At 39.9% G+C, this 142,516-nt stretch overlaps 10 protein-coding genes across 12 annotated transcripts in view; 4 read left to right on the top strand and 6 right to left on the bottom strand.

The window, feature by feature from the left end:
* LOC146390534 (myelin-oligodendrocyte glycoprotein-like) overlaps window positions 1–2,367 on the bottom strand; it is a 3,499-nt gene extending 1,132 nt beyond the window's left edge. For both annotated transcript variants that reach the window (XM_084923604.1, XM_084923603.1), the window contains exons 1-2: window positions 2,270–2,367; window positions 1–350 (exon numbers count right to left, since the gene is read on the bottom strand). The exon at window positions 1–350 is cut by the window's left edge and continues 1 nt beyond it. In XM_084923604.1, coding sequence (XP_084779730.1) covers window positions 1–350; window positions 2,270–2,357 — 438 coding nt within the window. In that variant the 5' untranslated portion in view covers window positions 2,358–2,367. The remainder of the gene's footprint in view (window positions 351–2,269) is intronic.
* Window positions 2,368–21,722: 19,355 nt separating this feature from the next.
* LOC146390533 (Fc receptor-like protein 5) lies at window positions 21,723–30,643 on the bottom strand. 2 transcript variants are annotated; one of them, XM_084923602.1, is made up of 6 exons: window positions 30,493–30,643; window positions 29,196–29,456; window positions 27,675–27,923; window positions 27,356–27,484; window positions 25,291–25,362; window positions 21,723–22,833 (listed from the first exon to the last, which is right to left on the bottom strand). In XM_084923602.1, exons 1-6 carry the CDS (start codon window positions 30,521–30,523, stop codon window positions 22,778–22,780), a joined length of 798 nt encoding a protein of 265 aa, XP_084779728.1. In that variant the 5' UTR covers window positions 30,524–30,643; the 3' UTR covers window positions 21,723–22,777. The 2 variants fall into 2 exon arrangements, with proteins under 2 accessions (XP_084779728.1, XP_084779727.1); XM_084923601.1 differs by lacking the exons at window positions 21,723–22,833; window positions 25,291–25,362 and having other exon boundaries at window positions 26,585–27,484.
* Window positions 30,644–33,815: 3,172 nt separating this feature from the next.
* Window positions 33,816–45,246, top strand: LOC146390532 (myelin-oligodendrocyte glycoprotein-like). Its single transcript, XM_084923600.1, has 5 exons — window positions 33,816–33,947; window positions 38,978–39,355; window positions 39,502–39,594; window positions 40,476–40,585; window positions 40,688–45,246. The coding sequence occupies exons 1-5, from the start codon at window positions 33,860–33,862 to the stop codon at window positions 40,706–40,708; spliced, it is 690 nt and encodes a 229-aa protein (XP_084779726.1). The 5' UTR covers window positions 33,816–33,859; the 3' UTR covers window positions 40,709–45,246.
* A 4,522-nt stretch (window positions 45,247–49,768) lies between these two features.
* LOC146390531 (myelin-oligodendrocyte glycoprotein-like) lies at window positions 49,769–53,333 on the top strand. Its single transcript, XM_084923599.1, has 5 exons — window positions 49,769–49,874; window positions 50,804–51,181; window positions 51,353–51,433; window positions 51,895–52,010; window positions 52,113–53,333. The coding sequence occupies exons 1-4, from the start codon at window positions 49,793–49,795 to the stop codon at window positions 51,999–52,001; spliced, it is 648 nt and encodes a 215-aa protein (XP_084779725.1). The 5' UTR covers window positions 49,769–49,792; the 3' UTR covers window positions 52,002–52,010; window positions 52,113–53,333.
* Window positions 53,334–58,793: 5,460 nt separating this feature from the next.
* Window positions 58,794–62,568, top strand: LOC146390530 (myelin-oligodendrocyte glycoprotein-like). The gene is made up of 5 exons (XM_084921799.1): window positions 58,794–58,881; window positions 61,295–61,672; window positions 61,844–61,924; window positions 62,336–62,451; window positions 62,545–62,568. The coding sequence occupies exons 1-5, from the start codon at window positions 58,794–58,796 to the stop codon at window positions 62,566–62,568; spliced, it is 687 nt and encodes a 228-aa protein (XP_084777925.1).
* Window positions 62,569–69,769: 7,201 nt separating this feature from the next.
* tmem185a (transmembrane protein 185A) lies at window positions 69,770–76,758 on the top strand. The gene is made up of 7 exons (XM_084923597.1): window positions 69,770–69,991; window positions 71,088–71,264; window positions 72,227–72,434; window positions 73,019–73,102; window positions 73,221–73,397; window positions 74,299–74,422; window positions 74,785–76,758. The coding sequence occupies exons 1-7, from the start codon at window positions 69,954–69,956 to the stop codon at window positions 75,033–75,035; spliced, it is 1,059 nt and encodes a 352-aa protein (XP_084779723.1). The 5' UTR covers window positions 69,770–69,953; the 3' UTR covers window positions 75,036–76,758.
* A 960-nt stretch (window positions 76,759–77,718) lies between these two features.
* On the bottom strand, window positions 77,719–87,307 carry mus81 (MUS81 structure-specific endonuclease subunit). Its single transcript, XM_084923596.1, has 17 exons — window positions 87,229–87,307; window positions 86,907–87,057; window positions 86,332–86,461; window positions 84,821–84,909; window positions 84,503–84,631; window positions 84,336–84,416; window positions 84,153–84,241; window positions 83,292–83,471; window positions 83,019–83,198; window positions 82,511–82,638; window positions 82,299–82,411; window positions 81,925–82,044; window positions 81,228–81,323; window positions 79,926–80,054; window positions 79,736–79,839; window positions 78,715–78,798; window positions 77,719–77,966 (listed from the first exon to the last, which is right to left on the bottom strand). Exons 2-17 carry the CDS (start codon window positions 87,045–87,047, stop codon window positions 77,900–77,902), a joined length of 1,860 nt encoding a protein of 619 aa, XP_084779722.1. The 5' UTR covers window positions 87,048–87,057; window positions 87,229–87,307; the 3' UTR covers window positions 77,719–77,899.
* A 6,939-nt stretch (window positions 87,308–94,246) lies between these two features.
* ovol1a (ovo-like zinc finger 1a) lies at window positions 94,247–104,704 on the bottom strand. The gene is made up of 5 exons (XM_084918185.1): window positions 104,207–104,704; window positions 96,104–96,345; window positions 95,763–95,948; window positions 95,242–95,386; window positions 94,247–95,051 (listed from the first exon to the last, which is right to left on the bottom strand). The coding sequence occupies exons 1-5, from the start codon at window positions 104,304–104,306 to the stop codon at window positions 94,717–94,719; spliced, it is 1,008 nt and encodes a 335-aa protein (XP_084774311.1). The 5' UTR covers window positions 104,307–104,704; the 3' UTR covers window positions 94,247–94,716.
* A 16,543-nt stretch (window positions 104,705–121,247) lies between these two features.
* Window positions 121,248–126,481, bottom strand: LOC146390526 (N-acylneuraminate cytidylyltransferase-like). Its single transcript, XM_084923595.1, has 8 exons — window positions 126,128–126,481; window positions 125,267–125,409; window positions 124,968–125,123; window positions 123,328–123,461; window positions 123,129–123,223; window positions 122,904–123,039; window positions 122,642–122,807; window positions 121,248–122,563 (listed from the first exon to the last, which is right to left on the bottom strand). Exons 1-8 carry the CDS (start codon window positions 126,367–126,369, stop codon window positions 122,382–122,384), a joined length of 1,254 nt encoding a protein of 417 aa, XP_084779721.1. The 5' UTR covers window positions 126,370–126,481; the 3' UTR covers window positions 121,248–122,381.
* Window positions 126,482–139,704: 13,223 nt separating this feature from the next.
* LOC146390525 (N-acylneuraminate cytidylyltransferase-like) overlaps window positions 139,705–142,516 on the bottom strand; it is a 7,626-nt gene continuing 4,814 nt past the window's right edge. Inside the window, exons 4-8 of the mRNA XM_084923594.1 lie at window positions 142,365–142,501; window positions 141,512–141,606; window positions 141,251–141,422; window positions 140,991–141,156; window positions 139,705–140,737 (exon numbers count right to left, since the gene is read on the bottom strand). Coding sequence (XP_084779720.1) covers window positions 140,523–140,737; window positions 140,991–141,156; window positions 141,251–141,422; window positions 141,512–141,606; window positions 142,365–142,501 — 785 coding nt within the window. The 3' untranslated portion in view covers window positions 139,705–140,522. The remainder of the gene's footprint in view (window positions 140,738–140,990; window positions 141,157–141,250; window positions 141,423–141,511; window positions 141,607–142,364; window positions 142,502–142,516) is intronic.

Below are 142,516 nucleotides of genomic sequence, written 5' to 3'. Positions count from 1 at the left end.
AACAATCAGATCAATAATTGAAGACTTTGTTTGACTCTTTAACTTTGGGACGAAACATCTGTATCTTCCTTCATCTTCTAGTGTCACATTAGTGATTCTTAGTGAGATGTTTCCTTCTCTCAGGCCGTCTGTGAACAACGCCGTCCTCCCAATGTACGATGGGATCTTCATGTCAGTCATCTCCTTGTTGTGCCTGTATAGATGTACATATTCCATATTACGATCAGGCCTCGACCACTCCACCGTCAGTCCCACCACGTTAAACTTTGGCTCTACGTGACACGGCAGGATGACATCATCACCTGGAGCAGCTACGATAGGCTGAGGAGATCCAACCACATGTAACTGACCTGAGGAGAAGAAAAATAAAGAAATACATCCTGCTGAAAACCAAGTTAAATATGACAATTCAAAAAAATGTCTTTAATCTCCTAGGACCTGGCGTTTTTTTTTTTTTTTTTTAAATCTCTTTTGAGGAACTTGTGGTTTGCTTTGGTTATGGTCTAACATCCGCCTTAGACACATTCCTCGGAGTTGGACCCCCGACCAAGTTCCAAAGGCCAATGTTGTCACCACTACGTTATCCAGTTATATGTGTGCGAAAGAAATATTTAAAAATAAATAAACGCAAAAGCCACATATACTACACGTTTTCTGCATCATCTGCCAGTATAACAGACTTTCAGACTGGTGCTACATCATCACTGACTTTTATCACAGTTTTAAATCACTTCCATTATCATTATTTCTATATTTGTGTATAAACTCTCAAGTATAAACATGGTGACAGCGCATCAGAAGCACGGCCAAAAAAAAGATGATTAACATGAATTAAAGCTTAAATGTTTTCTAAAGAAATGAAGTAACTAGTATTTCAGAATTATTACTTTTTTAATTGCAGTGAGACTTGAGAGCAAAACGCAGCATAAAGCTGAGAGAGACACACTGAACGTAAACTCTGCTACATCCATCTACAGCGAGAGTGAGGCAGAAACTGTCTCACGGCAGCTGATAAATGCTGAAAAAGTGCAGCTCTAACAGTGTTAAACATGCATCTCAGTAAAAAGTGCAACATGGACAGGTTTGGGTCTCTGAAATCAGCACAGCTTTAATTTTAGAACCAAAGCCTGTTTTAAAATAGATCCAAATCTCCACACAGCTGTGGGGCAGGCTTCAGGTCTTTACATCGTATTCTTGCATTGAATGTAAGTTACATTATTCTAAAAGTAAAAATAATAATTGTAAATAACACAAAAGAGCACCTGTAACTTCAAAAACAGTGATTAAGAAGATTAAGACGAGCAAAATCAAATTACTGACAGAAAGATTCCTCTGTTTGCAAAGCACGTGGAGAGCAAAGTGGATCCTGACTGTCACCGTTTACACGTCAGTTAACAAAAAGGAATCAGTTGCATGCACTTTATCCTTGTTAAAACCTGAATGTTTTGTGTTCTTCCTTCTTTATTTACATGTTCCAATTCATGTATTATAGCTTAGTGGCTCATTTACAACATGCACTGAAAGCTAGCTTGGCTCAGGCTGTAAATACTGTGGAAATGTAGCTTTGGTTAATGCTACACGTGTCTCTATACAAGCAAGCATTAATAAAATGAATCATTTTCACAGCTAATTATCACCACCATCCCAAAATAACTGACCATTTCAGAAAGTTTCTATTTGGCTGTTTAGCTACAGGTTTAAAAATAAATGATTAAAGAATAATAAAAATAAATGAATTAAGTTAGTAAAAATCTTTAAACTGACACAGAAACTAGAAACTTCTATAGTGAAATGCTCAAACCTGACTAATAGATTCAGCTCAGTTATTTATGATTTAAACATCTGTTTTATTTCCGAACACAATATATATATAGGCCTATAAACTAAAAGAAATAGCTAAACTCTGATAGCATAATAATAAAAAAATTGAGCTCCCTTTCTAAACCCCCAACATAACTTTGCACAGAAGAGTAAGGCACAATTTTTGGTGCAGTATTTTTAGACTAATTTACACTTGAATACAGCGTCTGCTTTTATTTACAGTGTGAAACATCTGCAACATCAGCCAGTATAACAGACTACTGCTACATCATCACTGAGTTTGCCACTGTTTTTAAATACTCCCATTAAATTATATTTGTAACTAAAGCAAGTTTAATAATTTGCATCATTGACAGGCGCTCAAGGTGCATCGGAAACACTAGAAAAATACGACTAACATGAATTAAAGCTTAAACAAAACTGGACTCATGTGGCAGAGCAATCTTACCTTCAACAGGTGTGAGAGCGAAAAGCAGCATAAAGGTGAGCTTTAAAGCTGAGAGAGACACACTGAACCTAAACTCTGCTACATCCATCTACAGTGAGTGTGAGACAGACGCTGACTGACAGCAGCTGATAAATACCAGTCTGTCTACTCTCTCTCCCTCCGCCCACTTCGCACACATTTAAAGCGCTTATTTTTTTGTCCCAGGCCCCCGCTGCCCCCTGTATTTACCTGTTTCCAGGTGCCATTAATAATAACAATAATAATAATAATAATAATAATAATAACACAAGCTTACATAAATGTTAGCAGGGAATTTTAGTGCCAGAAAAACAGGAGGTTTTCTGTAACAGTAAAGGAAGCCTGAAAAACTCCAAGTCAAGTGACGGGAAATTCCTATTAATTACAGTAAACAGTAAAAAGTTAACAGCCCGCAAAGGTCAAAAGCAGCAGTTAGTTCCTCTTTATTTCGATTTTTAATTAACCTGCAGTTCAAGAGCGCGGGCAAATAAAATGACAAATATTTACAAATCCCAGCAAGAGTTGCACAAAAGCTGAATGACAGAGAAGAAGCAGCTCACCTGTTCAGACAGGAGCTTAATTAGCTGATCGTTACCACCATTCTCTTCATGGAGACGAGAAAAAATTATAAAACAAGCTGTTTTCTTCAGTAACACGTTCAGTAACATGAAGGAAGGAAGCGCTTCATGTGCGGCTCTGAGTCTGAAAGTGAAAGTAAAATAAGAAGAAGGAGCAGTGGCTTCATGCTGACGTGCGTTTAGTTTCCATTTTTTCTACTCCCGCTTTTAAACATGTTTTTAAGTTTTAGTTATTCTAACTGTGTTTCCATCGTAATAATCTTAATCCACACACATATTAATTAAGTGTGCCTATGCCAAGAGGCACACTTATTACTATTCCTCGGATTTATTAAGTGTGCCTTTGCCAAGAGGCACACTTATTACTATTCGTCGGATTTATTAAGTGTGCCTATGCCAAGAGGCACACTTATTACTATTCGTCGGATTTATTATTAAGTGTGCCTATGCCAAGAGGCACACTTATTACTATTCGTCGGATTTATTAAGTGTGCCTATGCCAAGAGGCACACTTATTACTATTCGTCGGATTTATTATTCTTATTATTAAGTGTGCCTATGCCAAGAGGCACACTTATTACTATTCGTCGGATTTATTATTAAGTGTGCCTTTGCCAAGAGGCACACTTATTACTATTCGTCGGATTTATTATTAAGTGTGCCTTTGCCAAGAGGCACACTTATTACTATTCGTCGGATTTATTAAGTGTGCCTATGCCAAGAGGCACACTTATTACTATTCGTCGGATTTATTATTCTTATTATTAAGTGTGCCTATGCCAAGAGGCACACTTATTACTATTCGTCGGATTTATTATTAAGTGTGCCTATGCCAAGAGGCACACTTATTACTATTCGTCGGATTTATTAAGTGTGCCTATGCCAAGAGGCACACTTATTACTATTCGTCGGATTTATTATTAAGTGTGCCTATGCCAAGAGGCACACTTATTACTATTCGTCGGATTTATTATTAAGTGTGCCTATGCCAAGAGGCACACTTATTACTATTCGTCGGATTTATTATTAAGTGTGCCTATGCCAAGAGGCACACTTATTACTATTCGTCGGATTTATTATTCTTATTAAGTGTGCCTATGCCAAGAGGCACACTTATTACTATTCGTCGGATTTATTATTCTTATTATTAAGTGTGCCTATGCCAAGAGGCACACTTATTACTATTCGTCGGATTTATTATTCTTATTAAGTGTGCCTATGCCAAGAGGCACACTTATTACTATTCGTCGGATTTATTATTCTTATTATTAAGTGTGCCTATGCCAAGAGGCACACTTATTACTATTCGTCGGATTTATTATTCTTATTATTAAGTGTGCCTATGCCAAGAGATCCTGTTTCTCTTTATTGTGTGGATGCCCTCAAGGGCATCCACACTATTGAGATCCTGTTTCTCTTTATTTACTCTTTATGTACTAAATGATAGTACTTGTGCCAAATCATAGTATTTGTTGCACATCATAGTATTGGAACCAAAACATAGTATTTGTCCCAAAGCATCGTATTTGTATGGAGTAATAGTATTTCTTCTAAATCATAGTATTTCAATCAAATCTCAGTAGTTGTGTTAAAATGCAGTATCATTGCCAAATCATAGTATTTGTACCCAATCATAGTGTTTTAGCCATGTCATCGTATTTGTGCCGAATCATGGTTTTTTTTGCCAAATCGTGGTATTTGTGCCCAATTAATAATTCTGTTATGTTATAGTATTACTACTAAGTCGTAGAATATCTGTTATGTTATAGTGTATCTGCGGAATATAGTATGTGTGCCAAATCATAGTATTTATACCAAATCACAGTATTTGTGCTAAAACATAGTATTTCTGCCATATTGTGGTATTTGTGCAAGGACATTGAACTGTTATGTTATAGTATTACAACTAAGTCATAGTATTTCTGCGTTGTTATAGTATTTGTGCTAAAACGTAGTATCTCTGCCAAGTCATAGAATTACTGCAATTTCATAGTTTTTTTAGGAAATCTGTTATGTTATAGTATTACTACTAAGTCATAGTATTTCTGCCAAATCATAGTATTTGTGTGAATTTGTATACTGTAATATCACTGTATTATGTATTGGCTAAGTAGGGGGCTGACTGTTTACTAAGTGCATCAGTGTAAATAGGTCATCTCTTGTGTTGGAGTGCCCTCTTGTGGCGCCTTTTGGGTAGTGCCTTAGTAAACGTGAACCCTGTAAGAAGTGGTATCAGACTGATTTGTAGTGGAGGAATTTGTTGCCAGTTTTCTTAATCTTTAATCTGTATGCATGTTGTAATGCATACCCTGTTCTTAATCATAGAAACCACACCATATCAACTCTCCACATCCTCCTACTGTATGCCATACCTCCCTCTACCATCCATCTGACCGCCAATAAACTCCACCTGTGGTAATCTAATCCCTGGATGTCAGCCTCTCCTTCTGACCGAGGATAGTTACTATTGCAGCACCACCCAGCATTAAACTGACGTACACCATTCTGTACAATAGTATTTGTGCTAAAAAGTAGTATTTCTGCCAAATCATAGTATTACTGCTATTTCATACTATTTAAGCGAAATTACAGTGTTTCTGCAAAAACATTGCATTTCTGCTAAATCATAGTATTTCTGTAATCTTATAGTACTTGTACTCAATTATAGTATTTGTGACAAAGTTTAGTATTTGTACCAAAACATAGTATTACTGGTAAATCATAGTATTTGAGCCAAATCATAGTATTTGTGCTAAAACATAGTATTTCTTCCAAATCATAGTATTTGTGCCAAAGCATAGTATTTCTTCCAAACCACAGTATAACTGCACAATAAAGGTTCTTGAGCCACATCAGTGTTTGTGCTAAAACATAGTATTTGTGCCAAATCTTAGTATTTCTTCTAAATCCTAGTAATTCTGCTCAATGATAGAATTTCTGCTATGCTGTAGTACTTTTTTGCTAGATTGTAGTACTTCTGCTAAGTCAAAGGATTTCATGTAAATCATAGTATTTCTACCAAGTCCCAGTGTTTCTGCTAAATCATAAATAATGTTTTAGCACAAATTGTATGATTTGGCTCAAATGCTATGATTTGGCAGGAAAAAAATATTATTTAGTATAAATACTAAGTTTTAGCAGAAGTACTATGTTTAAACTTTAAAAAATTCTGCTATTTCAATAATGTGTGTTATGACTTTTGACCATTGAAATGAATGGAACACATTATCAATGTGGTCACTGATTTTGCATGTCGGGTTGAGCTGTGTTTTAGCTCAGTGAGATGAGTATCCGTTCTCAGACTGGGAGGCCAGGGTTCAAATCCCGCTTATGGCAACATTTCTTTCAGTTAACAGTTAAACTTTTTTAACTCTTTTCAACACAAATTTCAGCTTTTTCACCCCTTTTCAGCAGAATTTTAAGTTTTTTCACCACTTTTCAGCACAAACACCAGCTTTTTCAGCTGTTTTCAGCAAAAACCTCTTTTCAGCAGAATTCTGCTCATTCAACTCTTTTCAGCAGAAATTCTGCTGATTGAACTCTTTTCAGCAGAATTTTCAGAATTTTCACCTCTTTTCTGCCAAAATTCTGCTTATTCACCTCTTCTGCAAAATTTTCAGCCTTTTCACCTCTTATTAGCACAAATCTCAGCTGTTTTCAGAAAAAACTCTTTTGAGCAGAAATTCTGCTGATTGAACTCTTTTGAGCAGAAATTCTGCTAATTGAACTCTTTTCAGCAGAAATTCTGCTGATTGAACTCTTTTCAGCAGAAATTCTGCTGATTGAACTCTTTTCAGCAGAATTTTCAGAATTTTCACCTCTTTTCTGCCCAAATTCTGCTTATTCACCTCTTCTGCAAAATTTTCAGCCTTTTCACCTCTTATCAGCACAATTCTCAGCAGCTTCTGCTCATTTCAGCAGAATTGTCAGTCTCTCCACCTATTCTTTGTCAGAATGAGGTTGGTGCAGTGAGATGAGTAGCTGCCTTCAGACTAGAAGGGCCAGGTTCAAATCCTGCTCAGGGCAACATTTTTTTTCAACTTCATACTTTTCAGCTTTTTTCAGCAGACATCTTCAGCGTTAAGGCATCCACACTGCATTTTCGCAGGAAATGCAAATTTTTCTAGTTCTTTATACTTTATACTTTATTATTGTGTGGATGCTTTAAGGCATCCACACTATTGAGTTCCTGTTTCTCTTTATTCTTTATACTTTATACTTTATACTTTATTATTGTGTGGATGCTTTAAGGCATCCACACTATTGAGTTCCTGTTTCTCTTTATTCTTTATACTTTATACTTTATTATTCTTCTAGTTGCTCCGTATTTCGCCGATTAACTACTTCCACAATTTTTGTGCTATTTTCACCGTTCAAATTTTAAACTATTCTGCTATTTCTGCTAATTTCTGCTATGATTTTTGCTATTTATTACTATTATACTTTTTAAAATATTAAGCTTTTTTCCTTTAATTTGTCCCATTGAAATGAATGGGAAACTTCCGCAATTCTGCTAAAACTTGCTCGTTTTTGAAACTTAACTACTTCCTCATACTTTCGCCTAGAACAACCATTCAAATTTTAAAATGTTCACAAATTATTGGGATATTCATGTATGATTCAGCTTTTTCATATCTGTTACCGTTTTCATCTTATCCCTCTTCAAGTTTTGAGTTTCATCTTTTTGATTTTTCACAAAATACATGCGTTGTTGTGGTTGCTATGCAGTTGGTTCTAAGTGAGCCACTCTAGCTTTTGCAATCTTCTCTTCATGTCCGAACAACTTCTCGCTACTTGCTCAATTTTCACTCAACTTCCACAAATTATACATCAAAACGTAGGTATTTTTGCTGGCTTTCAGAAAATGTCACTATCATTGTTGTGAGATTTATAGAATTTTGGCAAATCTCCTCAGACCAACACAAACTCTCAAAACTCTCCATAGAAAGTCAATGGAGAGCTTGTTCAAAATCACCGCTGGATTTCTGTAATGAGAGGCATATTCGAATCGTCATATCTCCTTAACGAAGCGAAGTTAAAACATGAGGCTTGTCCCCGTATATCTTCAGACACTCCTGACGCTCATAATTCAAGAATTTTTTTCTCACCTATTACCGTTCTGAGATGAGTTGGACTTGTTTGAGGGTAGGAAATTCGTCCTTCGCTCAGATTTCTTCAGATTTCAAACTCTGGAAATGAGGCAATTTTTTTCTCTCGTCATATCTTTTTTTTGGATTTCCACAGAGACCTGAAAATTTCCATGACTGTTCACCAAAGCCTGCTGTCTCTTACGGTGAAAGAATGATATCGATAATCCAAATAGATTTAGAGCTACAAAGCGTTGTTTGAGGGCAGGTCAAGGCAGTTTTTGCTTCGCCTCTACTCAGTTATGGTGCATTACAAGTCAAATATCTTTAATAATTCATATTTTAATGATAAATTGTCAACACTTGAAGATTCCCCCATCTCTTCTGAACAAAACGGTGTAAGAATGACCGTTCTAGCCCCTACGGTTAGGAAATTATGGTCATTTGTTTGAGGGGAGTCGTCATTATGAGAAATAGACTGCAAAACTCCTGTGTCTCTCTGTGCTGCGTGCACCTGTTTTGGCGGGAAAAAGTGCACAGGCTCTCTGATTGGTGGATTCAAATTCAGCAGCTCCCAGGCTGCTTGACTGAAAACTTGCTTCTCTCTCCCTGTGTGTGTGTGTGTGTGTGTGTGTTTGTGTGTGTGTGTGTGTGTGTGTGTGTGTGTGTGTGTGTGTGTGTGTGACAGAGAGAGAGAGAGAGAGAGAGAGACTTTTTATGGGATGATCTCATTGTAAGATTCAAATTCAATATATTTAGACTGGTTGACTGAATTGGATCTTGTGTGTGTGTGTGTGTGTGTGTGTGTGTGTGTGTGTGTGTGACAGAGAGAGAGAGAGAGAGAGAGAAAGCCTTTTTATGGGATGATCTCATTGTAAGATTTAAATTCAATATATTTAGACTGGTTGACTGAATTGGATCTTGTGTGTGTGTGTGTGTGTGTGTGTGTGTGTGTGTGTGTGTGTGTGTGTGTGTGTGTGTGTGTGTGACAGAGTGAGAGAGAGAGAGAGAGAGCCTTTTTATGGGATGATCTCATTGTAAGATTCAAATTCAATATATTTAGACTGGTTGACTGAATTGGATCGTGTGTGTGTGTGTGTGTGTGTGTGTGTGTGTGTGTGTGTGTGACAGAGAGAGAGAGAGAGAGAGAGAAAGCCTTTTTATGGGATGATCTCATTGTAAGATTTAAATTCAATATATTTAGACTGGTTGACTGAATTGGATCTTGTGTGTGTGTGTGTGTGTGTGTGTGTGTGTGTGTGTGTGTGTGTGTGTGTGTGTGACAGAGTGAGAGAGAGAGAGAGAGAGCCTTTTTATGGGATGATCTCATTGTAAGATTCAAATTCAATATATTTAGACTGGTTGACTGAATTGGATCTTGTGTGTGTGTGTGTGTGTGTGTGTGTGTGTGTGTGTGTGTGACAGAGAGAGAGAGAGAGAGAGAGAGAGAGCCTTTTAATGGGATGATCTCATTCTAAGATTCAAATTCAATATATTTAGACTGGTTGACTGAATTGGATCTTGTGTGTGTGTCTCTCTGTGCATGTGTGTTTCCTTATGTGTACATATTTGTGATTGTGTGGCTGTTATATATTTTTTTGCTGATTTTTTTCATTTAACAAGTATATTTTAGGGACCCTCAGCATGTTCAGCATTTTTTCAGCTGTCCATTTTGCTTTTCCAATTTTTCTGTTTAAGTTATTACTATTGTGGTAAATCATACTATTTCTGCTATTTTATAAGATTTGTGCCAAATATAGTATTTCTGATTAATTATAATTTTTCTACCAAATCATAGTACAGTATTTTTGCTTTTTATAGGATTTTTATAGGATATTTATATTGCTTAATATAGTATTTCTGCTTTTTATAGGATTTGTGCTTAATATAGTATTTCTGCTAAATTATAGTATTTCTGCTTTTTATAGTATTTGTGCTAAAACATAGTATTTCTACTAAATGTAGTATTTATGCTTAATCATACTATTTCTGCTTTTTATAGGATTTGTGCTTAATATAGTATTTCTGCTTTTTATAGGATTTGTGCTTAATACAGTATTTCTGCTTTTTATAGGATTTGTGCTTAATATAGTATTTAAGCTAAATATAGTATTTATGCTTTTTATAGGATTTGTGCTTAATACAGTATTTCTGCTTTTTATAGGATTTGTGCTTAATATAGTATTTCTGCTAAATATAGTATTTATGCTTAATCATACTATTTCTATATATTTCTGCCAGGCAGCCAATCCTCTGTGAGGACTCAGACATTCAAATGCACATATCAGGGCCTGCACGGCTTCCCAGCCAGCCAATCATATCTGAGGTCTGCCGTTTCTTCTCTCGTCATATCTCAGCGATGGATGTACAAAGAGCAATGAAAATCGCGGTCAAAGTACAACAAAGTCCGCTGATTTAGCCAGTAGAAGAATTATGCTTCTAGTCCACCTAGTTTTTGAGTTACACAACGTTTTGTAACTCCAAAAAACTGCGTTTTTTGCCTCTCACCGCGATCTAATTCTGACTGCTCATCACCCTGTTTTTCAAGGCACCCACTCTCTTTCTCAGTGGCGCAGTTGGTAATGACACGGGTCTGCAACCCAAACGTCGTGGGTTCGATTCCACCTTAGTCAACATGTTTTTTTCCCTACAAATTAATACACTATCACAGACCAGTAATTCATATTCATCATTTATTACAATTCTGCAAACTTTTATGATTTTACCAGCTTTTCTAATATGGACCTCACATTCTTGTTAACACTCCATGGCACAAGTACTCTTCCCTTTAGGCTCTGTGTATGTGTGTGTGTATCAATATTTTTCCCATTTTAAAGTATTACTCCTCCATAATTGTATTTCTGTTAAATCAAAGTAGTTTTACTACATCTTAGTACTTCTGCTCAATCATAGTATTTCTGCTAAATCATAGTATTTCTGCTACTTTTTGGTACTTGTGCTAAATACAGTATTTCTGCTAAATCATAGTATTTCTACTATATTATAATTTTCTTTCTAAATATAGTATTTCTGCTATATAATTGTATTTCTGCTATGTTATAATATTTGTGCTAAACCAGAGTATTTTTGCTGAAACATAGTATTTCTGCCAAATGATAGTATTTCTGTCAAATTATACTATTTGTGCCAAAACATAGTATTGATTTAAAATTACAATATTCATAGTTCATCACAGTGTCTCTGGTAAATCACAGTATTTCTGCTATGTTGTACTCTTTTTCTAAATCATCGTGTTTCTGTAATGTTCAAGTATTTTTGGCTAAATATATTATTTCTGTTATCTTATACTATTTCTCCTAAATTCTTGTATTTTTGAGAAGTTATCATGTTTCTGGTAAGTTACAATATTTCTGCTAAGTTCTGCTATGCTATTGTATTTCTAACAAGTATTATGTTTCCTCTAAGATATTGCAGTTCTGCTAAGTTATTACATTTTAGCAAACTTCTTTTGCTTCTGCAAAGTTTTTACAATTTCTGCAACTTTTCAGCTTTTTCAGCTAGTTTTTGCAGACAGCTTCAGCTTTAAAGCATCCACACTGCATTTTCGCAGGAAATGCAAATTTTTCTAGTTATTCTTCTAGTTGCTCCGTATTTTGCCGATTAACTACTTCCACAATTTTTGTGCTATTTTCACCGTTCAAATTTTAAACTATTCTGCTATTTCTGCTAATTTCTGCTAAGATGTTTGCTATTTATTACTATTATACTTTTTAAAATATTAAGCTTTTTTCCTTTAATTTGTCCCATTGAAATGAATGGGAAACTTCCGCAATTCTGCTAAAACTTGCTCGTTTTTGAAACTTAACTACTTCCTCATACTTTCGCCTAGAAAAACCATTCAAATTTTAAAATGTTCACAAATTATTGGGCTATTCATGTATGATTCAGCTTTTTCATATCTGTTACCGTTTTCATCTTATCCCTCTTCAAGTTTTGAGTTTCATCTTTTTGATTTTTCACAAAATACATGCGTTGTTATGGTTGCTATGCTCTTGGCTTCCAGTGTGCCACTGAAGGTTTCGCAGTCTTCTCTTCATGTCCGAACAACTTCTTGCTACTTGCTCAATTTTCACTCAACTTCCACAAATTATACATCAAAACGTAGGTATTTTTGCTGGCTTTCCGAAAATGTCACTATCATTGTTGTGGGATTTATAAAATTTTGACAAATCTCCTCAGACCAACACAAGGTCTCAAAACTCTCCATAGAAAGTCAATGGAGAGTTTGTTCAAAATCACCGCTTGATTTCTGTAATGAGAGGCATATTCGAATCGTCATATCTCCTTAACGAATCGAAGTTCAAACATGAACAAATATCTTTAATAATTCATATTTTAATGATAAATTGTCAACACTTGAAGATTCCCCCATCTCTTCTGAACAAAACGGTGTAAGAATGACCGTTCTAGCCCCTACGGTTAGGAAATTATGGTCATTTGTTTGAGGGGAGTCGTCATTATGAGAAATAGACTGCAAAAATCCTGTGTCTCTCTGTGCTGCGTGCACCTGTTTTGGCGGGAAAAAGTGCACAGGCTCTCTGATTGGTGGATTCAAATTCAGCAGCTCCCAGGCTGCTTGACTGAAAACTTGCTTCTCTCTCCCTGTGTGTGTGTGTGTGTGTGTGTGTGTGTGTGTGTGTGTGTGTGTGCTACAGAGAGAGAGAGAGAGAGAGAGAGAGAGAGAGAGAGAGAGAAAGCCTTTTTATGGGATGATCTCATTCTAAGATTCAAATTCAATATATTTAGACTGGTTGACTGAATTGGATCTTGTGTGTGTCTCTCTCTGTGCATGTGTGTTTCCTTATGTGACAATTTTTTGTGATTGTGTGGCTGTTATATTTTTTTTGCTGATTTTTTTCATTTAGCAAGTATATTTGAGGGACCCTCAGCATGTTCAGCATTTTTTCAGCTGTCCATTTTGCTTTTCCAATTTTTCTGTTTAAGTTATTACTATTGTGCTAAATCATACTATTTCTGCTATTTTATAAGATTTGTGCCAAATATAGTATTTCTGATTAATTATAATTTTTCTACCAAATCATAGTACAGTATTTTTGCTTTTTATAGGATTTTTATAGGATATTTATATTGCTTAATATAGTATTTCTGCTTTTTATAGGATTTGTGCTTAATATAGTATTTCTGCTAAATTATAGTATTTCTTCTTTTTATAGTATTTGTGCTAAAACATAGTATTTCTACTAAATGTAGTATTTATGCTTAATCATACTATTTCTATATATTTCTGCCAGGTCCCCAGGCAGCCAATCCTCTGTGAGGACTGAGACATTCAAATTTTCAAATCAGGCTTCCCAGCCAATCATATATGTGGGCTGAGGCATTCAAATTTGCATATTGGGGCCTTCATGGCTTCTAAGCCAGCCAATCATATCTGAGGGCTGAGGAATTCAAATCCACAAATCAGGGCCTGCATGGCTTCCCAGCCAGCCAATCATATATGTGGGCTGAGGCATTCAAATTTGCATATTGGGGAATTCGTGGCTTCTAAGTCAAGAAGTCAACCATGTCATATATCTCTAAAAATTCATATTTTAATGATAAATTGTCAACACTCGAAGATTCCCCAATCTCTTCTGAACTTTTTTACACATACAAATCTTTTTTACGCACACACAAATCTTTTTTACGCACACACAAATCTTTTTTACGCACACACAAATCTTTTTTACACATACAAATCTTTTTTACAAGTACAAAATATTTATGACCACATTTTGAGCCCATACGCCTTCTCCCAGCTCTGAGATGCAGCCGGGGCCTGGGGGCAGGCAGCCGGGACCTGGGGGCGGGCACCCGGGGCCTGGGGGCGGGCACTCTGTGCCTGTGATTAACCCCTTACATGCCGCTCAAACATAGACAGGTCTCAGACCGTGGTATCGGTCCTCGGAATCGGGGGAATTTTAACGAGTACGAGTACTTTAGAAAATGTGGTATCGAGACCGATACCCGATACCGGTATCGGTGCATCCCTAATTTCTATACATTTTACATCAGATGAAAATGTTTGTTGTAAGATTCAGATAATTATTTATTCAAAGTTTTTAAATGACATAACAAAGAAAAATATTTCTTTGTGCCCCCCTCTCCCTGTTAATGCCCTACATGGCCCCCCTGGCAAAACTTTGCTAGACCCGCCCCTGCACAGTTACCAGCTGTCAGCTAAGTAAAAAAAGGACCCTGGTGTTATTTGTCTCTCAGAAACAGTTCATAACTTCCCTTCAACCCATTCATGTCACCTAAAAGGTAAACCTGTTTCTCCATCACCTGTTCAGCTCTGATGATTCAGTAAGAACATCTCCTGGTTTCATCTTCATGTTTCCCTCTCACCAGATAACCAAACCGATATCATGACCAGCAGCTTTTACAGCTGTGGCTCCAGCAAACATCAGCTGATACTAGAAATTAATATTAAATATATTCTAACCACAACTGATCAAGCTTAAACGTGCTGCTGTTGTTTAAGTGCGACATCCGCCGGTTTCTTCTTTCTGGTGCAAAGTGGGATAAACAAACAAGAGAGAAAAGCCGATCAGCTGATCATTGATCACTTTCATGATTGAAGTAGAAACAGGAGAGAGAGAATGAGAGAAGAAGAGGCAGCTGTGCAGCAAAGACACAGAATAAATCCAGCTTTGTGTCTTTTTCATTGTAGCTGAAGTCCGGTGTTGTGCCAAAAAGTGATTGTTTGCCAAAAACTGATTTCCAATGTTTCTGTGTATTTTTTCTGTGTAATATCTTTACGTATGTTGGTAAATAGACTTCGGTGAACAGGGTTTACAAAGGGGTTATATATAGAATTAAAAAATTATCCGTTTTTCAAGTATCTTTACAACTCTGTGTTATTGTACTTACATTATAACCAATCCGGTCGTTTATCCCTACTTAAAATATTTTTACAGAACTATTGTAATATTTGCTGCCATTTCTGCTGTGCTCTTGGCCAACTTACTCTTACAAAAGACATTTTTAATGTTAATGAGATTTTTTTTAACTGCATAAATAAAGGTTATATAAAAGTCACTGCCAAAAACTGATTGCGGCTTCTACCTTGTTACACGAATGTTGTTTGTGGCTCAAGATGACTTTATGTCATCCATGAGGGATGCATTTGACATCTGTTTCATATATTATAGCCCAACAAGTTACTTATAGCAGTTTAAATACGAGCAATCAATTTTTGGCAGACAATCACTTTTTGGCACAACACCGGGACAAACTGTGTTCCTTTTCACCTCAAAACTAAACGTGCAATATTTCTCTGAATACGAGACCATTCCGTTTTTTATGGGATGGTTGGAAACTCTAATAACTAACCTTATAAATAAAATAAGATAAAACAAGTTCAACATCAATAACATCATAGCACCCGCCCGGTGTATAAACTCCGTCGTGCTAGCTAGTACACAGTACAAGTTATTGTAACTGACTGTAAAAAGTCAGCATAACGAAAATAAACTCCACCTAAACTTGGTTTATATCTGACCCAGATAGACTGCAGGTCATAACTTCTTACCTGAAGTTCAGTTCACCGCCTCAGGTCTCTGCTCCTCCTGCCTTTCCGTCATTCACCTGCCAGCGTGTTGCACCTGCTGGCCTCCACCACTTGCTAATGTTACTGAATCTGTGGAAGCTCCGCAATAGCCACCACCAAACAATTGAGTTATTTTTACACATCTCCCTTCATCTGGCCAATCCACCACCTTTCAGTGTTCATACCGTTACGAAAAAAAACCCAAAAAAAAACCCATCAGCCCATAAAAACGAAAAATCACCATCGGCCCACCGGGCAAATGCCCGGCATGCCCGATGGCCAGTCCAGCTATGTACTGCCTCCCAAATGGTTTGTTCCAGCTCAGCTGCTCTGGCTCTAGCGCCCTGTCTGCCAGAGCGATAGTGGCTGAGACGCAGTGGAGCGGAGGTGGAGTGCCTGGCTTAAAACAGGACATGTTAGCTGCATTTAACCTTCAGTCTTTATATAGTTAGGTAGGAGTCAGACCATGTTTCTTTTTAGCTGAAAAACATTACACACTGTTAGAAAAAACATCTTAAAAAAAACAGTAATATTCCGGCAGCTGGGGCACCAAAATAATACCGTAAAATAACAGAAAATAACTTACTCATAAAAATACGGTTATTTCCAGTAATGAAAATACAATTTGTTGCCCTAATTTTACATGGGATTTTGCCTTTTTCAAGTGCTTTTAAACATTAAATTAGGAACAATGTGATTAAACAATGAAATTACCTATAAACAATGTCAATGAATGCAGCAATATGAATAATAATACTTAAATGTACAGAAATATACAGTTAACTTAAATAATAATGGATTGCATTCATATCATGCTTTTTGAGACCCTCAAAGCGCTTTACAATTCCACTTTGGCCATCACCAGTAGGTGGTAGGTGAAGTGTCTTGCCCAAGGACACAACGACCGAGAGTGTCCAAGCCGGGGCTCGAACCGGCAACTTTCTGATTACAAGGCGAACTGCCAACTCTTGAGCCATGATCGCCCTAAATAGCAATAATAGTAATAATTATTTGATGTTAAAAACGTTTATAGGAACCATTTCATATACTTTTCCATAGCATTACATTTGAATTTAACAGTTCAATCTTTCAAATAACGGACAAATATTTGTGAAATCATGATACATTTGTGAATGTATTTTAACAATCTAAATATGCATATGTACAGACAAATACATTTAAAAAACAAGAAAATTATGTTTTATTACATTACAGTGATTTTACGTTAATTTACATTTGAAACGTAAAATCACAGTCTATTGATGTAAATTTAATGATATTCTAGAAGAACAGTACAAAACTGTAAAATACACAGTAAAATACTTTTATATTAGGATTTTTTTTTTACAGTGCACCCAGGTAACCTGCAGTGTTGGAAACGTGTTTTCCCACGATGTTTGTTACCCTACCACCAAAAGTGATTTTCCAACCTCCAACCAGAGCCATAGTAATATCTGCAGTAAAGATCTTTTCATACATTGTATACATTGTACCATGGAGGCAAAGTTGCCTCCATTTTTATAATTTTTTTAATCAATATTTTGTGCATTTGTACATTTCAAGGACTCTATTTTTGGAGTGTATTTTGTATGTATCTGTATTGTATTATACATACATATTAAAAGTGAATCTCTGTCCAAAAAATGCACTCAGTTTACTTCTTACTCACTATGAGCATCATTCATCATTTTCCCCCTGTAATGAAGGTTAGGATATGTATTATTTTTATTTATTCCAATCGATTCTTCGTTTGCAGCATTTAAATAACCTATATCTGATTTGATGGTTTTGTTACAGACTGTGAAGTGTTTTGCTTTTCTTTCACAAATATGGGAATTAAATTGTGTTAAAATGCACAAAACAATGATGTCATGTTTTGTGATGAGGACCCAGGCACAGAGAGACTTGATGAATTTACGAATCTTATGATTTAATAAAGAAATTTGCAGACTTGCACAGAGATGGTAAAATTGTGATGACTGATAGCAGAGATGAAGACAACAGACGACGAGGACAGGGAGGAACAGGGGTTTAAATACACCAAGGAGACAGTCAGAGGGAACTCGGGACAACTGGAGACATTTAAAGATGCAGGGACTGACAGAGACAGGGAAGAAGTGTCATCGTGACGAGTAAAGTTTATCTTGCCTGGCTGGGCATACAGCTCTCTGGGTGCTCACTTTTTTTTAAAAAAAAGTGATCTTTGCAAACATTTCTGGCAGAACTTCACCTGTTTCCAAGATACGTGGATGAAAAAAATCACAATGCAGGAAATCCAGCAACACTTAAAGGGAAAAGGAACAACTTTACTGACTGACCAACGCCTTCCGGCTTGTGACCTTGACCCTGATGAAGGCCACAACCCAAAAATGCGTTGGTCAGTCAATAAAGTTGTTCCTCTTCCCCAAAAAAGTGATCCTTAAAAACATGACCAAAGATCATAGTTAATCTCCATGCTTTCTGAATGTTTTTCAGACTTTTTCTTTGAACACTGGCTGCTTTTTCACTTATTTTTCAGGCCAGTTCTTGTAAGCGGTATAGTCACAGGAATGTTTTTGTCTCTTAAGCAATACTGATCTATGAAGGGTCCCAGCATGAAAAAGGGATCTAACTCAAGGGATGAACCAGTGTTTTGACTAAAAAAGACAAACAGACAACAAAGAACCAATTTAAATAGCATGTTTAGGCATTTTGTTACTAGCAACCTGTAAAAAAAAAAACGCCCAAAAACAAGCAAACAAAAAACAATTGTTCCCAGTTTTATAGCTGAATCTATGATGAATCACCAAGGGTAGCACAGTTTATCAGGAATAAAGCTGTATTTTTGCACCAACAAGGTATTTTGTAAAAAACTATATTATTTAGCATGGTGTGCAGTGTTCTTCAAAAAAATATCTGAAACAATCTGAAAGGAATGTTCTCTGGAACATCAATAAGTGCCATTGCCCCAGATGGTGTGTTGCTGTGTCTCCCAGCACAGTCTGAGGAGCATGGAGCTGATTCCAGCAGACAGACAGTTACTCTAGGAAAGCTGGACAGGGAAATAGAAGGTCCTTAACCCATCAGCGGGACCATTACTTGCTCCTTTGTGCAAAGAGGAACAGGAGGAGCACTCCCAGAGCTACAGAATGACCTCAAGGAGGACACTGATATGAATGTCTCTGACCAAACAGTCCAAAACAGACTTCATGATGGTGGCCTGAGGGGCTGACGCCCTCTAGTGGGCCTGTGCCTATTAACTGGCACTGTGGAGCTCAACTGACATTTGCCTTAGGATACCAGAATTGGCGTGGTTTGGAGTAGCCATGGAGAACGTTATGCTGCCTGTAACATCATTCAGCATAACCGGTTTTGTGGTCGGTCATCGATGGTCTGTGGAGGTATATCCATGCAGGCAGGAACATGCCCTGATGCTGTCCAGCATTCATACAAGCACGTGGGGGGCCATACAAACTACTGAGTACCATTTTTAGATGATGCAATGAAATGTCAGCCTACCACATATTTTTTCTGCTTTGATTTTTAGGTTGTTCTTTGTAGTTTTATCATTTTCATTTCCATCAAACAATAATTTAGTCCCTAATGCATTACCCAGTCCACATGAGAGTAGATATCCAGCATCATCTTTGGTCTGTCACAACTGTAGGTCTCTCACTTTCCAACATCCAAAGATGCTCTGCATTCAGATCTGGTGACTGGAGGCCATTGGAGTGTTTTCCAGTGTTCTGTTGTCTAATTTTGGTGAGTCCATGTGAAATGTAGTCTTAGTTTCTTGTTCTTAGCTGAAAGGTGGGGTCCCCAGAGTGGTCTTCTGCTGCTGTAGCCTATCTGCTTCAAGGTCAGGTGTGTTGTGCTTTCAGAGATGCTCTTCTGCAGTAGCTTCTTTGTAATGAACAGTCAGGTGAGTTAATTTCCTGCTGACTGGATATTTTCTCAATGTTTGCTGTCTTGACCGTGTCTACGTGCCTAAATGCTTTGAGTTGTTGCTGATGTATTTGGCTGATTAGATATTTGGATTACTGTGACTAGCTGTGGAAGAGGTGTACCTAATAAAGTGGCTGCTGAATGTATGTAGCTGACTTTATTGGACTGTACAGTAGTTGGTCCGATGTTCTCAGGTTGTATATATTTTCCTTATCTCTTTTCTGATAAATATAGTTTCACATGTTTTACTTTAACTTTTCATCAGTTTTGTAAAGTTTCAGAAAATCCTTCAAATCTGATTTTTGTTTCTGAAAATATGTTACTCTACATGACGCCTACATTTTTGCAGAACTCTCTCTAAGGTCAGAAAGGTTTTGAGAAAAAGTGTGGTGAAAGGTTTTTCTCTATTCATCATAGAGTTGAAGTCAATTATTGAATGTTCATTTGGCAATTTGTTTAGTATCTTCTGCACAGGCGAGTCTGTGTTATGAAAAATGCCCTGACTGTTTTGAGAACTGCATGAAGAGTGGTGAGATTGGCAAATCGACTGAATTGTACAAATCTGAACATCTTCAGCTCGGCCTTCTGTCGTTCTGTCAGCGCCATCGTCTCCAAACCATAAATCATAGCAGGCTTCACTACCACCTCATGAACCTTCCCTTTCACTCTTGCTGCTCTCCTTCTGCCACAACTCAAACCTAAAACTCATCATCCCCCAAAACAACATGAGCAACAATATCATATTTTTAATCATGATATTTTTTTATTTATTTTTTTTGTAGTTGTGATTTTAAACAAACAAACATGTCACCACTCAAGTGCTTGAAACTTCAAAAACACAAAGAAATCCAATTTTGGAAATGACCACTAGGGGGCAGAGTCTATCAGCCTTCAGTCAATCCAAAATGCTGCAGCAAGAGTACTGACAGGGACTAGAAAGAGAGAACATATTTCTCCTGTATTGGCTTCCCTTCATTGGCTTCCTGTTAAATCCAGAATTGAATTCAAAATCCTGCTCCTCACATACAAGGTCTTAAATAATCAGGCCCCATCTTATCCCAATGACCTTGTAGTACCATATCACCCTATTAGAGCACTTCGCTCTCGCTCTGCAGGCCTACTTGTTGTTCCTAGAGTATTTAAAAGTAGAATGGGAGGGAGAGCCTTCAGTTTTCAGGCCCCTCTTCTGTGGAACCAGCTTCTGGTTTGGATTCAGGAGACAGACACTATCTCTACTTTTAAGATTAGGCTTAAAACTTTCCTTTTTGATAAAGCATATAGTTAGGGCTGGACCAGGTGACCCTGAATCCTCCCTTAGTTATGCTGCAATAGACGTAGGCTGCCGGTGGATTCCCATGATGCATTGAGTTTTTCCTTTCCAGTCACCTTTCTCACTCACTATGTGTTAATAGACCTCTCTGCATTGAATCATATCTGTTATTAATCTCTGTCTCTCTTCCACAGCATGCCTTTATCCTGTTTTCCTTCTCTCACCCCAACCGGTCGCAGCAGATGGCTGCGCCTCCCTGAGCCTGGTTCTCTCTGTATCTATTATTGTACGATCTACTGTACAATATAAAGCGCCTTGAGGAGACTGTTGTTGTGATTTGGCGTTATAAAAATAAAATTGAATTGAATTGAATTAGAGTCATTTTCCATTTCAGAATGGTGCCACACTGTGAAACGATGATTATAGGTGAAGATTTCACAGATTGTAGTTTCACCTGAAAAGTTGTTTTTTTTTTTTTTTGTATTATTGTAGAGTCTTTGCCTTACAGTATAAAGCACATTGAAGCAACTGCTGTTGCTGTGATTTGGATGTAAAAATAAAATTCAAAAATTAAAATTAAAAAGTGAAGCCAGCTTGTGCCTCATTAAAGTCTCCTGCCGTCTCAGCCTTTTATTTTTTACTAGAAAAAATACTTCAGACGTGGGCGCGAATGGTGACTTTATACTGTCAAAATCAGTGCGACTCTTAGAAATGACCTCAATAGATGTGAGGTTGCAGAGCTCGCCTTTTAATGTAAATAAATGAACTTATAATTAAATCTTGTACTGTGTTAGTTTTTAATCACATGACATTAGAGTCAAGCAAGAAATAGTTTTTAAATAATTGTTTTGTTTTTGTCTTAAAATGTCGCACAAGCTGAGGTTTCAGACTGAAACTGTGTTTGCACTTTCATTCAGTAAACTGGTTCTTTGCTCTGACAGACCACCAAATTAAAATGGAAGGACAACATTTATATTTACATATCTTATTTATTTAGACCACACATTTGCTCTTTTTAAATTAAATATTAAACAACTTTATGACAAAATAATTCATCATCTTTGAGGGCTGCAGTGAGCTACAGGGAAAGTACAAGAAAGTTATATTCACCTGACTATCATATGACAGACTCAGGGTTAAATAATAAAACAACAGAAGCTTGGCACCTGAAAAAACTGGAAACAATGCAATAAAAAAAACAGCTTTGTCATGACTTGCTTTCATTAGTATGATGACAAGATAGTTCTAGGACACGTGGATTGAGTTTCCTCTCACATGGAGAAGCCTGAGCCAAACAAGTGGATGAGTCAGTGTTTGGGGGAAAGTACAAAGCATAAATTCAGTGATTTAAAGATATAAATGGTAAAATTGAAGAAGAGTTTTAAATGCAGTTGAAACAATGATTAAATGAAAACCACATTTCTAAAAACCTGATTAAAATTAGAGCCTGACAGGATCTGTTGATGAGCTCTGAGTATCTGAATGAAATCAGATACAGTGGGAAGAAGGAGAGGCAAAGATCAGACAGGAAGTGAGCTAATCATGAGTAAATTAGTGGGAAGTCCCTGTTTGCTCAGTTTCTATAAACAGATCCACACATAATAAACATATTAAGGAAGTTTCACTTGTACACGTGAAAGCAGAAACTGTAACGAGAAATTGCAAGGGACTGGCTCAGCCGGGTAATTCTGGAGTACATTTTCCAGTTTTCTATTTTCCGAGCTTCATTCATAGCAGTAGAACAGGTTACTCAATACACCGCTGAAAAACAGAAACTGAGCACTCTGTCATTCACTTCTTCAACTGCCAAGCTGGAAGTGTCTGTTTGTTATTCATGAGTTATATAAAAAATTAAATTTAAAAAAAATCACAAGCAGAAAAATGACAAAAAGAATAAACAATAAATAGTTTAAGAACAAAAGTCTATGATTTTACAGCAGTGCATGCAAAACAAGTGGGTCTTCAGCTGCAGCAGGACTCGGCTCAGTTTACATTTACAGTTTTTATACATGAAGACGAAACAAAAATAGATCCCAGCACAGACTCTGATGTCTCCGCTCAGCTGGCTGCTGGTTTGATTGTTGAATAGAAAGTTGCTTCAGAATCTGTTTCTGCTAAAGACACAAAGATGCAAACTGTTAAACTACTAACAACATGCAGACATTAAAGTTCAACTACACTTCATCACATGCTATACATTTTTAAAACATCTACTTACAGTGACACCAGGCAGGGAACAGATGTGTGGGCTTTCTTTGTTTCACGCTTCATTTTTCAGTGACTCTCACACAGTCTGAAGGGGGTGTCCCCGCCCCCTTAAAATATGACTGCCTCTACCTTCAACACTGAAGTGTTGCAGTGAATCAGTACTCACTTGTAGTAATGGGCAATTCTTTATAATGAATACTTTTACCGTAAGCACTGCATACATTTTGATGCTAAAACGTTTTTAACATTATTATTAAGGAAGATCTTTGTGTACCAATAATAGGAAATGCAGTACGTCTTTACATTTAAAACAATCTCTGTGATGGTACAGGACACAGCAGTCATTTATAAGCCACTTTTCTCTGTTTCTGTCATGAAGACAAGTCATGGCCTTGTAGATGAACCAAATGCAAGGCGCTGAGGGAGGCTGAGCAATGACCAGAATGTAAAGTCAGTACTCCATGTGAAAAATCCCTAAAATGCATTTAAAAGAGAGAGGACAGAGTTCAGCCTGTCTTATATGGAAAATGGACGCAATGATGCAGTGAAACGTGCAAACATAGAATCACAGTATATTAGGCAATGAAAGCTTGTACAGGTCTTACAAAGTTGAAGGTTGTGTTATTCCTCAACACAGCCTGAACTCTCTTAGGCAGCGTTCTTGTTTCTTTACGTCATCTTCAGGAATAGTTCTCCGGGCTTCTTGAAGGACATTCAAAGCTCTTCTTTAGATGTTGTCTGTCTTTATATGACCCTGTACTTCAACAATGTTGAAGCCGGGCTCAGGGAGGCGAGTCCATGACTGACAGCGTTTCTTTGTGTGTTTTTTGAACACTCTGTTTCTAATGCATTGGCAGTGTTTGGGATCATTGCCATGCTGAAAAATGAAGTTGCTGCCTTTGAGATGTTGTGGATCAAAACCTGATGGTATTTTTTCTGTATTCATAATTTCAGCAGTTTTGACAAGATCTCCAAAACACTGGCTGAAGTGAAATGAAAAACCACGAGGAAGCTTTACAGATGGCTGTAGACACTCACTGTACCTCTCTCACGACCTCCACTGTACATACTGATGACAGTTTGAACCAAATATTTTAATTTGGGATTCACTCAATCACTTCCTGTTTTCCTACCTTAAGAATGGGTTCTTGATGGCAGCCCTACCACTTAACACCAATTCTGATGAGGCATCAGTAAATGTGCAGAGATTTCCAAGATTTTCGGCTAATGGTTCTTTGGGAAGCATCGTGTTGGTGCAAAAATGCTGTGTTGTGGTTCTCAAACGGTGTTATCTTTGGCATTTTTGTAGAATCTGATGACAAAATGGGAATATTTATGTGCAACAAAGATGCAATTGAAAATGTGTTCTTTGCTAATCCTTTGTTATGTGTTGACACATCAGTGGGTTAGGTTCCTTATACTTCAGTGATTAATAGTTGAGTTAAGTAGCTTAACAAATAAAAGACACATTCCCCTAAAAAAATTAAAATAAATAAAAAATAAAAAAGAGTGAAAAAGCAGCCAGTGTCCAAAAGAAATCTTTGAAAGACGTCCAGAAAGCCTGGAGAACTACTGCTCAAGACCGCTTTGAGAAAAATTACAGGGAAGTCTGACCCCTTGGAAACGAAATATAAAAAAATTAGGTTAGCTCAGGACTTTTGCACAGCACTGTATACTATCTTGCCACACTGTGTCATATTGTGACTTTAAATCGGGGCCCTGAATATCAAATATGAGTAGTCTCTCCTCATGGTAGGGGGGACTAAGATGCGAGGAGAGGAGCATAGGAGAATGTAATGAGAAATGCCCATAGACCAGGCAGAAGTAAACCCGGAGAAACTAAACATAGTAACATTTAAATAGAAACCAAAAGTCATTAAACGCGACAATCTGGGAACACAACAGCTTTTGATTATATTTTTATTACTCATGGGTGCTCTCTGTCTGGTTTTTATCCCCCCCGACCACGAGTGAAACCACATTTTTAAAACTCTCTGAACCCCCTGTGAGCCACCCACCTGTATTTGTTTCTTTCTATGTTTAGTTATCGTTTGTATCTTATTATGTGCTGATACTCCACTGACTCTATAAATCATTAACAAAATGAAACTTGTTCGTGTGCTTCCTTGATAACGACTGATACTCTTGTGTCATTAAACAATGAGGTCGTAGTTTCATGCAGGCGTTACGTTTACACTTGACTCAAAGATCAAAGAAGTTTCACTCATGACCAGATAACATAGCACAAATAAAGTCTTTATAACTTTCCACAAAAGGGAAAAACTGAGGTAATATAAACAACATACATGATATGCTTCAGGCTCTTGTGTACGTGTGGGAAAAGAGCCTGCATGTGTTTTTACCTTTGTCACTCTTTGGCTGCACTTCCGGTACGATGGTGACATCAGTGTAGGAAACATCAGGGTCAGTTTCACCTGCAGCACAACACTTCTCACTGTTAAACATCTGCTTGGAAATATGATTTTCGACCATAAAACAACCATGTAAAAAGTTAAACATATAGCTCTCTGCTACATGTAAACGATCTCATTGATATAGTTTATTTGGTTAAATCACTAAATATAGATCAGCTTAGTAAAGAGAGAACATCACAGAAAACCATTTGTAACGTAAATCCTGCTGTTGATTCATCAAAATTAGATTCTTAAAGCTGTAGCGCTCTTCCAGGTTTTTTGTCTTCAGTGACCTGAATGCTTTTACATGACACTCTCTGACTGTTTTACCAGGAAACATCTGCTGCTTTTTGATGCTGTTTCCCAACAATGAGCTTTCAGCGATGCATAAACTCCTGCAGATACAGACGAGGAAGTTCAGTTAAGGCTTGCAGTGTGAGCAGGAAGCTGGACTACCCGAAAGAAACCCACACAGGGAGAACATGTGCAGTCTTTACATAAACCTGTAAAAGTGTGGGGGAGGGTTTGATAGTTTCGTGGTTTAATACTACAAGTATTATTTTTGGTCTTACAGTTATGTCTAAACACACCAGAATCAACAACGACCCGATTACTTTCTGATTGTGTTTTTTCACACAGGCCCTCTGTTTTGACCTAAATCAAACAAATACAACATAAACGGTTTCTGTGCAGTGAGTTTCAACACTTTCATCATACAGATAGTGACTAAACAGAGATCAGATCTGCAGTGAGCTCATGAAACACAAAGACATACCAAGGAGATCGAACAGCTGATAACACAGAAGAATATGTAAGACACGATGCACTCATACTTTTTTACGTTAGTCGCACCACTGTGTTTTAAGTATATCAGCTCATGTATGTACCGGGCTGTGTTAAAACCATGTCTGGCGCCAACAATTGACCCAAAATCTTCAATCAGAAGGGGGAAGATATGAACTAAGCGAAAGTACATGGCTTTTCCAAAATAACCACAACGAAATGCAGCAAAACACATTTTTGATGTGGAAAATAATAACTAAGAATCATATCAACACTCAGCAAAATCAAAAATAGTCCAATGACTAGCCCAGTTTCATTACAGCCCTTCTAATAAAGTGTTCATTGAGTGTATATGAACAGTACACATAAGAAATATTAAATCATCATTTTAAATTGATTTAATCACATTTTTAAAATGTGCATTTATATTTATATTGTGAGCGAAAGATGTCTTCTTTTTTTAAGTTCAAAAATAAATTTGGGTGGATCTAAAACCTGAAAGATTGTTCTTTTATCTATTGAAAGGCAAAGTTAATTGGTCTGCTAGAAATGAATAGAAACTATGCAGGAAATGACGCTCTCAGTCACCTTTGTTTAGACTGTATCATCATTTTTAAAATGTTTTATTGGTTGTTAAGCTTAAGAGTGTAAAAGCTAGCACCAAGATTTAAAAAAGGCATCAAAGACACTGTTTACGTCCGATCACTTTTTAAGTTTCAATATTCTCATTTTACTAAATAAAGAGCCACAAAGGTTCAGTGTGCAGAGCTGCGCTGATACTTGTATGCGATGAATACGCACATATAATTTTCTTCTGGAAATTTGCATAATCTGACTCTTTGAAACTGCATGGTGTTATCTGATGTGACACAACCCTCCCAGAAATGCCATCCAGGGGAAAATAATCTACTAAATCAAGTACGCGGTTCTGCTGCGGTGACAGCCGAAAGAACAACAGATAAACTTACTCTTTATCGCCACGCTGAAAAACTAACAGTTAATCTCTTTGAAACTTATAATATAATCTTAATATGTACATAGTTTCATAAAGTAAAGTACCTTAATTTATTGGAAACTTAGGGCACTCTAACCAGCAGTGCACTTTTGGATTTTAGCGGCGGGATTCTGTATGAGAAATTGAACAATATAAACTGTGTGTTTACAGTAACTAAAGAATATGACTGTAAGTGCAAAGCTGTGGCTAACAGATATACTTCAAAAACAGACTGACCTTTGTGGTTCCTCCAGAGGCAGAACAGCAGCACCAGCACAACCAACACCACAGCCAGCGAGAGGCAGACACCCACCACAGGAAGCACAACATACATAGGAGGGGAGTGAAAAGATTTGGGTCGCCCAGCTTAAACACAATAGAAAACAGAAACCACAGTTTGTTCTTGATGCAAACGCAACAACAAGTTTGGGCTATCGTGTTGGTAGACTGTGATCTCTGTGCTACGCTCAAATAAAAGCACCAACAAATGTGGAAACAGAAGTTATATCTACTGTGTGAAAAAGTTTGTTTCCTTTTTACTTTTCAGTCTTCTCACCTGTGACAGACAGCCAGCTGTCCGGTGATTCTCCGCTACCAGAGATGGTACACTTGTAGAAACCTTCATCAGACTTTGAAACTTTGAGGATGGTCATGATTCTTGTAGAGCTGTTCCTGATGAGGAGGCCATCTTTATAAAATTCAGCTGGGAGGTTGATAAAAGAAGTCTGTTTATCCATGCAGCGCAGAGTTGCAGCATCGCCCTCCTGCAGAGGATGGACCGGACTCTCCAGGATCACAGAGCCTCCTGAACAACAGCATGACAGAAATGATCAATTAGTTGGTTTTAAGATGGCTCAAAGCTTCAGTTAAAAAATAAAAAACTAAAATCAAACATAGTCAATCCAAATTATCCTTCTTCCTTAAACCAAGACATAGTCCAGATCAGATAAGCTCAAAATGGCAAAAAAACTTCCTCCTCAACATCTGGCATGTTTGAATGAATTCAACCATTTCAGCCATTCAGATGCCATTTTAAGTTACTACTGCATTTAACAGCTTTTCATTTCATTACACATAGCGATAAATTTCACTAATGTATCCTTTTTGTTTACCTAGCTAGATTTTTAGTTCTAAATATTAATTTGCATTTTTATCCAAACATTTTAACTGGCAGGGCATACTTTTAGGTCAATAATTTATAACTTTTTGTTCATAATTTTAGCTAGCTCCAGCATTTCATCAATAATTATTGATTATGCGAAGCTATGGTATTAACTAAAAGCTTTAACTGTTAGCCATGCTTCAAATAAGCTTTGTCCATGCACTAATATCTAAATGAACCTTATTGCAGTACTTTAATTCAAAACCCATTAGAGTCAGCCATTAGATTTTCTGCTAATTTCTTTAGCTAACTGCAGGTGTTAAGTTACCCTTTACATATATCTCCTAGTTACTCCAGAACTACACCCTCTGGTTAGCATGCTTGTACCCCGTGATACAAGTTTTTGTTTATTTTGAACTAAATGATTTATGCTAAGCTAACAGGGTGCAGGTTCTAGCTTCATATTAGATATTTAAAGAAGTAAAACAATAATAATGCTCTTTTCTGTATTTTAGCAAGTGTGTTTTTTGAATCTGCTTGTTTGCTATCAGGAGGCCACAGTCAGCATTAATATCAGACAATGGATAAGAAGTCATTTGGCTGGAAAACATAAATGAGGTTTGTAGCTGTTTCAACAAATCCTCATGTCAGGCTTCTCATGGTGCATATTTATAACATAAAGTGACCCACTATAACGGTTACTGGTTGGATTTCCCTGAAATTTGATGCATTAATTTAAATAAACTCAGTCCACTCAGTGACATTTTCTATTAGGTCCAAATCTGTGTTGATTGGTGCTTAATTTTAATTAGAAAATTTTCACTATTTTAATATGCTAAACTTCATAAACCTGCTGAACATCCCACCAGCATGTTGGCGTCATATTTCAGTCAAAACTCTGCAAACAGAACTATCTGCAATCCGTAGATCCATAAATCCAAATGACGCCTTCTTCAATTTAGTACTTAAACTCACCAGTCACAGTGATGTTGACAGCTTCACTGCAGGCTCCAGCTCCATAGTCACACCAGTACAATCCACTGTCTGATGGGTAAGCATCTTGAAGGAAGCAGTTTGATTCATTTTTTGTACCCCAGTGTTTGGGACACTCTACATTTGTTTTTGTTGACGTGTTTCTCTTTATTGTCCAATTAGAGTTTTTAAGCTCTCCACAGCTCAGTGTAACAGGATCATACATGAAGAACTGAGATCTGTTGGGAAAGATACTCAAAGTGGCTGAAAGAAACAGAGAAAGAAACAAAAAAACTCAGAGGTGAAAAAATTAAATACTTTTACAATAACAGATATAAGGTTTGAGCTATAAGGTAGCCACCACCACCTAAAACTGAGTCTAGCTGCTCTTGAAGCTGCTGTAGCATCTGTTCTGTGAAAATTCTCTACAAACACTGATGAGAAGGTGCTTCCCTCCATTGTCGTGGGTGAACGGAAACCAAATGAGTGTAGAGTATTTGCAATTAATAATGCTAAATGGTTTCCACCAGTTGCTGTTTCATGAAACAACAATGCACTGTAAAATCAAAAGAAACACAACTGACACCATTTGTCTCCTCTTTGCAGCTCTGTTACGTGACATATGTAATGAAAGCTTCACATATTACCCACAAAACAGATACATCTGCATCTTCTGTTACAAGGTTTCATATGAAACACATGTGGGGTTTTTGAACGATGCTCTTTATGGGTGAATATGTGATCTGTATCAGGATGTCAGAGTGCAAATACGGTTTTATGCCCTAATTAAATGCTCAGCTGCAATTCTTTTTATTTTGTCTGTGTCTATTGTATTATTGACCTCATGAGAACATCAATAATTAATTAGCATTCGCTTAATTTCACTTCATTATCTAAAAACAACTTCAGAGGTAAATTAACTCAAATTAATAAAATGTGAACAAAAACTTCTGTATTTAGAAACTACATTAAAATACTGAAGCTGTAAACTGAACACAGACAGCAATAAAATGTAAGAAGTTTAGCAACAATGAGGCAACTTTTTGCTTGTAAAAGTTGCTCAGTTTTGCAAGATGATTTAAAGATTATAAAGTAACAATTACCTTGTAATATCAAATAATCACAAAGCTTGCAGTTTATTGTAAAGTATGTTTGAATTCATGTGAAATACAAAAACTTGATTTCTCTTTAATGTTATGAAAAGATCAAAGGCTGAACTATTAATCCATCTGTTCATTAAATCCAAAAGCTAAAGCCCACACACAGACTCACTGGAGACTTGACACATTCTAGTACTCACCCATAATTGTGCACAGAGCTGTGATCTCCATGCTGCTTGGCTGGTGTTCGACTCTCAGACTGAAGAGTTTCGGAGGGGCTGCATCACACCTCAGTGCTGACTTAGTGAAAAAGACAATTATGCAGGATGTATGTCACAGTTTTATTTTTGAAACCACAAATGCAAAATGTTTACGTTCTTCACCCTGAAGACCTGAAGTATATTAATAATGTATTAGACCTGAATCAAAACAGCCCTGAGATTCATGCAGAAAAACTTAAATCTTGCATAACAATCTTCAAACATTGCATAAAACTTAGAGAAGAAATGTAATTATTTTGATGTCTGGAAGTATGTTACTGTTATATTAAAGTTGTATTTGTTGATTTGTGCAGTTTGCACATGCAGGTTGCAAAAGAAGTTTCATGTCACAAGACTTTGGAAGTGAGTCAGGTTACTGGCAGGATTTTGGTAAGAAAAGCAGATATCCCCTAAAGGTTTTTTTGTTTTTGTTTGGTTTTTCAATAATGGCAAAACTAAAAGCATTTCCCTCAGCACCCCCAAAAACTCCAGATTTAAATTGATTAGGTAACTGTAACGCAGGGTTTGCCAGCAAAATTCCCAGAGCGCCTGATGAGGCTCACTATCACAAGTGATACTTTGGGCACCTTTCCCATTCAATCAAAACTTAAGACTTGTTTTCTCACCAGTACAATTTCAAACGAATCTCTCTCTCTCTCTCTCTCTCTCTCTATATATATATATATATATATATATATATATATATATATTTATTTATTTATTTATTTATTTATTTATTTCCAAGCAGCTTTACGTTGGTGTGTGTCAGCAGTTGTTGCTTTGAGTTGGATAGAGAGTTAAACATCTCTGCACACTCCCACACAGTAGGTTGGCGTTCTTTCAAACCTCTACGCTTTTGTGTCAAGAGGGTTTCAGTTAGTTACAGAGAGATTCGTTTGAAATCGTACTGGTGAGAAAGCAAAAGTCTTAAGTTTTGATTGAATGGGAATCAAAACTTAAACTTATATATATATATGAATACAATTTTAAAAATCTTGTCTTAAAACATATACCACTTACTGACCCTACTGTACAAGCACTGAAATATACCAGGCAAAACACAGCTGCAGCAGTGAAACTTCCATCAGAGGCGGTGTGGTGTGTTTCAAAAGCGTCTTTTACTCCATTGCTTCAAAGTGTGCTGAGTCTGTATTTACGGGAACCTTGTTAACAGAGTAAAGTCAAGCAGGAACTAAGGGAATCTAATTACTCTTCAATGAAATGACTCAATGCAGTCCATGGGCCTTGTTTCTGAAGCAATTCAGCGACTGCTGTGATACAGAGCAGGTGATGATCAGACAAAACTGCTGGAGACGTGACTTTAAAGACACGGGGTGTATTTCAGGAGTTATATTTATGTATGAAGCAGAGGTTGAGACATTTAGTGAAGACATTACAACATTACAACATCTGAACTAAATGTTAACCTCACCAGACACAGGTCGCTGGCCCAAATCTATGGAGAGAAATTTGCATTACACACATGTGCAGGTCCTCAAAAGTTACACACAAATCACTGGGCACATTTGTAAACATCCATTTAAGCTTTAGGATCGTATCATGCAACTTTCTAACACTTTTGAGACAAATTTCTCTCCAAATGTATCCGTTTTTTTCTAATATTGGTTGACTCAGGTTACTAAGTAAATAACTTAACTAACCTCACTTTAAATATGAGTGATTACTCATATTTGTGAGATTATGGAGAAAAACTCATCTCAGAGATTAAAGATACCAACATCCACAGCTCTTTTCTGTGATTTCATCTATGTTTGTTGTCTTATTCTTCCTGTTGCTCCTTTTATCTTTTAACTGACATAATATACTATTACGTAGCAGTGGGTTACATAATAACATGTGGGATGTGCAGTCATACTTTAGCAGATAATTCAGTTCAATTTTTTTTATATTTTTCCAAATTGCAAAAACAGTCATCTCAAGATGCTTTTTATTGTAAAGACTCTACAATAGCCCAGAGAAAACCGCAACAATCAGCTGACCGCTATGATCCAGAACGTGGCAACAGTGGGAAGAAAAAGGAAACCTCCTTTTAACAGGAAGACACCTCCAGCAGAACAAGCTCAGGGAGGGGCAGCCATCTGACATGACCAGCTGGGATTGGCGGAAGAAGTTGAGACACAGACACACTGTGGAAGAGAGTCAGAGATGAATAATAGCTACTGATGAAATGCAGAATGGTGTGTATATAACAGATAATAATGTTATTTTAAAACATCTACAAGTATAAACTGTACAGTTCCAAATCATCTGGCCTGTGGCCATACTTACCATACTTACCATACTTACCAGCACAAAAATTCCAAAACAAATTTCCCTGGCAGGTTTAGTAAATCTAGTGTTAACGTGTACAGATGTGGTTTGTGGTGAATCTGTGTACCAGTTTCTCTAGATTTTACTGGATGCCAGTCTAACATAAAGCTAACGCACAGAGACGTGCAACCGCACACTCTCACATCCCAGCCAGTTTGAAAAAGCAGAGCTTCTATGAAATGGAAATCCACTACAACTTCTATTTAACCCCACACAGAAAAGTCCCAGCTGACCAGGATGTTTGAACACAAGGTGATACCGACAAATAAACACCGTGGTGCACTGATGTTTCACTGGCAGCATGTTCGTATTTATCACATAGACAAGATAAAAGCAAATAAATCCGCATCCATGAGGAAAGACAAACTGCACACATATACAGACTCGGTGGAGGCAGTGGAGCTCATTCTTGGACCATGTGAGGCCTTTGCATGTTGATCCTTTCAGCAGCTACTTCATTCAGTTGCTGCCCGCTGTTGCTCACTAAAAATGAGGATCGGAGGTGTTTGATTTTGTAACCTCCCCCATCCCTGCTGCCGCTCCTCTGATCTTTTTACTTTCATTTTACCAACGAGGCAGCAGCTGCTCCACGGTCTCTCTCTTTTACCAAATAAAGTAGTTTTCTTATAAACACTGCTCCGAGAATCCGATGGTCACCGTGAATTTACAAATCTGCGATCCGAACAGGTGAGTCTCTTCTCTGTGATATCACAGCTGCTTATGAAGTTTGGTTTTTATATTCACCCATGTGTCGTTCAATTTTCGCTTTCTCAAACTTCAAGTTCAGTAAAAGTAGAGATAAATATTCACTACTTTCTACGTTTGATATTGTACAATTAATCACGTTAAAAGCACGTGTTTCTGGGGAATTCACCTGTTAGGACACGCCCCTCATGTATTTATAGCTCGTGTTCAGACTTATATTCAGCTGGTTTCGAGATGCTTTAATTATTTTCTGCATTACTGTCATATTAAAATGGGCGTAGGAGAGTTCAGTTACAGGATTTCTATCTCAACTCTAATAGTCGTCTTTCCGCTCCTTTTCGTCTTCAGGCTTGCTCAAGGTAAGCTTTAAAGTACATGTAAGGTATCCTTGCTTTGCAGCCAAATAGCCAAATCTCTCTTTCTCTCTCTCTCTTTCTCTCTCTCTCTCTCTCTCTCTCTATATATATATATATATATATATATATATATATATATATATATATATGTGTGTGTGTGTGTGTGTGTGTGTGTGTGTGTTATGGAAGTGTTTTCGTATGTAGCGCTCTTAGAGACCTGTCAGACTTATGCGGCTGTACTGTTATCGTAGCCAATTAAATAAACATGACTGAGGCAATCCCTTTAATTTCTATGGAGATAAAAATGTAAACATGTCAGCATCTTTGATACTAATGACATTAGATGCTGTGATGCCTGTGTGTAACGTTTCAGTTTACTTCTATTGATATTTGGTGGCAGTAGGCTGCTTGGATTTGATTGGTCAAATCTTACCCTCATAATACAAATCACTGAAAAATATTTTGCTGAATTGAACTGATATAAAGTATTGTCCACAAATCTCTGTTGATTTTGTTTTTCATTAAAAATATTTGGTTGGTTTACTTTTTTTCTTTTGAATAACCAATAAATTATTCATCTATCATAATCACTCCCTTAAGAAATGAAAATTGATGAATGAAAAGTGTATTGGAAACATTTTTAAAATCTTAGACAGATTTCTTTTTTTAATGAACTTGCATACTTGCATGGTTAGAAGAAGAAATACTAAGACTGCATGTTTGACTCGAACCTTTTCATTAGCAGTTTGCTTAGCTGGGATAGGCTCAAAGAATTGGAATCTGTATTACTATAACTTGGGTACCACTGGCCTATTTAAATCTTAGGAACACATTATGTTTTCTATACCATATATAAGTATAACTGCATGAGATTTTGTACTTATACCAGAGGTGTGATTTGAACACTCAAGGTCTTATGTCAATTGCCTCTTGAGTCAGTTAAGTCTGTGAGGATTAAGTGATTAGGCCTTAGTGATTAGACTTTCGGTGGAGATGGGACTGGGCCAGTGTTTGGTTGGAATTTAGGAGCAACTGAGCAACATTGAGATTAAATAAATGCCAAGACAGATTGCACAAAGATTTGTGTGTGTGTTGTTAATGCATGATATGTTCACTTCACTAAGAAGAAAAGTGGACAGTTATAAGCCTGATGTTATCTATTCAATTCAATTCAATTCAATTTTATTTATATAGCGCCAAATCACAACAAAAGTCGCCTCAAGGCGCTTCATAGATACAGAGAAAAACCCAACAATCATATGACCCCCTATGAGCAAGCACTTTGGCGACAGTGGGAAGGAAAAACTCCCTTTTAACAGGAAGAAACCTCCGGCAGAACCAGGCTCAGGGAGGGGCGGCCATCTGCTGCGACCGGTTGGGGTGAGAGAAGGAAGACAGGATAAAAGACATGCTGTGGAAGAGAGACAGAGGTTAATAACAGATATGATTCAATGCAGAGAGGTCTATTAATACATAGTGAGTGAGAAAGGTGACTGGAAAGGAAAAACTCAATGTATCTTGGGAATCCCCCGGCAGCCTACGTCTATTGCAGCATAACTAAGGGAGGATTCAGGGTCACCTGGTCCAGCCCTAACTATATGCTTTAGCAAAAAGGAAAGTTTTAAGCCTAATCTTAAAAGTAGAGATAGTTTCTGTCTCCCGAATCCAAACTGGAAGCTGGTTCCACAGAAGAGGGGCCTGAAAACTGAAGGCTCTGCCTCCCATTCTACTTTTAAATACTCTAGGAACAACAAGTAGGCCTGCAGAGCGAGAGCGAAGTGCTCTAATAGGGTGATATGGTACTACAAGGTCATTAAGATAAGATGGGGCCTGATTATTTAAGACCTTGTATGTGAGGAGCAGGATTTTGAATTCAATTCTGGATTTAACAGGAAGCCAATGAAGGGAAGCCAAAACAGGAGAAATATGCTCTCTCCTTCTAGTCCCTGTCAGTACTCTTGCTGCAGCATTTTGGATTAGCTGAAGGCTTTTCAGTGAGTTTTTTGGACATCCTAATAATAATGAATTACAGTAGTCCAGCCTGGAAGTAATAAATGCATGAACTAGTTTTTCAGCGTCACTCTGAGACAGGATATTTCTAATTTTAGAGATGTTGCGCAAATGGAAGAAAGCAGTCTTACATATTTGTTTAATATGTGCGTTGAAGGACATGTCCTGGTCAAAAATGACTCCAAGGTTCCTCACAGCGTTACTGGAGGCCAAGGTAATGCCATCCAGAGTAAGAATCTGGTTAGATACCATATTTCTAAGATTTTCAGGGCCGAGTACAATAACCTCAGTTTTATCTGAATTAAGAAGCAGAAAGTTAGCGGCCATCCAGGTCTTTATGTCTTTAAGACATTCCTGCAGTTTAACTAATTGGTGTGTGTTATCTGGCTTCATGGACAGATAGAGCTGGGTGTCATCTGCATAGCAGTGAAAATGTATGCTATGTCTTCTAATGATGCTGCCTAAGGGAAGCATGTATAATGTAAACAGAATTGGTCCTAGCACTGAACCCTGTGGAACTCCATAATTAACCTCAGTGTGTGAAGAGGACTCTCCATTTACATGCACAAATTGGAGTCTATTAGATAGATATGATACAAACCACTGCAGTGCAGTACCTGTAATACCTACAGCATGTTCTAATCGCTCTAATAGGATATTATGGTCGACAGTATCGAACGCTGCACTGAGGTCTAGCAGGACAAGCACAGAGATGAGTCCACTGTCAGAGGCCATAAGAAGATCATTTGTAACCTTCACTAAAGCTGTTTCTGTGCTGTGATGAGCTCTGAAACCTGACTGAAACTCTTCAAATAAACCATTCCTCTGCAGATGATCTGTTAGCTGTTTGACAACTACTCTTTCAAGGATTTTTGATATGAAAGGAAGGTTGGAGATTGGCCTATAATTAGCTAAGACTGCTGGGTCTAGAGATGGCTTTTTGAGTAAAGGTTTAACCACAGCCAGCTTGAAGGCCTGTGGTACATAGCCGACCATTATAGATAGGTTGATCATATTTAAGATCGAAGAATTAATCAATGGCAGGACTTCTTTGAGCAGTTTTGTAGGAATGGGGTCTAAAAGACACGTTGATGGTTTGGAGGAAGTAATTATTGAAGTTAACTCAGAAAGATCAATTGGAGAAAAAGAGTCTAACTTAACATCAATGGTACTAAGAGTAGCTGTAGATAATATTACATCTGTGGGATGATTACTGGTAATCTTTTCTCTAATGATAAAAATTTTATTTGTGAAGAAGTTCATGAAGTCATTACTAGTTAACGTTAAAGGGATGGTTGGCTCAACAGAGCTCTGACTCTTTGTCAGCCTGGCTACAGTGCTGAAGAGAAACCTGGGGTTGTTCTTATTTTCTTCAATCAGTGATGAATAGTAAGATGTTCTGGCTTTGCGGAGGGCTTTCTTATAAAGCAGCAAACTATTTCTCCAGGCTAAATGATGATCCTCTAAATTTGTGACACGCCATTTCCTCTCCAGATTACGAGTCATCTGCTTTAGGGTACGTGTTTGAGAATTATACCACGGAGTCAGGTACTTCTGATTAGAGACCTTAGTTTTCACTGGAGCTACAGTATCCAGAGTCATACGTAGTGAGGAGGTGAAATTATTAACAAGATAATCAACCTCTGTTGGGGTAGCGTTCAGATAGCTGCTCTGCTCTGTGTTGGTACAGGGCATTGAAGATGATAACAGTGGGTGGATTATATTCTTAAACTTAGTTACAGCGCTTTCAGAAAGACATCTACTTTGATAAAATCTACTCTCCACCGCTGTGTAATCAATTATTGTAAATGTAAATGTTATCAGGAAATGATCAGACAGGAGAGGGTTTTCAGGAAACACTGTTAAATGTTCAGTTTCTATGCCATATGTTAAAACAAGATCTAGAGTGTGATTAAAGTGGTGGGTGGGTTCTTTTACATTTTGAGAGAAGCCAATTGAGTCTAATAACAGACTAAATGCCATGTTGAGGCTGTCATTTTTAGCATCTACATGGATGTTAAAATCACCCACAATAATTATTTTATTTGAGCTCAGAACTAAATTAGATATAAAGTCTGAGAAATCAGACAGAAACTCTGTGTAAGGCCCAGGTGGACGATAGATGGTAACAAGTAAGACTGGTTTCTGAGTTTCACAGCTGGGGTGGACAATGTTAAGCATCAGGCTTTCAAATGAATTAAAAGTCTGTCTTGGTCTTTCATTAATTAATAGGCTGGTGTGAAAAATTGCTGCCACACCGCCCCCTCGGCCTGTGCTTCGAGGTTTCTGGTAGTTAGAATGACTCGGGGGTGTTGATTCATTTAAACTAACATAATCATCCTGCTGCAACCAGGTTTCTGTAAGGCAGAGTAAATCAATTTGTTGATCAATTATTAAGTCATGTACTAACAGAGACTTGGAGGAGAGAGACCTAATATTTAATAATCCACATTTCACTGTTTTACTCTTTGGTTCAGATGTGGATACTGTACTGTTCTTTCTTTTTGATTGTTTATGTTTAAGTTGTTTGTTGCTGGTTTTTAGTTTGTTTTTTGTCTTTTTGGAAGCTGACACAGTCTCTATGGAGATGGGTTTTTGGGGGGGTAGCAGGAGGAGAGAAGCTGCAGAGAGGCGTGTAAGACTGCAACTCTGCTTCCTGGTCCCAACTCTGGATAGTCATATTTTGGGGGGTTTAATAAATTTGTCCATATTTCTAGAAATGAGAGCTGCTCCATCCAAAGTGGGATGGATGCCGTCTCTCCTAACAAGACCAGGTTTCCTCCAGAAGGTTTGCCAATTATCTATGAAGCCCACATCGTTTCTGGGACACCACTCAGCACTATCTAAAACATGAATCAGAAATATGACTGTTGTAGGAGGGCGTCCTAATCACTTGAAAAGCTCTTTCAATAGCATCTGATTTGTCTGAGAAGTGCTATATAAACAAGGCCTAATTGGTTGCATGTTGATTTGATTTATATCTGCCACTAGACAGATTTAAAATCTCCCTTTTTGTCCCTCAGGTCAGTTACACGTGGTTGGATCCCTTCAGCCTGTTGTAGCAGCTCCAGGTGATGATGTCATCCTGCCCTGTCAAGTGGAACCAGCATTTAACGTGGCGGGGCTGACGGTGGAGTGGTCAAAGCCGGACCTCCGTCCTGACCCCAACGACCGGCTCAGCCGAGTGGAATATGTTCATCTTTACAGAGACACCCACGAGGTCCCCGACATGAAGCTCCCATCATACATCGGGAGGACGGCGTTGTTCACAGACAGCCTGAGAGATGGAAACATCTCACTAAGAATCACTAATGTGACACAAGAAGATGAAGGAAGATACAAATGTTTCATCCCGAAGTTAAAGAGTCAAACAAAGTTTTCAATTGTTCGTCTGATTGTTGGTGAGTCAGACTGATAAAATCATTTTTTTCTCAGTTTATTTTTTCTCAAAAGTATTAAAAACCTGTAAGACCAATGACTTTAGTTATATCAGCTAATTTATAGATGATAAATACATATTTTTATTTAATTTATTTTGTTCTTTCAGACCCAAGTTTAACTGAAACTGCGACCACAGAGGCACAACTGGATCCTGAAAATTTCCATGTTCCTGATTTAAATGAAGAGATAGATAATAAAAGTGAGAACATGAGACCATCATACACCCAACAGAGAATATGAAAAAGTCTTGAAATCAGCACTTTTTTGCTCTTGGGTCATGTGGAACCTACCATAAATGTTGCAAGTGCCTGAGACACTGAACCATTCATATTAATCCAACTTAGCTGAATACATGTGTGGACTACGACACGAGTACATGTATTATGAATGTAAGGCAGCGGTCGCCAGTGTTCTGCGAGATAATGAGCAGACCTCTATGTATGCCAAATTTAATGCAGCTCTCATCATTGTAACACTGTCACACAGCTAGATCTAAGCCTGTAACAAAAGCCTTTGCTTTCCACATTGTAGTACAGATGCAGGTCTTTTGCAAATCCATGTCCCAAATCTTTATCTCATCATTGTCAAATAATACAGTTTATCTCCACCTTTCCTGACCTCACAAAAAATGTCCCAAAAAAGTCAACAACATGATCTGGTGGACTGAAAAAGAAAGTGATTTTATGATTCTACTACTATAAAGACAGTTTCAATATACCAATATAAGATAATTGTTATCTTATATCAGTACCCATAATATGGGTGGATGAGAATGTGAAGTCAGCACACAGCAGTGCTATGTGTTAGCTTATGACATCAGTGTTTTATCTAAAAGTGCAGCAGAGGATGCCTTATGCTTTATTTCATGACTGTACTGAATTATAAAGATATCACAGGAACTAACTTATCGTCTACCAAAAATTAAACTTCACATAATTTCCTTAGGGATTAATAAAGTATTCTGATTCCAATGATTAGACATAAATATTCTATCAATAAAATATTGAAATATAAAAATGTGTAACTTCGTGAGTTTGACATTTACAGTTGGTCTCATCTCTGTTTGGTTTTTCCTGGCAGGTGGTTCGTCCGAGCGGTGCCGACTGATTCCAGTTGTGGTTCTCTGTGTGTTTATTCTTCTGTGCTTTGCAGTCGGAGGATGTTTGATCACAGAGTCACAAAAAGCAGAAGTATGTTAAAGTCTTAAATATTTGTTTTTATGCATTTACTTCACATTTGAAAGATTTGAAATATCACTGTGCACAAAAGTGATTAAAAAAATTTTTCTCCAGCTCAAGAAACTTCCAATCTAATTGTTTTGTGCAAGGGCGCATTGGAACTGTTAACAGAGAAGAGTGCTGCCTACGTACCTGCGGATCTTTCATATGTGTTTGAAGATTCGAAGCATTAACTCTTCCAGCCTCTTCTGGACACAGTGGACGTGTCCCATAATCTGTTTAGACCCAAATGAACTTTAACTCCTGTAAATGATGACCGTGCCTTCAGTGATTGGTCAGGTGATGTTGACCTCTGGCTTCAGAGTATACGGTTACTTTAAATCTGTTGAAGTGATGTGTTGCAGCACTTTGTGTTTTACATGTCGACACTAAAGCTGAATTTGTTTTTGTTACTTTTATGTTAAGTTATTTTGGTCACAAGGAAAGATTTAGCTCTGTTCACATATCTTTGCACTACATATAACGGGACTTCTATATTTTGCATATATACACACTTGCAGGATATATGAAAAACTGAGGATTGGTGGGAACTGAGGGGAGTTTTGTGTTTGTGTTTTTTTTTTAAAGAGTCAAATCCAGCAGTAATGTATTGAGACAGCCTGGAGCTGTAGGTGCTTTTTCATCTCTTAGTTTTCTTATAATGACACATTGTTTATGGGACAATTTTCTGTATCAGTTTTAGGATTTCAGTATTTGGATGTCATTTTAGAGGTATGTTTCCTTTATAAGGGAGAACTTTTCCATCCTCTGAACTTTAAAGTGCTTTTCAGTTACTTAACACTGACAATTAACGGGCTTTTGAGCCACGCAGCTATATTTATGGAGAAAAGAGCCAATATCATCAAAGTTAAATATTAGTTGTTCTGTCTATGAGCTTATTCATGAGTCTATGTCTATGAGCTTATTCATATTTAAATTCTTAAAAAGTTGGTCTTTTTTTTTTAAAGATTGTTCTGATTTTTGAAGTTTGAAACTCTTGTCACTCCTGCACTTTCAAATGAATTTATGTGATATTTGAAACAGTGTTTATTCGGTTTCATGCAGCAAAAAACAGCCACATAAAGTGCATTTCCAAGTGACTGCAGTGTGTTTGCAGCATATATTCAGTGATTAAAATCTGTTCTGGAGTTAAGCTGTTACATCACATGATAGGCATCTTATGTTGTGTTACCATCGGGGTATCATGGATGAGTAATGTGGGTGAGAATGTGAAGTCAGCACATAGGTCATAGCACTGTGTTAGCTTATGGCATCAGTGTTTTATCTAAAAGTGAGCAGAGGCTGCTTTATGCTTTCTTTTATGACGGTACTGAATTATAAAGATATCACAGAAACTAATTTATCATCTACAAAGAATTATACCTTACATCATAATCTGTAGTAGATTTCATTTTCACTGAAACTGTAAACGTATCTGTTGGGTGAAATTTCACATCCACCGTGCTTCATCATATCCCCTTATTGTTTTCATTTCCTTTCTGTAATTCTGTATAAACTTTATGTTTCCAGCCAATCCAGACATAAAAACTAACTGCTTCATCAGGTTCTAATGCTTTCTAATTTGGGCCAAAACTGAATAATTTATATGTGTATCTGGAGTTTAGGTGGATCTATTTCTCCAAACATAGGCCGGGGTGTTATTAAAAAGGTATATGTTTATGTATGTTTGATTTTACGCACTTACTTCACAGTTGAAAGATGTTAAACAGAAAAAACTGTGCACAAAAGTTTTGGGGTTTTTTAGATTTTTTTTTAGTTATGAAAGCCACTGGAATTCTTTAATTTTCTTGAACGTTTGAGATGTGTCTCAAAACTGGATTGTAGGTAGCAAACAGTTAGTGTCTATGTTCAAGGATGGCCTTTCACAGTAGACATAGATGGCCTCTTTCAAACCATTTGTCTTCCCTGATCTTCTTTTCTGTGCATCTTTGATGATTTGATGAAAGCCCAATTGGGATTTCCACATGTTTTAAGAGTTTTCTTTACATGTGTGTGTTCCTTTTCTTTCTCATCTGGCTTAGAGGGAACATTTTCTGCCCAGTGCCTATAGGGTCCTGATTACTCCAAGTTTGTGTTCCAGAGGGTGGTGAGAGTCAAAGAGGAGGCACTGCTCTGTGTGTGGAGGCTTCTGGTAAACTTCAATGTTGAGGTTTCCATGCTGCTCAATGTGCAAAGCACGTTCCAGAAATAGCAAACTGTTATCCTTTGTATCTTCCCTGGGGAACTTTATTTTTATCCACCGAGTTGATGTGAACAGTAAAGGCTTCTACTTCTTAGGTTTTGATTGTGACCCAGGTGGCATCCACATACCTGTAGCAGCTTGGTGCTGTCCCTTTAAAAAGCCTTTACTTTCCACTTGCTCCATGTAAAGGTTGGCTACAATAGGTGACACGGGGCAGCCCGTGGCAAATCCATGGCCTCATTGTATTTACAATTAATGGTGGTAACACAGAGGTCTAACAGTGTGCCTAGCTGACTGGGGGGTAAAGCTGGATCTTTTTTCTAGGGAGCTGTCTTGCTGTAGTCATTGCTGCTTGAAATCAGGCCAGTACAGAATAATATGGAGTTCAGATGAGAACTTAAAAGACGTATTCCAAATATAGGCTCAGGAGGATTATTAATAGGCTGTATTGGAATAAATTATGCATTTAATTGGGATAAAGTCTAAACACCTATTCTTTTTTTCTTTTTTTTAAATTCGACAATATTGCGGAAAAAATCGTCTTATGATCCCACAAACTGAGTTTGTTCAAGCAGATCAAGTCAAACTCAGATTTTCAGGACAGAGCCATGGAGCATCCAAAACTACTGAAGACCGAAGCCTGGGCATACCACTAACCACCCCCAACAAACAAGCGAGAAGCTAATCGGGGATCACACAATTTTGTTTTCATTTAAAATGCTTATTAATTAATTTTTAGTAGAAATTTTTAGCTATATAACAATTTTAGCTATATAATTTTATTGTCACAACAAGTCCTGGGTTACACATATGCTCTGCATGATTCAGCTGGTTTGTGTTTATGGCAAGTTGCAGAGTGCCCTCTAGTGGACCAGCGATGCAACATCAACACTTATATTTTAAGAGCGTTCCTTCTGTCTCTTCTTTACTCCATTATTATATTTTTCGTTTATTCGCCATTATTATTGTTGATTCCAGTGTAGATTCTGATTGCAGCCAGGCTCTAGTTATTAATACTAAATGGTTTCCTGCCACCAAACAACTCTGAGTGTCATATTTACCCCATAAACCCAGCAATGACTAATTAACATTTACTATATTTCATGAAACCTATTCTTTTTCATGTGAGAAGGACAAAGTGAAAGTGAAAATAAAACTCCAATATTCAACTTCTCTCCATACGTCAGGAAGGAAAAGGCTGAGGGAGGCATGAAGGATGTTACTCAGAATTGTGGGAGGGGACTCAGACGTATTGCTGTCAGGAGATGAGGTAGAAGAGGCCCAGACATGACAGCTTTAAGGTGCCTGAGCAGGAACAAAATGATCGCACCCAACATCCACACTGGACGCGTAAGGCAGAGCTCTGAATTTTGTGGCATTGCAATGTGTAGGAAGGGAAATAAGAACACTTAGACACACACAAGTAGATTACATAATCAAATCATTTCTATTCAAGTCACTTTTATTTATATAGCGCCAAATCACAACAACAGTGGCTTCAAGGTGCTTAAACTATGGGCACTTCCTATTGAACTATTTCTTTGATTTATATAAATAATATTTTCTAAAACTAATTAAACTTTATCAGTTCAGTTTGGACCCTAATGAAACTGGGTAACAACAGTATTTAACATGAAACCTAAAAACCACCTCCTAAAGACCTTAAATAGAAAATAGGCAAAGTGGTTTTAAATATGTCAGACCACACAAACCAGAGTCAGGTGCTTGTCGCTGACTGCAACTTTAAACTGAAAACAGAGTATCTATAAAATGTTTGATGCATGACTGATACCCTGGGATCTGGATACACTGGGTCCCAGTGGTAGTAAGCTCAACAAGTCCACACATTATCCTTAGATTAGGCAGTCCATCAAGAGGCCTGAATCAGCCAAACCATGACACAGGAAAGCCTTTGTCGATGAGCTGATGATTCCCTGCACACACTGCAGTTTGTGTCCACGTTTGTGTTCCAGAGGGTGGTGGGAGTCAAAGAGGAGGTACTGCTCTGTTTATGGAGGCTTCTGGTAAACTTCAGTGTTGAGATTTCTATTCTCCTCAATGTACAACTGTTATCCTTCGTATCTTCCCGGGGAAACTTTATATTTCTATCCACTGAGTTGATGTGAACAGTAAAGGCTTCTACTTCTTAGGTTTTGATTGTGACCCAGGTGGCATCCACATACCTGTAACAGCAGCTTGGTGCTGTCCCTTTAAAAAGCCTTCACTTTCCACTTTCTCCATGTAAAGGTTGGCTACAATACGTAACGCGGGGGAGCCCGTGGCAAATCCATGGCCTCATTGTATTTACAATTCATGGTGGTAACACAGAGGTCTAACAGTGTGCATATCTGACTGGGGGTAAAGCTGGTTCTGTTTTCTAGGGAGCTGTCTTGCTGTAGTCATTGCTGCTTCAAATCAGGCATCTACTCCAAACATGGACTCAGGGGGGTTATTAAAAGGCTGTATTGGAAATAAATAATGTATTTAACTGCGATAAAGTCTCAACACCTTTCTTTTTTAAATTTGACAATATTGTATTAAAAACATCCTCTTATTATTCCACAAACTGAGTTCGTTCAAGCAGATCCCAAAGTCAAACAGCTTTTCAGGACAGAGCCTTGGAGCACCCACAACTGCTTAAGACCTATGTATGGGCATACCACTAACCACCCCCAACAAACAAGAGAGCTCTGCATGATTCAGCTGGTTTGTGTTTATGGCAAGTTGCAGAGTGCCCTCTAGTGGACCAGTGATGCAACATCAACACTTATACTTCAAGAGCGTTCTTTCTGTGTCTTCTTTACTCCTTTATTACATTTTTCGTTTATTTACCATAATAATTGTTGATTCCAGTGTAGATTTAGCAGCAGCCAGGCTCTAGTTATTAATACTAAATGGTTTTTTGCCACCAAACAACTTTGTGTCATATTTACCCCATAAACCCAGCAATGATTAATTAACATTCACTTCATTTCACATCACATCACTATTTAAAGGTAAAGTAAGCATTTGTTATAGGTTATTTATTTTATTTTTATAAATTATAGGGGTAAACATACGAAATGTTTAATTGACACATCTGGGTTTTTTGCTTGTTTGTTTTGTTTTTTTAATTTCCTGATTTATTACTATTGCTTTTTTTTTTTTTTTCAAATATAGTCTGTAAAAAACAGACTATATTAGTCACAGACTATAGTCTGTGACTCCAGAGGCAGAAACATGCCAACCAGTCAGCTGCAGCCATTATGGGAACAGTCTAAATTTAATGTTTCTGATGTCTCCTGGCTGATTAATACATGTGTGTCCTACAGAGGACCCCATAGCTACAATTATGCGCTTAAGTTGGGAGGGGTAATAAAACAGAAGTCAGTTCAGTACAATCAACTGCCATCCAGCAGTGAGTTTACACACTAACTTAAATCAGCATTTTGCAGGTAAATGTCTAAATGAGCTCAAGTGAATCAAAAATGAACCAAAACTTATTGAGTTAAGGAGAAAAATGAAGACTAATACCATGAGACTGAAACCATAACTATAAAAAATGATCATAGTAACATAGTAATCACAAAGTAAGCTTCTGTGGTAAACAAACTTGTAATGGTCTTTTTTTGTACAGCTATTCAAATCATTTATTGTAAAGCATTTAAATGAGTCTCCCGTGAATTCATATGAAATACAGAGGCGTGCTTCCTCTGATATTCTGAAGTAAAACATCACAGGCTGATCAGTTTGTTGCTACATCTATTTATAAAATGCAAAAACAGATGGCCACACACAGACACATGATTGACTTTTCACACATTTGGCTCAATAATGGTGCACAGAGTTGGTGAGCTCAGTGTCAGAGTGGCTTTGTAAACCTATTTGTGGAGGATGTATGTCACAGTTTCATCTTCGATACCACAAATTTCAAATGTTTACTGTCTTTACCAAAAAATGTATCACAATGAAGTGAAGCTATGGAATATTTATTAAACTCTGAATTCAAATAGCGCAATGTTATTAGGAGAAAACTTCAATCCTGCATGAAGATCAATTGACACACTGTGGGAAGGTGATTTGTACAACACTTAAAGGAGAACGTCAAAGTCTTTTTTTCCAGATATTTATGTGATATCCCTTAATTTCTGGAGTTTACACACACAGACAGTACTAGAATAAAATAAAAAAATACAAATTTGGCATCCATTCAGATGATGATGTAAACTCATAGATTGAGTTAAAGACTCATGGAACAGCTCTGCTGAGTTTTCTCTTCTGTGACTCCAAATACTATCATCACGTCTAAATTACAATCTAATATATACAATATATTATTCTGTAAGAGGGGGGTAGGAGAGCTGAAATAAAGTAAATATTCATCACTCTATGGAGGATGTGCAGTTACATTTTAGCTGATGCTATTTTAAAATATGTGTAAATATAAAGAGTGTGTTAGTAAACCAGCTATCTTAGTCTTTGGCCAAATGAAGAAGTTCAGTGAGGTTAAACATCCCCTTTGCCTAATGTGTATGTGCTAAATTTATCCTACATTTCCTCTAATTGCTGGTTTGTGGTTGCTACATTTGGATGGGCTTGTAGAAAAAAATAAGTCAGTAGTTAAGCAGAAGCTGTAGATGTTGCAAAGGAATTTCCTGTTGTATTCTACAGTAGTCCATCTATTGCAGGGATGGCTGGTATGAGCAGGATGTCGATGCACCGTAGGGACAGAGAAACATACAGCAACACACTCAATGAACACTTAACAGTCCATTCTTTATTAAAGCTGTGGTTCTCAGCATCAGAAAGCTTTTGTACTCCCAGTGTTCTGCACAAACTACCACACTGCGTGTGACAGCGATAAAAAGGGAATAAATATCATACAGCATTTACATATTCCGTCATATTCCTTCTTATCAGGTAGGCAGGATGAAAGTAGGTCTGTTCAGCAGCAGGTGGTTTGACTCTGATGCTGAAATGGATATTGAAAGAGTTCACTTTCAGTATTTCTCTCGCAACTCAAACAGTTACCTTTTTACTGCTTTTTGTCCTCAAACCCATTGGAGGTAAGCTTTCACACACACACACTTTTTAAATTCAGTTTAACAGGATTTGTGAAATGTACAGTAATTGTACCCCTTTCAAAATAAAATTTTGTAGTGAAAGGAACTCACTAACTCCAATTTTCAACTTTAGTCCATACTTTAGGAAGGAAAGGGCTGACAGAGGCAGGATGGATGTTACTCAGGATTATGGGAGGTGACTCAGACTTATTGTCAGGAGATGAGGTAGAAGAGGCCCAGACATGATAGCTTTAAGGCACCTGAGCAGAAATAAAGTGATCGCACCCAACATCCACACTGGACGCGTAAGGCAGAGCTCTGAATTTTTTGACATTGCAATGTGTAGGAAGGGAAATAAGAACACTTAGACACACACAAGTAGAGTATATAATCAGATAAAAGTTTGATTTCTTTGATTTATAGAAATAATATTTTCTAAAAGCAAATTAAACTGTACCTTTCATTTCTTCATCAGTTCAGTTTGAACCCTTCTGAAACAGGGTTACAACAGTTTTTAACATGAAACCTAAAAACTGCCCACAACCATCTCCCGATGACCTTCAACAGAAAAAAGGCAAAGTGGTTTTAAATATGTCAGACCACACAAACCAGAGTCAGGCGCTTGTCAGTGATTGCAACTTTAAACTGAAAACAGAGTATCTAAAACATGTTTGCAGCATGACTCGGATACCCTGGGATCTGGATACACTGGGTCCCAGTGGTAGTAAACTCAACAAGTCGAGACATTATCTTTAGATTTGGCAGTCCATCAACAGGCCTGAATCAGCCAAACCATGACACAGGAAAGCCTTTGTCGATGAGCTGATGAGTCCCTGCACACACTGCAGTTTGTGCCTGGGAACTCAAATCGCACAACTTCAGAGCCCCACCTTACACAGCACTTCTTGTAATTGACTTTGAATGTTGGCATTTTGTTCCAGCTCAGACTTCTCAGAAGCCAGTTTGTCCTATTCTAAGGTTTCACCTTTTCTCTGTTATTACTGTTGGTGTCATGCCTCAGGTGTTAGTGACCCAACAATGGAGCTTTAGAAATGATGACCATATGTTAAAAGTCCTAACCTCTGTCCATACGTCAGGAAGCAGAGGACTGGAAGAAAAGTGATTCTCGTCGCTGTTAGGAGATCAGGTGGAGGAGGGCTAGACAGTGATTGTTAAACACGGCATTTAAGTGTGTGTAATCCACCTCTGAGCACTATGATAGCTGCTATAGGCTTCACCACTCCACCCTCCCGAAACCTGAATTGGACAAGCAGACGAAAATGGAGAAAAAAAGACATGAGTATGTGTGGAAACATGAAAGTATAATAATAATAATAATAATAATAACAACAATAATAATAATAATAATAACAGCAACAATAATGTATTTTTTAAAAAGAAGTATAACCTGGAAGGGAAACATAAGCCACTCCCTCCTCCTCGTCTTTCTCTCTCCCTTACACACCGTTGCACACACACGCACCGGTGCGTCAGCTTCAGACGGAACATCACTACTGTTTTTCAGAAAGTTTTCTCCCCTCAATAAAGAACCCGATGGTCGCGATCAGCTAATGAAGCTTCTGACTGAAAAGGTGAGCCGCTTCTGCTCTGATCTACAATACTGTTTGATCATTAATGAGAACGAGCGCTTCCTGGATTCAAACCGCTCCTGTCTGAATGTATAACATCTTCTACGCGTTGGCTAAAATATTACAGCACCCCAAACCTCTCTTTAAAAGTAACATTAAAATTACTTTATTCTCACGGAACGGTTATGTTTAACCTGAAAACACGTCGACGTAGGACATAATGTTGGCAGGCAGCTGACTCATGGCCCAAAGCATGACTCAACCTTTGTGAGACGGTGATTAGTTCCAACATGCCCACAAACCGGTCATTCATCAGCTGCTCTGCAGTCACATAGTCCTGTTGAAGATGGACACAGAAGAGTCAAGTGTCAGTGTTTCTACTATATTCACGTTCTTGTTGTTGCTTTCCCCCATCGTGTCTCTTGAAGGTAAGCTATAAAGCTATACATATGATGGCTCGCACATGTAGTTGGGTTTGATGATCTATCTAAACGAGATTTATATTCTAATGTGAAGCGTTCCTGTATGTATGGTTACAGTAATATATATACAACATTTAATTTAACAAAGCAATTTAAAACAATGATGAAACTCAGCGGTAATTTAATGTGTTGTGTGGTGGATGTTGGCAGTGGTAAGGAGTAACACAGTCAAACTAGTAAATACTTTAATATGAATAAAATCCTAAAATGTCCTGGTGGTATTTTTGTTTCTACATAAGCTGTTAGACTGTTTTCAACAGCTGTGAACTAAATTATACTACATGACTTGTGATGGAACATAATGGAAAAGCAAAACAATCAGTCAACTCATGTAATGGCTTGGTATGCCATTACAACCGAAGCCTTTATAAGGGGTTTTGTGTGTGGGAAAAATAGGTTCTTTCACCCAAGAGGTGACCACAGACAATGTAATCCCAAGCCCCAGCAGGCTTTAAGTGCATACATTAGCTTGGTTCATTTGTCCTCCCATTCTCAATTAATACACAGTATTTCTGCTGACACTCTACTATTGTACTTATTTGAGGACATGTATTTGTTGGGTTTAAGGCATTTTTTTTTATCAGGGAGAAGGTCAAAAGACTACACTGAGCTCACTGTGCGGTGAGCTCTGTCACTTTTGTCTGAAGCTGTGGCGTGGCTACTTTTTTTTATAAATGAAATAAAATTTGCTCTTCATAACCTTTTTATGAAATTAGAAGTGTTTAAAAGGTAGATATAGTATTTTATTTATATATATATATATAATTCATAGATATATATAAAAATATAAATAAATTCATAGATATAGTTTTATATTTATTTTGAAAATACTTGACTTTTTAAGCAGGATGTGTGTATTTATTTCTCCTCCTCAGGTCACTATCATGTGGTCGGATCACTTCAGCCTATCCTGGCCGCTCCAGGTGATGATGTCATCCTGCCGTGTCGCGTGGAGCCAAAGTTTAATGTGGCGAGGTTGACAGTGGAGTGGTCGAGGCCCGATCGTCGTCCTGACCCCAACGACCGTCTCAGCCGAGTGGAATATGTTCATCTTTACAGAGACGCCCGAGAGGTCCCCGACATGAAGATCCCATCGTACATCGGGAGGACGGCGTTGTTCACAGACGGCCTGAGAGAAGGAAACATCTCACTAAGAATCACTAATGTGACACAAGAAGATGAAGGAAGATACAAATGTTTCATCCCAAAGCTAAAGAGTCAAACAAGGTTTTCAATTGTTCATCTGATTGTTGGTGAGTTAGACTGAAACGATTTTTGTTGTTTGGTTTCAAACTTGCCTTAAAGACCGGTGTGCTTGGGTTATTTTACCAACAACTTATTTTGGTGTTGCTCCTTAAAGACGTCTGGATATTATTTTATTGTAAATAATTTCAAATCTTCTGTTCTTACAAACTTATATTCAGCTGAAACTATGACAACAGAGACACCACTGCATCCTGAAACTCTCCAAACTCCTGAGCCGATGGACGAGTTTCACAGTAAAGGTGAGAACATGAGGAACAAATCAAGACAATTAAAAAGTCTTGAAATGGATTTTAATCACCTTTATGATGCGGTTTTCTCTCACTGATGGCAGCCTCTCTGTGTAGTCCTCAAAATGTCTAATGTGTGCAGCTTTACTTTGAAGTAGATGCAGGAAGTGTAGGGTAATATCCTGGGAGCAGCTCTGTAGATCTCTTTATTTATTTCTGTGAAGCAGTAAATGTATCAGTTATTCTCTTGTGGTTTTTGACAAAGTCATGTTTGCTGCCCTGAGAATTCTGGGACTTGTAGCATTAAAGTGACCATCAGGACTGATATCTCAGTAATTCTAACTTCATTTCACTGTTATGTAACTTTGTGTAACTTCTGTGCTTAATAGTTTAATAAATGTGACATGTCATGTCAAAACATGTCATGTTGTGTCTTACAGTAGATCTCATCTGTGTTTGGTTTTTCCTGGCAGGTGGTATGTCCCGTCGGAGCCGACTGATCCCACTTGTGGTTTTCTGTGTTTTTATTCTGCTCTGTGTCGCAGTCGCAGGACACTGGTTCATTGAGTTGAAGCATTGAAAAACAAAAGTATGAGTAAGCCTTAAATCTTAAATATTTATGCATTTACCTCATGGCTGAAGGATGGAAATTAAGGAAAACTGTTTGTGTGTCTGTTCTTTGTTACTCCAGCTTGCGAGTGCAGCTTTGTAGGTGGACGCATTGGAAACATTAACAGAGGCGCAAGCATCACCCACTTTACTTGAACGTTAATTAAAAGCATTGATTTTTCCAGCCTAATGTGGACACAGCAGCTCTGCAGCAGGAGGATTTCACTATGTCCTGTAATTTGCTTGGAGTCACGCTGAACCTCTGGTTTAAACAAGACAGTTAAAATACAGAAACAACAACCATCCTTTTTGCCAAAGTTGACTTCTGGGATCAAACTTCAAAAGCGTGAGGACCTACAATTTAGATGCCTTGCTCATGGGCACATTGGAAACATTAAGAGAGGAGAAAGTGCCAACTTCTTACTTACTTTGAGATGTTTCTTATTTGTTTGAGGAGCCGAAGAACTTTTCCAGCCTCCTGTGGGCACAGTGGGTGACTTCCAAAGGGTTTAACCACAGAAATAACATCCATTATTTGAGTCAAAGTCGACCTCTGGCAAACATATGGATAATTTGTGTCACAACTGAAGTATCTGGTTGTACTGCAGCACTAAGGCTGAAATTGTTTTGTGAGACTTTGATCAAATCTTAATAACCTCACATATAAATTCTCTTGCATGTGAGGTTATTTACAAAGAAACACTTAAGTCTAATTGGATGTCCTTTCACGAGAACTAGATCTGAAGTGCTTTAACTGTTCTTGCATTTATACTTGCGTTAGTTTGAACTTTTTTTGTAGCTTGTGGGAACATGAAATACTAGTTTAGATACTAAGAAAATGAAACCTGTTTAAGAACCTCTTAGAGTCATCTTGTATTTTGAGGAGATATGAGTGAATATTTGCACTTTGTTTTGTATTATGGGTGAAGTCTTACTTTATTCTGCCCTTTAGAGAGCGGACTACAACAGTATTAGATCAGGTTGAACTCATGTAAACATGTTTGCTGTGATGTGATTGTAGGTATTTATTTTGTCTTTCGGGACAGCTTGGAGCTAAAGGTGCTTTCCATGTGTTTGTTTTGTTAAAGTTCCTAACTGTCACTCTGACATACTGATTGTTTTATCAAGCTCAACTTTCTGCTTCCTTCTTACGGAAGGAATATCTAATATATAGTTCTGTTGTTTTAGGCCTTATTCTATTTAAAAATGTCTCTTAAAGAAAAGCAGGTCTTCTCTTTGAAACACTGATTTTTATATTTTGAACCTTTTGTTATTTTGCACTTTCCAACTAATTAAACTTAAATTTGAGGCAAAGTGTTTCCAGACAATTGCTTCTCAAGTTCATTTGCAAATGATTTCAGTGTGTTTGCATCATTTATTCAGTGACTAACATCTGTGCTGGAGTTCAGCCTTGTGTTGTTGCGTTATCATCACAGGTCAGCAATGTTGTTCAATTCACACAGAGGTCATCCACATGAAAACATGCGGACCTGAGCTGTTTGTTAGATTAGCTCAGCATGACAACAGCGCTTCATCCAACAGCAGTACAGCAGGGGCTGATTTACACATTCATTCATGCCTGTACTGAAGTAAAAAACGTATTACAGATTTAAGTTTCACTAAAAGTGAAATCTCAGCTGTTATTGGAGGATACTTTTACTGAAGGACAAGATTTACCTCCCAATGCTCTGTCACCTCACCTTATTATTATTTTTTATTTTTTTTTATTATTTATATAAATTTTATTTTATTTTTTTACTTAATAAAACTGATGTTTTCTAATTTTGTCTCCCCCCCACCCCCCAAAAAAAATAAAATTAAAATAACGAGACAAATGAACCTAAACCACAATCATAACGGGATAAATCATGAACAGAAACTAATAGCCGAGACTCAAGATACTGAAAAATGTAAAACTGAGAACCAAACAGGACAAATAATAAACAAAAACCACAGACCGTGACAGCCACCACCTTCGACCCAAAGTCTGTTTGAGGTTTTAAGTTTTATTTAAGAATACAAAGAATATCTGGATATTTATAATAACTCTCTGTTGTACTAAAAATCACAGCAAATGATTTTCCATTATATTTATAGACAAAGGAAGTACTCTAGCCTATATATAGATTTTATCGTTTCTGTTTACATGGGTATCCTTCCACTCAAGAGAGGAAAAATATTTGGTTGTGTTCAGCCTGTGGGTGGGTGGGGGAAGCACAGGAAACATAAGAAAGCCTACTGCTTGTTAAGGTATGATCGGGTGAGCAGCCCACAGTCTGCCCCGAATTTTTTTTAAACAAACGTTTCTAACACAGCCCGCTGGAAAAACAAAATGCCTGTGGGCGCGTTGATGAGACTATATAGTCAGAGATGTAACACAGGTTTCACACAGGGTCACACAGAGCTCATTCACCCTCATAGTCTCAAACAATACCAGAATACTTTGCCTTACACGTGTGATGTATTGATCCTCCTTCAGATTCCTCCCATTGATCTGAAGTGCCTCACAAACACATTGCTCAAACCTGCTCTTACATTGTATGTACTAACTGTATATGGTTGGCAAGATGTCCACTGCCACAAGTGAATTTTTTCAGCTTGGGAAACCTTTCCCTACATGTGCCGATATTGACTCCCGCAGTGACTGCTGTGTGCTGGAGCAAAGGAGTGATTTTAAATATGAGTTTATTCATGAGTAGTTTGGTCTTGTCAGAGATCATGTACAAAACAGTCATCTCAGAGAGATCTGAACAGGGACTCTAACCAGCAACCTGTAGATTACAAGTGAGCTGCATTAATCTCAAATCTTTGTCTCAACCAAGCTGTGAACTCTAAACTTTTAGCTGCCCACAAAGAAACGAGGCAGGCTGCATCGCCATGTGTGAAGCACATCAATTTTCATCTGGTCTCACAGTAAAAAAGGGAAAATCCTGTCAACAACTTACTAGCAACACTAATTACTGCACCCTTACTGTAAATCATTGTTACAGTGAGGTTACTGAAATACTGTGAGCAACGACTTTCATTCAAACAGTTATAAACTTTTCTTTTTGTTAATGATGCCCATGACTGAATTCAATCCACTACTGAAAGCCGATGAGATCTTTGAAAATCTTTACTCCACCTCTCTTTGATGAGACTAATTATGACACACAGAAACAGATGGCATTCACTCCATCGGACCAGTGTCACTGAGTTTCAGTGCAGTTCTTGTGTAGTTTAGCAAACCTAAACCTTTTGTTCCTGTCTCCCTTCCTTAAGAATGGCTTCTTTACAGCCACCCTTCCACTGAGACCATGTCTGATGAGGCTATGTAGTACTGTACATATAGATACAACTGGCTAACTAAGGACAGGTAATGGTGGTTGAGTGCATTACTCGTTTACTTTGAAACAACTGTACCTGCTGAGTCCAGGTCTGTCTGTAGCTCTCCACAAGTGGTCTTTGGCTCTTGGACAACTCTTCTGATCATTCTTTTCACTCCACTGTCTGAAATCCTGTGAAGAATTTAGAAATTCTTCAATAACCAATGCCATCAGTAAGTTTCGCACATGTTTTGCAATAAGGTTGTAAAGCTCTTCATTGGTTTTACCCATCATGTGATGTTTATTGTGTGGCACCTTGTTAATGATACATTTTTATAGGGATGAAAGCAGCTGATATTAATTTATATAAAGTAGCAGGATTACTTTTTAATTAGTGATACATTTCAGCTGGTGTCATGACTTTCCATGCCCTTTTAGATGTCCCGGCCTTCATGTGTTCAATACTTTTTACCTGTGTCATTTCTCATTATTACACATAATAAAATCAGTATTTACATTAAATATGTTAAATATTTCATTAAAGAATACAGTAATGTGACATCATAAAAAATTTCCATGATGCACTCATTGACAGGAGTGTGGTTCTTTGGGTTATAGTAAGGGTTTGAGGTTAGGCAAGTCACCCTCAATCAGGATGAGTGAGTGGGTGGATAAATGTAATCTGTTTTTTATATGTTTTAATTCAGGTCCCACTTTCTCCCCCACCCACATCTGCGACTCTGCCTCCTCTTCACACCACCTGAGGCTGCTCCACACTTTCCACTCCCCCCCCCCGTCACCAAACACTCTATATGTCATTCCTGCATCTAGTCACTTCACTTTTGTCTTCTCCAGTCCCTTCAACACAATCCAACAGGCTCTGCTGAGGGAGAAGCTGTAAGGAACAGAACTGGACATCACCTCAACAACCTTGCCAACAGACCACAGTCCGCGAGTAGTTCTCAGATGATAAAGCCATTATTGAATGTGTATCTGAGGGGAACAATCTGGAGGAACTGTCAGAGTTTGGACATTGAGGCGGTCGACACATACATATTCCTGGGTGTTCGCCTTAACAATAAACTGGACTGGTCACACAACACTCATGATCTCTACAAGTAGGACCAAAATCAGCTCCATCTGCTGGGCAGGCTGAGGTCTTTTTGGGTGAGCAGAACACTGTGAAGGACTTTCTATTTTATGCAGCCCTTGTGCTCTTGGGAATCAACTTGTTGGAGTAAAAATATTATTTAATCTCTATCAAACTGTTGTCTGTGGCATTTTTTAGATCTACGTAAAGAAACTGGGACTAATGATGTGTTTTGGTGACAGACTGCTGGTAGCAAAGACACACTTTAAATGGGTTCTTTACCAAGTTGTCTGTTATTGGTGTTACAACACCAATTTGTGTCTCTTTTATGCTTGAATAATTCACAGGTTAAAGTGGCTTGAAAAAAAGCAATCCTCTGAAAATGGTAAAAGGACTGGACGGAAAATAAGTGAAAAAACGCTGAATGTCCAAATAAACACTCTGAAGGATCCTCAGAAGTCCTGGAGAACTCAGGATCACTCTAAATAAATGTGAAGAAATGTTTGATGACCAAATGCTTTTACTGTGTACATAATACATGTCTGAAGAAATGTCAGGTTTTCTAAATCATTTCTAGATCACATCCATCAGTATAAAAAGACGGGCACCTCATTGTTGCCTATATATATTTAATTTTGTCTGACACACTGAGATATTTATAATTAGAGCTATCTGTATTTTTTGAGGGTTTTTTTTTATTATTATTATATTTCTGTAACTTTGTAAGATATTGCATTATTAATTTAATTTTGTTTACTTAGTTACAGTTCAGTCTTGGAGCAACTGTGACCACCTTATTTTCTGGGGGATTAATAAAGTATTCTGGCTAATATTGGCTAATTAGCAATTTGACTCTGTGTATTGGGATGTCACACGGTGTTTTACAACATTACTTTAATCTACTTCTCGCTTATGTGAAAAATCCTCCAATGGAAAGGAGCCTCAAATCCAGGCAGCAGTTGACCATGCACTTCTGGTAATTAACCTAAAAATATAATGACATTTAAATGTGCAGAAATATTACGTCATGCAAAATGTCCATGATGCAGTCATTTACAGGAATTAGGTTCTTTTAAATAATAATAATGGATTGGATTTATATAGCGCTTTTCAAGGCACCCAAAGCGCTTTACAATGCCACTATTCATTCACTCTCGCATTCACACACTGGTGGAGGCAAGCTACGGTTGTAGCCACAGCTGCCCTGGGGCAGACTGACAGAAGCGAGGCTGCCATATCGCGCCATCGGCCCCTCTGGCCAACACCAGTAGGGTAAAGTGTCTTGCCCAAAGACACAACGACCAGGACAGAGAGCCCGGGGATCGAACCGGCGACCTTCCGGTTACAGATACGCTTCCCAACCCCCTGAACCACGGTCGCCCCAATAAATGTGGTCGTTAAGAGTGTTGCATCGCATTGCATTGTGTCTTTGACTTTTGGCTGTGAGTATCTACACCTACCCACTACAGTGTGGGTGTAGATGTGTAGACCTTTCACTCTTGTGTCATCAGCTTCACTCCATCCACCCTCTCTCTAAATTCCCCTGAACCAGGTCCCTGAACCGGATAAGATGTAAAGAGAATTAATATGTGTGTGGATTAAGATTATTACGATGGAAACACAGTTAGAATAACTAAAACTTAAAAACATGTTTAAAAGCAGGAGTAGAAAAATGGAAACTAAACCCACGTCAGTATGACGAAACTGCACCTTCTTATTATTTTACTTTCACTTTCAGACTCAGAGCCGCACATGAAGCGCTTCCTTCCTTCATGTTACTGAACGTGTTACTGAAGAAAACAGCTTGTTTTATAATTTTTTCTCGTCTCCATGAAGAGAATGGTGGTAATGATCAGCTAATTAAGCTCCTGTCTGAACAGGTGAGCTGCTTCTTCTCTGTCATTCAGCTTTTGTGCAACTCTTGCTGGGATTTGTAAATATTTGTCATTTTATTTGCCCGCGCTCTTGAACTGCAGGTTAATTAAAAATCGAAATAAAGAGTAACTAACTGCTGCTTTTGACCTTTTGGCTGTTAACTTTTTACTGTTTACTGTAATTAATAGGAATTTCCCGTCACTTGACTTGGAGTTTTTCAGGCTTCCTTTACTGTTACAGAAAACCTCCTGTTTTTCTGGCACTAAAATTCCCTGCTAACATTTATGTAATCTTGTGTTATTATCATTATCATTATTATCATTATTATTATTATTAATGGCACCTGGAAACAGGTAAATACAGGGGGCAGCGGGGGCCTGGGACAAAAAAATAAGCGCTTTAAATGTGTGCGAAGTGGGCGGAGGGAGAGAGAGTAGACAGACTGGTATTTATCAGCTGCTGTCAGTCAGCGTCTGTCTCACACTCACTGTAGATGGATGTAGCAGAGTTTAGGTTCAGTGTGTCTCTCTCAGCTTTGAAGCTCACCTTTATGCTGCTTTTCGCTCTCACACCTGTTGAAGGTAAGATTGCTCTGCCACATGAGTCCAGTTTTGTTTAAGCTTTAATTCATGTTAGTCGTATTTTTCTAGTGTTTCCGATGCACCTTGAGCGCCTGTCAATGATGCAAATTATTAAACTTGCTTTAGTTACAAATATAATTTAATGGGAGTATTTAAAAACAGTGGCAAACTCAGTGATGATGTAGCAGCAGTCTGTTATACTGGCTGATGTTGCAGATGTTTCACACTGTAAATAAAAGCAGACGCTGTATTCAAGTGTAAATTAGTCTAAAAATACTGCACCAAAAATTGTGCCTTACTCTTCTGTGTAAAGTTATGTTGGGGGTTTGGAAAGGGAGCTCAATTTTTTTTATTATGCTATCAGAGTTTAGCTATTTCTTTTAGTTTATAGGTCTATATATATATTGTGTTCGGAAATAAAACAGATGTTTAAATCATAAATAACTGAGCTGAATCTATTAGTCAGGTTTGAGCATTTCACTATAGAAGTTTCTAGTTTCTGTGTCAGTTTAAAGATTTTTACTAACTTAATTCATTTATTTTTATTATTCTTTATTCATTTATTTTTAAACCTGTAGCTAAACAGCCAAATAGAAACTTTCTGATTGATCAGTTACTCTGGGATGGTGGTGATAATTAGCTGTGAAAACGATTCATTTTATTAATGCTTGCTTGTACAGAGACACATGTAGCATTAACCAAAGCCACATGTCAACAGTGTTTACAGCCTGAGCCAAGCTAGCTTTCAGTGCATGTTGTAAATGAGCCACTAAGCTATAATACATGAATTGGAACATGTAAATAAAGAAGGAAGAGCACTTTGCTCTCCACGTGCTTCGCAAACAGAGGAATCTTTCTGTCAGTGATTTGATTTTGCTCATCTTAATCTTCTTAATCACTGTTTTTGAAGTTACAGGTGCTCTTTAGTGGAACTCTTGGTGTTATTTACCATTATTATTTTACTTTTAGAATAATGTAACTTACATTCAATGCAAGAATACGATGTAAAGACCTGAAGCCTGCCCCACAGCTGTGTGGAGATTTGGATCTATTTTAAAACAGGCTTTGGTTCTAAAATTAAAGCTGTGCTGATTTCAGAGACCCAAACCTGTCCATGTTGCACTTTTTACTGAGATGCATGTTTATGACTGTTAGAGCTGCACTTTTTCAGCATTTATCAGCTGCCGTGAGACAGTTTCTGATGCGCTGTCACCATGTTTACACTTGAGAGTAACAATTGACGGAAAAAGTGTGGACGTTGTACCAGTTTTTAAATTGTGTTGATAGGCCACATAAAACCAGAGTTGTGATAAAAATATATGCAATGTTTGGTTTTCTTCCTGAATACTATCGTTGTTTATATTTACTGCGGGAAGAAACGGTAAAAACAACGTTTTATAAGGAAAACGCTCGAAAGCACTCTCCGCCTGTGAGCAAAAACAATACTAAAAAACCCCGCAGCTTTTCCTATTCAAAAAATGTACCATGTCGACCAATCAAAAAATGAATGATAATGGCAACATGGCATTTAGATGTTTAGGAAAGAGGGAAGTTTTAGGAGAGACGGCGGTGTTTTGAGATGTGAGAGATTTGCGACATTTAGCGCAAATCTTGTGTAGTTAGTGTGTAGTGTAGTCAATAGTTTTGTTGTGTGTGTCAGAACAATGAGGCGACTGCTGAATGTTACAGGTGTTACAGGAGTGATACATCTCCTGTTGTCAGGCCTGCAGGTATCAGGCTGATGTTCTCCTTTATGTCATAGTGGACAGAAATTATTTTTTGGAGTGGCACAAATAATTTGTGTGGCATCAAATTTGATGCAGAACAGCTGATTGTTCTGTAAATAGTTTGAAATGTTTATTTAAAAACACGCCTTGGCTGCATTTTTAGGAGAGAGTTACAGACTCTCTCCCAGACCACAGACTCATAATACAAGTCAGAGCTTTATAAAAAAAAAAAAAAAAAAAAAAGTTGTGTTTTCAAAATTGGAGTTCAAGTTATTTTTACTTCCAATAGTGTTAACATACTACACAGATCATGACCAAGATTTTTTTAAATTTTCATTGTAAGTGGGATAAAGCAGTTAATTAAAAGTAGTCTAACATAAATGTAAATGCTGTAATTTGATTATTTTTAATAAACCATGTAACTTGGATGGATTCGATGCTGGTGTGACCACAGTGCACACGTCTGCTGTTGCTCACAGTGGTCCAAGGGATCGCTCAGGGAGTTTGTGTGTTCGCTCAGACACGTGAAAAATTAGAGGGAACATTGGTCACAGGTGTAGAGGTGCTGAAAAATTGATATTAACATTTTTTTATTGCACTTGGAAGTGTTTGATGAGAAAGGAAGACATTTTTGAAAACGTCAGACTTGGTTCTCAGCAGGATGTGTATTTATTTCTCGTCCTCAGGTCACTATCATGTGGTCGGATCACTTCAGCCTATCCTGGCCGCTCCAGGTGATGATGTCATCCTGCCGTGTCACGTGGAGCCAAAGTTTAATGTGGCGAGGTTGACGGTAGAGTGGTCGAGGCCCGATCGTCGTCCTGACCCCAACGACCGTCTGAGTCGAGTGGAATATGTTCATCTTTACAGAGACGCCCGAGAGGTCCCCGACATGAAGATCCCATCGTACATCGGGAGGACGGCGTTGTTCACAGACGGCCTGAGAGAAGGAAACATCTCACTAAGAATCACTAATGTGACACAAGAAGATGAAGGAAGATACAAATGTTTCATCCCAAAGCTAAAGAGTCAAACAAAGTCTTCAATTGTTCATCTGATTATTGGTGAGTTAGACTGAAAAGATTTTTGTTGTTTGGTTTCAAACTTGCCTTAAAGACCGGTGTGCTTGGGTTATTTTACCAACAACTTATTTTGGTGTTGCTCCTTAAAGACGTCTGGATATTATTTTATTGTAAATCATTTCAAATCTTCTGTTCTTACAAACTTATATTCAGCTGAAACTATGACAACAGAGACACCACTGCATCCTGAAACTCTCCAAACTCCTGAGCCGATGGACGAGTTTCACAGTAAAGGTGAGAACATGAGGAACAAATCAAGACAATTAAGAAGTCTTGAAATGGATTTAAATCACCTTTATGATGCGGTTTTCTCTCACTGATGGCAGCCTCTCTGTGTAGTCCTCAAAATGTCTAATGTGTGCAGCTTTTATTTTGAAGCACAGTTGAAGCTCTGCAGATCTCTTTATTTATTTCTGTGAAGCAGTAAATGTATCAGTTATTCTCTTGTGGTTTTTGACAAAGTCATGTTTGCTGCCCTGAGAATTCTGGGACTTGTGGTATTAAAGTGACCATCAGGACTGATATCTCAGTAATTCTAACTTCATTTCACTGTTATGTAACTTTGTGTAACTTCTGTGCTTAATAGTTTAATAAATGTGACATGTCATGTTGTGTCCTACAGTAGATCTCATCTGTGTTTGGCAGGTGGTTTGTCCCGTCGGAGCCGACTGATCCCACTTGTGGTTTTCTGTGTTTTTATGCTGCTCTGTGTCGCAGTCGCAGGACACCGGTTCATTGAGTCAAAGCATCGAAAAACAGAAGTATGTTGATCTTATGCATTTACCTCATGATTGAAGGATGGAATTGAAAGGACATTGTTGTTAAAAAAAATTTTTTTTCATTCTTTACTCCAGCTCGAGAAAGGACCTCCTATCTAGGTGCCTTGCTCATGGACGTGCCTTGCTCCCAAACTCCCAGTTGGGATTCGGGAGACGGATACCCTCTCTATTTTTAAGATTAGGCGTAAAACTTTCCCTTTTAATAGCTAGGGCTTGAGACCTAGCTTTATGACCTAGCTAGGGCTTGACAGCAAAGCTCTGCTGAGGGTGGTGAGATCAGCACAGCGCATCACCAGGACTGAACTACCAGCCGTTGCATGAGGAAGACGCAGTGGATCCTCTCTTATCCCAGCCACAGACTTTTCACACTCCTGCCATCCAGCAGGTGGTTCAGGACCATCCAGACCCGCACTACCAGATACAGAGACAGTTTTTACACATAAGCCATCAGACTTTTGAACTGCTGACATTCTATACACATCATTACACACTCATTACAATTACAGGACTCTACACACTGCCACTTCAAAAATGCCACTTAAATGCTCATTGCACAAGTTTTGCACAACCTGTAAATACCAACTTGTCTTAAATTCACTAAATATTTAATACTTTTTTTCTCTTTATCATTATTATTACTGCTATTTTCTGTTATTTTATTCTTAATTTAACTGCACACATGGGGGTTAGTACAGTTTCCTCACAGCAGGAAACTCCTGGTTTTGAATTCATCATCTGGCCTGGGCCTTTGTGAGGTTTGCATGTTCTTCCCATGTCTATGCGGATTCTCTCTGGGTACTCCAGCTTCCTCCCACAGTCCAAAGACATGAAGTCAGTGGGTTTAGGTTAAATGGTGATTTTAAGCTGCCCATGGGCAAGAATGGTTGTCTTTCTCTGTTTTAACCCATACATATTCAGACTAAAACCTGAGGACCAAACTGGTTTAGATAATAAGAAGTCCGCCTGTTTAAGAACTGTACCACATCTAGCAGTCTGCATGTATTCTAAAGAGAGCTAAGATTTCCAACACCTTTTGCCTTGAAGTGACTACAGCAGCAAGGATGTAAACATGTTTGGACACTAGGTATTTTTTCTAACCACAGCCTGGAGCTGCAGGTGTTTTTCCAAATGTTTGTTTTGTAATTATGAAAGTTCATAATTGCCACACACAGACACACTGATTATTGTCTGAAGTACATCGTTTTGGTTTCAGTTTTAAGGATTTGGATGTCATCAAAGTTAAATTTTCTTTATAAGGAAGAACTTGTTCATTGTGTGAACTTTAAAGTCCTCTTCTCATCCTTAGCAGCGATGATCTGTGGAGGAGTTCAGCTGTGTTGTTATTAACGTCAGAGACGTCACTGAGCACAGTGGCAAACGCATCAGTCATGGTGCTTTTTGTTTTGAGGTCAGGATTATTTTACAGGGGTTTTTTAGAATATTTTGTTTAAGGACGGTACAGCAGAGGCTGCTTTTTGCTATAATATATATATATATATGTCTGTACCAAAGTATAAAGATATTACAAAAACACATTTATCAGGATTTATATTAGACTTGATTTGGCATGAAGGCTCACAAACAGCTGAGTTCTCACCTTTCATGAAATTTAAATCTACAGCTCAACTGTTACTGATATTTTGTTTAAAGATGAGATTTGATTTCCATTGTTCTTTATTGTCTATTGTCTGGCATTTACGTCAGCAGGTGCAGGAGCAGTCCAACCTGTATCACGATTAACCCCACACACCCAACCCAGAAACTCTTCGACCTCCCCCCTGAGGCAGGAGTATGCACAGCTTATTCTCAAAGGCTGTAAGAATGGTCACCTCCAAACCTCACTGGCCTCATTCTAGCTTGCTGTGCTGCTGCTCTGGTTTTTAAAATGCCACACCTGGGTCTTTTGTCTATTTATTATAAAATATGTAGTCATAAATTATATATCTTATTATTATTTTTATTATTTTTATTTTTAATCTCATGAAAGCTGCTTTCTCCTGCACACGGTGGTTGCTCACCTGCAAGTCCCTTTGCAACCCACCTCTGCCCTTACTCCTCCATACATGCAGTAGCTGACTTAACCCTCTGGGGTCAATGGATGCGCTGGCGCGTCCAAATCACTTGACCAATTTGAGACGACATAGCAACAAGATGTAGCCAACCAGAGCCTCCATTTCAACTTGTGTTGAAAGTGCAGACTTCAAGCTATATTGCAGTTTTTAAAAGTTTTAAAATCTTTTTTGCAAAACTTGTGCATAGGTTTTTTAATTTCAAGTTATGAAAATTATTTGTTAAATTTGTGATTGTTACAGTAAAAAATAAAGTACTTTTTTGTACTTGGATTTAGATTTAGTCTCAGATCAATCCTGTTAATGCAGTATGTCAAAATGAAAAAATAACAGTAAATTCAGATATTAGATTGTGCTGAAAAGAATAGTACAAAACAAGGCAAGGTAAATAATTTTTAAAGGTGAGGTAAAATCAAAAGTAGGAAAAAATGGCCAGTTATACTGTGGAAGAAAGAGGGAAACTCAGTATATCAGTCATCACAGGCTTCTGACTATAGAGGCTCTAGACTTGTGTTTTGAGACCTAGTTCCAGCTTAGCCATCAGAAAGGGATCCGTCTAACTCTACATCATCTCTTTACAGAAACATTAACAACTGAAATCACCAGTGATGAAACATGAAAGTTGGGACTTTTTAGATAGTTCAGGATTTTTCCCCTTAAAGCTGTCTTTCTGGGTGTTCATGTTTGTCAGTGTTGAAAACACTTTTATTAAAAAAAGAAAAGTACCAAGTATGTGTGGAAAATAACACTAGGCTTATTTTTGAGAGTTGTTTCTTAGTCTTCAGTGTCAGTTTCGGGGAAGAAAGAAATTATGTAAGAAAAAAAAACCTGAGTGTTTTCAGTTTCCCTGAAATTACCTCAGCTTCTGTAATTTAAACTTTTCCATCAAGTTTCATGAACATGGCACTTTTCTTTCTTTTTTAACTTGCTGTAGGGACAATGAGATAAAAGAGCAAACAGCACTGTAAACCTGATTCACGATGTGAAAATACTTTTGCATGTTAAAAATATATTAAAACTCTTAAAGTCTTTGTTGTGACGCTCCAAACTGAAGGCAGCGGAAACTAGTTTGCCTTTGAGATGTGATAGAACTTGTTCCACTTATGGCAAACTAAATGGACTGCACATAGTTTAGAAATATACTTACTCGTGTAATTAAGATCAAACTAACCAAAGACCAAAACACCGCAGAACCATATGTGACCAAGTGGACTTCAGGGACTAGTAGCCACAACTCATCATCACTCAGGAAGCTCCACTCTGAATTAGCAGACAAAGGTAGGGGTGGACTCCTTGGGCAAAGTGTAGGGGGCCCCGGGCAAACCTGTGCCTTTCAACATGTCACAATGGACATGTCGAACCTTGTCCAAGTCTCCCACAGGGGCAATGGTATATACAGCCCCATTCCCTTGAGGTGCCCTGAACACCTGGTAGGCAACGGAGCTCCATAGGTCCTGGATCTTGTGCCGGCCCCAGGCGCTGTGATCTCGAAGATACACCAGTCGACTGACCTGTAAAGACGCAGGGTGGACTCTCTGATCATGCCGCTACTTGAGACAGTCAGCGGCCATCGACAACCGTGTCCAAGCTCCCTCAAAAGCCACTATTAACCTGGCTTGATGCTCAGCCACCCAATCCTGTACTTTTCCTGGCACTGGGTCCCGGGCCAATAGCAACGCTGCCTGACCAGTTCAGTGGTATGCTCAATATCCTGGTGCTCATGGTCCTTGTGCAGCTGTCTCAAGGTCTCAGCCTCCCCACCCCCCACCCCCTCTTGAGACGGGAAGGCCCCAGTCTACAGCTGAGTAGCAGAGGGTAACACCGCGGGACACCGAGCCTCCTGAAGCAGAGTTGGAACTGAAGTCCCAGGCAGCACACTCTTGACCAGGCTAGAGCTTGTCTCATACTGTTGAGAGAGAACGTCAGGATTCCCATTGATCTCAAAGTCGAAGGCTGCAAGCTGGGAGGCCCACCTCTGCTTGGTGGCACCTAGCTTGGCTGAAGAGAGATAACTGAGGGAACTGTTATCAGTAAAGACCACACACTTCTGTCCCAGCAGGTATTCTCTGAATTTTTCGCCCATGGCCCACTTGAGCGCAAGAGATTCCAACTTCATGGAGCTGTAATTATCCATGTTGCGCTCATGGGGCCGAAGACCCCGGCTAGCATAAGCCACAGGCCTAACACCACTTTCTGCCTCCTGCGAGAGAACTGCACCCAGCCCGCTGTGCCTGGTGTCGACCTCCGAGATAGAATGACGATTGAAATCAGCATATGCTAACACAGGAGCAGACACCAATCTTGCCTTCAGGGCTTCAAAGCTCTCCTCACACTTAGGTGTTCAGATGGCACTCAAAGTCTGTCCCAAGCCCGTCTTTGACTTGGTGTGAGCCAATTTAGCCACTACTTGATGCAGGGGAGGCGCCAACGTGACAAACCCCTCCACAAAGCGTCGGTAGTAACTGGCGAAGCCTAGGAATGACCGCAGCTCTGACACGGAACAAGGACGTCGCCACTTGGCCACTGCACCGACCTTGGTGGGATTGGTGGGAACACCCACGCAGTAGATAACATGGCCCAAGTAGCTAACCTTGTGCCAAAAGAAAGCACACTTTTCCAGCTTAGCTTGAGCCCCTTCTGCTGCAGCCTTGCAGGCACCATCTCTAGTCGTTGCAGATGCTGAAAGACCGACGAGGAGATCACAATGATGTAATCCGGGGCGATCGTGGCTCAAGAGTTGGGAGTTCGCCTTGTAATCGGAAGGTTGCCGGTTCGAGCCCCGCCTTGGACAGCCTCGGTCGTTGTGTCCTTGGGCAAGACACTTCACCCGTTGCCTACTGGTGGTGGTCAGAGGGCATGGTGGCGCCAGTGTCCGGCAGCCTCGCCTCTGTCAGTGCGCCCCAGGGTGGCTGTGGCTACAATGTAGCTTGCCATCACCAGTGTGTGAATGTGTGTGTGAATGGGTGGATGACTGGATATGTAAAGCGCTTTGGGGTCCTTAGGGACTAATAAAGCGCTATATAAATACAGGCCATTTACCATTTTAATCCAGGTACAGTAGTAGCGACTGGCACTGCTGGTCCCCGAACATCCTCTGCATTAGGTGCTGGAAGGTACCAGGAGCTTTGCACAGCCCGAATGGCATGCAATTCCACTCAAACAGGCCAAAAGGGGTGCAAAAAGTGGTCTTGGGCTAATCCTGCTCAGAAACTGGTACCTGATTGTACCTGCTGGCCAAGTCGATGGTAGAAAACCAGCGTGCATCCAGAATTTCCTCAATGTGAGGTAGGGGGAAGGCGTCCTTTTTCGTTTTTCTATTCAGCAGGCGGTAGTCGACACACAGACCTGGGCTTCCATCCTTGCTTCCGGACCAGGACAATGGGAGAGGCGTAAGAACTGCTGCTCTCCCTAATTACCTGGGCCTCCAGTAGCTGATTGATATGGGCCCTTGTCAGCCTCATAATCAGAAGGAGGAATTCGCCTGTACTTCTGCCGGACGTGAACGTCATCAAGGAGAGGTATGTCATGCGAGATCAGATTGGTCCAGCCCAAGTCTCCCTCATGAGCAGAGAAAACGGAGCGGTACTTCAGTAAAAGTGACTGTACCTCATGTTGGTCTGACTCAGCGAGTGAAGACAGGTCGATCGCATCCACCATGTCTTGAGGAGGGCTGCTGGTTGTATGGGAGGGAACTGTGACAGGAAAGGAGTGTTCCTCACTGACACCAGTGTGGAGGCTAACAACAGTGGCTTAGCTTATCACTCCCAGTTGAAGTCGCTCCACCAGAACTCAGAGCAACGCTGTACTGCCAAGTTTCTAAGTTGTTGCAGCTCCTCTTCCATGGCGATAATCCTAGACAAACCAAAAACAAGGGAAAGTTAAGGTAGTGAAATGCTAAAATCCTGTTTCTATTCTTCCTGAACCTGGATGCTGCTGTCTTGTCTACAATCAACCACAAAAAAAAGTCTTCAAATACTATGATCACTGCCAAAATAAAACAATTTACGAGACCGACCCTCAACCTCAAATGTGCATCCTGTCGAACATAAATGAAGCATCAGGTCCCAGAAACTGACCCCGGGGGCACAGTGCTCTCAGTAACTGGAAAGCAGAAGATCTCTGAGTAACTTAACAATGAAGTCCATGTTAAGAGGGATGTGAGCAGTTATCCAGTGGGTAAGAGAATCTTAAGAGAAATATTAATGGTGGGATAGTTTGAGGAACACTTGAGAAGATTCTCTGCAAGCTGCAGTGACTGAATACCTGAATTATTGTTTTTTAACCACTTTGAAGAGTCTCCTCAATAGATACAGTAAGAGTTTCCATCATAACAGATACTGTTCAGTTTTCTGACTAAAACTGAAACACCGAGTACAGACTTTCACTGACTGAAATTTACATACAAAGTGCTTGGATTTTTATTTTCCACTTGAAAAAAAAAGATTATTGTTTTGTTCTATTTTCGTGACCATCCATCCATCCATTCTCTTCCGCTTATCCTTTTCAGGGTCAAATAACTTTACCATTAAAAATATTAAAATGTAAAAAAAATATCTTTCACATCTCGTAAGTCTTACACGAAATAAATTATTTTATTTTTTTTATTTCGCCATGTCTGCAGAGTGTTATATTTTTTAGTGCTGGCTTGATATTACTAAAAAATTGGGTGCATCAACACCTGATATATGGATAACATCTATAGAGGTGCATATATCCAAACCTTTACAGGCTTGCTGTGGGATACTTGTGCACCCCTGCCTCCTCAGTGCCATGTGAAAGTGTTTTATTCCGAAGCTGGAGGGGTTATTACGAAAAAAAGGGAAACTCACTGAGTCCAAGCACAGTGGAAAAAAATATTATTTCTTAATAAGATTGACTAAAGTTTTCAGGAGCACAATCACTGTGTCATCATTTGAAAACACTGCAAAAGTTTTACATAAACGTCTCCTGTCTGATTGGATTTATTTAAAGAAGAGGGCGTCACTAAGTGACAATAAAGATTTGTGACCAGCAGGGAGCGGCTGTGTGCACATGAAGCCTCAAGAAACTTAGACGAAAAAAACACTTACATAAAAACAAATACCGGAAATCACTTTAGCAGAGACCTTGAATAATAATACAATTAGTAATAGTATAATGAGTAGTAATGCTATTACTAGTTTAGTCTCTGTAGTTTTTCCTCCAGGTCATTAGGTGGCGATGATCCGGCCGATAAAATTAAATCACATGATTTCCGGCGGAACGTTAAGAAAAAAATAACAAAACAGGGTGGTATGGCAAAGAGGTGGTGATGAAGCCAAGGCATAAAGCTCAGTTACCGTTGATATTACTATGTTTAGCGTTCGGATTAGGAGGTGAAGAAGCGGACACCGAGGGGAAGCCAATGTTAGCCAGTATTGCATTGTTTTGTGCACCATGAATTTACGAGGGCTCTTTCAGGACTTCAACCCCAGGTAACGTAGCTGCGTCTCAGCTAGCACTGCAGCTAGTTAGCATGGATTAAGTGTTCGGTGAGATCGTCTCTCTGCTGTTTGGAAAAGAAAAAGTAAAAAGCAGACTCATTATGCGTGTGGAAATCACGTTCTCTGGTTTCTGGTTAACCTACAGGGATACCTCTTAATAAAGTAACTAATGCTAACTAAAACCTAACCAAGGCCCGGCTAGCAGGCTAGCTGTTACCACCGATGATTTGCTAGTTAAAGACAATTTAATGTTGTCTACAGTGGATTGTGGCTCTAGTTGTGTCATGTTTCCTTTTGTTTCAATTGCCACTTTAAGGTAAAAACAAAACAAAACAAATAAAGCGAAAATAAAAAATGATTAAAATAAAATTATTTGGCATTTGTGCACATATAGTAGGTATGGGTACACAAGAAATACTATGTTTTAAAATGTAACCAAAATTTTATTTGTTAAAGTTGTTGTTATGTTGGCCTGCTTTTCTTAAATTGGAGCAAGTTTGTCCACATGATTGCTGACAGCTAAGACTCAATACCCTACATACTGCACTCAACATATCTATCGAACTACCTGTCAAAAAACAAGAAAACAAAGTTTTAGAAATCTGTCAAAAACTATTCTAAGCTCTAAGGCAGGAGTGTCTGACTCCAGGCCCCTAGGTTCAGTGTTCTGCAGGCTCTAGATATCACCTTGGGTCAACACACCTGAATCAAATGATTGGTTCATTACCAGGCCTCTGGAGAACTTCAGGACATGTTGAGGAGGTAATTTAGCCATTTAAATCAGCTGTGTTGGATCGAGGACACATCTGAAACCTGCAGGACCCTCGAGGCCTGGAGTTCGCCACCCCTGCTCTAAGCGTTAACCATTACACAAAGTTTTAAAAAGGATTTTTGTAATTACCATTAGGTTATGGCAGCTGTGGCATAAACCTTACATTGGGTGGTGGTCTAATACAGTTGTTAAGCATGTTATAATAAGTTTTCAAGTGGGGAAAAATGAGCTTTCCATATTTGCCTTTAACTATAAAAACTGCAAAGCTGCATCTTTTTTCATCATGTCTTTCATTTTTCCTCTCTTCTGTTGCAGCAAGTTCCTAATCTATTCTTGCCTGCTGCTCTTCTCCGTGTTGCTATCCTTGAGGCTGGATGGAGTTATCCAGTGGAGCTACTGGGCTGTGTTTACGCCAATATGGCTGTGGAAGCTGTTGGTCATCATCGGGGCGTCCGTGGGCACCGGAGTCTGGGCCCACAACCCTCAGTACAGGTTAGACTCTCTCACTTGTATGTGAATTGGTAGTTAGAGTGTAGACTGTCTGTAAAAAGATAGACTTTCACTATTGCTTAGTGAAGTCCCCTTATGAAGCTTTTCCTCAGGCTCTGTTTTATTTTCGTAGTCATTTTTACAATTCATATTTTATTCAGTCTGACCTGAGTGTAGTGATTGAACCTGTAAAGTAAATAATGGAAGTGTTTACTGGGGTAACAGAGCGAGGGAAGCGGGGCAGTTTTCCCAAAGTCTCCTGTAGCATTAGAAATGTTTTTTTGCAAGCAGAGGAGTTGTTGCCTGCTGGACAGTGAAAAGAATGCAGGGTCGGCTTCACTTTCTCAGAGAGAAGCTCTGTCCATCTATTCTTACTGTCCGTGGTTTAAAGTAACTAGCAGACCCTGAACTGTGCACAGCTCTTTGCATTAGTGTTAGGTAAACAACTATATACTGTTACATTTACCAGAGGAGTACTGATTGTTAGAGAGTGATGAATTTGTTAGACAAAATAAATATGTAAATATGATGATGCTCACCCAGACTTCATCTTCTTATTCTCATGTTGTTGTCGTCTCCTCTGCTGTGCTCCTGTTTTAGACTTAAATCAGTGGCTTATTTTGATCATTTGACAGATATAATCAGCGGTCCCTGGTCTGTACTACAAATATTAAAATTTGGGCTGCCAGTTAAAATTCATAGCTTAAAGAACTTGGCATGTGAACACAGTCATAAGTTTGTCACATGGTGCTCAATGTAACTGCCAATATTAATGATTTGTACACCTATAAGGATGTTGACGTTTCCATTACCCTGGGGAATGTTAATGAATTCATCTAGGAGAAGATTGGGAACATGAATGAAAACATATGTTTTAGTATGGTGATAGCAGCAGCCCAGGTTCAGCTTGAATGCTGAGATCAGGGCACCTAAAGTGTTTTAACCTTTATGATGACCTCTGTCAGGGCTGAGGGGGAGACGTGTGTGGAGTTCAAGGCCATGCTGATAGCGGTGGGGCTCCACGTCCTGCTGTTGATGTTCGAGGTGCTGGTGTGCGATCGGGTAGCGAGAGGAAACTACTTCTGGCTTCTCGTCTTCATGCCACTCTTCTTTGTGTCACCCGTTTCCGTAGCAGCGTGCGTCTGGGGGTTTAGACACGACCGCTCTCTTGAGGTAAGGCGTCTGATTTTTTTTATGAGGATTTTTATGAGGAAACTCAGAAACTATGATTGTAAAATATCACAAAACTACACTTTTCCAGCTGTTTGTCAAGATTCAGTGTCAAAAGATACAACAGTGAGGGGTTTGTATTTTTGTTATCCTCAAATGTTTTATTCATCAATCTTTAGTCAGAGTCATTTGAATTAAAGTCTGATCCATGTCTGAAGTCTTCTGCATACTGTTCTTGCATTATCAGACTCAACTCGGGCAAAGTTGCACTTTTTTAAACATCTTGTATGAAAAAGCAAGAAATGGTCTTAAGGGTAGTGCTTTCTGTGAGTTGAAGGTGTTCATGACGTGTGAAGGTCTTGGGTTTGAATCCACTGGCCAGCTGTGAAGCGTTTGTATGTTCTCCCAATGCCGGTGTAACTCTTGGTCTCCAACAACACTGGTTGTTTTTGTTGCATTTTCTGCATGGCTTTAAATCCCACTGAGAGAGTTCATATGTAGGATGCGTGTAACAGAATAGGCAGTTTAATAAAAGTACAGTCCTGAACTTCTGTCCTGATTGTTTCTCCCTGTCTTCCTCTCCTCAGCTGGAGGTGTTGTGTTCAGTAAATATTCTGCAGTTCATCTTCATCGCTCTGAAGCTGGACAAGATCATCAACTGGCCTTGGCTGGTGAGGCACAGGAAACACGCCACTTATTGTGCTTCCATTGTGACCACAATCTGTGCTGGTCCTGAAGCCCTCTTTGAACTTGCTTTAATGAATCCCTGCCTGTGTTTGTGTGCTGCAGGTGGTGTGTGTCCCACTGTGGATCCTCATGTCCTTCCTGTGCCTTGTTGTCCTTTACTACATCATCTGGTCAGTCCTCTTTCTCCGCTCCATCGACATCATCGCCGAGCAGCGGCGAACTCACATCACCATGGCGATCAGCTGGATGACTATCGTCGTACCGCTTCTCACATTTGAGGTGAGGCGTGAAGTCTGCATCATCTCCTGTTGTTTAAAATGGCTAGCTGTTTGGTCTCCAATGTAAAGGCCAAGACTCAGCTGTCCATCTGCATCTTAAGGACAAAGGTCGCTCTTTCGAGGATGCCAATGTTCACATTTTGGACAGAGAGGACAGATGGTTTGAAAGAGGAGTGAAAGAAGCCATCTATGTCCACTGTGAGCGACCATCTTTGAACAGAGGTGGTGGTTTACGACACCAACTATCTGCCATCTATAATCCAGTTTTGAGATCCCTTCCCAGACGCCTTAACGCCCACTCACATCCTGGGCCATCTGACCTCAGGAAATCACATGATAGTGTGGGCTAGGTTTCCCAATGAGCTCACCTGAAACCCTGGCTGATTGTGACCCACACCCGTTTTCACATCTAGGCTTATGTGATTAGGTAGAGGATCATTAGGGGGTCCTTTGTCCCTCTGTGGGGGGGAAACTCCCACAGGGCTTTAATCTGGGACTCTCCATAATTTGATCCCAGAACTGAAAAAGCTTCTCGGATGAGAGGTGAAACGTCTTCAAGCAACTTAAAGAAGTCCAGACGCTTTTCTTTGTAACCTCTTTAGACTGTTACAGTCGTTGGCTCATGCTCGTCTTCTTTCTTTTCTTCTTTCTTGTTTTTAATAAATACAAACTAAAATATATTGTAAAGTGAGCTGGAGAGAATGGCGGATAAAAAGCCTTGCAAACTAAGGCACAGTTGAACAGTCTAAAGTGGGCTGTGAACCACGCTCAGCGCAGGCACTTAGACCATAAAGACAGACGCTCCTGCGGTGTCTGGGTGGTAGAGTCAAAAATCGCTGCACACATGCATGTTTTTTCCTCCCAGCAGCAGGATGTCTGATAACATTTACATGTCTTTACAGATCCTTCTGGTGCACAAGCTAGACGGTCACAACAGCCTGAGCTACGTGTGTGTGTTCGTCCCTCTGTGGCTCTCCCTGCTCACACTCATGGCCACCACCTTCGGCCAAAAGGGAGGAAACCACTGTGAGTATCTGCAGCTGGACTTGTGGTCCCTGCTCCTGCTGTTGTTTCAGTATTCGCACAACTTTCCCTTAATATAGCTTCATTAAAGCTTTTATCTTTCGATGTTTGTCATTTCTCGGACTCCAGCAAATAATGTTCTATGAAGCTGCTGGTTCTGTAAATCATTTGGTCTGTAAAATGTGAGGAAAAATAAATGAAAAGATTATATTTTGACTTTTTGATTGACCTGAGAGTAAATTAGAGGAGGTTAAATTTCCTTTTAATTATTTATGTGGTCATATTTTAATAATATTAAACTTTGTCTGCAAATCAAAAAGCTTTTCATTGTTTCTCTCTTCTGCTCCGTCCTTATTTCCGATCAGGGTGGTTCGGCATCCGGAAGGACTTCTGCCACTTTCTGCTGGAGCTCCTTCCCTTCCTGCGAGAGTACGGCAACGTGTCCTACGACCTTCAACGTAGTGAGGACCCCGAGGCGGCCGAGGATCTGCCCGTCCCTGAACCGCCGCCAAAGATTGCCCCCATGTTCCACAAGAAGACCGGCGTGGTGATCACGCAGAGCCCCGGGAAATACTTTGTCCCGCCACCCAAACTCTGCATCGACATGCCGGACTAATGGCGGGTCAAAGCATGAGCAGTCGTGGGTGCCGAACTAATAAAGCCAAAACCGCTTCAGAGACTGTTTCTTTTGTTTTGTTTTAAATCCACTCTCCACTGAAGGATTTTGGTCCCCCCACCCTGAACTGTGCATCAGCATGCCCAGCACGGGCAATCCACCTGAACTAAAACGGCATGGATCCAAGATCCCCGCTGTCCTCCTGACTCGCTGCCTTTAAAGGGTGAAATCATGGAACCCACGAAGGGACAGCTTTGTTTTTCACCTCTCGCTGGAGCCACACTGTTGTTGCTGACTCCCAGTTGTATCCGTGGTGAGGAAACATCCAAGACTCTATTGGATCTAAACTTCAGGCTGACATGATGCTGACATCAGTGAGAACTGGATACGTGTAGACTTTAAATGTTCGCTCTGAACTGCTGTAGATCTTTGCTTTATGTTCAGAGGATGTCAAAAACAAAATCAACACTTTTTGGGTTTGTGACGGGGACCATTGGAGAGGCTCCATACAGGGATCAGTGTAACCCTGTCCTTTAAATTCTCTCTTCATCATTTAGGTGTAAAAAAAAAAAAAAAAAAAACAAGGGTGTGGGGCTCAGAGGAAAAGTTTCTTTCTATCTTTTTTGTTCAGGGCTGCCTTGGAGCAATACTTGTGTGTCAGTGCATTGAAGCAGCTGTTGGGCTGCTTTCTGATTGTACATTTGGAGAAAAGATTCACAGGGCTTATATGTAGGGCTGTGCAAAACTACACGATCCCCAATACTCTGCCCCAAACATGCAAGTTGTTTAAACTAATTAGTTCGGCTAAGAGGGAACTTCTTCACAGCCACCCCAAACGGGAGGAAAGAGTAAAGTTCTGTTTTCCAAAGCGTTCGTGCACTCTGCAAGCATTGCTTTAAGACTACCCTTGAAGAAAAAAAAAAAGCATCTTTTCTTTAAAAAGAAAAGGAAATAGCACTTTGTTACCATGTTCCAGGAGGAACCCAGTTTGACTTGTCGGATTTTTCTATTCTTGTTTGGTTTTTTGTTTTTGTAAATAACACAACTTGTCAAGTTAGGGACCATAGCGGTGACGAGAGTGGGTGGGGGCAAAAAAGTAAACGTCAATCATGCACTCCTGATTTTTGATTGGCTGTGAAAACTTTCTACCATCCTCAATCTTATGAATGCAATCTGTGTGACTGCAATTTTAAGGTGATGTAGCATCCTTTACATTAAACTGACAGCTTGGGTTTTTGATTGAAGAAGTAAAGAGTTGAGCAGAGTTTAGAAGCTAACACATATCTGCATTAAGTTTAACCGTGAAAATAAAAATCTTGACCTGTTCAGGAGATAAAGACAGCGTGCCCTCCCCTCCTCCTCTTCTTTTTTTAAACTCTCCCTTCTATGCTGCCATTACCTTTTCTTCTCGTCATTGCTGGGGGATCGTCAGGTGTCACTAAACATACCGGGTTTTTGTTGTCTGTATATTTATTTCAGAATTAAACTGAGAAAGTAATCGAGCCCTGAATTATTCTTCACTGTGATCGTGCCACAAACGGTTCCCGCGCAGCGCTCTGGTCTAACAGTGCTTCAGTCGGCATGCAGCAGTCTGTCTCTGCCTCTTGGATCACTGATTGACTTCTTTCTGTAAAGTGGGTGAATGTCAGAGATCGATTCTATGGGTCTGACACTGAAATATGATATTCATTGTTTTCTGGGATTAAACTCCATTGTCACGAGACAGAGCGATGTCACATCATGTTTTGTTTTTGGTCCGGAGGTCCATGGAAAAGAAGTATTCAGTGACCGATGTCTGCTGACGTACAGCTGTTACATACAGTAGACTTTGTGCAGTACTGTGTACTTTACTTCCAAGGAGCCAGAGTTTCTTATAAAATTTAAAGCGGTCTTGAGGTTTTCTGAAGGTCTTTTAAAGTGTCTCTCTGGATATTTTCAGTCTAATAACCCAGTGTTGTGTCTACACATAACAGACAACCTAGCAAAGAACCAGTAGTATCTTTAGGATCTCCACCAGCAGCCTATCACAAAATACATTTGTCCTTATTTCTTTAGTCTACTCTATTAAAAAATGGTAAAGAGGACACAGTTTACCAGGAATAAAAGTATTTTTGCACCAACATGTTGATTCCCAAAGAGCCCTTGTTGATGTAGCATGTGTCAGCATTGGTGTGTCCTTAAAAAGTTTGAGAAAATTTGGTAAGTGAAGGACAAAAGAAGCAACAGGCCTAAAAAAAACTATAGAGTTGATGAGCGGTATCCGTAGTTACGTCCTTAAGAAATTTAATCATTTAATTTCATTTAAATAGCGTGAATTCAAAACAACAGATGCCCCAAGGTAAAGACGATAAGAAAAAAAGAAACCTGTGTCCGTGTAGCAATCTAATACTTACCATGCTCAGAAATGCAGTTTTCAAATCAAGCTTAAACTTTGGCTCTTCATGTTTGATGTGTTAAAAGGTCTTATCAGGTAATAGCAGCTCCTGAAGTCCTCCTGGGGTACAAGGCTCCACTCCCATTAGTGTGCACGAATGTCTGAGCAGTAACGCTGGACAAGCTGGAAAGGTGCAAGCTGGCTTACAGCTTTAAGACTTCAGCGTCTGGGCACTGGATTTGGATTCTGACTAGAAAAAGTTAACAGTGTTATTTAAAATAAACTTTATTTGTGCACTAATGGGACGTGTGAACTTCTTCAAACGGGAATCTTTTATTAATATCAAAATATAGCAGTGTCTTGACATTTATATACACTTTTACATAATCATACTCAAAACGATGCTGTTCAAGTAAAGGAGGACCTAAAAGTTAATGACTGTATAATTCACATTGTTGAGTATACTTTGGGACCACCTCCAGGGCCGCCTTCATGTCAGAGCTCCTTGTGTACAGTAGAGCTGATAAACTGTTCTGCTCAAAGCTGGACCCAGGTTCCTGAAAAACAAGCCAACAGGAGAAAGCATGAAGCATTCACGCACACACCCAAGGTACTGTAGTGGGTTGTGGTGGTCAAACTATAAACACTGGAAGTTCATGACATTGATTAAACTTCTCTTGTAATTCATCATTCGCTACCTTTCTCTCCACAGGCTATGGAGGGGTACGCTAATCCAGTTGAGTATTCTCTCCAGTGTGTCCACCATGAACAAGTCCGACTTATTGCCGGCAATCTGAACAAAGCTCTCATTACACTTGTACAGGGATCAGAAAGTCAGATATTCTATACTTGCAAAGTATCGTGAGAGGTCAAATATCTTCTCCACGTCTGCAAAACAGATGCAGGCTGGCTCTGAATTTAAGCCACATTATTTTTCTTGAAGCTGAGGTTGAACTAGTCGATCCAGCACCCTGCCACAGACCTTCCCATCAAAGCTGATCTTCCTCAACACACCCTCCGGTCCCCTTTCTTCAAAAAGGGGGAATGCCACTCCAGTCAAAGGGCACTTCGTATCACATCCACTATACCACAGCACAGGCAGGAAGCTTCTTTCCCTTCCTGACGTGTCTGTCAGAATCACTTCAAGACTGACAAAGTTTTATTCCATTTCCTCTCCAAACTCCTGCCGCAGCCATATTTCTGCCTACGAGCCCCTTCCTCAGGCCTGGCATCTCTGGTCACACTCAAATACTACACATACCACTGGAAGAAGCCAGGAAAAAATGTGAAACTGTATTTACAAACCTTTTGAGCTTCCCGTATCGGATCGAGGAGAGGAGTTTCTCTTTCTCTGCTTCACTTGCGCACTGTTCATATGCTGTCAGAAGACTGAAAATGACAGAAAAGACAAAGATTTAATAAATAATCCTTCATATCTTACATTAGTATGGAGACACAGCGTGTCTTATGATGTATTTAGTTATTTTGTTCTGTGGCCACTCTATTCACTCAGCATCTAAAATATCCAGTATGGCCAGTATCAGTATGGCCTACTGCCATACTGATTTTTTTAAACATCAGGTGCAGATCTTTTAAATATTCCTGCAATCAGATCCACATATCCTGAGGGTGCCTTCAGTTAGTGTGTTTTTTATGGAACAAGCTGCCTGCTGATCAGAGATCAATTAAATCTGTGCCGATTACAGATGTGCACAATACACTCCAGACAAAGAAGAAGAAAAACAAGCCACACACTAAACGATATCATATGAAAATGCATTAATGCAAAAGACGTATTATTAAAATGTGGCAACTACCTCAACAAAAATTTAAATTTGAAATGATAACAAAACAATAGATCATCCATCCACCCATTCTGAGCCCTTCCCAAATGACTGAACTCCTCACCCCATCTCTAAGGGAAAGCCCAGCCACCCTTTGGAGAAAGCTCATTTCCACCGCTTGTCTCCATGATTTCGTTCTTTTACGTTCAAAATAACTAATAACAAATAATAAAAAGATCAGGCTTAGATGAACAAATTAACAGAATTCTCTACAACAGCTCCACCAGGTGGCAGACGACCACACTGGTCATCACTTAAAATGTTAACGGATTAAAGCTGCTTGTTGATTTGATTGTACACTTCTTTATGATGCACAGGAGGAAATAGCCCTAATCTAACAGGCAGCGACAATAAATAAGGAACTGTAACTAATCCCTCCTGGTCTTTATTTTCGTCTCTCTCTTGGCTGTTAACTTAAGATAAAAGCAAATCAGGAACCCCGGTGAGCTGTGGAGTATGCAGTATACTGTACTACCAGCTACCTGTGTGGTGTGCTGTAGTGTTCCAGTATAGCAGCTGCTTTGTCTCCAGACAATCCGCTGATCTGCATCAGCTGTCTGGCAAACACTTCTCTCACCGTCTGACACTACAGAGGAAGAAAGAGTGAAGCCAGGATTAGAGACGATCACCAAGACAACCAGTTTAATTCAGGCTTTTGAAGCAGATTCACACCTTGTTTTTGACTGCACCGTGGTTGAACTCTGCAAAAGACATAAGGGAGCAGGAGGGGAGCCCTCTCTCCTCTTCGTCACTGCCTCCATCGCCCTCCAGCTCTCTGGAGCGACAGATCAGCGTTCGGTTCTGAAAAAGGTTTAAACAGGAAAAAAGCAAAAGTTACAGTTAAGAAAGATGTAAGGCTGATTTTATCTTATGTTAACAGTAATATGATCCTCATGGCCCAACTAACAAGTGTTGTTATGCAGTAGAGACGTGCGCACAGGTGGAAGCTGGTGCTGCCTAATCTCAATGTGACAGCATATATTCAGATGTAAATCTTACCAGCATCAACACAGTGGGAAACGTGGATGAAACAGTTGCAAGGTTTCATGCACCTTTTGACTGTGGTTGACTGCACCACCCAGTGGCCAGAGGTGGTCCCCTTAGCATCCACAACTGCGGCGGTGGTGTCCAGGGCATTTTTGACAAATTGGGTTTCGCGTTTCAGTTCATTACAGAGCTTTAGTCTGCCATGACTGACGGGGGGTCAGGATCCACCGCACCACTGCATATGACCCACAAGCTAACAGGATGTGCGAGCAGTTTCACAGGTCGCTTAAGGCTGTGCTCCATGCTTCTCTAACAAATGGCAACTGGGTTGGACCACCTCCAGTGGGGTTTTGCTGGGGCTGCGCTCTGCAGTTAAGGAGGATCTTGGTGCCTCCACCCCAGTGCTTTGATTCAAGTGGACTTGCTCCTGGTCTGGTACACCTTTGCCCCAAAGACTTCAGAAACTTTAGAAAGTTTGTTTTCGTCAGGCATGATGCCCATAGGACACCATGCGTCTGAGACTCGACATAAGGAGACTATATGTGTTGATACACTTAAACCCGCACACATTATTTCGGACAATCAAGTAGTGACAGCCCAAGTCCCCCGCCGCAGCCGCCCACTTTCCACAGGGTTAAGGGTTTTCCCCCTAGGAGCACCGCTCAACCGACAGAGCTCGAGTTTTCTTCAGCCTTTCCTGACCGCCCACACCAGCCTCATTCTCAGGACAGAGCTTCCTCTACCAGTTCTCTGCCTCCCAGGTTCAGCCGTTTGCTTAAGCCCAGGGTCCTGGACTAATATGAGACCCTACTGGGTGTTGGGAGGGGGAAGCACCACTAGGTGGCTCCACTCACACCCAGTGTGTTAGAGTTTTCACGCCTTGAGTGTTCAGTTGTGTGAAGCCGAGATTAAAATATTGGGCTCTCTCATGTCGCCCTTACATGACTCCACAATGTAAAATTGGAACATGTATCTTTTTGTGTTTACCTGGTACAGTTTAGTCAGGAATCGTGTCATGATGGTGAGGTACGCCGCTGACTCCCTCACATCCTGCACTCTCTTCACAAAGAAACCGTCAACCACCTAACACACACACACACTATGTAAATACCATACACATAAAACATGGTTAATTTTTAGTTAAAAGTCAAGGTTAGAAAATAACTATGTTGTGTGTTTTGTGTGTTTATTTGTTATGGCGCTGGTCATTAATGTAGCTCAGAGCCAGACAAGCAATGCTGTGATTACATCTAATCATGATATGAATGGTAAAAAAAATTAATGAAACTCAAATATCGGCAAGTTTCACAGATACAGTTGTAATTATTCAAAATAAATGTATCATTTGTCAGCAAAGAAACAAAAATTGGACAAAATATAAATGTACTGTCACTGGTCGCCTCACTAGCTACACCTGCTCGACTGGTCTGACGTCTCTCAATTTCTGCTGCAACTTTCAGATGGAAAGATAAAAATTTAAAGTAAACAACAGGAAAGCATGGATCTTTCTCGCCAAAGTTTCGGGCCGATGATATTTTCTTGGCACAATTTCGGCTCCTTAGTATGGTAGAGATGCTACACAGGTGCCACAGCGTACCATCTTCTGATGGCTGCGTCCAGCAGGATACCACAACATTTGTTTCAGTTTGAGTGTGACCCATGTGGCCCCAAGTGTGCACTCTACCTGTGTGTTGACTATGGCCTGCTGCAGTGTAGTTTCAGGTAAGCTCAGGTGAGAAGCAGCTGATCCACACTCCTCCACTAAATAGATGGGCTTATGAAGACCGCACCTCTTCAGTCGGAACTGATGGAGGGAAGAAAACAGACGAATGAACAAAAGCAGGAGGTGCTCCTGCAGGCCGACGCGAGACGAGGAACAAGCACCGGGTTCTGATGATGTCACTACTTTATATTTTCCAGTTCATACTCATGTAAATTGAACTCAGTTTGGGTTCATCTTGCTTGTAAAAAGCACAAATCATCACCTGTAATTTTGAAGGCGGCGTGCCACCTCACAAATTAATAACTGTATTGGATAAAACCGCGCTGCACACCGACCTTCTGTTCCCTGAAGCGTCCATCGATGATGCTGCCGCACAGGTCGTCCATCCTCTTCCTCTCCACTATGTAGTCAAGGACCAGCTCCCTGCCTACAGGCGCTCGCAACTGACCTGAGACATAACAATCATCCCTGTAAGTTAAACAGGCATGGCTCGGGATCCCTCCCATCAAACATCAACACTCCCACTATCTCCTCCTGTATGTGTTACCTGCAACAGGTGCCACCTTTTCCCGAGCCACCCACAGGAAGTCCCCGACGTTTAGTTTCCTGATGTCAAAGTTGACTCCATTTCTCTGAAGCTCTTTCACCAGCTCCTGCTTACGGTGATGACTCCCACTACATAACAAATAAATACATACAAAATTCAATTATATTTATTGAGGTGCTTCACATGGTAAGATAAAGATCCTACAATAATACGGTGAAAACCCAACAATCAGACGATCCCCTATGAGAAACCACATGGCAACAGTGGGAAGAAAAACTCCCTTTTAACAGGAAGAAACCTCAAGGACTGAATGGAGCACAACATGGTTGTAAGAGCAGTTATCGCATGAGAACACAGTAACAACAGTTAGGTCAGTAAATGTGAATGACTGTGATAAATACTGCTGATATTAATACACATATTTATACGTACACGGCTTTTAATATGTTTAAATTCATCAGTAACATCAGTAGCGTGTTTCTTACATGTTAGAAGACAGATCTCTTACCCAGTGGTCTCGATGAAGTCAACACAGAGCATAATTTCATACGTTCCGGGTAGGAGACATTCTGCGTTCGGCTTTCTGCTTGTCGTCATCGTCGTCTGTGAATTCTGTGGTTTCCCCGATGAACGCACGTCGTCCACGTCGCAGCTAACCTCAGTGACGGTGGGTTGTCTCTCTGCAGGGCTGTGAAAAGAAGAGGAATGCTTTATTCCAAGAGGGAAATAAAACAGGAAAAAAATAAGGAGATGAGGATTCAATCTTTTAGTTTCCACTCACTGTATTCTGTTCTCCTCCTCTTCTTCATCTTCATCACTACCAGTGAGGTCTACGACGTGATCGTCTTCCTCGGTCGCCCCTAACTCACTCCTAACCGCCTCTCTGTCCCCGTCTGTGTTCGTCTGCTCTACTGACGCCAGTCGCTCGGCCAAAGTCAGACCTCCTTCTGTCAGAGAATACCTGAAAGAAGCACAAAGTTAGGTTATACGCAGGCAAAGAAAAAATACTGCATGGTGGATTACATCTTTGTGGTCGTTGGCAGAGTTTAAATAAAGTAGAGCTGAAACAGCAACAACTATTAAGTTTTAGCAGCAAGTGCAACAACAAAAAGCAGCCAAGAAGCATCAACTTTGTCAAATACAGCAGAAGAGAGAGACTAGAAATTATTTGATTTGTTAACAGTCTGATTACAAAGTTGATCCTAATTTCAGTCAAAATTACACCGATTCTTTTTCTTCTTACCAAAGCAGATCGTCTGCTTCCACCTCACCCTATCATCCTCCTCCAAAACCCTCTGCAGGTCCTCCTACACTACATCCATAAAGCACCTCTGTGGCCACCTTTCCTCCTGCCTGCCAGCTCCACATTCAGCATCTACTATCCCTGCTCTGCACATGTCCAAACATCTCAGCCCCACCTCTTTGTCTTCAAGCCTGAGACTTCAGCCTGAGCTGTCCCTCTGATGCATTCATTCTAATCCTGTCCAAATAAGTCAAAAGCTTAATTTCTAAAAAACACGTTTTACTACCTAAATTAGCTGCACTTAAAACACTCAATACGAAAATAAGCCGACTTCTACAAGACTAAAAGAAAAGACGTGAGGTTACAGTAAAAGCACTGACACGCTTCAAGCAGCCGTACCTTGCAGGATTGTGAGTCTTTATCACCAGGTTCTTCTGGATCAGAGTGCTGACTGAGCTCCAGGCGGTGTACTTACTGCCTAAATCAGGCTGCAGACAGAGAAAATGAAGGATGGACACAGGGTGAAGAAGGCGTGCATGCAGACGGATGAAGAACACATGAGATCAAAGTGAAAGCACTCACCACAGTGAACGATTTGTCACAGAGATGCTGAGCTTCTGCCTGCAGCTCCATCTTAAACATGTAACCTTTACTACCAGGGACCTAGAGAGAAAGCACACGGCGGTAATGAAACACCGGTTTAACACTGACTGATGCTGCAGTAGTTGGAAGAAAGAGGAAAAATCTACCTCAGTTTCTTTGTAAAGAGTCAGCAGCACAGCATAACCCCCGGATCTCTTCTGGGGGACATACTCCCTCCTCTTCTTCCTCCCTCCATCTCCTCCTCCATCCTTTCCTTGATCACCTGCAGCATTTTTCTGTGAGGAAAAAAATAATTACACACTGTAATGACAATGGAAACATCCCCTCATACTGCAAATATCTGGCTGAGGTTTTTTTTGTTGTCGTTTCTGATGCTTCTACTTTTACTGTAATCACAAAAAGCATTTATTGGTGTGAAGGAAAATATTTATTTCCATGAATCTCCTCTTTGTTTCCAACTTTACCTTTTTGGATGGAGCCAGGATGATGTTATTGTCTGATCGGCCAGGAGGGGGCGCTCCTTTGGGGAGAGCGTGTATAGAAGCTTCAGCACCTGGAGCAGAGGAACAGGTGAAGACACGGGAGCTGGGTAAACTGGTTGGTTTGTGATACGTGATTTTCACAGAGTAAATATCATTTAGAGGTCACTCGACAAGGCTCACACGTCTCTGCAATGGTCTGACCGAAGAACACGTTACCAGTTCCACTGATTATTTTTTTATTTATCTTTTTTTGTTAACAACTCCCTAGTTTTACTAATTTCAGAATCTCTTTACAGAGTCCCACCATGATGCCTTCTTTGTTTAGTGAGATGCTGTATAGTGAGAAATAAAAGAAGATTACTTCAGTTTGCCATGTATTCTTTCAGCTCAATATATGTTGATGTTTGTTTGTTTTACAGGGTAAAATATACCTGACATTAATGATAATGTTACAAAACTGCTTTCAGTGATCTGGGGTTAAGCTTCCATTAAAAGCTCACTTCCTCTACTTTAAACAGACTAAATCTTTGTTCCTTTAATGTTTTATGATTTGATGCAAAACTACAGACATTGAACACAACATAAGTTTTATTGAGAGGTCAACAATTACATGAATACAAACTTCCAGATTTGCAAAGCAAACTTTGCAATGATGCATTTTTTGTATGATTTTCAACAGTTTTGCTCTTAATTCTACTTTTTAATCACAAGCTCATTTTGTTTGATTGCCTGATCATTGACGACATACAAAAGCCAGAATGATCAGGCTCCATTATATCTGAAAAGAGCACTTCTCTCTCAGACTGCCGGCTTACTTGTGGTTCCTAGGATAGGATTTAAAAGTAGAATGGGAGGCAGAGCCTTCAGCTTTCAGACCATCTCTTCTAATTAGACAGACACCCTATCTAATTATTAGTTTAGGCTTAAAACCTTCCTGTTTGATAAAGCATATAGTTAGGGCTAGATCAGGTGACCCTGAATCGTCCTTTAATAGTGCTTCTAAAAACTTCTAAAGAAAGGCTACTCTGGGACTTCCCATGATGCACTGAGCCTTTCTTCTCCACTCCTCTCTTTTCACTTCTGATGTTTTTAAATGCCACAACTGCATTTCTGAAACTTTTGTCTCGTCTCCCTCATAGTTAGTCCTTGGTCGTCTAGTCCTTGGTCTCTTTGTGTTGCTAATGTCAGATGGCTGCCCTTTCCTGACCCTGGTTCTGTCGGAGGTTTCTTCCTGTTAAAAGGGACCTCTTCTTGACCACAGTTGCCAAGTGCTTGCTCATAGGGTATTGCCTGATTGTTCCTCTCTATCACTTTTAAAGTGCCTTGAAGCGGCGGCTGTTGTGATTTGATGCTGTATAAAGAACACTGAATTGAAACAGTGAAGAAAAGTAACACACAAGTACACATACAGTGAAATCTAGTCTAGTTCTGTGTTGTAAACATATGAGCGTGTGTTTTGGATCATCTTATCCACCCATGCGTTTGCTTCTTACCGTTCTCTCTATAATACCGTTGCAGCTTTTCATCCAGTATCTTACAGATGCCGTCTCCGAAGTTTTGGAGGATCTTTGCCTCTTTGGCGTTCTTGAGCGGCAGTGGATATTTATTCAGTGAGTTGATGGCCTTGAAAAAGACAGCAGCACACAAAATTAATAGAAATTAGCCATTTCTGCTTTCCTGGTGATTTATATCCCTTTTAATTCCACATTGTCCATCAAAAACGGAAAGCTTGTAGACACATGGAAGGATTTTATTTGTTATATTTGTCCACAGTGGTGGTTTGTGCACCTCACAGCAAGAAGGTTTATGGTTTGAACCTGCCAGCCAGCTGGAGCCTCTTTATATGGCGTCTGTGCCTGCATGCTTCCCTCTGGGTACTCCAGCATCCTCCCACAGTCCATGCATGCATTTCAGATTAACTGGTGTTTCTAAATTGACCTTGGGTGTGCCTGTGTCTGTGTGTTAGCCCAGTGATAGCTGGGGTAGGCTTCCACCCAGAAGCCAACCAGGATCCCTCTTGCTTTAAGGCGAGAGTGCTAACCCCTGCTAACCGCTACATCCTCTGTACCTTCTGGTAGGTGTACTGGATCTTCAGTCCTTTCTCCTTCGCCTCGTCCCGGAGCTCGGTGAGCCACTTGAGGAACAGCGGGTTCGGGCACGAGGACAGGGTGCGTTTCCGACCCAACCGGACCGGCTCGGTGGCGGGCATCCCTCGGGATCTGTCGGGAAAAGCAGGAATCGTTTTAGCCTGTGTAAGATAAAGTCAACCCCAAATAAAGTTTTTCAAACAAGCTACGGGAGCTCTGCGGGTTCAAAGACGTGTGTACAGACAGTTGGATCAGACAGAAATGTAAAGAGAAGTTGTGTGGATGTCCTATAATGCTGATTACCTTTCACTTGTTGACTAGGAACGGCTACTGGCGCCTTGTATTCAAAGACACAGCCCACTTCCTTGTTGACATATGTCACGTGACACAAAAGGGACGGAAGACCCAAAGGTTCCTAATGTGACGAGTGGCCTCTAGCGGTAAAGGAGGCAATAATAGTATAATAGTAATATAATAAACCTGTAATCTGAAAAAACATTTTAAAATCCAACCTTAGATTTAATAACTAAAGGCAACACAGAGACATTTTTTACCTTTATAAAAATATGATACTAATTTAAAAAGAAAAAGAAAAAAGAATTGCTGGTCTCCAGCTGTCTGAAATGGTTTGTGGACTCCTTTGTTTCAGAATTATCCAGATGTATTCAGTGGTTGCACATTTCCACAGAGCCTTCCAGCATACATCACACGCCAAATAATTTGATGTTGTCTTACTGAAATATGTAAAACTCTCCTTTGAAAAAGATGTGTAGACGTTAGCACATATACTCAAAAATGTGCAGCACTTCAGACGGGTGCACTTATGTACTGTCGTACCATCAGAGATGCTTTTGAATTGTTCACTGATAACAGGTCACGTGATCTGTCTCTTCTTTAGCCGGGATGATGTCATGATTCCCAGAAAATATTTTCACAGTTTTCAGAGAATGCTGCAGTGTTTCAGCATCTTGGTTTTTGTTGTCCTTTGTTTTTCTTTTCATTACTGGAGGCCAGATGTCCGGCAAAGAGAGATGTCGCATAGGCAAAAGAAAAAGCTTATAGTGTCCTGTACAGACTGACTAGGCCACTAAATTGTGCTGGAAAGGGTGTGCAGGATGTTAGGGTGATTAAGGATGGAGGTGGAAAGGTGCTAACGAGTGAAGGGAGTGTGCTAAGAAGGTGCAAGGAGTGGTTTAAGGAGCTGATTAATGTAGAAAATGAGAGAGAGAGAGAGAGACTGCTGAGGACAGTTAGTGAATCAGCACATGGTGTCGAAGTGGGTGCAGCTACGAAGAGGTGATGGATACGTATAGAAAAGGTTGGAAGGAGCTTCACTGTGTCTTTGTGGATTTACAGAAAACATATGATGGGGTATCAAGAGACGAACTGTGGCACTGCATGACGAAATAAGGAGTGGCAGTATGTGAGGGTGGTGCAGGACATGCATGAGGACAGCAAGACAGATGGGTTCAAGGTGGGGGTGGGATTACTACTTGCTTGCAGTGGGGATGGAGTGGCTGACAGGTGAGGTAGGAGTGTCATCTGATGATGTTTGGAGAGTACATTGTGACATGCAGTGAGAGTCGGGAGCAGGTGGAAGAGAGGCTGGAGAGGTGGAGGTATAAACTGGATAGAAGGGGAATGAAAGTCAGTAGAAGCAAGACTTAATACATTCGTTTGAATGAGAGGGAGACATGTGTAACAGTGAAGCTGGTGGAAAGGTTAAGACGCAAGCAGCAGGTTAAAGTTTGGTGTTACAGAGGAGGATGTCATGGATTGGGCGAAATGGAGGCAAATCATCGACTGTAGTGGCCTTTAAAGCCAAAAGAATACTTAAAAGGGACATTTAACTTAGATCAGTGGATTCAGCACTGAACTCTTTTCACTCACAATAGTTTTTAGAAGTCTTTCTGAGGCTTTGTAGTGATTTCCGCTGCTGAATAATGTCTGTTTGTAATTGTTTTTAATGTAGTTCCACCTGTTGGCTCAAAGGACATAACCATTTATGACTGGTTTTCAGCCTCGCACAGATTTCAACTTTGCTAAACTAAACTAACCTCTAAGCTCACACTCATGTTTGAAGAGTGCCTGGCGAACATTGAGAGGCTCTTTTTACATCCCGTCCTCTTACACAAATAACTTCTAACACCAATACAAACAGAAGTGGTAGAAACAAATTTCCTAAAACCACAATGTCAACCATGTGGAGTTACTACAAGTCAGTAGCATTAATCTTCAGGTCAACACAAATATCTTTACACTTTAATGTACCTAAACAATTCAACAGTCTTAGAAAGCACATAAAAAGATAGATACAGGAAAATGTCAATAGTGCTGCTATGTGGAACATTATTCATTAACAATGTGTGAAAAGGGAAGGTGTGAACAACTGTATGACTCTCAAACTTCTGTTTCAGTTAACTTTCAAGACCGTTATCTTGTCGTCACCTGAGTCTTTTTACACATATCCTGAGGCTGAAAGCAGTCTCCTGGAATCCTCCAACAAGACCGGACAGAGATCAGGAATCCGACCTCACCCTCCCAACCACAGCCTCTACCTCTCTCTAGCGCACACACAGCCAAACACTTGGGAAAGGTAGCATAATTAGCGACTAGCAGCAACAAAACAAGGCGGTGTTGTGAAATGAAATGCTGTTGCTGAAGCATTTGCGGTGTATTGGAAAGGGTTGGTCTGGGTGGACTGAAAGGCAGAATAATAAAGCTATTTGAGGATTTATACAGGAAGCTCAAGAAAATCCACCAATGAGACTTAATATTGGCTTTACTGCTTCATATTTGAGCGGATATAATGATACTGAACACACAGCCCTATGTAGAAATATGGACTTAAAGATTTAACAGTCAATTGTACCAAGAACTCAGCAGCAGTAATAGCAACTAAAGCTGTGGTCAGAAATGTACATCCAGTCATCATGGGCCCAAACTTTGTGGTGATTTTGGGCTTTTAATGATTTCTTTGAACTGCTCTTTTTCCAGGGTGGAATGATTTTACAGCATAAAGCATATTAAATGACTTTGAAAAACAAGAATTGGGTCCACAAGTTGCAATCTGCTTTGAATTTTCTCTAATCGACACAGATCAAAACACCCCCACTTATATCTGGTTAAATGTCCCTTAGCAAGTTATGCGTCAACCAGAAGCTTTTGATAGCCATCATCAACCCACATAGCAAAATTGGTATGGTCCGGATCTGGTCCACACAATGTGCTTACACATGGACCACATACCGCAAAGAATGACGGCCCTTTGGTGGCCCAGATCTGGTTTGCCAGATTTGGCCCACACATAGGCCAGCACAAGGCCAGTTGCAGACACACTGGTAGTCCTGTGCTGGCCCATGTGTGGATTACCTCTGGCAAACCTGATCTGGGCCACCAAAGGGCCGTCATTCTTTGCAGTATGTGGGCCCCAGATGTCAGCCTAATGTGTACCGTAATCAAGCCATGTAATAACAACATGTGCCAGAACATAATAGTGCAAAAGCAACATAACAAAACTCTGTTCAGACAGTGAATGGACTGATTCTTATACAGTACTTTTCTACTCTCCCAGATTACTCAAAGTGCTCTATACAACATGCCACCTTCACCCAATCACACCACGCTTTCTCTAAGCTGAGTGCTTCCTAACTATATTCATACATAGTCACACTCTTGACATGCAGACTGGAAGAGCCAGGAATCGAACCACTAACCTTCCGATCAGTAGGCAGTGTTGGGAAGGTTACTTTTAAAATGTATTCCATTACAGAATACAGAATACATGCCCCAAAATGTATTCTGTAATGTATTCCGTTACGTTACTCAATGACAGTAACGTATTCTGAATACTTTGGAATACTTAATATATTATCATGCTTTTTACAACAACGTGAATGTACTATTGCTGTGTGATTTATTACTATTACTGAAGGTCCGCGACTCCGAACTGTAGTAAAGGGACCTCTGACTAATACGGCGGGGTCCCTGTCGGCTCGTAGCCGAAAAATAGCTTTACTTTGTTGTGTGGGTCAACTTTGCTTGCGAGAGACAGAGAGAGGCGTTGAAAGACTGCTGCAACGGAACTTATTGTTTTCGGAGGAAAACACAGACCCATAACGTGTATGGCAGTCCATTCTCCCTGCAGCACGGACTACACTGCCCATGATGCTACATTCTTTAGAGCTATGCTTGTAGCATTCTGCCTGTTAGCTTAGCACAACAACAACAACAACGAAAAGGCGCTCTCTCACCCAGGAAACACACAGTCGCAGAGAGAGAGAGCGTCGCCCTGTAACCATGGCAACCGTAACGCTGCCGCCTGGAACAACAGAACGTAGCTGTCAAACAAAACCCAAACAGTCCTGACCCGCGACAAAATGAAACAGGAAAGTACCGCAGTGTAATCCATTTATTTCAACAAAGTAACTGTATTCTGAATACCACCTTTTTAAACGGTAACTGTAACGGAATACAGTTACTCATATTTTGTATTTTAAATACGTAACGGCGGTACATGTATTCCGTTACTCCCCAACACTGTCAGTAGGTGACCTGTTCTACCTCCTGAGCTACAGCCACCCACTGGCAAAGCTGAGCAAACTGTCACTAGGTTTTGGATAAAGTGTAAACTCACAAACCTGTCAAACCTGCATTTGAAACGTTGGCTACCATAGCAGTATAGTATTGCAACATGGCATTTGGGTCTTCTAACTAAAATAGGAAAATAGGAACATAAATAGTGCCATCATTGCCAGACCTGGCCCACATCTGGCTGACATACACCCTACCATGACACCAGTCAGTCAGAAGTGCCAGCTTGATGCCAGATCTGGGCAAGACCTGTTTTCTATGGGCTTGGGCCACATACACCAAACCACAATTGGGCTAGGTGTGGCTGCCATCACATAGACAGTGCCATCTATGCCAGGCCTGGCCCTTATCTGGATGACATACGTCTTATCATGCCAGAAGTCAGTCAGCAGTGCCGGCTTGATAGCAGATCCGGGCCAGACCTGCTTGCTATGTGGGAAGGTTCTGTCATAATACTAGCTTGATATTTGATCACTTTTCTTGGCAGAATTGGTAAGTTTCCTGGGACAGACCCAGCTTTTGAAGTGAAGTCCAGATATTTTCAGTAGGGTTGAGGTCGGGCTTAATATTAGCTTAAATTTATCCATTCCAAAACCAGTTTTAATCTGTGTTTGGGATCATTGTCCTGTTGGAATACCCAACTGTGTCCACGGTTCACCCATGTATGTACCAGTACAACTAGCAGCAAAACAGCCCCAGATCATGATGCTACCACCATGCTTCACAGCTGGTACAGTGTTCTTAGGTTTACAGCCTCACCTTTATACCTATAAACATACCTGTTATTCAGCGAGGGCAACGAGCTCCATATTTGTCTCGTCTGAACATAAAACTTTCTTCTTCTTCCAGATCTCGGCAAAGTGAACTGATGATTTCTAAATCTGCATTTGTTCAGAAACGACTCCAAGAGATTTTCCCAATGTGTGTAAATTCTTCTTCTTAGATCCTCATTTGGTTCTTTAGAGTTCCCATTGTTATGAGCATTGGTCTGTCAGCTGACAAAGCTGACAAAGAGAAACTACCAGTAGTAGTCAAACATGATTACTGGAAAGGAGTTAACACACCTTGGCCTTGTCAAACTTAAAGACAATGTAGAACATTCGGCACTATATCTATTAATTTATATATTTATTAATTTATTTATATCTGTCACACACACTCACACACACACACACACTCTCTGACTTCACTCACTGGCCTGCACCAGTTACCAGTCACTTTGTGGAGCGTTGGACTGCCAGTACCTCATAAGACTTTGTTGTCATACCATCTCTTACCGTATATTACTAATCTCCATTTGCACTATTTGCTTATTTGCACTACTCTGCCTGGTTTACACTCATGGTCATTTATCCTTACTTGAATATTGTATATTGTATATTGCATAGCTTTCTTGTTATATGTAAAATTGTATTGTATTTATTTAAATTTTTATTTTTAATTATTTTATTTGCATTTTTTAATCTAGGGTTTGAGAGTAACGAAATTTCTATTCTCTGTATGTCCTGTACATGTGGCAGAATTGACAAATAAAGTTGACTTGACTTGACTTGACTAAATATTTAAATGGTTGTATTTATACTCTGGACCTTGTGTGGATTGGAGAAAATCCAAAATGCGTTCAAGCTTCTCCCCACGATTCATTTTCCTTTAGAGTAATTAGATTACATGTACAATCCTTCCGCCCTGGAAAAAGAGCAGTTCAAAGGAATCATTAAAACTGCTAAATTACCATGATGTTCAACCCTGACGGATGTAAACCATGAAGAACAGTTTTATTTTATTTAGAGAAAAGTAGCTATGAATGATTTAGTGTCCCCTCATGTCTTCATACAGTTTTACATATGCTGATAAGGATTTATGTAGGCTATAGTGGTAACATATTTTTGTGAGGTATGCTCCTGTTTTTAACAACGTGATTTAATTTCTTATTTTGTCCTTGTGTTCTGTATGTAAAGCAACATACCTTTTGCCCCTGGCAGGCTTCCCCTCAGGGCCAATAAAGTTTTCTTTACTTTCTTACTTTATTTACTTTTACTTCATCACGGCTGCTTTTCAATATATTTTACATATATTTCCTGTACTAAACATTTCCAAGGGCACTGCTTTCAAACTCACAGACACCTCAAGGACCTCATTACTATGTAACTATACTTTTGTCTCAGGAGTCCCTTCCTTTGGCAGCACCAGCAGGCAGCTACTTATAAGTCACTTAGTTAACCTCAAATCCTCGTTTAGCTTGCATCTGCAGTGTGGCTTACTGTAAAGGACAAACTGTGACCAAACAAATCCTCGTAATATATTAGTCCCTTTAATGGATAAATGTTTGTTTGTTTGTTTGTTTTTTTTAAAAAGCACATTTTCATAGTTTCTTGCTGTACATATAAACCCACTGGTAATATTCACATGAAAACAAATATGTAAAAATATTCTATCTATGATAGCGATTCTCATGCAGATCAAAATGCCACATGTAAATGCACAGATGAGCCAAAACATTAGGACCGGTCTTCTCGTAAATCAGGTTGCTGGAATTTGGTGAAACCCCTGACACCTGCAGTCTTTGAAACGACCAGCAGGTTGCAAAACAAGCCTGAATGCACGGAAGTCTATGAAAACACAAAAAAACATTTCTCATTTTTCTGAGATCTTAGTAAACACTTTCAATTATTCTTCAACATAGCATTTTATGAACACAGTAAAAAAAAAAAAAAAAAAAGTGGCCATGTCCATCTTTGCTATACAGTCTATGGGAAAGGCCTGATACACGACCACCTAAACGGCACCGTGTTTTTGTGAGTACTCCTGGTCAGCAGAGGCGAGTACCAGCGGTGTGTGTTGCAACAAGTTTGATCTGCAGCAACTCCAAAACACGGTTTCCTATATTTAAAAGTTCTGATGTTGCTCTACTCGAGCACTTTACTCAAGACAAAGTAGAGTACCCCAACAGCTTTTTGTAAAAGTCAGACTTAATCTTCTTTAATGCATTATTCCACTGAGTTATTTACAGTAGATGCCCAAATCCAAACACACACACACACACACAAACGTAGATATGCACACCTATACAGTGCAATCAGTAGCTTTCTTTCTCCCATGGCTATGCATCTTGGCTCAAACAGTCACCTCTGCACTCAACACAGTCCTCCATCGATGCCCCCTGAGTTAATTTCTGAGTATCTTCTGTATCTTCTCCCTTTACTGCTCGGCTGATCCAGTGGTATCATCGCTTTCAGCTCCCTGCGGAGAACCGGGAATGGATCCTCCGACCGACCCGCCGTCTCTTCCTCCCACTCTTCTCGCAGCCTTGCTCTTCAGCAGGGGGCTGTCAGGGTGAAGTGAGTGGAGATGGATGAGCAGCGCATCCTGAGTTGCCGCCGTGTGGCCGCACTCCTCGCACACGTACAGCTTGTTGCGTCGCTCCTTGTAGGCGTACTTCAGGGTGACGTTGTGGATCTTCTTCATGTGGGACTCCAGAGAGCAGCGCTGAGTGAAGGCCTTGTCACAGAAGTTGCACTTGTATGGACGGACGCCTGTGTGGAAAATGAAAGGAACATCATCCGTTACCTCTGTGTACGTGTGGAGGTCTGAATATGCCAAAAATAATATAATATATACTTGCATTTTTAAAAATGATTCACTTATTAGGTCATTTTTAAAATTTTAATTGTGTACGTTTTGTACACTTGTTTTATGGTCTAAACACACAAAGTGAGTGGCTACCTGTATGTGTGCGCACGTGTCTTTTGAGGTCGAAGGTGTCGTTGAAGCCTTTGCCGCAGAAGCTGCACAGGTGTCTCTTTGTCTCGTTGTGACACTTGATGTGTCTGTTCAACATCCGCTGGTACTGGAAAGTCTTCTGGCAGACCTGTAAATGAAGCAACAACATGACGATCAGGACACTTCCACACTTCGCCGACCTTCAGCCACCTTTCGTTTTTCTTGTGGACAAACATTAGGCAAGTTTACAGTCAGTGTTTACCTTTGTGTGAGGCATTCTGTGCAAACTGCACTCATGTAACACATCTCTAACCACGTCTTATCTTTTATATATATATATAATAACACAATTTATAGGGTTTTTTAATGCAGTGGGTGTTTGAGATAAAATTAGGTTGCATTTGGCAGCTATGATGGCAGTGTTTCTACACATCATTTAGTTTTACAAAAGTAATAAAGCTGAAATGTGTATTTCAGGTTCTACGATCATAACGCACAAAAAAAAAAAAAAAAGGGAAACGAACCTGGCACATGAATGCTCCCGTCGACCCACTTTGACTTTGACCCGTGGATCTGGTCACCATTGGGACCGGCTCTGGGGGGGGTGGGGTCGGTGCAGGAGGAAGTGCAGCTAATGGTTGCGGAGTGGGAATGAGAGGAAGAGCCAGAGCAAGGGGAGCAGGATCTGGGGGTAACTCGCCTGTAGTTACCTGAGATGGGAAAGAAAGACATGATTCACAATGCCATCCATAAATAATAATAAATCAGTCTAAGACCTTGTACAGTAACACAAAACTCTACCTTGTAAACTCAAACAAAAATATTTTGACATGTTGTGCTGCGCTCTGTCCCTCTCAGTTCTTACCTTTATTTTGGCTCGGAAGTACGTGGAGCTGGCCTGCGGCCTCCTCTTGATCTCTGACCTCCCCTCTGGTAAATCCGCCGGGCTCTGGGGTCTGCCGAGCACCGTGCTGGAGGGCAGCTCTGGGTGAGTTTGTGCGTCAATGGTAGAGTGTTTGGTGAGGCAGAGGGGTGTGGTCATCTGAGTTGTCTCAGCGGGGCTGGCCTCCACCTCCATCGTCAGGACGGACGGAGGAAAGATGGAGACTGGAGAGAAGAGAGAAAGAGAGAGAGGAAGTGTCACGTGTCATGTCTGAATTTCCTTCTTTGACACCTCCAAAATTTCCTGAGGGAAAAATCAGGTGATTCAGCTTCCAAATGATCCCCTGTGTATGGATGTTACAGTACTACAGGGGCCTTTTAGCCGCACGGACCTGAAATTAGCAATAAAGCTAAGGAGAAACTTCAGATTCTTCTTGGCTTCATAATTCTCCTCAGATTATCTTTTGTCTCTTTTATTGTGTCATTTCATTATTGATATGTTACTTACATTAACATTAATTGTAGCCTATTAAAGACATACAGACAGCAGTTAAATTTAATTCCACTTGCCTTTGATTGTATATCTTATTCTTTTATACAGAAAGTCTCTTAAATGTTAATAATTCGAAATGAAACTTTTTTTTAGTTTTAAACTCGTCCCTTGTTCACTCTCTGTCTGAAAACATTTTAAATACTCTCCCTTTAAGCACCTCAAAAATGGAAGATGAGAGCAGCAGGTGGAAGCCATAGCCAGGCCTGCGCTCCTGTGACGTCACACAGAGCTGCAAATAGAAAACGAAACTGTCCTGAACTGTGTGTTTAGAGAGATTACTTATTAACTATTGACTATGATTAATATGAGCATCCACCAGTGTAAACAGTAAATACACAAGAGAAAATGAATGAAACCAAACACCTCACATTGTGTGCTTCTACTAAACTTTTACTAAGTTACAAAGAAAAACAGGCAAATGCATTTTTGCATGGACAATAACCCAAAAAGTCTTAATCTGAAATTTTAATTTTTTTCTGCCACCGTTGCAAAACACAACTTATAAGCTTAACTAAAGGTTAAAAAAGACAAGAAATGTCTTTAAAAGGGGGTCAGAGGGTGAGAGAGTCACGTATGAGGACAAATTCACTGCACTGTACAGAATTTCACAACAAGCGGTCGGCTTGCACTGCTTTATATTTGCACTAGCAAATTAGCAAAGAACCACAGCTAAATAGGAGTGTGTACTTGTGTTTGTGTGTGTGTGCACATGTTTTTTTCCTATTGTTTAGTACGACTTCTGCACCCTCACCACACACACACACACACACACAGATTACCATTACTTGTTTGACCAGACAGTCTTGCAGCACCAGCTTTTTACCTTCCTCAAACAATCCACCTCCGCAGGGGTGAGTGTGTGTGTTCGTGCACTGAACCAACTGCATGTATGATTTGTGCAAAACACAACAAAACGTCACTGAAAGAACCAGAGACAAGCCATTCAACTGACAGTAAAACACAGAAAGGCGTGCAGGTGTGCATGTAGGGGTGTGTGTTACTCAAAGGCAGGCGTGGCTGAGCTCAGCCGAGACAACGAATCAGTTGAATGTGCCGTCGGGGCCTCGATCAGATAAAACCCAAATGTAAATGCAAATGAAGTGAGCTATATGAAGAGAAGACATAAAGCCAGTCTGTGAAGCAGCCGGATTAACGGAACGCTGAGAGAAACAGTGACGGCTCTGTGCAGCATCAACGCCACAACTGGTGAAGACATATCACTCTTCGAGCCTCTGTGGGTCTCCGGGTTGGGTTTACAGTGACGGCTCAAACAGGCCAACGGCTCAAAATAAACCCGGTGAAATACTTGAGCATTATTTGGTTAAACAAATGCATTCAGTGCTGTAGTACTAACCTCACTGCTCTCCCTACGATTCTGATTAAAATAGATCAAGCTAAGGCGCACACTGAGATCATTCCACACAGAAAGAGACTCCTCCAATCATGTATTCAAAACCAGCTCTGCAGGTTATTTGTAGAAACAGCTGAATTTCAATATGTGCATTGAAAGGTGACAGTTAGATGAGAGGGCAACTTGGTGAAACTCATAGTTGAAAGTCGGATTTATTTATAGAAGAAACTTTTGTGAAACACATTGGACATCAGACCATCAGTAAGATGCCTCACTGAGCATTTTCTAGTGTTTTAAACCCTCAGTCACAAATGTCTAGAGCAGGAGTGGGGAACTCCAGACCTCAACCTGTCCTGCAGGTTTTAGATATCACCCTGGGTCAACACACCTGAATCAAACGATTAGGTCATTACCAGGCTTCAAGGAAAACTTCAAGACATGTTGAGGAGGTAATTTAGCCATTTAAATTAGCTGTGTTGGATCAAGGATACATCTAAAACCTGCAGGACACCGGCTTTTGAGGCTGGAATTCCCCACCCCTGGCCTAGAGACAGGTGGCGTGTGATCCCCAGCAACCACAGGTTGCTGTGGCAATCCCCCGACTGGTAGGAGACTGGTTGCTGGAGGTAACTGGCTCTTGCCAGATAAAAATCAGTCGTAAAGATGTTGCTGCACCAACAACCTCTTTGATTGCTTTGGTGGCCAACAAGTCTCTACTAGTCTGGAAACACTTGTCAACTACACACCGAGAAACCTGTAAAACTTGAAAAAGTGCAGCGCAAGCTAGAAACGAAGAGTGGTCACCTTCAGAGTAAATGCTGCGGCCTCTGTTTGCTACCAACATGTGTCAAAGGCAGAACTTTTTTACTTGAAGAGAATTTTCTTCATTTCCAGTTTGTTACAGTCTTCATAGTTTCACTACTGCTCTGTGAGCAGTTGGCAAGTGTTTGCAGACAAGTTGGCATCTTACATGCAAACTACAGGCATTCTGCTAGAGACCTTTGGGAATACAAATTTTTCCTTGGTGAACTCTAGTTGCCAGGTTGTGGCCAACTGGTGACCAGGATGTTGATAACAAGCTATTTCCCAGCAACCACTTGCAACCAGTGTGGGAATACTAATTATTCAGGAATTCCAAAGGGCTGTCAGGCTGATCTGCCAGCTTGTGTGACTGAGGGCTTAGAGGAATTTAAGAAAAAAATGAAATGTCGCTGGACATAATCACTGTCTATCCGGTCATTAAGTCTGACATCACTAGCCGTGTCTGGGCCTAAACTCCGCTGCAGGTCCATATATCAAATGATCACTATGGCATTACTGAGAGTTGAAAAACTGTCCAAAGTCTTTCATTATTCATAAAATGATCAGCGTTCTGCTCTACCAGGTGTAACAATTGAGTTTAACATCCAGGCATCCATGAAAACGGAATTTATGACATTTAACGGAGTTAGAAGTTAGCAGGAAGTTAGCTCGCTAGCTTCTATCTAAATACAATATAGCATGTCCTGACTGTGGGGTTTTGGAAACAAATTAAAACGTACAGCTCTGTTATCACTTCCAACATAAATGAAGACAGAAAACTAAACAGCAGTGACGTTTGTAGGGTTACTGAAGTTTGGCTAGCTGGTATATAATGATGTGCTACGTGACCGCTAGCGACACAGCTATGTTAGCATAATATAAACAAGCTAACTTTTTTTCCACTCGATAAAAGTTAACGTGAGTGTTCTCGGTGGTCAGGAACAAATGTAATCGCATGGCAGGATGCTGTAAAAGGACCAAACTTCAGCCAGGAGAACAACCGAGATAATCCATCCACAATACGAGGTTAGTCATTCATATACTGCTGCATGGGCTGGGCTGTAGTTACATCCTAAGGTTTTAAAAACTGAGCTTAAACGCAGACTACTTTAGGCCCGGAAGTAGGATTCCTCACGTCATCACTTAACAACTGGATAGCAAGTGATCAATCCTGCTGTGGAATATTCACGACTATGTCAGTGAATGAAATGGTTAATGGACTGTTATTTTGATGTTTTTGGTGTATAAACAGCATTTTGAAAAATGCTCCTGTTGAAAAAAATTGACCAATAAATTCTTAAAATTTAAAAGAGTTTATATTTACAATCATTTACAAAGGTAGTAAAGCCTCACATTTCAAAGAAAGAAGTGGCAATGATCTGAGTTTATTGCTTATAGATCCTTATAAAGTCAGTAATGACTAACAAACTTATTGGCCAATCATTTTCCTATAAATGAGGCTTAATGATAAAAGTTCTTAGAGAGACTTTATGACTTGTAAAATGTGAGATCTTTTGTTTTTAAGTCACTACATGTCTGTACCATGACTGTATCCTCGCTTCAGTGCCTGAAAGACTCGCATCTTCAACATTAGCATTTCACATTTCATGAACAAATCTGTTAATCAAATTATCTCCATGAGGAACTTGATCTCCACATTTAGTTTCATCTACAAAGTTTAAAGCTTTTTGAACCTGTTTCTGGTGTGTGACACAAAACGTGTGCTATCTGCCACCGAGAGCCTAATCCTATGATTAAAAGCCGCCGAGATGATCAGAAATTTTCACTGTACTTTTTTACCACGTTTTCAAATCCTTCTTAATTACTCCTGAGTGCTGATAGTTTCTGTGGTGATTGCTGCTGGCTGGACATGTAATCTCATCTTGTATTGTTTGTTCACCTCTCCTGCCCCCCCTGACCAATGAATGAGGTGTGTGTGTATGTGTGTTTGGTAGTTAAAGGGCAACGTGGAGGGTTAAAACAACTCAAGGCTTCTACTCCATGAGCAAGTAAAGGAGGAGGAGTGGTGCTGCTTTAAATGCTCTGTAATATTTTCCTTTTATTCATTTAACATCGCTCAGCTGGTAGAAAGAGTCAACAATCAGTAGATAACTTGATCAAACAGAGGGTGTGTGTGTGTGTGTGCGCGCGCGCGCGCGTGTGTTTGCTTAAGGCGTATTGCCTGCAGCAGCAGGCTGTCCATAGGGTCCGTTACATTTCCTTCCATCCAATAAACATTAACCTTGGAGCAGTCATTGAGCAGATAGTGGAAACTGTTGGTGCAATGCAACAAACCCCCCAAACAAAACAAGACATCAGCTCCTCCTAGACTGCTCTGAGATTCTGGGGAACACGTTTAGTCGTTTTTCGCGACATCTTTCTTGTGTGTGCATACATGAGCCAGTCTGTGTAAAGGTGAAACTAACGTCTGCTAAAACTACAGAATGAAGTCAACACGACAACAACAAAACTTTTATTTGTGTTATAATATAACCTCAGAAAGAAGAATATTATTTAGCTTTATAGATAAAAGCTAAGTTTATATACATTTGGAAAGTAATAATTAGATTACATGTGACCTCTGAGTGTAACAGAAAAATAAGGCATAATGATACATAGACTTATACAAAAACTAAACAAGTATGCTATAAGCTAATTTTTACGGTTTATAATAATAATAATAATAATAATAATAATAATAATAATAATAATAAGTATTATTATTATTATTATTATTATTATTATTATTATTAGAGAAAAGCGGCGTGTAGGAGAAGATTTTTTCATTTCCATTTTTCATTCTTTTCCCCTCTTTTTCAGTTTTACTTCAGTTTTCTTACTTTAAATTTCTTTCAAAATGTAAAACACTTAAATGAACTTTCGATATATTTTCAATTAAAACTTTTATTTGAATAAAAAAGGGATGTCTCGTCTACTGCGCTTGAAATCAACGTTGTATGTTTGATGGGTTTGATGAGTTTCATGGCGGATACTGATGAGATGCAAGTTGATTTTCTGCTGTGTCCAGTGAACCATCTGGTCCTTACATCTGGGCCCAAACACTTTTAAGCATCTATTTATGTATATTGAAGATTTGTTTCTTTTCTCTGCCACCAGTATAAGGAGGGAATAAACTTTTATTTCAAACACTGGTACCGACCGGCGCAGAAGTTCAGAATCAGCGCATAAGCAGCAAATACCTGCGCATGTTAACAGCGGTACTCAGTAGTATTTTAATTTATGTAAAAGTTAAGAAGAAAGTATACCTACTTGGCAGTGACGCTGAAACACCAGCAGTCTTTGCAAGGGCAGTTATTATGACGTACTGTCTAAATTAGCTTTCATTTCAATAGCCACTGGGACATTAAAATGGCGAAATATTTTTAATTTCTATTTAGGAATATGTTTTTTCTCTGTTGCCTTTTTCACATGCAGCGGTTCAATGTGTGTCTAGAAGATGGAGGAGGGATGATACAGACTCGAAACAAAGGTTGATTTCAGACTGATGACCCATCAGAAACAGGCCCCGGCACATGTTTGTGGATAAAAATAAACCCTTGCTCGCGCCCACACACACAGAAAAGTGTCCAAAGCCATGGCATGTGGCGTGTCACAGATTTATTCAACACGCAGATTACTGAAGACAATTATCACATCTGAGTGTGTCAGCTTGTTATTAGGTTTTTGTGCGTCTCTCATACACGCCGGGCAGGTACATCAAGTAACGGCACATACCAGAAGATTTAGCTGAGACCGTTGCTGGGCTTGGCAAAGCGTTAACAGTACGCGGCACAATTACGCACTGACGTTCAGGTTTCATCTTAAGGTTTTTCCTGGAAAACTAGTTGCTGAAACTTTCTGCGACGTTTCTTTGGCTCGTGGATGTTGAGAAATAACCTGAATAAAGACATTACACGGCAGATTCCTTTTGTGTGTGAGTGGGGAAGGTGGAAATAACTGCAGAGAGAAATCATGTTTGCTCTTCTCTCTCTCTTCTCACTAAAGCTTCACATAAGACCTGAATCAAACCCAAAATGCCCGCGCGCTTTTATTTAGGTGGTTACATCCTATGTGAGTGTGAGTTTTTCCTCTTTTCCTTTTCCTTTTTTTTTTCTTTTTATCGATCTTGTTTGGGGAAAAACAGTTTGAAGCGTATCCTGGTTCAGTTCATCCAAGTGTTCCGGTTGCAAACACCCCAAGAGGATGTAAAAGTCAATGATTAAAAGTTAACGGTGATGGGATGAGGACAGAAAAAGGACACACACACACACAGGGAGAGAGAGACAGAGAGAGAGAGGGAACGAAAGAGGGGGAGGGAGAAGAGAGAAAGGAGAGCGAGAGAGACGTTTAGGGTGTAGTCCGTTACTTGTTATCTGATACCGGCGGGGTCTTACAATAAAAACTCCGCCGATGGCAACAATGGGGATTGTTTTCACGAAAACTGGGGGATGCGGAGGGGGCAGAAGGAGTCATTTGGGACCTCAACGTGTCATTTAAATGTAAAGTGACGCGTTCAAAGAATCAAACTTGGGAAAACCCAAACCCCAAACCCAGCTCAGTGAAAAAGTATGAAAATCATTGTGCAGGTCAGGAAAGCTGATGTGTTTAGTTTCTTTAAAAAAAAAAAAAAGTAAGACCAACACGTGTAGATACAATAAAAACAAAAAACAAACACACAAAAAATTAAAGGTGTAAAACATCATTTAAAACTAAGAAAATGAAGAGATTTGAATTCAAGTGTTTATTAATTGGCCTGTGCTGAATGACTAATCAGAAGCCGATTAATAGGTCGTTATTTGTGCTTCATAAGTCAGGCCGGTGCTATGCTGTACAAGGAAGAACAATCAGGGGTTGAAGGTCGATATGAAAAAAAAAAACCAAACACCGGGCCTTTGCGATCGCTTATAGGCCACAACACTGGAGTTGGTGTAAGAACACATTAGTCCTGTCACTGTTTGCTTTTGTGACACTGCTCAAATTGTTTATATGTGAACCATCAAAAACACGAAAAACGAGGAATGTTTTTTAACATTTTCATTAAAATGAAATAAGTTTAACTTAAAAGGTTATCTAAAGTAAGAAGAGCACAGCTCTGACACCCCACAAAACAGGAACTACTTTCTCCGAGCACGGCGGGCCGCTGCTGTTTCCCGTTATTCCGTGGCCCCGTTACAATCACCGCCGGACACCCCTTCCCTCGCCACCTGTCACATCGGTATTCCCGCTGGATTCCAAACCGCGCAAACAAACAAATAACAAAAATCCACAAATCCGTGCGTAAAGGCGCCCGAAAACGAGCCCGTACACGCTATCGCCAACATTTCTTTTTCTTTTTCTTTTTAAACAACAACAAAAATGGCTCATCGCGGCAGTGGACTCACCTGGGATGTAGACGTCCCCTCGTTCATGATCGGGGAGTTCACTCCAGTTCCGCTTTCCCGGCGAAACGTTCGCCTTTTTAACCAGAAAGGCCCTCGGCATGCTCAGTCAACACAAAGTCCCTTTGAGAGAAAGCGATGTGCAGGGAAAGCCGCTGTGGCGACGTAAAGTCACGTTAAAAGTGACAAAAAAAAAGCAGGAAACCGAGAGGAAAAACTGGAAGGTCGGTCCCCTCTTTTCCTTCTTCCTCCTCTTCGCACCTTTCTTCTCGTTTCGCAAGCCTCGTCCCGCTTTTTCACCTCCTTCCAGCACACCTTTCCTCTCTACCAGATTTGTTTTCGAGCTCTAAACAAAAGTCTTTTCGGCGTCGGGACAGGTGAGTCCGCTCAGGTGAGCTACCAGGTCAGGTACAGACAGATATCGCCCACAGCGCCCTGAAATAACGGGAGTGTGGCGTCACTAGGTGAGGGAGCGGGGCTGGGAGGGAGAAAAAAACGCAGATATTCCTGGTCGCACGCACACACACATACACAAGTGTCGATAGAGGTGGGTCAGAGAGCTGCACAGGTACTCATTTAAAAGCAGGAAACAGGCAGCAGCGCGCATGCGCGGGAGAAATAACGGTGACAACAAGCCGGAGAGAGCCTAGGTTAGGCCTCTACCTGTTGAACCGGTTTACCCCTCCTTTTATTCTCTGTCTCGGCCTTTCCTATCCTCTCTTTCTCCACCTCTTCTCCATTCCGCTTTAAGGTGTGGGAACGGTGAAAATGACGAGAAGAAAGAGTGAAAGATTGAGAGTGTGTGTGGAAGTGTGTGTGTGAAGGAGTGAAGGGCAGTTATACAAGAAACTGTAGACACAAAGAGACAGAGGCACACTTTAACTGTGCAGATACACAAACACAGCAGTCAGAATAAAGAGACTAATGGAGGATTTCATTATTTTAACCACACTGTCAGTCACACTTATTTAGCAGATATTTGTAGAACATATAGACAAATATCTGCTAAATATGAGAGTCTAATGCTCATCTTACTATCTTTTTTGTTGGAGTACTTAAAAGATGAAAAATCTTCACAGTCAGGAACATTTTAATGTTTCAAGATGTGAAAAAAAACAGTTTATCATGAATCACTGAAACAGACACGAACATTCGTCTGAATCTCAGGCGAAACTAAGTGAACCTATGAGAGGTATAACCATGGATCTGCTGTAACAAGTGAAAACAACAGTCAAGTTTGAGTGTGCATGTTGCAGATTGATCTCTGAGGATGCTCAGCTGTGTGTGAAGTTTTCAGTTTATTTTAAATGTGTCCTGAGTGATTAGATCAGAGTCAGGGAGCTGAAATAGACCCCTCCCACATCCCCCAATTCACCATTATGTCTATCAAGTGTCTCCGAGATGTCTAAACTGGCTACACAATTCATTACTGTTTAAGTTGATTACTCTACAAGGTCATAGGTCTCCATGTGCATTGATCAGCTGCCAGGAAGGTGCCGAATTCATTCAGATAGGCCCAGCAAAGGAAAACAAACTGCTTCAATTGCAATTGAGATTTTGCAGGACAAAGTTATTTGTGAATTTGAATAAATGCCACCATGCTTTGCTTTGTTCACATGCAATATTTTCCTGTTTATTCCTTGTTGTAGACGTATCATCAAACCAGGTGTAGATTACACACTGACACAAACAGGACCGTGTAGGTCAGTCCTTTTATGTCATCTAGTGTGTCATAATAAAGAAAAAACCTACACTGCAGCTGGGAACACTCGGTACTGTTGTATCAGAAAGACTCGTGTGTTGTGATGTTTGTTTTAGTCTTCCTCCGTGGTTTCTTCACTGCTGTACGGTTGATCAGTATGAACAGAGAGCTCTATACCAGCTGTTGAGTGTTTTACTTCAATTAACTAGGTACATATTGTGTAAATGATGCTGTCGCCGTAGCTAGGTGTAACTGGGAAATGGAGTCGACAGCCTGTACCAAGCAGACAGCACAGCAATTTTCACAGTTGACACTAGGACACAGAAAACATATCAAATGTTTAGACTGAGAAAATATGACCTTGTTTAGAATTTCATGACAGGTAAAAGTCTCAAAAAACCTGGGACAGGGTTTTGTTTACCGCTGTGTAGCATCCCCTCTTTTTTTATAACAGCCTGTAATGGTCTGAGAACTGAGGAGAGCAGCTGCCGGGGGAGGAATTTTGCCTCAGTCTTGTCTGATAGATGAGTTTAACAGTCTTTGTTGTCATATTTTTCATTTCATGATACTCTAAATGGTGAAAAGTCTGGACACCAGGCAGGTCAGTTTACCACCCGGACTATGAAGCCATGCTGCTGTAATAGATGCAGTATGTGGTTTAGTACCGTCTTGTTGAAGTATTCAAGGCCTTCCTTAAAAAAGATGTAATCTGGATGAGGACATGTAAAACCTATAGATACCTTTTAGCATTAACAGCGCCTTTCCAGATGTGAAAGTTACTGATTCAGTGGGCACTGATATGCCTACGTACCAGCAGAGATAGGCCTGCTGAAAACGTTGCTGAAAGCATCTTGATGCATACTCAATCATCCAGCTGAGACTGAAGAAGTCACTTGGATGAGTGACGAAACGTTTCTTCCATTGAAAACGCTACGTCCAGATGACCAGAATCAACCTGTTGGGACGTGCTGAAAACAAGCCCAGCAGTCAGTCTCCTCTTTAATCTGGTCTTCCAAAAAGAATTTCAGACTTTGACCCATCTGACCACAGAACAGTTGCTTCAATCTTTTCTTCTTCTTTTTTTTTTTACTAAGCTTTGTTTCAGAGATGATGGCAGCATTTTTGGATCATGCTCACATTTGTCTTCTTCTTTGGATGATGGAGCTTTTACCTGTGTTAAAGTGTCCATGTAGTCATTTCCAGGCAGTGCTGTGAAAACCGGAATATCCCTCCAGTGTGAACATCTAGTGTTGATTTGCAGCCAGTCTTGGAAACTTTTGATGATATTAAACATGATTGGCATTTTACATTGAGTAACTCATTCCTGACATCACGCACACTGAGAAAAACAAAGACACGATGACTGATGGAGGGAGCAGCATGTAGTCCGTCCTGTCTGTCAATCATAAAAATGATGCCCAGACAGTTATTATTATTAAAACACGCAAAAATATTTTGCAGTCCGAGCGGATAAACAGTAAATTCTACTGTGAACAGTCTTGATATTCAAACCTTTAAAAAGGGTCTGGAATATGTCGTGTGTGGTCCTATATTTCTGTTATTTTGTCCACTCCATTTACTGTTAATCAGCTGATGCAGGCTTGCAGCTCCCTTTTAAATAACTCTTCTCTTTGGTTGCACAGGTGTGCTGGCTGGTTGTGACATCATAAAAGGCTTCCTGTGCAGGCCTGATCAGATCACTCACATGATGTTGTATTTGCATAATATATTGAACACCAGGACCTCATGTAATGATGTTATAATTTGTGTTTCTGTGTAATGAAAGAGACGTGACAGCAAACTTGCCACAGCCCCACACCTGTGTTTTATGAATCGAAAAAGTTTTTGATGTGTGTCGGAACTTTGTTTTGTGCCCCGATTGCCAAAATTTTGCAACAACTTTGGCAAAACAATTAAAAAAGAACCAAAATGACACATCATGAAGGTGCTGGGTGAAGGTTAGGGACATCAGCGGTGACCTCTCGGGGTTTAAAGAGTCTCTTCTCTCCACGCTGCCTTTAAATACAACAGGAAACTCCAGTACAGCGAGATTCACCTCTTACCTGTCTGTTCTTCTAATGACTAATAGCAAAAGAAATGCTTCTCAAGACAACTAATACGCAAAGTATTTATTAGGCTGTAACAGGAGACACGCTATAATCAGAATCAGAATCAGAATCGTGTTTATTGGCCAAGTATATGTGCAGACACATACAGGGAATTTGGTTCCGGTAGATGGTGGCTCTCAAGCACAGCAATGTAAATCTCTCTCACACACACACACACACACACACACACACACAGCAATGTAAATCACACACACACACGTGTCTATATACACACATTACACATACATACACAAAGCTGTGTAAACCAACTATAAATAACGAATCTAAACTTATATACATAAAATACAGAAATGAAATGAGGTGGAATGAATACTACAGAATGTACATAAGGTGCAGTTGCAGTCTGGCAGTGGGAGCAGTGTGACAGGTCAACTGTTAAGAAGGGAGATGGCGAGGGGAAAGAAACTGTTCCTATGTCGGGTGGCCCTGGTCTGCAGGCTTCTGTACCGTCTGCCAGAGGGCAGCAGATCAAAAAGTCTGTGTCCAGGGTGTGAGGGGTCTGTGATGATTTTCCCTGCCCGTTTAGTGGCTGCTCCATACCAGACTGTGATGGAGGAGCACAGGACAGACTCAATGACCGCAGTGTAGAACTGGATCAGCAGCTCCTGTGGAAGACTGTACTTCCCCAGTTGTCTCAGGAAGTACATCCTCTGCTGGGTCTTTTTGAGGATGGAGTTGATGTTGGTCTCCCACTTCAGGTCCTGGGAGATGGTGGTACCCAGGAACTTGAAGATCTTCACAGTTGACACAGGGCTGTCTGATATGGTGAGGGGGAGCAGAGTTGAGGGATGTCTCCTGAAGTCCACTGTCATCTCTACAGTTTTAAGAGTGTTCAGCTCCAGATTGTGCTGACTGCACCAGAGTACCAGCCGCTCAACTTCCTGCCGGTATGCAGACTCATCACCATCCTGAATGAGGCCAATGACAGTGGTGTCATCTGCAAACTTTAGGAGTTTAACAGCCGAGTTCTTGGAGGTGCAGTCGTTAGTGTAGAGGGAGAACAGTAGTGGTGAGAGGACACATCCTTGAGGGGCACCAATACTGAGGGACCGAGTTTCAGAGGTGATCTCCCCCAGCCTCACTTGTTGCTTTCTATCTGTCAGGAAGCTGGTGATCCACTGACAGGTAGCTGGTGACACGCTGAGCTGGGAGAGTTTGGAGGAGAGAAGTTCAGGCACAATGGTGTTAAAAGCCGAACTAAAGTCCACAAACAGGACCCTGGCATACGTTCCCGGGCGGTCAAGGTGTTGCAGGATGTAATGCAGCCCCATGTTCACTGCATCATCCACTGACCTGTTTGCCCGGTAGGCAAACTGCAGAGGGTCCAGCTGGTGGTCTGTAATGTCTTTCAGATGGGCTAACACCAGTCGTTCGAAGGATTTCATGACCACAGACGTCAAGGCGACAGGTCTGTAGTCATTCAGTCCTGTGATGGTGGGTTTCTTGGGAACAGGGATGATGGTGGAGCGTTTGAAGCAGGAGGGAACTTCACACAGCTCCAGGGATCTGTTGAAGATGCGAGTAAAGATGGGAGCCAGCTGTTCAGCACAGGTTTTGAGGCAGGAGGGTGAGACGCCGTCTGGTCCGGGGGCTTTCCTGGGCTTCTGTTTCTGGAATAGTCGGCTCACATCCTCAGTGTGTATTCTGAGTTTCAGGGAGGAGGAAAGGGGGGTGAGAGGTGTGGTGGAGGTCGTTGAGTCTGGATTGGAGAGGGTGGTGGTGGTCGTTGAGTCTGGATTGGGGAGGGTGGGGGTGGTCGTTGAGTCTTGATTGGGGAGGGTGGTGGTGGTCGTTAGGTCTGGATTGGGGAGGGTGGGGGTGGTCGTTGAGACTGGATTGGGGAGGGGGAGGGTGAAGGGGGGAGAGGTGGAAGGTGTGTTGGGGGTCAATGTCTGAAGCAATGTCCCTGGGGAGGGGAGGGTGGGGCGTGGGAGTCTGTCCGTCTCAAACCTGCAGTAGAAAGTGTTTAACTCGTTGGCCAGGTCTTTGTTTGCTTCAATAGTGGGTGGGGGGGCGTCTGTAGCTGGTGATTTCCTGCAGGCCCCTCCACACTGACGCTGGGTCGTTGGCTGAGAGCCGTTCTTCCAGCTTCTGGGAGTAGATGCTTTTAGCTGCTTTGATCTCCTTGGTCAGTGTGTTCCTAGCTTGCTTGTACAGGGCCCTGTCACCACTTCTGTAGGCGTCCTCCTTGGCCTTACGAAGATGTTGAAGTTTAGGAGTGAACCATGGTTTATTGTTGTTGTATGTGCAAAAGGTCTTTGTTGGCACACACACGTCTTCACAGAAACTGATGTATGATGTCACAGTGTCCGTGAGCTCATCTAGGTTCTCAGATGCAGCTTCAAAAACAGTCCAATCAGTGGAGTCAAAACAGTCCTGCAGTTCCTGCTTTGCTGCGTTAGTCCACTTCTTCACAGTTTTGACTACAGGCTTCGCACGTTTGAGTTTTTGCCTATAAACTGGAATAAGATGGACCATGCAGTGATCAGAATGTCCCAAAGCTGCCCGGGGCACAGAGCGATAGGCATCTTTTAGAGTGGTGTAGCAGTGATCCAGTATGATGTTGTCCCTAGTGGGGCATGTAATGTTAATGCCATGTAACTGCGTTGTCTGTGTGGGTGTGTGGGCGGCACGTTGTCATTTGAGATCATGGGCGTTTAAATTGTTATGATCTGAGGATAATTTTAATTTTTACTACGTTTAATGCCAAATAGATTTTCACAACCAATGGATAAAACAGTTAACCTGTGACAACACTTAGATAACAAAGAACACTTTAAAGTGGCTCAACACAGTGGAAAACCACTGACCTGGCAACCCTGTTTATGTTTTGTGTTTTTCCCTGTTTAATAATCATGCAGACATCAACATAACCACAGCAGCAGTGTGACAGTGACATCATGGCCGCTGATCTAGTGCAGTACATCTCAGGCCACATACAGCCCACTTTGATCTTAAGTGGGCCGAAACTACAAAATTGCCCTTTCTGTCAGTGTAAAGATGTGTAACTACACATTTAATCCCCTTCAATATAAAGAGCAGTGCAATATCAACAGTATTCCTCAGTTTTTCTACTCGATAAAGAAATGCTGCCATACTAAATTAAAGAAATCTGTCAGCACAAATAAATAAATTCGTAAAATTACAGACCAAAGCTCCCGTAGCTCACTGAACAGAAAATGCCCTTTCCCCCCTGTGGACCCACTGTAAAATAGAATATAGTGAACGAAACAGGAACCTTTCTGTGATTTGATTGTTTTTGTTTATCTGTTACTTAATTAATTTGTTGTAGTATGAATGGTAGTGGGGGAGGTTTTTAGAAAGTAGGAAATGCTGTAAAACCTTTAAAGTACAGTTAAAAGTCCAAAATCTGTGCCCTCGTTTCAAAGCTGTTCAGTTGGCCAGATTGGGGTCTTTGTCAGGCTAATTCTGGCCCCCAGGCCTTGTGTTTGACACCACTGATCTAGTACATTATCACTAATAAAGGGACAAACCTCAGCCTTTAGGTATGCAAATTTGCAAGTGTGCCCCCCACCTTTCCATCCCTGCTGTGTGTTTACAGCCCCCTCTTGGTTTCTCACTGTTCCCTCATCTTTGGAGCTTAAGTAGCCTAACACACCCACCCACTCAGACCCACCCTAGTCTCTTAATGGCTGCTTGAAAAAACTGAAACCTAAAGGCGATACACAGAAACACAGAAACTCTGCTGATCTGGACCCTCCATCCATCTCAGATTTAACCATTTATCCAAAGCCATTGAGTAACCGCGGTTCAGTTAAATGCATGCATGTCTTTAGACTGTGGGAGGAAGTTGGAGTACTCACAGAGAAATGGCAGGAGGAAAAGATGTAGACCTTGGAGGACATTCATGGATGTTACAGAGAACATTAAACTTTTATGCAGTGTTTTAAAATTTAATGGATTACTAAGTATTTGTAATCCGAATGACAGTGACTGTTATCAAGATACTTTGTTGTTAGGATTGTAAACCAGCACATTTCCTTTTCTCATGTTTTACCTTTGTGAAGAGTTTTGTCCAATAACTTTGAATGTATGGATGAGGTGTTTATTGTGTGTGTTTATTGTTGTTGTCCTTAAATATTTTTTATTACATTTGCATTTTTCCTTCTGGACCTCAGGCAGGAGTTTGAGGGTGAAGCTGCAACTTTGTGTTTTCTGTCCCTCTGTGTTGCCTTGCAGGTTCCAGATAGGCGGGGCTAACCAGTGTAACTGGGAGTACCTGCTCATGGCTCCCTGGAGCGTTTAACCCTTTAAGACCGGTCATAGCGGGCACGCTCCTTTTTGCATAACTATTTTCAAATCCCTGTAGAACTGCAGCCACATAAGCTAGCACAATAAATTTTTTTGCATATGAAACTGGAGGAGTTGCACTTACATCTTATGCCATCAGTTTGTCACAGTTTCCTTTCACATATAGCTTTGCAAAAATTGCATAAAAAGCACTTACAGCAATAACAACATAATATTCCAGAAACATGCTTTGCCATCTGATCAGCTGTTCATAAAACGTCCTATGCTGGAATAGATGTCAGTGCTTACTATCGCATGTCCGCCATTGCCAGAAACCGGAAATGATGTCATTAAAAAAAAAAAACCGTCAGGACCTTGTAAGCCTACACTGGTGTTTTTAGAAGTTATGTTCGACTTTATGCTTTTCTGTATCGTTTCTGGGATGCTTAGAACTTAAATTGCACTGCTGGAAATAGTTTTATTTTGATGCATATGATGTTTTTCTTGCATTTTGCATTATAATATTTATTTTTGTTTTTCCTGCAGTATATAAAAATTGGTGTATCTCAAAAATAAAACTACAAAGACACCCAAAATAAATTTCCTGTGGTTGGAAACTATTTTGTGCAACTTTTTTGTATTTACAGTTTTGAGAGATAAACCTCTTAAATTTCTCTAACTAGAAATATATGTATAAAAACAAAACAAAAACGATTTTCATTTTTTTTGTAGTTTATAGCACTTTTTTGCAATTTATGTAGTTACTATGGACTTAATGCATACAGCTTATTAAAATTTGGGCTATAACGGTTGTATTGATGTATAACAACTTGAAATGCTCCCAAAAATGGCACTATAGCATGTAAAAATATAAAGATAAGCTTGGCAGACTCTAATCTGACAGGTTCTTGAGTGTAACCAGTGGTTTGCACCTTGTTGTAAAGCCTCTGTATTTACATTCATGAATGTGTCTCTTGATTGTAGACGTTGACAGTGATAATCCTACCTCAACGGTCCCCAACCCCCGGGCCATGGAGCGGTCGGCGAGGCCTTATGGTACCGGGCTGCGCGAGTTGAGGCAAAATTGCCAAAAGTATAGGTCACTCGCCAAAAACCAATGGACTAAAAAATATGCTGGAAAATCATACAGCTTCAGTATAAATTAGTTGAAGGCTCAGTGATTGATTTAGTTCATTGAAAGCCTTTGAAAACCACATAAAGAATGTTATTGCAATACCTGTCATAAATAAAAGGCTGCTGAACAATAAACATTACGGGAAGTGTTTGTACTGAACTGAAAGTAACAGTAATATACTGGCACTCGACATACTGAGCTGTGAATGAGCACCGAATGCTGCTTGACTGCATCTGGGCACAGATGCAGTTAAAAAGCAAATCAGATTATCAGCACCTCTGAATCGCACAGATTTAAAAGCAACATTATACTTAAGTAGTCTTTAAACCTGTGATGTCACTAAAGGTTTGGTCATTGGATGTAGAATAGGTCGCGATGTGACTGAAATGTAAAATCAGCTCATGAATTCCACGTCAAAGGACACAAACTGTGTTCCGAGAAGAGTCGCCTTTGATAGATTGTGTTGTGTTTGTTTTGGATCATTTCCAACTATGCATCAGAGGAACTACCTGAGAAACCCTTTTTTGTCACATGTCACAAGCAGAAGTCATTTTCATTTCCTGGTAGCTTACTTGTCTTTAAATGTAAGAATTTATTCAAAGCCAATATTTTAAGGCTTGTACGCACACATTTTGTTGTCATGTACAGTTCAGTTACCCTCTTTGTTTACTACCAAGTGCCATTTTCACTCTTTTTTTCCTTCCGCTGTCCACCTCTGCTGGGATGTCTTCTTCTCCTTTACCTTGCACGCCCTCACTCTGACACGCAGTAAACAAAACCTTTCCCATCCAAAAATAAACCTACGCAAAACTTATGCAGTGTCTGAACAGAGGAGGAGAAATCAGACCCAGGTATGAAGAAGAAGAAGAAAAGGAGTGGTGCAGGATAAATGAATGAGCGGTATGTCGCCCGGGCTGTTGGAGGAGTTTTAGCAGATGGGTTGGGGTGGCTTCCCCTCTCTTCCTTTACTTTCATTCTTCATAACTGCCATCTACACTTGTGTAGACTACACTACACTTTTGTGCAACTTATCCCAATTTATCACCTGAAATCCCAGCATTACTTTTCCTGGTTGCCCATTAACCTCAAACCAGCAAGACCAGAGGGATCAAAACCAACTTTTACACCAGTTGGACCTGATCAACGGCCTTGTAATTTCTCGGTCCGCCTCCGCGTGAACATTAATTCGTTGAGTTTCCCCCTCACTGTGTGTTACCACACAACAGGCAGAGATTCCTATAAGTTTTGTTCTTCTGTGTAAACTATGAGTAAAAATATTAGATTGTTCGATTTGCTATCATTTGTGTCAGGACACCTCACAGTGTGCTTTTCCATACACGACTGACCTGATCTGGTAAGTTTAAAGGCCTCATGTGTTAAAACTGGTTAATGTGTGAGTTCAGCAGCTCTGAGTGGCAAAAATCGGAGAGCATGGAAATAAGATACAAATCAAAGTGTTAGTATGCTGATTTTCTTGCAGAAAATAGCCCGATCCCTCCCCTTTGCTTAGGTGCACCAAGCCCACATACCAGGCATCCATCTTTATGTGAGACTGCACAGTATTTTTATTATTTATGCCTCTTACTGAGAATGTATGTCACATTTTGGCTAACTTTACATTATACAATTGAACTCACATGCGTCTCAAAAGAGATGATTCACAAAAATACAGATGTGCATGCTCATAGAAACCCAAAGATGATGACCGGACAACAGCAGCTGAAGTAACAGTCAGCACTTGTAATACATGAATGTCAGAGGCTATTGTTTGAGGCTGTGGAGAAGTTTCACTTAAGATGACCTGGGGAGCGTAATTCTTCATACAACTGATACTAAACTTATAACCTGCACAGGGTCTTGTCTGACTTTTTTGGGATGTGCTGTGGAGTCTTCCCCCATGGCCTCCATGGATCGGGGGGACCCTTTGGGATCTTTGTGATGTGCCTTTGCCATACTGCCACACTTTGTCTCTGTTTACGTGGGTGGTACTTTTCAAAGTGACATCCACATTATTGGCAGGAACTAAGTTTCCCAGCAGAGCTTTGTATTCTAACAAGATTTTAATCAAAACGGTTTTTTTTATTGTTGTGGCTGAGTAGGTGTCACAGAGTGAAAGTTAATCAGAGTGGGTATATGAATTATGGAGGGACAGCACTGGTTGTGTAATCCTAGACGTGTTACTGTGAAGGAGCGTTTCTGTGGGTTGAATGTTGAACTGCCACCTGTTTGGAATGCATCAATATTTCTTGCTGAGGGAATCTGTTATTCCTGTGGGTGGGTGTTTGAAGCCAGTTCTGCATCAGCTGATGCAGAAGTCATCCAAACGTCAGTGGATAATTAATGACTCCCAACCGCTTAATGGACACACCGCTGAACGTGTTGTCTAACCCACGTTTTAGCTCAAAACCTGCGTTCTTTTAGGACCCAAGCTTCACATTGTGTCATATTTAGAATTTGATTTGTAGAGATTTTCTCCTTTCTACATTTTCTTTTCACCCGATCTCTCTTTTTTTTTTTTTACTATAATTTTGAACTTTTTTTTGTGATAAGTGATGAGTTTTTTACAGCTCTGTGGAGGAATAATGGTCCACTCATATTTGCAGAATTGTTACAAATGCGGAGAAGTGTAAAAACACATATTGGGTGAAGAAAAGTGAATGTAGAAGAAACATGGGAATCCCCAGCAGCCTAGACCTATGGCAGCATAACTAAGGGAGGATTCAGGGTCACCTGATCCAGCCTTAACTATATGCTGTCGCAAAAACGAAAGTTTAAAGCCTAATCTTAAAAGTAGAGATAGTGTCTGTCTCCCATTCTACTTTTTAATACTCTAGGAACCACAAGGTAGCAGTCTGAGTGCCAAGTGCTCTAAAGGGGTGATATGGTTTTGAGAGGTCTTTAAGATAAGATGGGGCCTCATTATTCAAGACCTTGTATATAAAGATGTAAGATGTATGTAAGAGAACATTGATCCATCTTTTATTGTTGATCAGTTTTGAAATGTATGACATGAACACCTTCAAGCGTGTGTATCCCACCAGAAAGCATCTGAACAATGTTGGTTTAGCGTGTTAACATATCAGAGGATGATGGGAGTTAGTGTCCTTGGTTTTTCCTGTGTTTGCTCCCAAAAGGTGAGATGCTAAACTAAGACTTAAGTCATTTGTAAGTTATCCCACTTATCTTCAGTCAACTACAACAAAAATATAAAATAATTGTTAATATTTAAAAATACTCCCTCTGGTGTTTTATAGCTGGTGAACTTAGAGTTGATAAGAATCCAATTTCAGGCTCATCACGGCCACTATTTTTACTGACCTACTTATTTTAATTTCTTTCTTTACTTTTAATCCTCTTTAAGCATCTTTGCCCGTCATATATTATTGCAGTAGGTCAGTTTGCGTACTTCATATTTATAGCCTTTGCTTTTTTTTATATAACCATAGGTAGGAGCACTGGTCAGGTAGCATACCTGTGTGTGAGTGTGCAGTTGTTGACAAGAAAAGCCTGCCGTGGCACAGCATATTTTTCCAAGTGTTGGGTGTAGCACCGGTGAAGTATATTTTGGCTTTTGACTGACAGATGCACAATGTTTCTCTTTAATCCTGAGAAGAAATGTAACAAAGGGCCTGCAGGAGAAATGAAACGAAATGAAAAGAAAAAAACAACGAGTTCGACAGCTACAAGGAAGAGGCACCGGCTACTGTCAGCACTTCTTAGACGCGTCATTTTTCATGTGGGATTTATGAACGTCTGTGTGGTGCTCTACAAAAACAAACTAAAACCGACCAATGGCTAAACTTAAACTGTAAGGGAGAGGAATTTACTTTAATCCTCATATTTTTGCAGTCTCCGTGACTCAGTAAAAGAAATCTTGTGTTGTGATATTTCTATTGGAAAGTAAAAGGTCAACAAGGTTGTCAGGCCATAAATCTTTAGATTATTAACTGATTATTAATTCATTTACTATATATCCATCAGTAAAGACTTGTAGTTCTTTGTATATCTGTAGTGTTTGTATCATTTGTGTCTTTTAAATGCTTTCAAATTCCCTTTTTGTTCATTTCCTTTTTCTTTTCTGCAGTGTGATGCACTGAATCAGAATCACTATGGCGTATTTATTCAAACCTTTGCATTGAAAGAAAAAAATGAACTGCTTCAGCAATAAATTGTTCATTTTGAATATAATATAAATGTACATGAAGGATTACTAAAGTCAGTCCAATTCAAACACTTCACACTGTTGAGGAAATTTTGACCAAAGAGACCAAAGACCAAAATACGGACTAAAGTCTACACTAGTGGTTACTCTATTAGACTCACTGTCAACAAAGTCAACCAATCACATGAGCATCAGAACCGGGAAGAAAACAGGCTGGGATTTTCTTACATAACTATCTCTAGGGTTTACAGCAAAAGTATCTGAATCTGAAAAAGAAAACGTGAGCATGCAGTATGCAGTGAGCATCTCTGAATGCTCTTCTGCATGGATTAGGAGGCAATAAATCAGAAGCAACTGTGTGACGCTGTAGTGTTAATATGGACCAAAATCTCTGAGAATATTTTCCTCTGAGATGTTGTTAAAGCAATGCCATGAAAAAATCAGGTCAGTTCTGAAAGCCAAAATGGTCCAACCAAGTACTAGCAAGGTGTACCTAATGAAGTGGCCAGTGAGTGTATACTACAGTGTCCCAGTCTAAATCTTTAGGACTGCTCCAATAATAATCACAGTATTTCACTGGTACTCTGATAGACTCTGATAAACTAGAACATAACCAATTTCCTTCTTCTCCTGTTGGGGCTGTTAGAGTAGATTTCACTGTTACATCACTGTTATATTAAAAACAACATTTCTCTGCATAATTAGCAACTACTGTCCTACATAATATAGGATCAAGTAGTTTTCTGCTAATAACACAAGACAGTCTGAAAATCTCAACAGTCATCACAACACTGTTTATTTTAATTACAAAAGGAAGGCTGTATAAACAATAACCTGGAAGAAACTATATGATTTGTGGACAGGTTGTTTCTAGATTATATAACTAACCACATACAAAAGGATACTAGCCTTTATTACTGCAGCAGCACATGACTAAACATAATGACTTATATGTGCAAGAAAAAAGGGAAGGTCCAGAAATTCAGTCATTATCCAGGAAAACAGCAGATTTGCTCGTCGGTCCAAAAGCAAAAGGTGGCGCTGTTGAGCAAGAAAAGTGAATGCACAGAAAAGTTGCTCAGTTGTGAATCACCAGCACTCATCAGCATGACTTTCTTATTTCTGTGAATTTGTTGTGAGTGTTACTCCACAGCTAACCCAGATCAACAGATCCTCCGTCCACACAGTGTTTTCACTTCCTGCCTGAGCTAAAGTCTACATTATTTTATCCTTTGACTGTTTCTAACTAATCTACATAACTACACTGTGACAGGTCAGATGACGATGTACGAAAATTAACATTTGTGATAATTCAACATTTTAGAGACTGTTCAGGAGTCAACATTAAAGAATGGTTTTGTTTGTGAGTCTTTCACACCAGACCATTTATTTATATTAATTGTATTACAAAAGTTGATTTTATAATTGATAATCAGCATTTACATCAACTTGTATGCTTTTCCACATGAGACAGAAAGACTAAGTTCAGCGCGGTTTCCCTGAAATTACAGCAGCCCGTTCTCAGTCCCGAGGTTTAACATCCTGACGATTTGGAGAATGATTTGCTGTGTTTACAGAAAGTCAGTAAAGGTCAGCACTGCTACCTGCTGGCTAACTTGCAAATTATCGCATACATCTGTACATAAAATGTAAAAGCACAGCTTTAAAGTCCATCACTGGTCATTTTGGAAAATGAATCAACAAACTTCTTTATTTTTTTGACTGCACTTTCAACTGGTGTCTATATCCTACCATATCTATCTATAGATAGATATGGTAGATAGATAGATAGATAGATTATATATACACACACACTTGATATAGTTCCATTTGCTGTTTAAAACCTAAATCTAATGATGGAACTATATCAACTATATCAATCAAAATCAATGACAAACAGTCAGATGTTTGTACCCTGTCAACATCAGCAAGTTTATTTATTTGATGATTTAAAAAGAATCACAAAATGATCAGTTCAATAAAATTAAAATCAGAAATGATTCATGAGATTTTCCAACAAAGCAGATGCCTCCGAGAAATGAAACTGCAAACAGAAAAAATACATTTTTAACAAAATCATGAGCAGTTTAGCCAAGCATAAAGCCTCAATGTGGGTGGAAGCGGCAAAATCCAGCTTTAAGTCTAAACTTTACCAAGTAAAAACAAAAATATAAAAAAAACAACAAAGAAACCTTTGGTTATATATGAAGGTCTTTCCAGCACACACCAAGTCATTTCTGGTCTTTGGGTTAGGCTAAAGTGTAACGGGCTAGTAGATGTAGCTAGCAGTTATTAAGTAGCTCCAATCTTCTCAGCAGGAAAGTAAAGCAGCATATTAAAGAACTTTGAGAACTCCAGCCTTACTTTATCAAATTCAATCTTAAACACAGAAATGTTCTAGAGGAACTCAGGTCTGCAACAAAAGCTGCCTGAGCCTGTCCTGCCTATCATGGAGATGCACAGGGTCTACAATTGATTGCAAAGGGGACCACAGCAGTTAGCACTACAGCCTCACAACCAAAAGATCCAGTGTTCAAATTCACTCTAGGATCTTTTCTTGGGGAGTCTGCATGTTCACATATCTGTGTGTTCTCTCTGGGTACTCCTGAATACATGCATGGCTTTATGTAAGCTGGTGATTCTAAACTGGCTGTTGGTATGAACGTCTGTCTCTCTGATGACTTGGATAATTAGGAGAAAATGGACTGAATAACTCTGAGCCCTGCAAACCCCATTTGAGAACCAGTGCTATAAGGGGATATGAGCAGCATGATAACTGCGAAATGTTTTTCCTCTTCCCACACTGACCTTGTTATTGTTCGCTTCTTGCATGTCTTCTGTCAAGGATTCAGAGGACCTATCTGTCAGTTCAATGCTTCGCTACAGCTCCTTATTGTTGCAAGTGCGTGGACAATAAGATTATGCCACACAGCGACGGTCACCTTAAAAGTGCATGAAACAAGGTGCTGCAGTAATAAGGAGAGGTAGTAAGACACTGTAGTTAATGCTGGATGGACCTGGCCCATCCAGGTCATCGTAGTTCTTCAGAACTCTAGAAAGTTCTCGGATGAGAGGTGAAACGTCTTCAAGAAACTTAAGTACAGAAGCTTTTCTTTCCAAGCTCCTTAGATTTAATTATGTTTGATAGAAAATGTTGTCCAGCATAATATAGTGTAGCTTACATAGCTCCTGAGGTTATTGAGGGACTACAGATATGTTCTTGTCCGTCTTGGAACTAGACGTCAGCATCCAGTCAAAGAAACCTTTCAAGACTGAGTGTTGAATACCTTACTATGTGACATTTGACTAATTTTACTTCCATTTTAGCACCTCATCTTCTTTTCTACATCATGTGTTACCATGGTGATGTTCTCTGATAAGATGTGAATGTGTTTCGTAGTACAGAAACTCAGAATAAAACAGAATAATACCCAGATTCTGCTCCATAGTCTAGGCCTCTGGTGTCCTTGCAGTAAAATGAGTGATCCTTCCTGTTTATACTTCACTTTATGTGATCATATGCAAACACAGCCTTTCTTAACATTTGATTTAATTTGTAAAATTCAAAACACTGCTGACATTCCTCTTGCTCGACACAGGAAAAGTTTCTTGCTTAGAGATGGTAATAAATAAAAAAAAAAAAAAAAAAAGACAGCTCTGAGGTGTTACATATCACGATGTAATAAACTTTTCTGGCCCTTACCAGATCTTAAAATTAGGTAAATGCAACATCAGATGAACAAAAACACGACATATTACAACATGACATTGTTTGTTTAATAAAACTAAACCAAAATGCAAAAACAATGTGTAAAAAAAACCAAATGCAGTCTATGAATCAGTAGCTTGTAGAACCACCTTCAGCAGGACTAAGTATGCACTTTAGCAGCCTCAAATCACTGTAGAGGAATTTTAGCTCACTGTTCTTTACACAGTTAAAGGGTTCAGAGCTGGACTTTAACTCTCTGCAACACAAGACCCAGTTTCAGTAAAGACAGACAGATGGCCTCACATTTGAATAGTTTGGTACACAGAGGTGGTCATGGTCGACTTAATGACCACACCACCGTGTCTGACAGCTGACTGGTGTTTCTGCTGATGCTGTGCTTGGTTTTCTCCAAACATGGTGCTGTGCATTATAGCTAAACATCTCCACCTTGGCCGGGTCAGAAGTCTTGTTCAGATACACTTTAATCAACCTAAGCCATGCTGTCACATTGTTTTTAGAAGCAGAAGAGACTTTCTGCTAGCAACCCTTCCAAACAAGCCATACTCGTCAAGTCTTTTTCTGTTTGTTTGTTTTTTGCACTCTCTTTGAACATCGCACAGTCCGACCTTGGGATCATGAGACGTCCACTTCTGGGAAGCGTGTGGCATTGTGTTAACTCACAGGTGAGAGCTCTGGACCTTAAAAATGGTCAAACCTCTGCTTTTATAGAGGTCCACACACATGCTGATGATAAGTTAATCAAATGAATTTGACTAGCAGGTGCTGCTAACCTCCTGCATTTTGGTTTAGCTTCTGTTAAATTGGGACAAAGTGTAGTAGGCCGTGTGTTTTTACACATCCAAAGTTGCCTTTCCCCATTTTTAACAACTGGTGAGGACCAGATGATTATTTTATTATGTCCTGATATAAAAAAAAACCTTAGAATTGAATGAGGATCTGCTTTTTTAACCATTACTACAAACCTGTCTCTTGACATTTCAAACATATACATGACTAATTTTAATTATTTTGATTTCTTCCATTTATCAAAATTAATCTGCCATTAGAAGTTCTTACAAATGCTGTGGTCCTACTGAGGTTTTGCCATTGGTTTCTGCAGGAGAATGTGCTCAGCAAAATCCCACACAGCTCCTGATCCCCTAGAAAGGGGGCAGATGTACTTTGCAGCCTTTGAGGCCAACTCTGGAGCATCCCCGGGTACTGCACTCAAACCTGCCAGCTTCAGCAATTTCTCATCTGCTTGATCAAAACCTGAGAGGGGAACAGAAAAACATAGTGAGGCTAAACTGAAATGATAACTCTCAAGAAATAAGAGTGCAGTTGTTTTACCCATGAATGCCACATGTTTCCAGTCCAGACTCTTGTTCTTCATGACCTCTTGCAAATCGTTCAGCGGCTTCTTTCCCACCTCCATGACCTGGCACCCTGTCCTTTTTTGAAGTTTGGCAGCCAAAGACTGGGCCACAGCGTCATCACTGGAGGTCAACAGTATGACCTTGTGAAACAAGACAGAGTTCAGTTTGTGAGCAATGTTATACATGACGGGTCAGTTTACTCAATTCTGTTCAGACAGCTGATGAAAAAAGCCAACCTCCACTTGTTTTTCCTGCAGCATGTGAATAGCAGATGTGTTTCTGGTATTACTAGACAGAGCGTTGATTCCTTCTGCTAAACATGCAGAAACATTGCAGAACAGCAGGCGGACTACCTTACCGGGGTACCCGTACCTGATTGAGGAAGCATAGATTAAATGAGAAAAAGGAGTCGATAGTTGATTAAAAGCAGACTGAGAGGCATCATATGGAGCGCTTCTCACCTGAGAACCCTCTGTTCTGCAACAGGCCAGTCGATGTCTCCATCTATGTCCACACTGAACTCCGGCAGCATCTCATAGTAGATCGACTTACCGCCCTAGAGAGGTGAAAATGCAAGGGTGACAAAAATATGCAGTTACCTGAATGAAAGATGGTGTAGTTTCATGCACTGGTACTTGAGGCACAGTTTTGCCCCATTACCTGCAGCTGTCCCGTCTTAATGAGATCTTTTGTGGTGAAGTAAAACGAGCCATTCTCACACAGCTCTCCGGGCCAGTCCTGACGCCGCGGCCGGTTCGCTGGGTCCAGATTTATAGCCTCAGTTTTTACATCAGCTAGGAGGAAAGAGGCTCAATTACATAAATTGAAGGATTAAAAGCATATGACTGAATAGAGTTTCAAAAATCAAACATAGTGGAAACTCAGGCTATCATTGCAGCAGCCATGTAACTAAATTTGGAAAGAGGAAAAACATAAAATGAACCTAATAACAGAGTTATCGGTTGTTATCAATTTGATAGTGAGTGCTCATTTTCTGTATTTCATGTATCCAGAATTTTAAAAGCCAAGGCAAAACCTTCATCACTGAGGACTAGGATCTTCATCTCGCCGATCTTTTCATTTTCAGTTTTCACCTTCAGGTAATCCATTCTTTCCTCTATTGGTGAAGTGGTACTAGCTACAACATGAGCCCAAAGCATTCCCGATCCGTACTTGTGTACATAGGTTTTCCACGAAAATGAGAACAGCACGTTGCCACTCCTCAGTCCGCCAGTCTTCCTGAAAGCCTTTTGCAGTTAGACCAGGAGTTCAGATTTCTAGTGAAGAACAACAAGCAACTCTAAAAAGATTTCTTGATCTTCCAGACATCAACTAATGCAAGAGTTATAGTCCTGCATTGCTATAAGTCTTTGACTAGACAGTGAGGATGACTGTGGGAATTTAGGGAGCATAATTCTTTGTTTAATGCAAAGAGCTTTAACTAGAGGAACAGAACAAAAACAGCCAGATGGTTGTTCCTCATATTTGAGGACGGGCCCCTCTAAGATGGTAAACCACTTTAACATGTAAAGTTGGGCCTGCTGTGACAGACAACCTACACACAATACCACCATACCAACTGATATCTAATTAATTAATTGATGTCACTCTAATATCTAGAATTCAAAGGATGTGAGTGATCAGTTGTTTGTTCAGACAGGAGAATATTCGAGTTGCATCGGTAGGATTTGTTTCATCCCAGTTAATAAGTTACTAAGGTGGAGGTCCACTGACACATTCAAAGTAGGTCCACACTGACAAAAAACAGACTTTTGCAGAACTGACAGACTGCAACTTGTAAAGATATGCACATAGATCTATTTAGCAAAACAACAAATAAAACATCAACGACCCAAGACTGTCTAAAATTACTTCAAATAGGCTGTTGTAATGTCATTTAAGATACAATATAATGTCAATATTATTCACTCACTTATCCAAATAATTGAATTCAGGTGTATAAAATCAAGCACCTATTACTACACCTACAGGATGCTACCTGTGCAGCAAGTCCAGTTGTGAAATTTCCTTGCTATTAAATATTTCACAGTCAGCTGTTTGTGGTTTTATATCCAAGTGGAAGCAACTGAAAGACAGCAACTTGCCTACAAAGTGGTAGGCCACATAAAATCACAGAGCAGGCTCAGCTAATGGTGAGGCACACAGTGTGCAGAGGTTGCCAATCACTTCAGACCTCCAAACTTAACATGGCCTGTAGACTAGCTCAAGAACAGTGCATGCTATGAACAACTGTCTGTGAACTCAGCATGCACATAACAGTCAAACATGTGTTAACTTACATAATTCATCTATCTCCTTCCACCGAAACTGGTGTCTCCTGACCACTGAAAAGACGGAGTCATAGCCGTCCTCTGTGATCTTTTTTAAGGCCTCCCTCACATCGAACGGATGGAGGCACGGGGATGTAGCCTGGATGTTGCAAACTATATCCACCTCTGTGAAAACAAAAGCCAAAGAATTTTCAACTGTGTGGCAGAAGAATGATGCTTGTGAAACAACAGCGTAAAAACTGATTCTTTGACACTTCAGCAGTTTTGCGTGATGGGGAGGGGCAGCTGTGGGTTGCAGGTGTACCTACCATTATGGTATTCGAGGAACTCTTGGATAGTTTCTAATGATGAAGTAGAGTCTCTGGAGACTTCAGGACTCCTCTGGTGCACCTGAGCACCCCATGCCTCAGCAACTTTCTTAATCTCGGCGTGGTCCGTTGATACCCACACACTGCGAAAGAAAAGGTGCATTGTTATTGTGTTTATTACATTTCAAATAGGCATGTTGCAACAACAAGAAAGTTGTAGAGAGCCCTCTGGTGAAAAAACTACACAATATAAACACTCATAGCATGGTTGAAGGGTGCTTCTCTTCTTCACGTTTCATTTATCGGACATTATAAAGGCCCATACTGACAGATGGACAAATTGATAACAGTGGGCAAACATATCCACCAACAAATAAATAAGTCGGCTAAGTAACCCCCATCACTCAGACCGCTCACACATGGACTCTATACACACACATAGTCCTTTGCGCTACTTCAAAGCACTTTGTTCTCCAATTTCTCCCTTTCTCTTCTTTTATATATCCCTCTTGATTGTGTATATGACGAATCTGTGGATGCAACACGGAGAGTGGAATATGTAAACAAATCTAACCAGTAATAATAACCCGTAAAAATCAGTTAGCCTGGAACACCGACTCAGAGTAGATTGATGAGCCATTCGTTAATAATTAAAGAGTGCCACCTATAACAAACAGGGAAATGCGCAGTAGGGTACAATGATCATCCCATGTGGATCTAATTTGAACTAGTGGTTCCACAGGGACATGGAGGAGTCTCGAGTCCAGCAGACACAGAGATATGACGCGGTGATAAGGCTCTCTCATCGCTCCTTGCAGCTCCAATTCAGTTTGAAATCACCGTCACACGTTTGCAACGTACCTATCAAACACTTCGGAGTCCACAGCAGCCCTCAGCACCCATCCCATGAGGGGGACACCGGCTAAGGGCTTGATGTTTTTAAGCGGAATGCCTTTGCTTCCCCCCCGTGCCAAAATGAGAGCAGCTACATGTCTCTTCTGGTTCTTGTTGGAAGGAGCAGCTACTTGTCTCTTCTTCTGTTTCATGTCGGAAGAAGCAACTCCGTCCGCATCGTTGTCATCGTGTCTTCGCTTAGCGGACATTAAAGCGGTTCTTGTGGTTAAAAACAGACTTTTGGGGCAAAAGGGAGGAAATGAAGCTGCTGGAAACAAATTCTTCTTCTTCTTTATAGGGTTTATTGGCGGTTAGCAAACAGCAAAATGGTGCATTACCGCCACCAACTGGCGTGGAGTGTGGACCGAAATGACAAAAAAAAAAATCCTCCCAAACAAACGAGTCTGCCTTAAAAACGAAAATATGGCCTGCTAGCTTTCACTCATTGAGTTCTTGCGAAATAAATCAACCAAGTCCAGTTTTACTTTAATATCGTCAAGCTTTTTGATCAGTTGTCTTCTTTCATCATCATGCAATAAAACATGCAGTCACACTCCCCTGTACGGTGCAATGTGTTATTCAAACCAGTGTGTCCGAATCTAAGTGGAGATATAACCGTCTCCTCGCTCCTGTGCTTCTCATTTCTCCTAGTTTCCTTTGGATTTTGTAAAACCATCGCCCTTTCCTCTCTTCCTCCCATTGCTTTTGCCACCTTTCTTTCATTTTGTGCCGTATTATACTCTTGATCTCCAGCCTACTAACACTAACCTCCATATCCACCATCAGTCCTTGTTGCTGGAAATAAGAAATAAGACCAAAGGGTTTTATACCCTCTTCTTAACAATAACAAATGAGTCTGTCTCAGAAAGCAAAACATGTCCTGATAAATTTAATTTCTTTTGAAATAAATCTACAAAGTGTAGTTTGATTATCATGTTACTGAGTGTAGCGGGGCGTGGCCTGTGGTGCCCTGCAAGGAAGGCGGACGTACCTTTTTGTGACTTACTACTACCTCTTTGGAGTTACAACCCAAATGCATGAGATATCAATGGAAAGCCCAGGATGTCCCCTATTTCGTACATCAGGACATATTAGTCTTCTGTATGTACTTTACAAAAGACATAAACGAATAAGCTCAGAATATTGAGATATTACAGTCCCATTTTCCTGTATGGCTCTTTCCTGTGAAAAATAACCTGCTGCCCAAATCTAAGTTGTGATTTAACTGACTCATCTCATCTCTGCTGTTTTCCTTTGGATTTTGTAAAACCATCTTCCTTTTCTTTCTTCGTACCATTGCTTTTGCCACCTTTCCTTCATTTTCTGCTTTATTATGCCCTTTTTCGTTGTCCCGCTGACACCAATAACCACATCCTCTGAGAGACTTTTTGTGGCTTTCATTCCCTTTAACTCCACAGTGTGCTGGTACCCAAAAAAATGTCTCCTTAAGCCAAATCAAGTGTTTTGTGAATTTCTATCAGGATGTCTGCTCTGCTGTCTGAATTACAGCACTGTAAACCGGTTAATGATGAACTTGACTCTAGGCATATCACTGTTCTTTATGGCCTTGCGTCTTCTCTATTGAGTAGGTAAAAAGTATTGAAAGCATTTCTCCTGTGTATACTGATGCCCCAACCAGAGGCCGATATACTGGGGTGGCGTGTGGCACCCAAGTTTTGCATATGACAATATTGCTTATTAATATAAGCTAGCACTAAGACTTTGAGCTTAGCTACAATTAACACAGAATATGAATTCAAAAACTGCATATATTGCATTATGTTACTGTCTCCCTTTTTTAAAAAAAAAATAAAAAATGGTTCAGCTCATATCTGAAACTGCATTATTTCCATATTTATATAAATATAGAAACATTTTTATTTCTATATTTATTTATTAATCAACATCATGGGCAATTTAGATTACAACAGAGGTGCTTGATTGCTAAACTCTGGAAAAGCCATGAAGGTGTGAGCTATTAACCTAATAAATCATGAAAAAATGAGGTTTGTTCATGACAGTGCATATTTTTGTCATTTTTTGTAAATTTAAGCATGAAAAAAAAAGATTATTTCTGTGTATGTGTATACTTGCTGTACTTGATGTATTTTAACCAATGATATAGTACACAAAGAATATAACACCTGCATATGTGTAAAAAAAATAAATAAAAGGCTTTGATTTTGTCACCCTAAGAAACTTTCTCTAGATCCGCCACTGACCCCAACACTGATTCCTGCTTTGGCATGAAAACCATGCGCAACAAATGCCATTCCAGCTGGGTTTGTTGGCTTTGGTGCATATGTATATATTTGGACATAACTGTAAAACTGACCCATGCATGCAAATTTAAAATGATACTCACTGTCCACACAGAGCTCTTTATCCCTCCTTCCTCTTCCCAGCAGGGTTTAAGCACATCTTGCTCTTGTCCGTGTCAACTGGCATTTCTCCGTCTACCTGTAACCCTACTGCTGGGTTGTTTTAAATTATTTTTGGTATTAAAAGATTATTGCAAACTCTTCTCTGATCATCTTTTTTGTCCTACACTTACCTTCACCCAGTGTTGGGAAGGTTACTTTTAAAATGTATTCCATTACAGATTACAGAATACATGCCCCAAAATGTATTCTGTAACGTATTCCGTTACGTTACTCAATGAGAGTAACGTATTCTGAATACTTTGGATTACTTAATATATTATCATGCTGTTTACAACTACGTGAATGTACTATTGCTGTGTGATTTATTACTATTACTGAAGGTCCGCGGCTCCGAACCATAGTAAAGGGACCTCTGACTAATACCTGGGTTCCGTGTGGGGCTCGTAGCCGAAAAATAGCTTTACTTTGTTGTGTGGGTCAACTTTGCTAGCGAGAGACAGAGAGAGGCGTTGAAAGGCTGCTCCAACGGAACTTATTGTTTTTGGAGGAAAACACGAGCACAGTGTACAGTCGAGTCTTAATAGCTGACTTACAACTGGGCTCGTCAGGCACTCTTCTTGGATGCAGTGGTTATTATTATATTTACATGCTTCCAGCTCCCGTTTCTGCTCGATGACAGCTCGTACTTTTCCTTTTTCTCCCTCCCTCGCTCACAGACACATAACGGGTATGGCAGTCCATTCTCCCTGCAGCACGGACTACACTGCCTATGATGCTACATTCTTTAGAGCTATATCTGTAGCATTCTGCCTATTAGCTTAGCACAACAACAACAAAAAGGCGCTCTCTCACCCAGGGAACACGCAGAGAGAGAGCGTCACCCTGTAACCATGGCAACCGTAACGCTGCAGCCTGGAACAACAGAACATAGCTGTCAAACAAAACCCAAACAGTCCTGACCCGCGACAATATGAAACAGGAAAGTACCGTCCTGTAATCAATTTATTTCAACAAAGTAACTGTATTCTAAATACCACCTTTTTAAACGGTAACTGTAACGGAATACAGTTACTCATATTTTGTATTTTAAATACGTAACGGCGGTACATGTATTCCGTTACTCCCCAACACTGCCTTCACCTGAGCTATTTTCCTCTATGAACTTCGTTTGCTGCTCCGTGTTCCTAAAAACTTCCTTCCTCTCTTCTGCTTCTCCCACTTCCCAATCCTCTCCCGCCATGAACCGTCCTATCACCATGCCGCCGCCTATCCACGGGGCAATCCCTGTCTCACTAATGCCAACCGGCAAAGCCCGTGATCCAAACGCCCAAAATCCATGGCTTCAATTTGTAGTCGTTTTAATCTCGCGTTTCTTTCTACCTTCAGCGTCCAAACTCTTAATACCGGCGCTGACTGACCTTAAAATCCAGGAAGCATGTCAAAGCAGTCATCCCCAGTGTGCACGCGCCTTCTAGTGGTCCACGAAGGTACTGCAGGTGGCCCGCAGTAAAGACAGAAACGATTGCATATTTATATACATGTATTAATTTATATAAAAATCGACTTAATGCTGCTTTCTGATGTTACATTCCTCTCACCTGAATTTCCTTTACACTGTAGTTTGTTTGGGGATGACACACTGGCCTTATTAAATCCCCTCAGTCAGTTTGCAGATAGGAGCTTTAGTTTGTATCAATTTTGCTACATCTGGCATTTTTGGTGCAATTTATTGCTTCAAAATTGAATATGGAATTAATCCAGGTTTTTGAAGAAAAAAAATTCCATGCAAAAATCATGCCAATTGCAAAAGTCGCCATCAAGTGTGGGATTTACTGAGGAAATGCTCTGCCCCCACTGCTGTGCTACATAGGTCTGAACACCCTCACCGAGATAACTGAAAAGAGTGGCTACACATACCGATTATGGAATGGAGCAGTCTTTAGCCACATCCTCTCTGACATCAAGATGTATGCCAGGAGGGAACGAGTTACTGATTGACTGATCCACACCACTAGTATGGATGCCTACCCTTACATGTGAGAAATGTGTTCACCTGAAGCATGATTGCATACTCCCTCCCTTCAGTGGTGGTGGGGATGAATAGAATAAAAGCATTTTATTTTATACTATTTTCATATTCATCTTTGGAGGACACAAGGCCCTGGGTTGGCTAAGCATTTGACCTTGTTAGTGCCCAAGTTCAAAGCTAACCTTGAAAAAAATTTTCAAGAAATTGTATAGAGTAATACAACATCACAGTGATGCCATAACTACCTGAAATTATCATATTTTAATTGAAACAGGCGGATGTCAACATGTTGTAATGAAAACATCCCAAAACATCCAAGTATTAGTTTAGCTCTTGCCCTTCAAGGGCAGTTGTGCTCTCTGGGTGCTCTTGTTGTTATAGTCATTATGTAATATTCCCTCATACCCCTCCTTTAGGCTACATGCATTTCTCTGTAGTGGATCATTAATTTATCCCTTTTATCACAAAGCCATCGGACACTTGCTGAACAGGACTTGCAGACAACACCATTCATCCATGCCAAAAATTAAATATTGACTCAAGCATCCTAGTCAAAGGCACACACCTGCAGTGCAAACAGAATTTAGAAAGGCACCACTCTGTGTGGGAAACATAAGAACAGGGCACTGATAAAGACAAACATCCAGGAGAATAAATGAGAAGGAAAAGTAAGAGCTGGTCTGAAAATCTGAAGCTGGTCTGAAATCCATAATAAAGAAAAAAGCTTCAAATAAATTAACTGACCACAGATCATGTGCTGGGCTGTTTTAGAAAGCAGTTAAAAAAAAACTTCAAAACAATGAAGGTACGTACTACAAGAAAAGGCTTTTGTGTTTCTGTTCATGGAGTGAAACTATGGAACAGTCTGAATATGGAATTAAAGCAATGTCCAAACATAAAACTGTTCAAAAAAAGTTATAAAAATATGATCTTCTCGAACTATAAAGAAAAGGAAAATATTTAAATTAAGTGAATGTCTCTATTTAAAAAACAAACAAACAAAAAAAAAACTCATGATGTGATATTATAGTATATATTATATCAGAAATCTGTTCACTATTTTTATTACAAATTATATCAGTAAGGAAGCTGACTAAATATTAACTGATAATTTATGGCAAAGGGGTGGGATTAAATAAGTGTTTACTTCTTCCCACTCCCTTTCAACATGTAAATTAATCAGAACATTTTTTTTGTATGTAATTTGTATAGTATTTTTTTTCTTTCTTATTTTCTTTTCTAAATGTACTTGTATATTGTTCACATGTTGAAATCAATCAATCAATCAATCAATCAATCAATCAATCAATCAATCAATCAATCAATCAAAACTTCTGAAATGTGTATTGACTGACCTTAAGATGTAACTGTGTAGAAATTCTAGCTAGAATTACCGGTTTTCCTCTCATAGCAGCTGGACAGAGGGAAATAAAGCGAAAAGCCTCTGTTTGAATCCAGTGTATACAGAAATATGAATCTATTTAGATTTTTAAAAGAGACAACCCCATTTCCTTTCATTGATCAGGATATTACATCTGATTTTTAAAAAAATGTGTACTTCATCGTCTCATGGAGTGTTTTTACTAATCTTTCTGGAAGCAGCCCTGTAGAGACTCCAGCAGGTTTGATTTTCAACCATATCTCCAAACACACACAACCTCAGAGAGACTTTCTTATAGATTAGTAATTTACACCTCACACCTCACATTGTTAGGTGCATCTTTTCATTTACTCGTTAACCCAAATATCTAATGAGCTAGTCACATGGCACAAGTGGTCAACGCAGCCTGTTTAGATTCAAACCCAGCATCAAAATGAGGAAGAAAGGGAACTTTGAACTTGACATGGTTAGTGGTGTGAGTATGTCAAAAGTTTACAGAGGATGGTCTGAAAAGAGAAAATTTCCAAAATTGAGGAATTGTTGATGCCAGAGGTCAGAGGAGAGGGGCCTGATTGCTTTGAGCTGACAGGAAAGCAGCAGTAACTCGAATAACCACTCATTTGGTTCAGAAGAGCATCTCTGGTCTGGTCTGGTCAACAGCAGCAGAAGACCACACCAAGTGCCACTCCTGTCAGTTAAAAACAGGAAACCCGGGCTACAATTGATACAACCTCACCAAAGCTGGACAATAGAAGACTCGAAAAACTTTGCCTGGTCTGATGAGTCTCAATTTCTGCTGATACATTTGAATGGTAGGGACAGAATTTGGCATAAACAAAATCAAAGTATGGATCCATCCTAGCTTTTATCGATAGCTCAGGCTGGTAATGATGGTGTAATGATGTTGATAGATATTTCATGGCACAGTTCAGGTCTCTTAGTACCAATTGAGCATCATTTAAACACCACAGCCTACATGAGAATTGGTTGCTGACCATGTCCATCACATTTGTTCCACAGTCACCAGATCTCAGTCCACTAGAGCACCTTCGGGATGTGATTGATCAAGAGAGTCTCATTGTGGATGTGCAGCCGATAAATCTGCAATAACTGTCAGCTGCTGTCATGTCAAGTGCCACAAAGAAGCTCCAACCTGGCAAGGGTGTGCCTAATAAAGTGGCTGGTAAATGACATTTGCGGATGCACCTGCAGTCATCAGGCAACTTGCACAAAAAATGAATGATAAACAGCACAATTGTCACTTTTGCTGTATTGGTTCTTCATGCAGAAACAACAGAATGTTTATGATCTGTCATATTGAAAAATCACATCAGGGAAGCTGGATAGAAAGACAAATAGCTCTCTTTCCCAAAATAACTGGGAACTGTAGTTTTTACCAAAAAGGACTTCAAGTGCCTTTTACTTAATGAGTGCTTTAAAGAATATTTGCCACTATAAGGCTTTGGATTGCTGACAATAGGCTAAGTGTTTTCAATTTCTGTGCATTTTGGGATTAAATTAAATTAGAGCTAAAAAAAAAAAAAAAAAAAGGATTTGCCATTACGTCAGCATTTGTTAAGAATTTAGTTTCTGTATTCAATCATCGTTTCTGGTGTCTCTGGTGTCTCCAGTTTATTTTTAAAAATGTTTGCTGGTAACTTGCTTTGTTTCTCTTCCTCACCTTTGTTCTCCTTCCTTCATCATTATTGGTTTCACCCAGCCAGAGTAGTTTCACTTACACTTCTTTGCACTTTCCAGTCAGTCGTGTGTGTGCAATTTTGTTCCTCCAGCTCCTCCCTGTGAGTTTATCCTGTGTTCAGTTGTCTGCATGCCACAGGGATGAGTTTGTCCATTTAAAGCTCTCAATGAATTGATGACGGTTTAACTTATGAGGAGATGAGAAGGAATTATTGGTTAGATCAAAAGGTTAAATCCTTGCCAGATAGCTCAAAGTTTATGCCATTTACGCACATCCTTAAAGGAAAGTAGTAAGGCCTTTTAAGGGAACTGAAGACTTCTTTATAGGAATATGACACCTCTTGTAAAAATAAATGCAGTAAGAATCATTAAAATAAAATTTAGACGTTTAGGGTTTTTAAAAAAATATGATTAAATAAAGTATTGGACCTCCTTACAACTGTATAGTTTACAAGGTTAGGTGTCTGTGAAACAGGACTCTGGGTATCCAAATGAAAATCAGTGAGCCTGAAAGTTTTTAACTCCCTGCATAACTTTGGAGAGTAAACTCTGTGAGTTTGATGTTTGCTGAAGGGGAAAACACTCTTAATAGTAAAGAAACATCTCAGTAGAGGTGGGCCCAGAGATGTACTGATAAAGCAGGCTGGTCTAGTTAAGCACAAAGATTAAAAATGTGCTGGGGGGGCTTTGGCAAGCAGAGAATCGACCCAGCATGTAGGACTTGCAAACAGACAAAAACTTAAAATGACAGCTTTTATTTTCTTAGCAAAAGGCAAAGAAAACAAAAGCAAACACAATAACAGAGCAGACCAGACCAACAGACAATGAGGCTGGACATGACAAAGAGATATAAACACAGTAGGAGAGTAGGGCAGAGTGGACACACCTTGGAGCACAGCTGAACAGACGCTAACTGTTAAGACAGGGATAGCAAAAAGGAACAGCACAAGAAAGGAAGTGACTAACACAGAAACCTTGACTAAGACATACGAACAAACAGGGAACTCAGACAACAATGGAGACCATACACCAGACAGGCACGGGACCCGACTGGGGAGACAGACTTCGAATCACAAAAAGAGATTAGACTAGAGAGTAAACAGACCGCAAAAAGTTTATATAATTCATGATCAGGGAAAATAACAACATACTAATATTACCAAGACTTAACATAAGATACTAACTCTAAATTACTGGACCCAGGACCATGAAAGAAAACAATAAGCTGCTACACAATAACAATGGACACAATCATTGTACATTTGCCAAAATACCCACTTGTAAAAACGATGTTACATATATTTGAAATTGATTTCAGATAATACACAAACGTATTGCATTCGTACATTCACAACTAATATCATCGGTGTGTCTCAGTTTGCATAGTTCTTTTAGTTCACTTTGACTTGTGTGTGACAGAAAGATGATCTTTGGCACAGTGTTACTAGAGACAGGTCACTATATCCAACATCATATTCCTGCGTTGGGAGCCTCATTGTCAGCATGCTGGACGGGCACAGAGGCCTCCTCATTACCAGTGTCAGTTAGAATGTGTCTTTATTGTCACTGTAATGTTTAACATGTGCAACTTCATATAGTGCAAAGATCTCAACAGTGCAAAGATCACTCACAGCGGTCATAAAAAACAAAACAAAACTATAAGCTACATAAGATATAAAAACAGAAAAAAATTACAACAGCTATTCCCAACCCATTTGTGCACAGAGCAGATTCAAATAGATGCTGCTGTGTTTAATGCTCGTAAATTGATGCCCCATTAAAGAAGATTCAAGTCATGTGAATAATAAGCTCTTTATGGAGGACAAAACAATCTCAGAGAGACTTGTTCTTCCTGAGGACCCCCAGGAAGTATAGTCTCTGCTATGTCTGCTGTGATGTTTACACTCCAGGTTAGATCCTCTTTGATGTAAAGTCCCTGAAACCAGAGGTCTGTGACCCTCTCCACAGTCCCCCGATGATATTTAAAGCAGCGGTCTCCAACCTTTTTTGTGCCACGGACCGGTTTATGCCCGACAATATTTTCACGGACCGGCCTTTAAAGTGTCGCGGATAAATACAACAAAATAAAACTAGTACCGGTACCGAAAAAAAGAAGATTTATTCATAACACACGTGAAAAGACCCAGGAAAACAGAGTTAACGATAAAAAACGATAACAAAATAACGCTGAAAACCGATAAAAACCCTGAAAACCATACATTTCACACCCGAGCCTCAACTCTCGCGGCCCGGTACCAAACGACTCACGGACCGGTACCGGTCCGAGGCCCGGGGGTTGGGGACCACTGATTTAAAGGCTTATTGTCTTGTTTTTTTCTTCCTGAAGTCAGTGATCAGTTCTTTTGTCTTGGATGTATTCAGGACCAGGTTGTTATCTCTGCATTGCTGACACATTTAAAGCCGTTTAAACATTTTGTAGCCTTCATTTTTTCATTCATCCATTCATTTTAAGAGATTTACTAACAGATAATAAGAAATAAATGTCATTGACCTGACTTAGGAGGTGTGGAAATCCTGATTATCTGGTTGTACAGGTGGAATTGGTGACATTTTTCAGTCAGGTGTGTTTGTCGGTGCAGGCAAGTGGAGACAAGTGGAGACACAAAAAAAGCAGGATTTATTCCTGTCAGTTAATTATTTGTGCATCCTTATCTTCTTTGGGACTAAGACATAAAGAGGGGAATCAAGAATATGCAGTCTATGAAATGAGAAAGGGCAAGGAAATGACACACGGCAAAAAGGGCAAAGCAGTGGCAAGGCAACACTCAAGGCACAGGGACAGTTTGGCAGTTAGTTCTGTCTTTAAAGGCGTGACCTTTGATGCAAATGAACAAACCTGATTTGCAACTTTCATATACAAAGATTTTCATTGTATAAACTTCTAATAAAACAAGACAAAAGCATCTGCACTAAGAAATTCTAGCGATGAGAGTTTGGCACTTATAATATCTTGAAATAAACTCCATGCACATTTAAGCCTGTTTGTTTTTCAGTGGGCATATTTTAGATGCAGGTGATTCGGTCCCAGGCTGCTCCAGTCTGCATGCCAAATGTCCTTGGGCAAGATACTAACCCCATGTTGCTCTCTATTCTGAACGTGTATGAATGTTAGATAGAGCACTTAAGAGCTTAGAAGAAGTGCTTGTATGAATGGGTGAATGAATTAGTTGTATAAAGCAGTTTGAGTGCTCAGACAGAGTCATAATTAGTGACGTTTACATCCAGAAGTGTTTCCCATGAAATTTAAGCAAAGGTATTAAGAAGTGTTGTCCCCCTCATCCCCAGACTCTGCATACTCCACGGAAGACATGCAAGTAGGATTAGGAAGGTGCTCAAAGTATTCCTTTCAACACCCAACCAGAAGTCACTGAGGCAATTAAACAACTTCTTGGTGGCAGGGCCCCTGGGGTGGATGAGGTTCGCCCTGAGTTCCTGAAGGTGCTGGATGTTTATGGCTGTCTTGGTTGACATGCCTCTACAATGCTACGTGGAGATCAGGGGCGTGGTGGAACTGGAGGGTATGCTCCAACTATAGGGGGATCACACTCCTCAGCCTCCCTGGGAAAGCCTATGCCAGAGTGGTGGAAAGGAGAGTCCGTCTGTTAGTCGAACCTCAGGAACAATGCGGTTTTGGTCCTGGTCGTGGAGCACTGGACCAGCTTTTTACACTCGCAAGGATACTTGTGCAAGTTTTCCTAAGCAGTCTACATGTGTTTTGTGGACCTGGAGTAGGCATTCGACCTTGTCCCTCTGAGTGTCCTGTGAGAGGTGCTTCGGGAGTACAGTGGTCCCTTGCTATAACGCGGTTCACCTTTCATGGCCACGCTGTTTCGCAGATTTTTTTTGTGTGCAATTTTGCATGTTTGTTTTTTTTTCTTACAGCGCATTGTGTTCTGCATCCTGGTCGGCTGTAGACCATTGTCAATCAAGCTCCTCCATGCCGTGTCTCATGTCCAGTACAGAATGCGTTCAGCTTGTCAAATTTACATAAATCTTTGATCGCTAGCAGTGTGACTCTGAAGTGCTGCACTGTGTGTCTGTGAGTTTTCTCCCCAACAAACACAACAATGTCGACGAAACGTTTTGCACCGTCAAAGGCACCTTTGGTAGCATCCAAAAGGCGGAGGAAGATGCTAACCATCGCACAAAAAGTTGGACTTCTTGATATGCTAAAGGAAGGTAGAAGTTACCATATTTTTTGGACCATAAGGCACACCGGATTATAAGGCCCATTAAGCAAAACATAACAGTTAGATAAGTCAGACTTTACTCAACTGAATCTTCTTGCTTCCTCTACTTCTGTACCAATGATTCATTAATGTTGAATTTTCACGCGCTACTCTATTCCCATGTTCTAGACCTGAAAACTTTGATCTTTGGTTTCATTCTATAATACTGAACTTATTTTTCTATGAAGGTTTGAACTTTGAGAGTTTTTAAAGAAGAGAGAAAAGTGTGAAAATGTTCATATCTGTCTGAGAAAAGTGTATAAAGTGTGTACTGTGGGGTTTTTCAGACTTACAACATCTATAATAATTGTAAAAAATAAAGCTGGCTACTTCGCGGATTTCACCTATCGTGGGTTATTTGTGGGCTGGCAATAAGTCGGACTCAACCAGAAACGAGTCAGAAATGAGATCATGTCTGTCACCAATTCTGTTTGTAATTTTTGAGGACAGAATTTCAAGGCATAGCCAAGTGGTGGAAGGCTTTCACCACTTTCAGATTTGGCATTGGAAGACACTGCCAAATCTGAGGCCATGGTCCTCAGCTGGAAAAGGGTGGAGACCAAAATTGACCCGTGCCAGAATTTCTTTTGGCAGAGAAATTGTCCGATGTTCAAAATAACATTAGCAAATGCCATGAAGTGTTGAGTTTTTGTGATGACCTAAATTGTCTTTGTTCAACTACATTCCTGTTAAGAAAATGGATAACGATGACAATACCCAAATTTGTTTTGTTAACTTGAAATACAAGGAAATGAATTTTATTAATTTAAAAATAATTATAAAATAATCACAATCCAGTCAATTTAAAACCAGAGAATGATTTAAAAGACATTTAACCAAAACAAGCACAGGAGAAAAGCAATGCAAAATTATTGAATAACAGAATTAAAAATGGAATGAATACACCTTTACACATACACCTTACCCCACCTTACCCCCCTCACAAGACCCCCTCACAAACACTGATAAATTCTTATTTTTAAAGAATACGTTTGCTTTCTTACCCTATTCTAGAATAATCTAGCGTATACTACAGTGAGGAGAAACCTAGCTAAGCATAAAGCCTGCAAAAAGAGGAAAGTGACAGAATCCAGCTAGCTTCACCTCCAAACCTTACTAAGAAACCATCAAACTTCAGTTTTATTTAAGGCATTGCCCTTATGTTTGAAGCAGGGCAGCAGGGGATATCAGCGGCATAAACAACAGATGCATGATAACTGTGATATGTTTTTGAGTGGAGAGGTGATAGAGGACTTCATTTCTTTTTCACATCGACCTTGTAATTATTTGGATTTTTGCATGACTTCTTCCCAGGACTTGGAGGCACTATCTGCCAGTTTCGAAAAGAAAAACATAACAGTGACTCCATCTGTAGATTTGTGATTACAGAGAGATCTTACACGGTAGCTTCAGAGTTGACCCCAAACATTGTTTTCTAGTACAGTCCTCCAGTGTCCTTGTAGTAAATGTGACAGTTCAGTGCAGCCTTGCTAGTGCTAGCTTAACGCGTTATGTTTACATTTGGTGCTTTACTTTGTGTGATGGAATTCAACCCTAACCTAAATTAACATCTGATTTAACGTATGAAATTCAAAGCGTTGTCAAAATTTCTTCTTTTATTCCATGTGCAAGAATCCTATTCATAGTGTGTGTGTGTGTGTGTGTGTGTGTGTGTGTGTGTGTGTGTGTGTGTGTGCGCGCGCGTGGGGAGGGGGGACAAACACCTTCACTGCATGAGGTCCGGGTGCAAGTTTCTTTGCTTTAACCCAGCTACTGCCAAGTCGGACATGAATGCCAGGGAATATTTTTGACCAGGTTTATTAAATCAACCGAAAAAAAACTTCTATTAGTGTTAAAAATGACCACAATTTTGAGAACCTAAGAGGTCAAGTACATTGCTTAGCCATAGTGAAAAAAAAGACATTTTTTTAAGAAACTATAAAAAGTTAATACCTAATTCAATGTTTACAGTGCATAGGAATGTCAAAGTATTACATATAGTAGGACTGCATAAGTTCAATGTAAGCATAGAATTAGTTCACTTAGTCTTTTTCTTGTACATTTTAAACCAAAGTATAACGTGAATTCTTAAGACTTTAGTTTAACAAAATAACTATTATCCCTTCCTGGATCGACACAATATTGTAGCTATAAAAATGAAAAATATTTTTACTGGGATGTTATATTTTGGGTCAAGGTGCTTACATTCCTTACTTTGCACCATGTAATCACATGACTGTTTGCTTTTCTGTCAGATGCAGTATGGTTAGTGAAATATCCAGTGATGCTTGGTTCAGACCTTTCTTTACTTTTGGGTCACACATGACCAGCTGCCTTGGTTGCCTCAAGTGGTGCAACAAGTTTGTTGTTTGGACCTTTAGTGGGAACAGTTTCCTTGTAGTTTATTTAAAAAAAAAAAAAAAAAAAAAAGTGTTTTATAATGTGTTAATGTGTTTTGCGTTTATGTACGGACCACGTGACTTTTTTGATGTCCTGATATATAAAACCTTAGATTGAAAGAGGGTGGGCTACTGTAAATCTGGCCTCAATATTTCTAACATGCATGTGCATCGTTTTGTTTTATTACTCTCAACCTTTTCCAAGTAGACTTCTTTTAAGATTAGAAGTTGTGGCGGTCGATGCGGTCGTGCTCCCTCTGAGATTTTGCCATTTGCTTCTGCAGCCGAATGTGCTCGGTGAAATCCCTCACGGCTCCCGATCCCCCAGCACAATGACAGATGTACTTTGCAGCCTTTTTAGCCACAGCTGGAGCATCGTTGGGTACTGCACTCAGCCCTGCTAGGTTCAGACATTTCACATCTGCTTGATCAAAACCTGAGAGGGGAACAGAAGATCATTAGTCCTTATAATAATTTACTTAAACAAGCTGCAGAGATTGGCTGCACAAACAAAAACAGTCAGACATCTTTAATTGTTAATTTGTTGCCAGACACTATTCAGATTTGATTAAAACAGCAAAACACTTTAACATAAATGTTAAATACACCACTTTTTAAAGCAGTAGCCTCAACATGTTTCCAATTCCTGCCAATTAAACTGTTAACAAATAAAAATACAGTCGTTTTACCCATGAACGCCACATCCTTCCATTCCAGCTTCTTCTTCTCAACGATTGATTGCAAATCATTCAGCGGCTCCTTTCCCACCTTCTCGACCTTGCACATTATCCTATCTTCAAGTTTTTGAAGCAAAGCTGGGTCAATGAGGTCTTTCTCTGTGGTCAACAGTATGACCTGGTGAAGCGAGACAGAGTGCAGTTTTGTGAGCGACGTTCCACAAGATGGGCCAGTTTACGTAATTCTGTTCAGACAGTCGAAAAAATCCAACCTCAACTTGTTCTTCCTGCAGCATCCGAAGCCCAGTTGTGTCTCTGGTGTTGACAGACACCATTGCCTCTCCCGACACAGGCATAAAGATCTTTCCATCAGTTAAACAGCCGGAAATGTTGCAGAACATTAGGCGGACCACCTCTGGTGTGTCCTTACCGAAGTAACCGTACCTGATTGGAGAAACATAGGCTGCATTAGGAAAGGGAATGGATAGTTGATTAAAAGCTGACTGGTAGACATTATTTTCGGCGCTTCTCACCTGAGAACCCTCTGTTCTGCCACAGGCCAGTCGATGTCCACGTCTATATCTACGCTGTACTCTGGCAACATCTCATAGTAGGTTAACTTACCGCCCTACAGAGGTGAAAACACAAGCATGACTTAGATGTATTGTTACACAAAGGGTTTGGAAAAGCCGTGGAGCTGTCACAGTCCAATTTGGTCCTTTGGTTTATCACAGATTTTTTTCCCCTTGTTGGGTACCAGCCAGATCTCTGTCCTTATGTTTTGGGTTTTGTTTTTTGCCAGATTCTTCTCCTAAATACATCAAACTACACAACAATTAAAAAGAGAAATACGTAACACTCTGAGTATCAAATGAAATCGAACCCAATATCAGTTTCAGTAAGAATCCCACAAAAATAGAGCACAACTAACTAAACTTTCAACACAGGAAATCCAGCTCAGAAAGTCTGTTTTTTCTTTACTTCCTCCCACAGTTAAGTTCAGCTTCTTATTCAATGACACGTTTTTTCCTATAAACATAACATTGTTCCTGTTTTAAGCAGACTTTTTCCTGCAGTCCAAGGACTCCTTTTCATAATAAAGAGTCTGGAGATTTCAAAAGGTTGCAGACAGCATGCCCAGATATTTTTCCAGCAAAAGGGATTGAACAATCTCTTTGACAACTTAGCTGATGAAATCTGATCCATTTGTCATCAATCTCATCTGCTGCTGATTTATAGGTGTGTGTTTAATGTTGGTGCCAACCAGGAATAAAAAAGGCACGATTTAACTGTTGGGCATTGGGGCTGTTTTTTCAGTCATTATAAAGACATTATAGTCATTTTAAACCATATATGCACCACCACCATCATCACCACCACCTTTACCTGCAAGTGCCCTTCCTTTTCAATGATCTCTTTTTTGATGAAGTAAAATGAGCCATTCTCACACAGCTCCCCTGGCCAGTCCTGACGCCGCGGCCGTTTGGCTGGCTCCAGATTGAATGGCACTGTTTGCTCACCAGCTAGAAAGAAGCAGG

Source organism: Perissodus microlepis, chromosome 3 (assembly GCF_051167445.1).
Source record: "Perissodus microlepis isolate ML-2025 ecotype Zambia chromosome 3, ASM5116744v1, whole genome shotgun sequence".
Taxonomy (NCBI): Eukaryota; Metazoa; Chordata; class Actinopteri; order Cichliformes; family Cichlidae; genus Perissodus; species Perissodus microlepis.
The sequence above is the reverse complement of the archived record's forward strand: the minus strand, read 5'-3'. Positions and strand labels throughout refer to the sequence as shown.

Bases quoted from the DNA above. Each gene is read 5' to 3' on its own strand.
- LOC146390530 (XM_084921799.1), top strand. From the start codon at position 58,794: ATGGATGTAGCAGAGTTTAGGTTCAGTGTGTCTCTCTCAGCTTTGAAG. The intron at 61,925-62,335 runs GTGAGAACATGA...TGTGTTTGGCAG, and splicing joins GGACGAGTTTCACAGTAAAG to GTGGTTTGTCCCGTCGGAGC. The intron at 62,452-62,544 runs GTATGTTGATCT...TCTTTACTCCAG, and splicing joins CAAAGCATCGAAAAACAGAA to CTCGAGAAAGGACCTCCTAT.
- tmem185a (XM_084923597.1), top strand. From the start codon at position 69,954: ATGAATTTACGAGGGCTCTTTCAGGACTTCAACCCCAG. The intron at 72,435-73,018 runs GTAAGGCGTCTG...TCCTCTCCTCAG, and splicing joins GACACGACCGCTCTCTTGAG to CTGGAGGTGTTGTGTTCAGT. The intron at 73,103-73,220 runs GTGAGGCACAGG...TGTGTGCTGCAG, and splicing joins TCATCAACTGGCCTTGGCTG to GTGGTGTGTGTCCCACTGTG.
- mus81 (XM_084923596.1), bottom strand. From the start codon at position 87,047: ATGCCCGCCACCGAGCCGGTCCGGTTGGGTCGGAAACGCACCCTGTCC. The intron at 84,910-86,331 runs GTAAGAAGCAAA...CCTCTGCTCCAG, and splicing joins ACGGTATTATAGAGAGAACG to GTGCTGAAGCTTCTATACAC. The intron at 77,967-78,714 runs GTTTGTAAATAC...CTTGTTTTTCAG, and splicing joins CGATACGGGAAGCTCAAAAG to GAACCTGGGTCCAGCTTTGA.
- LOC146390532 (XM_084923600.1), top strand. From the start codon at position 33,860: ATGGGCGTAGGAGAGTTCAGTTACAGGATTTCTATCTCAACTCTAATA. The intron at 33,948-38,977 runs GTAAGCTTTAAA...TTTGTCCCTCAG, and splicing joins CGTCTTCAGGCTTGCTCAAG to GTCAGTTACACGTGGTTGGA. The intron at 39,595-40,475 runs GTGAGAACATGA...TTTTCCTGGCAG, and splicing joins TGAAGAGATAGATAATAAAA to GTGGTTCGTCCGAGCGGTGC.
- LOC146390531 (XM_084923599.1), top strand. From the start codon at position 49,793: ATGGACACAGAAGAGTCAAGTGTCAGTGTTTCTACTATATTCACGTTC. The intron at 51,182-51,352 runs GTGAGTTAGACT...ACTTATATTCAG, and splicing joins AATTGTTCATCTGATTGTTG to CTGAAACTATGACAACAGAG. The intron at 51,434-51,894 runs GTGAGAACATGA...TTTTCCTGGCAG, and splicing joins GGACGAGTTTCACAGTAAAG to GTGGTATGTCCCGTCGGAGC.
- LOC146390526 (XM_084923595.1), bottom strand. From the start codon at position 126,369: ATGTCCGCTAAGCGAAGACACGATGACAACGATGCGGACGGAGTTGCT. The intron at 123,040-123,128 runs GTGAGAAGCGCT...TTCCTCAATCAG, and splicing joins GCAGAACAGAGGGTTCTCAG to GTACGGGTACCCCGGTAAGG. The intron at 122,808-122,903 runs GTTGGCTTTTTT...TTGTTTCACAAG, and splicing joins TGCAGGAAAAACAAGTGGAG to GTCATACTGTTGACCTCCAG.
- ovol1a (XM_084918185.1), bottom strand. From the start codon at position 104,306: ATGCCGAGGGCCTTTCTGGTTAAAAAGGCGAACGTTTCGCCGGGAAAG. The intron at 95,949-96,103 runs GTAAGAACTGAG...TTCCCATCTCAG, and splicing joins ACTTCCGAGCCAAAATAAAG to GTAACTACAGGCGAGTTACC. The intron at 95,387-95,762 runs GTTCGTTTCCCT...CTTCATTTACAG, and splicing joins CGGGAGCATTCATGTGCCAG to GTCTGCCAGAAGACTTTCCA.
- LOC146390533 (XM_084923601.1), bottom strand. From the start codon at position 30,523: ATGGAGATCACAGCTCTGTGCACAATTATGG. The intron at 27,924-29,195 runs GTGAGTTTAAGT...GCTGTTGTTCAG, and splicing joins TGTCAACATCACTGTGACTG to GAGGCTCTGTGATCCTGGAG. The intron at 27,485-27,674 runs GTGAGAAGACTG...ATTGTGTTTAAG, and splicing joins CAGCTGGCTGTCTGTCACAG to CTGGGCGACCCAAATCTTTT.